This window comes from Beta vulgaris, chromosome 8, assembly GCF_026745355.1.
Source record: "Beta vulgaris subsp. vulgaris cultivar EL10 chromosome 8, EL10.2, whole genome shotgun sequence".
Lineage (NCBI taxonomy): Eukaryota > Viridiplantae > Streptophyta > Magnoliopsida > Caryophyllales > Amaranthaceae > Beta > Beta vulgaris.
Window position 1 is genome coordinate 32,698,391 of NC_079209.1, and position 137,184 is coordinate 32,835,574.

At 37.2% G+C, this 137,184-nt stretch overlaps 6 protein-coding genes and 2 long non-coding RNA genes across 20 annotated transcripts; 4 read left to right on the forward strand and 4 right to left on the reverse strand.

Moving 5' to 3' along the window:
* The first annotated feature begins 14,828 nt into the window (after nucleotides 1–14,828).
* LOC130589887 (uncharacterized) lies at nucleotides 14,829–15,730 on the forward strand. The gene is made up of 2 exons (XM_057391517.1): nucleotides 14,829–15,014; nucleotides 15,062–15,730. Exons 1-2 carry the CDS (start codon nucleotides 14,829–14,831, stop codon nucleotides 15,728–15,730), a joined length of 855 nt encoding a protein of 284 aa, XP_057247500.1.
* Nucleotides 15,731–18,077: 2,347 nt separating this feature from the next.
* LOC130589800 (uncharacterized) lies at nucleotides 18,078–21,076 on the forward strand. Its single transcript, XR_008967463.1, has 2 exons — nucleotides 18,078–18,649; nucleotides 20,848–21,076. It is a non-coding gene; the product is annotated as an uncharacterized LOC130589800 (long non-coding RNA).
* Nucleotides 21,077–23,758: 2,682 nt separating this feature from the next.
* On the reverse strand, nucleotides 23,759–36,383 carry LOC104901227 (CSC1-like protein ERD4). 5 transcript variants are annotated; one of them, XM_057391209.1, is made up of 8 exons: nucleotides 35,977–36,116; nucleotides 33,185–33,492; nucleotides 27,133–33,084; nucleotides 26,879–27,024; nucleotides 26,467–26,742; nucleotides 25,131–25,975; nucleotides 24,795–25,050; nucleotides 23,759–24,252 (listed from the first exon to the last, which is right to left on the reverse strand). In XM_057391209.1, the coding sequence occupies exons 3-8, from the start codon at nucleotides 27,185–27,187 to the stop codon at nucleotides 23,908–23,910; spliced, it is 1,923 nt and encodes a 640-aa protein (XP_057247192.1). In that variant the 5' UTR covers nucleotides 27,188–33,084; nucleotides 33,185–33,492; nucleotides 35,977–36,116; the 3' UTR covers nucleotides 23,759–23,907. The 5 variants fall into 5 exon arrangements, with proteins under 5 accessions (XP_057247192.1, XP_010687077.1, XP_010687078.1 ...); XM_048634804.2 differs by lacking the exons at nucleotides 27,133–33,084; nucleotides 33,185–33,492 and adding an exon at nucleotides 24,621–24,679 and having other exon boundaries at nucleotides 23,962–24,252; nucleotides 35,977–36,383; XM_010688775.4 differs by lacking the exons at nucleotides 27,133–33,084; nucleotides 33,185–33,492 and having other exon boundaries at nucleotides 35,977–36,382.
* Nucleotides 36,384–37,600: 1,217 nt separating this feature from the next.
* LOC125492532 (uncharacterized) lies at nucleotides 37,601–62,552 on the forward strand. 7 transcript variants are annotated; one of them, XR_008967269.1, is made up of 7 exons: nucleotides 37,610–37,923; nucleotides 40,545–41,792; nucleotides 42,240–42,349; nucleotides 43,432–43,519; nucleotides 44,048–44,098; nucleotides 44,194–44,238; nucleotides 44,779–56,775. XR_008967269.1 is itself a non-coding variant. In XM_057391143.1 (3 exons), exon 3 carries the CDS (start codon nucleotides 60,010–60,012, stop codon nucleotides 60,778–60,780), a length of 771 nt encoding a protein of 256 aa, XP_057247126.1. In that variant the 5' UTR covers nucleotides 44,106–44,238; nucleotides 44,779–44,849; nucleotides 59,035–60,009; the 3' UTR covers nucleotides 60,781–62,552. The 7 variants fall into 7 exon arrangements, 1 of the variants encoding a protein (XP_057247126.1); XR_008967268.1 differs by having other exon boundaries at nucleotides 37,613–37,923; nucleotides 43,304–43,519; XR_007269142.2 differs by lacking the exon at nucleotides 40,545–41,792 and having other exon boundaries at nucleotides 37,607–37,923; nucleotides 43,304–43,519.
* Nucleotides 62,553–69,823: 7,271 nt separating this feature from the next.
* LOC104901229 (uncharacterized) lies at nucleotides 69,824–72,162 on the reverse strand. The gene is made up of 2 exons (XR_791165.4): nucleotides 71,867–72,162; nucleotides 69,824–69,982 (listed from the first exon to the last, which is right to left on the reverse strand). It is a non-coding gene; the product is annotated as an uncharacterized LOC104901229 (long non-coding RNA).
* A 3,010-nt stretch (nucleotides 72,163–75,172) lies between these two features.
* LOC130589888 (secreted RxLR effector protein 161-like) lies at nucleotides 75,173–76,096 on the reverse strand. Its single transcript, XM_057391518.1, has 2 exons — nucleotides 75,916–76,096; nucleotides 75,173–75,441 (listed from the first exon to the last, which is right to left on the reverse strand). Exons 1-2 carry the CDS (start codon nucleotides 76,094–76,096, stop codon nucleotides 75,173–75,175), a joined length of 450 nt encoding a protein of 149 aa, XP_057247501.1.
* Nucleotides 76,097–78,493: 2,397 nt separating this feature from the next.
* On the reverse strand, nucleotides 78,494–79,719 carry LOC104901243 (uncharacterized). Its single transcript, XM_057391519.1, has 4 exons — nucleotides 79,699–79,719; nucleotides 79,267–79,484; nucleotides 79,011–79,159; nucleotides 78,494–78,927 (listed from the first exon to the last, which is right to left on the reverse strand). The coding sequence occupies exons 1-4, from the start codon at nucleotides 79,717–79,719 to the stop codon at nucleotides 78,494–78,496; spliced, it is 822 nt and encodes a 273-aa protein (XP_057247502.1).
* Nucleotides 79,720–80,689: 970 nt separating this feature from the next.
* LOC104901230 (uncharacterized) lies at nucleotides 80,690–101,389 on the forward strand. Of its 3 annotated transcripts, XM_010688777.3 has the most exons (20): nucleotides 80,690–81,058; nucleotides 81,218–81,296; nucleotides 88,837–88,940; nucleotides 90,623–90,709; nucleotides 90,793–90,868; nucleotides 90,967–91,041; nucleotides 91,199–91,252; nucleotides 91,338–91,397; nucleotides 91,859–91,975; nucleotides 92,163–92,257; nucleotides 92,541–92,743; nucleotides 93,575–93,672; nucleotides 96,292–96,395; nucleotides 96,475–96,640; nucleotides 96,721–96,843; nucleotides 97,614–97,696; nucleotides 98,344–98,482; nucleotides 98,846–98,875; nucleotides 99,957–100,027; nucleotides 100,507–101,389. In XM_010688777.3, the coding sequence occupies exons 2-20, from the start codon at nucleotides 81,258–81,260 to the stop codon at nucleotides 101,126–101,128; spliced, it is 2,346 nt and encodes a 781-aa protein (XP_010687079.1). In that variant the 5' UTR covers nucleotides 80,690–81,058; nucleotides 81,218–81,257; the 3' UTR covers nucleotides 101,129–101,389. The 3 variants fall into 3 exon arrangements, with proteins under 3 accessions (XP_010687079.1, XP_048490870.1, XP_048490871.1); XM_048634913.2 differs by lacking the exons at nucleotides 80,690–81,058; nucleotides 81,218–81,296; nucleotides 88,837–88,940 and adding an exon at nucleotides 89,110–89,477; XM_048634914.2 differs by lacking the exons at nucleotides 80,690–81,058; nucleotides 81,218–81,296; nucleotides 88,837–88,940 and adding an exon at nucleotides 89,570–90,513.
* The last annotated feature ends 35,795 nt before the right edge of the window (nucleotides 101,390–137,184 follow it).

A 137,184-nucleotide genomic window follows, 5' to 3' on the forward strand; every position in this document is an offset into this window, starting at 1 on the left:
ATTGTTTTCTAAAAGGAACTTTGATAATCTCTCATACCATGATCTAGGTGCTTGTTTTAACCCATAAAGAGCTTTATCAAGCTTGTAGACATGATTTGGGAGATTATTATTTTCAAACCAGGGGGTTGTTCAACATATACATCTTCTTTAGATAGCCATTTAAAAATGCACACTTAACATCCATTTGATATATTTAAATCCCATGTAAGCAGCAAATGCAATTAAAATTCTAATGGCTTCTAATCTAGCTACAGGAGCAAAGGTTTCTTCATAATCTATTCCTTCTTGTTGATTATAACCTTTTACTACAAGTCTAGCTTTGTTTCTTACAATGGTTCCATATTCATCTAGTTTGTTTCTAAACACCCATTTTAAGCCAATTACTTTTTGTTGTTTAGATGAGGAACTAGATGCCATACCTTGTTTCTTTCAAACTCATTTAATTCAGCTTGCATTGCAGTAATCCAATCAGAGTCAGTTAAGGCTTCTTCATGATTTCTTGGTTCCATCATTGATAGGAACGCATGAAATGCACAAAAGTTCCTTAACTGAGATCTAGTTTGCGTACCTTTGGATATGTCTGATTATGAGTTCCTGGATGTGTTTTTGAATCTCCAAGGTTTTGGTTGAAACTCTCTTATAGGAACATGTTGTTCCTCATGAGTTCCTTGAGTAGATGGAACTCTGCTCAGTTGTTCCTCGTTAGCCTCGTGGACTCAGTTCCTTCATTTGAGGAACAGGAACATCTTCTCCTCCTTGAGGAACAGGAACATCATTGATGTTATTATTTTCAAATTCCTCGTTCCTTTCCTCTTTCACTTCTTCTTCTTCTTGTGAATCTGCTTCTTTACTTGGTTGTCTAACCCTATCTCATAGTCATCAACCTGTATGCTTGGATTATATTTGTCAGATTCATCAAAGATTACTGAATGCTTTCTTCAACACACATAGTTCTCTTGTTATATACTCTATAAGCTTTACTATGTGAGGAGTATCCTAAAAATTTGCTTCATCACTCCTTGCATCAAATTTTCCAAGATTATCTTTTCCATTATTATGCACATAACATTTGCAGCAAATGTTCTAAAATAGGTGATATTTGGTTTCTTTCCAAAATAAAGTTCATAAGGAGTTTTATTAATGATAGGTCTCATCATGGCACGATTAATTATGTGACAAGCAGTATTAACAGCTTCAGCCCAAAAGTTCCTTGGAAGTTCACTAGCAATTAACATGGTTCTAGACATTTCCTCCAAAGTTCTATTTTTCCTTTCTACAACACCATTTTGTTGTGGTGTTCTAGGGGAGAAAATTATGATCTAGGCCATTATCTCTGCTTAAGTCATCAAATTTATAATTTTCGAATTCTTTGCCATGATCTGATCTAATGTGCATTTTTTATGACCACTTAAGTTTTGAACTCTTTTAGCAAAGACAAGGAACTCATCATAAGTTTCATCTTTACTAGTGAGAAAAATAACCCAAGTATACCTAGAGTAGTCATCTACAATCACAAGTACATACCTCTTTCCACTTCTGCTTTGAATTCTCATGGGTCCACATAAGTCCATATGAATTAATTCTAATGGTTTAGTGGTACTTACAATCGTTTTAGATTTGAAAGAGGATCTTACTTGCTTACCTCGTGCACATGCATCACAAACTTGATCAATATGAAATTTTATGGATGGTAATCCTAAAACAAGATCTTTTGATCTAAGTTTCTCAAGTAATGAAAAGCTAGCATGTCCTAGACGCTTGTGCCAAGAAGTGAATCATCTTCAATAACACTAAGACAAGTTAAATTGATTTGAGGAACAAGGTCTAGATCCACAATGTATGTGTTCCCTTTCCTTGTTCCTTCCAAGATAACCTTCTTAGTTTTAATGTTGATGATCAAGCATTTTTCTTTATCAAATTTTACAGTATTTCCTTTGTCACAGAATTGAGAAATGCTTAATAGATTATGTTTTAGACCTTCAACTAAAAATACATTTTCAATGGAGTGTATGGTGACTTACCACCTTACCCATGCAACTATGTTACCTTTCTTATTATCACCAAATGTTACACTTCCACCTTCATAGGTTGTGAGTGAGAGAAACTTGTTTTGTCTCCTGTCATGTGCTTGGAACAACCACTATCGAGATACCATGTGTTGTTCCCCCTCACTCCAACCTGCAAAAATCAACTAGTGTTAGTTGTAGGAACCCCATCTTTCGTGGGTTCCTGTTCTTGACTAGGATTTGTTTTGACAACCCATTTTTTCTTACTTATTGTCACATTTTTCCCAATCATCTCAGATTTTAATTGACATTGATTTATGTAATGACCTACCTTGCCACAATACATACAGAACTTATCACTAGGTAGATCAACATATTTCTTTGTCTTGTTCCTTTTCTTGTAGTTTTCAAAACCAAGACCTTCCTTCCTTTGGTCTGTGGTTTCTCAATCCACTTAGGAACTTTCATGATTTTGCCTCTGTTCCTTGCGACAACCAGTTCCTTTTTAAGATTACAGATCTGTTCCTTTAAAATATTTTTCTCTTTATTCAATTTTCAATCTCAGATCTGTATCCTTTCAAAGGGGTTGATCTTATATCAAAGGAACTCAGAACAGGGACAAACTCCTTCAAGTGTGAAATCTCTAAATTAATTAGATAATTTTCATTTTTCAAACTTTCATACATTCTTTGATTTTTAAGTTTTTATCAAATAAATCAAAGAATCTTGTTTCAACATCTGTTCTCATTTTCTTAAGCCATTCTATGTGTTCCTTGCAAACCTTTAAGGCTTGTTCCGTTTTTTACGTTTTTCACGTTCATCTCTACATTCAAGAATTGCATCATAAAGAAGATCATATATTTCAGCCTAGTTTTACATCTAAGTCTGACTCAAGACCATGTTGACTTACTCAATCTTATCTTTCTTCTTCATTTAAGGCAAAGGTTTGCTGTTCTTCAGTTGTTGTTCCTCTTCTTCTTCCGTCTCTGAATCTCCCCAAGCAGCTATCATAGCTTTGCGACATTTGCCTTAGAGAAAGGTGCTTTGATTCTTTGTTCAGCAAAGCGTTCCTTGTTCCTTTCTTTGGTTTTGTCATTTTCCCAAAGAGGACATTCCTTGATGAAGTGATCTGTATACCACATTTATGACAAGCAGCTTTGTTAGAAAATTTCTTAGTTTTACCTTTGAAGTTTCCATTCTTCATGTTCCTGTACATCTTTCGAAATTTTCGAACCATGAGGGCTGCTTCTTCTTCTTCTAAATCCGAATCATCTTCATCATCTGCTTTGAGAGCAATTGATTTTGATTTGGAGCTTTCACCATATTCAGTATCAAGGTGAAGCTCATGAGTCATAAGTGACCCTGCCAGCTGTTCTAAGTTGAACTTAGTGAAGTCTTTTGTTTCTTGAGAGCGTGACTTTAGCCATCCATCTGTCCTTAGGAAGACTCCTAAGAACCTTTCGAACCTGTTCCTCAGATGAAATAAACTTTCCAAGAGAAGCCAACTCATTAATAATGTTAGTAAAACGAGTAAACATGTCTCGGATGCTTTCTTTGATTTCATGCAGAACAGTTCATATTGATTCATAAGTAAATCAATTTTCGATCTTTTAACTTCATTAGTTCCTTCTGGGTTACTTCTAGTAAATCCCATATTTGCTTTGCGGATTTGCATCCCATGATCCTATTATGTTCATGGGGTCCAAGTCCACAATGCAACAGTTTAATAGCCATGGCATTTACTTCCATTTTTTCAAAATCAGATTTGTCATAATCAGAGAGGGGTTTTAGAGTTACCTCATTTTTGTCATTTGTAGTTGTGACTTCGAAATCACCAACTTCAATGACTCTCCATACCTGATAGTTTTCAGTTTGATGAATATCTCCATGCGGTTCTTCCAATAGTTGTAGTACTTCCCATTGAACATAGGAGGCCTTTGAGTGGAATAACCTTCTTCAAGTTTCTCGGTGGTATTCATTGTTCCTTGGATCTTTTTCTCAATAGGGTTTCCTATCTTACGTGAGTTCTAGCTCTGATACCAATTGTTATTTCCCTAGGAACACTACAAAAGGGGGGGTGAATTGTAGGTGTAGAAATAAACGTAACTTTTTGCGGAAATTAAAACTTAAACGAATAAACAAGCTAGAGGAACACAAGGGATTTTTACGAGGAAAAACTTCTTGGGCCCAACAAGAAGAAACAACCTCGACCACTAGGGATTTTAAACTCAACCCTTTCACTAATTAGGCCAAACAACTTTGTTACAACCTAATTCTAACTCGAGCCACACCTTGAGTTCCTAAACTCAAGTTCCTGAGCCACTGTTCCCTTAACAGCAGTTCCTCTCAACTTCACTCGAAGTTTTCTCACATACAAGCTTACTCAAAGCCTCTCTCTTACAGAACTTCACTCAAAGTTCCCTTACCCCAAAAACCAAAATACAATTGATTGAAATAAGTTTAGTGGAATTAGAGTAAGAAACAAAGAACAAATGGCTATTATGAGAGAATGAAGGCACTGACACTTAATTAGTTAAACTCACTTAATTACTTAGTCAGACACACTTTGGAACTTATCTAGACTTCATATTTATAGTGTAATCAAAGAACGTGGGAGTTAAATCGATTACATGTTAAGTCCATTAACCCATGATGTTCCTTCCCCTAAGGAACACTTTCTCATCATGTCCCATGATCCCATGACTAATATGAACGTGGATATTTTAGCACCATACTCCTAAGTAATAGGAGTTCCTTGAGCTTTATCCGAAAATCAGTTTTATAAAAACATTTTTATCTTAAAACTGAATTTTTAATCTTTAAGAAAATAATATCTTTTAAAAATCTTTATAAAACCGGATAATTATTTTCTTTTATTTTCCGAAAAAAAAATCTTTTCTAAAACAGATTTTCTTTTTAAAACTGATTTTATCATTATATTTGAAATTAGATAAAACTAATTTCCTATAATTTAGGCATGACTTACTCAATTATATTTAACCGTTATACTTTATGCACGCCTAAGTCTAGTTCCTTTTATAACAAGTTCCTTTAACAATTCGTTTAGTGCCACTTAGTTTGTTCCTTACAAAGGAACAAACCTCATTCTCAAATAAACTCCATGTTCCTTACCATTCTTCTTTGTTCCTTTACATTGGAACTAGAAAATAAAACGCCTAGCTTCTATTCTTCTTGATCCAATGCTTGCTCCAGTATCAATATAGAAACTTCTTTACTTAGCCTTTGAAATCCTCTCTTGACTTCTTCCTTGACTTCGTATTCTCCCAGTTCCTTTCATTGATACCTTAAACATCATACACTTAAATAACTCATTAGTTCACTACTTAGTTTGCATCTTTGTTTCTATGTCAGCATCAAAACTAGGGTTCAACACTCCCTTTGTTCATGCTCGGAGGTTTCATGCTCGTGGACAGTGTACACGCCTAAGATGAATCCTAGCACACCCTAAGTCCTAACACACACTAACAACTAATAAGATAAATAACACTAAAAAGATAAACCATAAACTCCTAAACTTAAGCATCACACGCCTAAGATCAGGCATAGCCACGCCTAGGATAAGAATTAACATATTGTTATGGCTGAATTTTTTGACAGGATGACATTGACGCAATGACGTGATGACTCGATGACATGATGCCATCTGACATGATGACGAAGTAACTATGACTTAAAGACGCGGCGAAGAACGCGAGACTGGAGCAGAGCATTAAGTGGTAACGATTTAGCTATATATGGAAGGAGTGTAATGAGGTGTAAATTCAGCCGTTGAGGAGCAGGGATCATGACGTTGGAGCGTGAATGAGGAAGATCTCCCAATATTGAAGGACCGAAATTAATGTAATAATTAGTGAATTTATTATGTATTCGTTCAGAAAGAGCCAAGGAAGGAAAAAGGGCATACAAAAGAGGGTATAGGATCATTGGTCATTTTTTACGTAACATTATCAGAAGAACACTTGAGAGAAAAGAACTTTTTTAATGTCAGTCACTCACTAAGAAAGACAGTGAACCATAGTAGATTGGTGGATCTCCATCCACCCGCGGTTTTTACCCATCTTCATTGGGGTTTTCCGCGTCACCATTTTTGTGTGTTCATCCCCTTTGATCCCCATTGCATTCGTTTGTTGCATTTTCTTAAACGTAATCTGGTTAAATCATCCCTAACTTTAATTTCGTCGTAAGTGATAAATTTTAGCATAAACAATTTGGCACCCACCGTGGGGCATAACCAGACTATCTACTGTCCAAAATCCATCAAATGGGAGAAACACCTAACCTCGAGGAAATGAAGAGACAATACGAACAGATGAGAGCAGCTAGCTACCGACTTCACGACGTCGCAGGAGAGAATCCAGAAATTGCAGGAAGAGTTAGCGTCGTCCAAAGCTTCGAAGGTCCGACGTCGCGCTAATATGAACGACATCCCTTTCATGGGGAACCTTTCTGAGTCAGATAGTGAGGAGCCTGAGGATGAAGAGCCCTTAAACAATGAAGAGAACGGTCAAGGCGAAGGAGAAGCGAATCTCATGGCGAAGCGCATGGTCCAGATCGAAAAGCAGAATAAGCGCTTAATGAAGCTCATGTCCCAGCTCCCAAGGGCTCCGACGCCAAGCATCGTGGAGTATCCAGACGGTTATGCAGAGTCACCATTCGTCGAAAGGATCGCGAGGGTTGTGCTTCTGAAAAAGCTCAATCTGCTTACCCTCGCTGCTAATTATGATGGTTCAACTGATCCAGGCGAGCATGTCGCCCAGTACAAGCAGCGGATGTCGCAAACATCAATTCCTTGGCATTTGGTAGAGGCATGCATGTGCAAGTCTTTTGGAGCCACGCTCCGGTCCCGCTCTCAAATGGCTCCGATCCCTCAGGCCAGGGAGCATTGGCAATTTTTCCACCCTAGTCAATAATTTCTATGAAAAGTTCGAAGGCAGTCGTAGCCTGGAAAAGCAGACGAGCGACCTATATGGCGTCGTTCAAGGGCCTAAAGAATCTGTTCGCGATTATTATAATCGCTTTAATAAAGAAATGACTAGCATTAAACATCTTGATACTAAGACTGCTATTGAATGTTACAGGAAAGGATTAATCTTGCGATCAAAGTTATACAACCGTCTGACGAAGTATCCGTGCCAGACGTTCGAGGAAGTCAAGTCGCGAGAACTAGCGCAGATGAGACTGGAGGAAGATGATGCCATCCTTAACACCATATCAACCTGACGTGCACCAGAGACCCCTGCTGACCGAAAGGCTTTCGTCCCCAAGAAGAATAATTGGCGAAGCCACCCATATAATCGCTCAAATCAGGTTAACAATGTTACTGACGTTGTCGAAAATGCAGGTAACGACGCAAGGACGGAGTCGTTGACCTTCCCATATCTAGATTCTTACGGATTTTACGTCGATGTCAGAGGCGTCGTAAATGCCTTGTCCAAAATCGGAGCACCCGTCCGTTGGCTAAAAAAAAAAGCAACCGACCGGAAGCGCAAAAAGATCAAACAAAGTGGTGTCAGTTCCATCATGACCATGGCCATAAGACGGAAGAATGTATTGCGTTGCGACGAGAGGTCGCGTTCATGCTTAATAAGGGGCACCTTAAAGACCTCTTGAGCGACAAAGGTAAAGCGTCCTTCGGTAGGAATACCGCGCAGTCCGACCCTCCTGCATCGCCCATGCACGTAAAGGTAATCAATGTTATTTCTGGTGGGTCTGATGTATGTGGACTAACGTATTCCGCAGCCAAAAGGCTAGCAAGAAAGGGTACTCCCTCGTCCGCCGTTTTTAAATCTTGCAGGTCAGCTGAAGAACGCAAGCTCGAAGCAATGGCAATAACCTTTGACGACGACGACGTCTGCGACGTGGAACATCATGATGGATTAGTCATATCCCTGATTGTCAGTAATTGCTTGTTGAAGCGGGTGTTAGTCAATGGGGGCAGCTCAGCCAACATTATATTCAAAAGCGCCCTTGAAGGTATGGGTTTGTGCGACAAAGATATTACTGAAAAATCTACTGTTTTGGTAGGATTCAGTGGAGAAGCCCAACATACTGTCGGAGAAGTCACATTGCCTACGTTAGCCAAAGGCGTCAACTTGCCGACCAAATTCAACGTTGTGGATTGCCCGTCCGCGTATAACATCATTCTCGTCACTCCATGGATACACAAGATGAAGGTTGCTGAAGTTTCCAACTAAGTGGGGCGTCCCAAGAAATAAAGGACGAGCAGAAATCTGCAAGAGAATGCTATAGTTCATCGCTCAAACCCCCAAAAGCGTCCATCTAGCAATTAAAGGATGGGTCAGCGCCCGACGCGCCCAGCGAGCAGGACGTGGATGAAGTGATGCTCGATCCATCCATCCCCGATCGTATCGTTCGAATCGGAGCAACGTTGTCGCAAGAAATACGAGGTCAATTAGTCGTTTTTTGAAAGCTAACCAAGATTGTTTTGCTTGGTACCATGAGGATATGACAGGAATCAGTCCTGATGTCATCACGCATAAACTCAACGTCGATCCCGGTCACAAGCCCGTAAAGCAGAAAAGACGCAAATTCGCACCTGAAAGGAATCAAGTCATCAATGATGAGGTTCAAAAGCTGATCGACACCGGAAAGATCCGTGAGGTAAAGTATCCAGATTGGCTAGCCAATGTCGTGGTGGTCAGCAAAAAGAACGGGAAGTGGAGAGTCTGCATCGACTTCACAGATTTGAACAAAGCATGTCCCAAGGATCCATTCCCTCTCCCTCATATAGATGCAATGGTTGACGCGACAGCAGGTCACGAGCTTTTAACGTTCATGGACGCATATTCCGGGTACAACCAAATATTGATGCATCCGGACGATCAGGAAAAGACCGCGTTTGTCACTGATAAAGGTATATATTGTTTTATAGACACTTAGGGACAACCAGCTGTATGCAATGTTTTCGAAGTGTGAATTTCGGTTAGTTAGAGTGTCAATTTTGGGTCATTTTGTCTCTAAGGAGGGTGTGTTAGTAGATCCTACAAAAACAAAAGCTCTGAGTGAATGGCCTACACCAAAGAATGTCACAGATTCATAAAAGAAGCTTCTTGGGTTTAGCCGCTTATCATAGAAGGTTTGTGAAAGACTTTTCAAAATAGCAAAGCCCATGACCAACTTAGTGAAGAGAGATTGTAGGTTTAACAAGAATGAGCGCAGTGAGAAAGTCTTTTAAACGCTGAAAGAGAGATTAACTTGAGCACCTGTCCTAACCTTGCCTAACATGAATGAGGGATATGATGTTTATAGTGATGCGTCAAAGAATGGATTGGGTTGTGTTCTTATGCAAAATGGGAAAGTCATAGCGTATGCGTCCCGTCAACTGAAAGCATATGAAGTTAACGACCCAACACATGATCTAGAGTTGGTCGCAATTGTTTTTGCCTTAGAAATCTGCACACACTACCTCTACGGGATGACCTGTCGAATTTTCACCTATCACAAAAGCCTCAAATACATCTTCACCCAGAAAGACCTTAATATGAGACAACGCAGGTGGTTATAGCTCGTTAAGGACTATGACATAGACATACAGTACCATGAGGGTAAAGCAAACGTTGTTGCTGATGTGTTAAGTCACAAATCAAATCATAGCCTGGACACCTTGGTGGTTGCCGACAAACTTTGTGAGGAATTTTTGAAACTCTAAATAGAGGTGGTTCATGAAGGGGAAGTAGAAAAGTTGTTGAGTGCCTTAGCCATCTAGCCCAACTTCCTAGATGAAATAAAAGGGGGTCAACCTGGGTATGTAAAACTTGAGCGAGTAAAAGCAAAACTTAAGGAGGAGAGCAGAAGGGTTTGAAATCCATCAAGATGGGAGTATACGCTATAAGGATCAGTGGTGTGCACTGCAAAAATGTTAGGGGTTGAAGCAAAAGATAATTAGTGAAGGTCATAACACGAACTGTTGTGTCTACCCGGGGGGGATAAGAGTGCGAGGTTCATACCCATGAAAGACACGTGAAGTATGGAAGCCCTAGCCAAAAGCATACGTTAAACATGTCATTCGCTTACATGGAGTACCCACGAGTATAGTGTCAGATAGGGATTCGCGATTCCTTGTGAGCTTCTGGAAAAGGTCCAGGAAGCATTTGGTAGTGAGCTATTGATGAGTACAACCTTTCACCCAGCTACAGACGATCAACCAGAAAGAACCATTCAGACCTTGGAAGACATGTTAAGAGCCTGTGCCTTAGAATACCAGGGATCATGGGAAGACCATTTAGACCTCATAGAGTTATGAAATGATTTAAGATATTGTGGATCAAGTGCAATTCATTCAAGAGAAGATTAGGGCTGCACAAGACACGCAAAACTCCTATGCGGATCAGAGGCGAAGGGAAGAGAATTATGAAGTTAGAGAAAAAGTGTTGCTTAAGGTGTCCCCAATGAAAGGAGTGATGCAATTTGAGAAAAAGGGGAAGCTAAGTCGTAAGTTAGTACCATATGAAATTTTGGCAAGAGTAGGCAAAGTAGGAGTTATAAAGGATCCATAACGTGTTTCACGTATCCCAACTCCGAAAATACGTACCTGACGAGTCACATGTCCTAGAACCTGAAAACGTCGAGTTAAATGAAACCTTGTCCTATGAAGAGAAATCCATCAAGATCCTAGACTACAAGATGCATAGCACGAGACATAAGGACGTCAAAATTGTGAAGGTCTTGTGGAGGAATCAAAATACTAAAGAAGCCACATGGGAAGCAGAAGATGTAATGCGTCTGAAGTACCTTAAGCTTTTTCAAGAGGTAGGTGAGTTGGGGGGCCGTAACTTTTCTTTTAACGGGGGAAGAATACGATAGAATTTCGCGTTTTTGCCCTAAAGTATGTTAATTATGTGCACTTATAGCTTATGTGACATGCAAAAGTTAGAAAATGCTTGTGAAATTTTGGGACTTACAAATGTGCAAAAGATCGTTGTTAAGACTGACTACCTCAAAGTTTCGGAATGAAACTTCCTTTAAGGGGGGAAGCATGTAATACTCCGTAATTTTGGGAGTTAGTTTTTGTAAATAAGATAATATAAAGAATATAATTGAAAATATTTTTAATATTATTGATAAAAAAAATACAGTTTAAGTAAGCCTATAATTATAACTTAAATATACAACCTACTTTTATACCTAATTATATTAAGGTTGGTTTTATTTTATTTTCGAAATAAATGAAATAAGAAATAGGAATTTTTTTAGTCTTGGACGAACACTTAAACAACTACAAGAGGGGGGGGTGAATTGTAGTTGGAGAGATTTTCTAACTTTTTGCGAAAATATAAGAATGGTTGAATAAGAAAGAAATAATTGCATGAATAAGAAAGAACTTAGGAGCACGAGATTTTTACAAGGAAAACTTCCTAGGCCCAATAGGAAGAAAAACCTTGATCATAAGGGATTTTGACTCAATTCTCTTTAATAACTTTAGGCCAAAAGACTCTCTTTTGTACAACCTAAACTCGGACCAACTCTGTTCCACTAGGAACTGGTTCCTTGTCAGCTTGTTCCCCCTGAACAGTTGACTTCCCTTGACTTCACTCGAAGTCTTTTCTCTTTCTCTCTTCTCTTTCTCTTTCTCTTTTTCTCTCAAAATGATTACAGACTTAGATTCACTCAACCCAATCTATAATATATCAATTGCTAAGAAGAAAAAAACCGAATGTACTTTCACTAAAAATATTACATTGAAAATTCTGAAAGTATATTTAATAAGATCGTTACAAACATCTATTTGTAGAGACCTATCTTCTCGAGTTTTTCTCCGTGATCTTCTCCATGATCACACGTAGTTTCAGCCACTTCTCCATAATGTGTCCGTTGTATTTTGGATTGGCAGTTGTTATTTCCATAATCTCAGCCACTACCACACGCGCACCTCCACGTTCACACGCATTGTAAATAGGTCGGTTGTTGTGGTTCCTAAATTGTAGGAACTACCTCAACGATCTATTTTGGGGCGCTTGCTTAGGTTAGTTTTTGGCGGCTCCTTGTTTATAGGAAAACATAAAATGCTGCACACAAACTAACTAAACAGAATATTATGGAATCTTAATATATCAAATTTTTACCTCCATAATATTTACGGATTGTCACAAATAAGGTTTAATAACTTAATCTTGATTAAACTCCTAATCAATTCTCCATAAGTTATTTAACATGTTATTTGTGAAGTCTAAAAATAAATAAACTACTTAAAACTGAAAAAATAAATCTAACAAAATAAGATAATCAAAACGAAAAGAATAAATCTAAAACACTTGAAATTAAATCTAACATAATAAACTAAAAACGGATTAATAAAATAAACTAAAATCAAATAAACTTTAATTATATGTCATTATCAAAATAGTGAAATAACAAATTTGATTCGGTCGGAGTTCGTCACCTCATCCCCTATGTCGCTAGAGTTGAGCGTCACTTGTGCAATGCTGCTGGAGTTGTTGTGCGCGAGGTTCGAGTGCTCGAGTGGTGAGTCGAGGTTCGTCTCGCAGAATGTTTCGCAAGATAGGTCGTGGTTCGTGTGGTCGCGCAAGGTGAGGGTTTGTGCGAGTGGTGTCGCGCAAGGTAAGGGACGGTTTGTGCGAGTGATGTCGCGTGAGATATGCGAGGGTTTGTGCGAGTTGTGTTGAGTAGAGGCCGTAGTTCGTGGTTGGGTTCGTTCGCGCGGGTTCATGTTAGGTGGCTCGAGTGTGAAGGTTGAGTAAGGTGCCCGTCGAGGTTCGCGAGTAGTCGCGTGTCGCGCAGGTCAGGGTGGTGGTCGTTGGAGTTCGTGCGATGTCGCTGGGGGTTTATCGCCGGCGAGTGGATCCGGTAACCTCTATATTTTTTAAAAAAAATAATAATAAATTTTCTCTTTTCCTACTTAAATAAATTGTATAACCTAATTTTGTAATTTTAATGTAATTTGATTAGGTTGTAATTTGATTAAATTTTAATTTGATTAATTTTGGAATTATAAGTAACTTATAAATTAAGTAAAGGAAATCAAATATATAATTATATTGGTAGTTCTTATCACTAGTAGAATAATTGCTTATTGATGCAGTTTTACCCATATGCAGCAATATATCACGTAAAAAGAAAAGGAAAAATATAAAATAACTATATTGTTGCGGTTTCGACCGAAAACCGCAGCAATATGGTTTCAACATGAAATTTTTTGAAAAAAGTTGACTATTTAACCAGATATATTGATGCGGTTTTTGTCAAAAATCGCAGCAATATATTAAAATAATATTTTAATATATGGTTGCGGTTCTTGTTAGGAACCGCAGCAATATCATTAAAAAATATTATAAAAAAATATATAAAAGATGCGTGTAACAGTTAGGGTTTTTTCACTTTTATTCTCTCATCCTCTCAACCACTCACACGCCGTTTTACTTCCTCTCAACCTCACTCTGCTCTCAACCTCTCATCTCACCGGTCCTTCGTCTCACCGCTCCTCTCATCTCACCAGTCCTTCGTCTCGCCGGTCCTCTCATCTCACCGGCCCTTCGTCTCACCAGTCCTCTCATATCACCGGTCCTCTCGTAATTTAGATGTGTATGGATTTTGGGGGTGTTACATTTTAAATGTTTATTGCTGCGGTTTTTGTAAGAACCACAACAATAAGTTAAAAGAGGGGACCAATTGGTTATTGGCCCATGTGAGTTAGGGAGTGGTAATGATAATTTAGAATTTTATAGTAATGACATTTTTGTAAATATGTTAAGACTTTTTTAACGAAAAGTAGTAAGTTTCAAAATATTGCATTTTTTCTAGTACGACCCAAAATGGCATGTGCTGCATTCTTGATACGGGAGTAATGGATGCAAGTTTTCTAGCACTTGCATATAAAAGCATCTCTTTAAATCTTGGCTCAATTGATGTACATGGAGGACTCTTCATGGGAATGACTACTAAAGTGGTAGCATGTTTGCTAACCAACCAAGGTAGAGGATAGGCATGTGATTCTAGCATGTCTATGAGGATCCTAATGCTATTAGGATTCATATCTTTAATTGCTTTCTTAGTTCTAATTGTATTAGGAATCATGGTTTTGCCTACGTTCTTAAAACGATGGATTTTACATGATTCAAAGAGTCTAAGGAGTCTAGGACTTAGGGACTTGTCCTAAGCCTATTAGGTTTATGTTTTTATCAAGTAGTATAAATATGGAGTTATGTAGTTCGAATTCTTTACAGAATTAATAAGAGTTTTCGAGTGTTTTTTGTGTTAAACATTGATTGTTTACAAACCCTCTTGAGTGTTGGTGGCTTAGCCTTTATGCATTCAAAACCCTTAGTATTATTCCTTGTGGTGGCTTAGTCTTTATCATTGAATAATCTAAGTTCTATCCTGGTTACTTTGGTTCGAGTTCTTGGTAAGTTCTTGCTTGAGTCTTTGTATTCTTGCTTGAATCTTGGTAGTTATTGTTTGTGCTTTATTGTTATTAATTTATTTTACTTAGCTTCCGCACATGTATTTGATTCTTGAAGAATAAATATATCATATGGTATCAAGAGCATAGGTGACATCCATTGAAGGGGGTCCGAATTTTTTCCTTTAAGGGGGAGTAATAGATCTTCAAGAAAGTCTTAAAGATCCAATCTTTTTTTCAAGATTCTTGATTTTTCATAAAGTTTCATCAAAGTACTACAACATTATTATTGATTGGTGAAAGAAAAACATCCAAGATCCATAAAAACATCCAAGAACATACATCCACACTCATATTGAAGCGTTTGAGGCGGTTTCTTGGAGACGAAAATCAAGGGCGTCCAAGCCAAGTTTTGTTTGGCTACCATGGACAATGATCAAGGAGGAAGAGAGGGTGGAGAAGGGAGAGTCCCTAGAGGGCTTAGCTTGGAGCAAGCACAAAATATACGAAGGGATAGGCAGCTTGAAGACCTAACCACACGCATGGATGAACTCATGCGCATGATGCAACAAGGGATGCATGGTAATCGACGCAGCCAATCTCCTAGTCCTGTTAGGAGTATCCATACTAGCAACCATGAAGTTAGTCTGATGAGGAGGTCCACCATCCAAGACATAGACAACCACCAAGGGATGATGATAGAGGGCTAAGGCTAGATCTTCCAGATTTTGATGGTGCTATGAAGCCAGAGAAGTTCCTTGAATGGCTGCAAAGAATGGAAAGAGTCTTTGATTATAAAGACTATGATGATGCTAAGAGGTTTAAGGTAGCTATCCTAAAGCTTACAGGTTATGCTAGCCTATGGTATGAGAACTTAAAGAACAAGAGGCGCAAGGATGGCAAACCAAGCCTACATTCATGGGAGAAGCTAAAGACTAGGATGAAGAAAAGATTTCTTCCTTCTGATTTTACACAAGATATGTTTCGAAAACTCCAAGTTTTACAACAAAACACTCTAAGTGTGGAGGAATATGTGGTGGAGTTTGAGAAAATCAACATGTTATGTGATGTAGATGAGAAAGCTGAACATAAGATAGCTCGTTTCATTGCTGGATTGGATAAGAAACTAGCTAAGAAGGTGGATCTACAACCTTATTGGAGTTTTGAAGAGGTGGTACAAGTAGCTATGAGGGCTGAAAAGTATGTTAAGGCTAAGAAAGCCTCCACCTTTAAGCCTTTTGTGAAGCAAGGAGAGAAACCCTATAGTGGCGCCAAGAAGGAAGAAGGTATGCATCTACTTCTAAGTTTGATAAGTTTAAAGGGATAAGGGGAAGGCTTCTACACCCCTAGCCACAGATGAGAGGCGCATATGCTTCAAGTGTAAAGGCTATGGACACATCTTAAAGGATTGTCCTAACAATAGGGTGATGACCTTAAGGGACATCCAAGAAATTGAGGATGAATATGCTAAGGGAAACATTGAAGAAGAGGAGTTTAAAGGAGAAAAGGAGCATGAGGAAGACACTTATGAAGCTGATTCAGAGGAAGAGCCAGTGTCTGAAGGCCAACAACTTATAGTGAGGCACATGCTCCACACTCAACCAGCCCCTTTGGAGCACACTCAAAGGGACAAGAACTTTTTCACTCGTTGCTTAGTGAAACAAAGGGTATGTGATTTAATAATTGATAATGGTAGTTGTGCTAATGTGGTGTCTACTACTCTTATAGATAAACTGAAGTGGCCTACTTCAAACCATCCACACCTGTACAAGCTTAATTGGCTTAGTAATGATAATGGCATCAAGGTGACTAAGCAAGCCTTGATTGTGTTCGAAATTGGTAAGTTTAAAGATGAGGTTCTATGTGATGTATGCAACATGGATGCTTGTCACATCCTTTTGGGACGACCATGGCAATTTGATAGGCATGTGAAGTATGATGGCCGCACCAATGTATGCATTGCTACAATTGGAGGTAAGAGAACTGCTTTAAAACCTTTACCTTCCCCTATTCCAAAGAAAGGTACATTGTTAGTAAGTGCTAAGGAGATTGAGAAGGAATTGGAGGAAGAACATGAAGGGTACATCTTAATAGCCAATGAAGTAGAAGGGGAGCAACAAACTTACAAGGTTCCTAAGCACCTTGAACATGTGCTTGATGAGTATAGTGATGTCTTCCCTCAAGACTTACCTCCAAGTTTACCCCCCATCCGTGGCATTGAGCATCAAATTGACCTAGTTCCAGGTGCTTCATTGCAAACAAAGCTGCTTATAGGTGTAATCCTCAAGAGACACAAGAATTGCAAAGGCAAAGAGTTGATGTCTAGAGGATATGTGTGTGAAAGTATGAGCCCATGTGCAGTACCAGCCTTAGCTTGTTGGTGCCTAAGAAAGATGGTACTTGGCGCATGTGCATTGATAGTAGGGCAGTTAATAACATAACCATTAAGTATCGTTTTCCTATTCCTAGGTTGGATGACTTACTTGATGAATTGCATGGCTCTACTATATTTTCTAAAATTGATTTGAGGAGTGGTTATCATCAAATTAGAATGAGAGAAGGAGATGAATGGAAAACAGCATTCAAGACTAAGATGGGACTATATGAATGGCTTGTGATGCCATTTGGATTAACAAATGCACCTAGCACCTTCATGAGATTGATGAATGAGATGTTAAAACCATTCTTAGGTAAGTGTGTTGTGGTTTATCTTGATGATATACTTGTTTATAGCAAGAATGTGGTGGAACACTTAGCTCATTTAAAGGAAGTTTTTGAGGTGTTGCGCCAACAAAGGCTCTATGGGAAGCTAGAGAAGTGCTACTTTCTAGTCCCTAGTGTTACATTCTTGGGGTACATTGTCTCCAAAGATGGTGTTTCTATGGATCCATCTAAGGTAGAAGCTATCAAAAGTTGGCCTATTCCTTCCAATATTTCTGAGGTACGTTCCTTTCATGGTTTAGCTTCTTTTTATAGAAGGTTTGTGCACAATTTTAGTAGCATTGTGGCCCCTATGACCGAATGTATTAAACAAAGTAAGTTCATATGGACAAAGGAAGCTCAACAAGTGTAATAGCCCTGTTTTTAACCTTTATTTGAAAGCTAAAAGTGGATAAGACTATCATTCTTAATGGTTAAGAAAGCTTGTGGATAAGCATCATCATTCTTAATGGTTAAGAAAGCTTGTGGATAAGCATCATCATTCTTAATGGTTAAGAAAGCTTGTGGATAAGCATCATCATTCTTAATGGTTAAGAAAGCTTGTGGATAAGCATTATCATTCTTAGTGGTTAAGAAAGGTGGATAAGCACTAACATTCTTAGTGGTTAAGAAAGGTTGTGGATAAGCACTAACATTCTTAGTGGTTAAGAAAGCCTGTGGATAAGGCACTATCTTTCATAAAGGTTAAGAAAGGTCAAAGAGGATAAGAACCATCATTCTTATTGGCTAATAAGGCTTTGGAAACCAATAGATAAGTTAAAAAGTCCTTGAGAGCCTTAAACATTATGATTATGAAAATTGTTTGGAGATTGTTTTATCGGGTAACGACGAACTTCTAGTTAAAGAGCCTTTCGGGGTTGAATCCGAGCTCATAACCTAACCAAACTTGATATATGACATGCTTGGGATGTCTTAAGTTTAAAATGGTCATTTATTCCCAAGTATTACGTGGCTCAATAAGGTAAATTGCTTACATAGTAAAACTTGGCCAGCTGAAATTACAGCTCAGACCTATCCTCAAAGAAAGCTGCTTAGCAGCTACTTAAGTATCGATCTCTCAAAGACCTTTTTATGAATGAAAGCCAACACCTTAGGCTAACACCTCAAGCAAGAATCACCCAGAAACTCCAAGAAACCGACCTTGCCCAGAACTCATTTCCCTCCTCCTAGGGTACCGCCAGAACAGCCTATAAAAGACTGTTCTGGGTTTTCGTCTCCTTTCTCTTATTTTCTCCTCTTGTAAACCCACTTTTCTTTACATAGAACTGTTCTAGACATCCATACAAAGTAGTTCAAGCTTTAGTTCCAATCTTTAGACCTTAAACTCATATAGAAAACCTTGCTGAAAGATCACATAAGTTGATGTAAGTTCAACAGTTTACACCCCTTGTATTTAAGCTTAGTTTTTCATATCTATAAGCTTGTTGAAACTAATCTTTAGCATTTTATACATTCAGGGGAATCTGTAGGAGTAGTTAACCAATTGGATTAAGGAGTTTCGTGGCTTTAAGCATCCTTAGTAAAGGTACACACTTAGTTTGGTTTTACCCTAGAGATTTCCATACCTATAGTTAGGTGATTGTTTCTTTCTAGTGTAAAGCATCTTTATGAAATGAATTTATTTATTGATGTGTCTTTTATTATGTGTATATTGAGTATATTACATGAGTATAACATGCTAAGGTTCATTAGAGATGTTTTATTTGACCTAAACAACACTTATATACTAAGTATTACGATTATGCTTCTTAATGGAATGTGTTTAGTACATAGACTTGTGGAGTAATTATGATGGTTGAGGTGGAGTTGTTATGTTATTGTTGTTGTGGAGTTGTTGTGGTGGTTGTGGTGAAGTTGTTGTGGAGTTATTATTGTTGTTGTTGCTCTGTTGTAGTAGTTGCTCTATTTGACCTAAACAACACTTATACACTAAGTATTACGATTATGCTTCTTAATGGAATGTGTTAAGTACATGGACTTGTGGAGTAATTATGATGGTTGAGGTGGAGTTGTTATGTTATTGTTGTTGTGGAGTTGTTGTGGAGTTGTTGTGGTGGTTGTGGTGAAGTTGTTGTGGAGTTGCTATTGTTGTTGTTGCTCTGTTGTAGTAGTGTTGTTGGGTTATTGTGGTTCTGTCATTGTGGTTGTGGTGGAGTTGCTGTGAAGTTGTTGCCTATTGTTGTTGTTACGCCGTTGTTATGGTGGTTGTTGTAGTTGTGTTGGCTATTGTGGAGTAGTTGTGATGGTTGTGGTAGATTTATTATGTTGTTGTTCTGTTGTTGTGGTGATGTTGTGGCAGGTTATAGTTAAAATAGTTTACTAGTTTGGAAGATGAATTAGTTTGGATATGATTAAAAAGGTTACGATGATGTGTCCAGATCTAGTATCATGTGGTTTACAATTTAAGTATATATATCCAAAGTATTCAGTAGAACAATATGGTTCATCTTGTTATTATGATTCAAGAAGTTGGACTGATGAATTTGGGAATATGATTTACTTAGGTTTGTTATGAGCATAGTAGGTGGTGGTTTCTGTTGTTGGTTGAGCTGATGTATTGTGGTTGTGTTGTTTTGCTATTGTGTTTAATGTTGTGTTATTGGTGTTGGTGTTATTGTTGGTGGTGGAGGTGGTATTATTGTTGTTTGTGCTGTTGTTATTATGTTGTTGTTGTATCGTTCTTATTGGATAGTCGTTGTTGATGATGCGATGGAAGTCATAATCTTAGAATTGGGAGACTGTTATAATTATTGTAGTTGGAGTTGATATGCATGAAGTCGAGTTATGAGTTATGGAATGACTTCGTTAATTTCTATTTACGGGATTCAGTTTGATTAGCATAATGGTTGCGTTAGAAGAAGATAATTAAAATAGTTAAGTTTGGTTATTGATGATTGATGTTACTGTGAGGTGGTTGTTTGAGGATGGCTATGTAGACGTATAGCATTAAAGATGATATGGGAAATCAAGTTATGATGATTGGAGGTTTCGTATAATTGTTATAGAGTTGAGGTAACCTTTAGGTTCAGCAAAATATATTTAAATGCTCTTGTGAGCGTTATACTAAATTTTAGATATCATATATCGTTTATAGTAATGGTCATGATTATAGATGCATCTCTATGAGTTAGTTGTGAATTGCTATTGGATTATTATAAAAGTATCATTTTGTTCAATTATCGAAATCGTTCGAAAATACTATATTTCTCAAAATATGATTTGGTATGATAATGAGGAAATGATTTGGATATGAGTTAAGACCAGATAAGGTCAAATATGGTGTTATGTTATGAGTATTGAGGATTCAAGTATGAATCATTAAATATCTTATTTTATAAATATGAAAGTGAGGCATGAATAGGCACCCCGAGTTAGGGCGGGTAGAGTCCCTAGCTGTTGCCTTCCAAGAAGGGCGAACTCCTGGCGTTATAGGACATGTTCGGGTAAGTCTTGCAAGCATAACAATAAAAGGCTGGGTGACGACCCTCAATAGTTTGGAGACAGCTGGTACTGCGTGGTACCCCTCTCCACTCGCGTTCATGCCAAACGATTGATTTTATGAAACTATAATAACTGAGTTAAATGTGATTATCAGTTATTATAACTATGTGTTAATTAGTTTTCAAAATACACCTAAACTTGTATTTTCTATTACACAATGTGTACTCAGCAATTTGCTGATAGTGTTGTCATTTCTGTGGCCTGTCACTTGGTGGGTGGCAGAGTCAAACATTGTTGCAGGTTTGGTGTTGTGAGCTCAGGATTCTGAAGTGAAGCAAGATAAAGATGTCGTCGTAGCTTATGGATTGAGTTTGTATCTAGATAGTGTATTTGAGATTAGATATTTATATTTCGTTGTATACAATATTTGGGAATATTAGTCGAGATATCGGTGTAATTGAAGTCTTATATAAAGGATTTTGTTTTGTGGGCCAATAACCCACAGGTTTCAGGATCGTTTTATAGGTTATGTTTCCGCTGCGAGTAAATGTTTAATCTGAGGCTTACTAAGCATTGATTGTGATTAGTGGATCTTAAGTGTATTTACCTAGCAACTCGGGAAATCGGGCTGTTACAACAAGCCTTTGATACTATTAAGGATTTGTTATGTAATACTCCTATTCTTGCACTTCCGGATTTTACACAACCATTTGAGGTTGAATGTGATGCTAGTGGAGTTGGAATTGGAGCTGTGTTGATTCAAAAGAAGCGCCCTATTGCATATTTTAGTGAGAAGTTGAGTGGTGCTAAACTCAACTATTCTACATATGATAAGGATTTCTATGCAATAGTGAGAGCACTTGACCATTGGAGTCACTACCTTCGGCCAAGTCATTTTGTGCTTCACTCAGATCATGAAGCTTTGAAGTATATACATGGACAACAAAAGCTAAACCCTAGGCATGCTAAATGGGTGGAGTTTTTGCAATCTTTCAACTTCTCGTCAAGGTATAAAGAAGGCAAGGCTAATGTGGTGGCAGATGCTTTGTCTAGGAGACATTCTTTACTTGGAGTGTTGAGTTCAAGACTTCTTGGTTTTAAACTAGTGAAGGAATATTACAAGGAGGATGCGCACTTCAAGGAGATTATGGAGGCATGTTCTAAGGGTTCCTATGGTGCATATGTGCTTCATGATGGTTATCTTTTCAAGGGAGAAAGGTTATGCATTCCATCTTGTTCTATTCGAGAGCTTTTGGTAAGGGAAGCTCATGGAGGAGGTCTAGCAGGACATTTTGGCATGAACAAGACTTTGGCTATTCTACAAGAACATTTTTATTGGCCAAAGATGCAAGAGGATGTGCAAGGAGTCATTTCAAGGTGTGCTACATGTTAAAAGGCCAAAAGCACTTTTCACCAAGGTTTGTATACTCCTCTACCTATTCCTAATGGTCCTTGGGAAGATGTGGCTATGGATTTCATTGTAGGTTTGCCTAGGACACAAAGAGGCAAAGATTCTATCATGGTGGTCATTGATAGGTTCTCTAAGATGGCACACTTCATTCCTTGTCACAAAACTGATGATGCTTCCAAAGTAGCGGATTTATATTGCAAAGAGGTCATTAGACTCCATGGTGTTCCTACAACTATTGTAAGTGATAGGGATACTAACTTTATGAGTTACTTTTGGAAGACACTATGGAAGCTCCTTGGTACAAAGTTATGCTTTAGTACTTCCCATCATCCTCAAATTGATGGACAAACTGAAGTGACTAATAGGACTTTGGGCGCCATACTTAGAGGTTTGGTAAGTAAGAGTATCAAGGATTGGGATATGAAGCTTGCACATGCTGAATTTGCTTACAATAGGTCACCTACCTATGCTACAAATTGCTCTCCATTTGAGATTGTTTATGGAGCTAACCCTAAGGTACCTATTGATCTTATTCCCTTCCCTAGTGATGAGGTTTACCATGTAGATGCAAAGGAAAAGGCACAAGCTATGCTTAAACTTCATGCACAAGTTAAAGCAAGGATTGAGAAAGTGAACACCAAGTATCAACAACTAGCTAATAAAAATCGAGTGCAACATTCTTTTAAGGTTGGTGATTTGGTTTGGTTACACTTAAGGAAGGAAAGATTTCCAGGGCTTAGAAAGAATAAGATTATGCCACGCTCAGATGGTCCTTTCAAGATCATTAGCAAAGTGAATGATAATTCATTCAAGTTGGAGTTGCCTGGAAATTACAATGTAAGTGCCACTGTGAATGTGGGAGATTTGGCACCTTATGTCCATGATGATGATATGGCTCAATTGAGGACAATTGTTTCTAAAGAAGAGGAGGATGATACAGGAGTAATGGATGCAAGTTTTCTAGCACTTGCATATAAAAGCATCTCTTTAAATCTTGGCTCAATTGATGTACATGGAGGACTCTTCATGGGAATGACTACTAAGGTGGTAGCATGTTTGCTAACCAACCAAGGTAGAGGATAGGCGTGTGATTCTAGCATGTCTATGAGGATCCTAATTCTATTAGGATTCATATCTTTAATTGCTTTCTTAGTTCTAATGTATTAGGAATCATGGTTTTGCCTGACGTTTAAAACGATGGATTTTCCATGATTCAAAGAGTCTAAGGAGTCTAGGACTTAGGGACTTGTCCTAAGCCTATTAGGTTTATGTTTTTATCAAGTAGTATAAATATGGAGTTATGTAGTTCGAATTCTTTACAGAATTAATAAGAGTTTTCGAGTGTTTTTTTTGTGTTAAACATTGATTGTTTACAAACCCTCTTGAGTGTTGGTGGCTTAGCCTTTATGCATTCAAAACCCTTAGTATTATTCCTTGTGGTGACTTAGTCTTTATCATTGAATAATCTAAGTTCTATCCTGGTTACTTTGGTTCAAGTTCTTGGTAAGTTCTTGCTTGAGTCTTTGTATTCTTGCTTGAATCTTGGTAGTTATTGTTTGTGCTTTATTGTTATTGATTTATTTTACTTAGCTTCCGCACAAGTATTTGATTCTTGAAGAATAAATACATCAACTTTTCGTTATGGAGGAAATATAATAATCTATTGATGCGATTTTGGATCGGAACCGCAACAATAGGTTACTTTTTTATTTTTTCGTTTTTTTGACATGATTTATTGCTACGTACGGGTAAAACCGCAACAATAAGTAAATATTCTACTAGTGGTGTAAAACTATTATGTGCTTTATCTTCACTATGAACACCTAATGTACAACTATGAATTGATGCAAATTACTACAACTAGAGTAAATGCCGGTAACACATGGGATAAATGTACAGTATGAAACAATCACCAACGTCATAACTTTAGATTAAACATCTTCACACTGATCAACATCTAACATCTCATAGCTCAAACTTGGTGGAAGGAACGACATGTACACACATTTGAGGTTAGGTGTTTCCTTCAATTCCTGGCACGCGACTTCCAGAGCTGGGTGTTGGAAGAAGCGATAGAATTTCTTGTTACAAACCCATGCAAAGATGAGGGAAATTATAGGAAGTGGGATGAGAGTGACCGTGTAGATGAACTCCTTCACTCCAAAGTAACCTAGCATGGTAACTTGATAAAGGACTAATGCAGCAAGAAATCGTGTATGCAAATGCGGCCACATCCTTCCATAGCTCTCAAACGATGGAACATACACTTTAAGTGCCTGTAGTAAGGGAAGGGAAAAGTTATATACCCTTCAAACAATATTTATTTTCCTACAAAAGTTGTACTTTCTTTGTTTCAATATCCTTGTCATCAGGCTCCTTAATGCACAAATTTGTAGACAATAAACAGAATTATCTTTTTTGATGGATATATACAAATTCATTGCTTGAGTCTTTAATGGCGGATGTATTGATCTTAGGGGAGCTGTTGGTATTCAGCTAAACAAATGAATCTTGGTTGATTTTATTACCATATCCTCATATATATTGGAGAAAATCTAAAAAAAAAAAAAAAACTGATGGATACAAAAAATTGCCCCATAGTATTTTATCATTGTTGAATGCTAGTTAAACGTCATATACTTATGAATTATGCAACTTTTTGGATTTGTCTTGTACACCCTGACTAATGCTAACACCCCAAATCTGAAATCCCAGATTTACCACTCGTCAATAAGCCAAGGATATCCTCAACACAAATATGCTCCCCAAACAAGCAAAATTCTATTTCATGGAAGATTAAGATGTTACAAAGAACTACCTGATTTCTCATGACAAGCCATCCCAAGCCGAAATAGATAATACCAAATGGAAGGATGAGTGGTGCAATTACAGAGTAACAGAGGGTGATAGTGAGAATAAGCAAGTCAGCTGGAATCCTTGTCGCATATCGAAAATCACCAGGAGCCCAAGCTTCTTTCACTTCGGCTTCTGTCTTGCAGAGATATTTCTTTTTCAGATAGAACATGATAAGTGGAACCAATCTCGACAACTCCAGCCCATACCCTACAAAACACCTGCACAGAAAATCAGTATTGTCCGAAATCGATCATTGCAGGGTGGAGAGCAATAAAAGAATAGAAGATGAATTGATTACCTAAGAGCCACAAAAGTCAAGAAAAACGTCGCGTTATCTGGAAGGCCCTTCCCAAGTAACTCAGCAATTTCATTTGGATGCTCCTCCATATCCTTCAAATTACCAAATAAGGTTCCACCAAGGGTCACTCCAATAAAAGCGTTAAAAACTATGAAATAGAAGTATTTTCCCGAAGCAGACCTCACTGCATGGCTCTCGGAAGGAATTCCTTCCAATTTAGACAAAAACATGACTAGTGTTGGAAGCATAGCCAAAAATATTATTAGAGTAAGTTGAGGAAGATAAGCGCCCAACACTGTTCGAATGGAAACTATTGCGAGAACGGGTTTTATGAAAGGCAGAAGCTTTGCGAGGTTTTCAAGTGTTGTAAAAGCTGAGATAACACTGATAGGAAGCATGAAGAACAATACCGCTAATGCAACGATAATGTAAACAATGTACTTGCGTACTTCCCTCGCATAATAATTTAAAGAAAGGTTATCCCAAATTATTTGACGTGGTTCAGGAGCATCCATTACTGTCCAATGGTCCACCATTCGGGCATGTAAGCTCTGAGCAGCAGAAGCAGCAGCCACCCTACTCGAAAAAAATATGAGTGCTGAAGAAACCTGTCGATCTCTTATGGTCTTTTTTTGCTCTGCTTCTAACTTAGGGATAAGTTCACTTATTTTCTCATTGCAGTAATCTATGGTATCTACTTTCTTTCCGCAAAGACCAAGGAGCCCAAGGCGGTTCATAGGTCTGGTTCCCTCTGGACTAACAATTGTTTTAGATTGCGCATAAACTGTTTCAGCGATCACAAGATTCTTCTTGTATGCCTCTAGCTCCTCCCATATCTTGTTGACCTGTAAAACGAGAGGATCAAGATCAAGGTACATGGATATAACCAATATTAAAAAGTTTATTGAATTACCAATTGTTTTCTCATACTCTCTACGTTCCAGCTCTTGGTTAACATTAACCAAGGATATAAAACACAAAACATGCTACTTTAAGCAACTGTTTATATCCACACGGGAATATTTTGTGCAATTGTCACTTAAATTATTAGCCCCTTTCACCTCTATACTTTGTTTTCAAGGCTATACAAATTGACCTGTAGATTGTATTTGGTTAAACCGGTTCGTTGAGATTAGTTAATCATCTAAAGCTTAACTTTTCCCTAACATAGCATGACCAATTCTAGCTTCGGTGATATAGCAATAGCATACTCCTATTAACCTTTGATAAATTTGCAACTTACTGTTAGTATCTCAAAGGTATTGTATTATCTGGTTAAGTGGAGAGGAATTACGACCACAATAAAACATGAAATTAATTCAAATTAAAACTCTACCTCTTTGTTGTTTGTTACTACCATTGACCTGTAAAATGTATCCGGATAAACAGCATTGAAATACGAATCAACTTGTTCCTTTCTGGTCTCACCTTCGTGGGGAGGGGGTATATCTCTAACAAGAACTGCAAATTGTTCCGCCCTTACTTCAGAAGACATGAGAGACGCAGCTCTTATTTCAGAAACATGTTTATATGCTTTCCATAATAGGAAATATGTAACCAAAGAAACCCAGTAGACAGCAATCAAATATGCCCATAGCCTATCACTTTTTTGCTGCAAAAAAAAAGCGAACTGTTTTCAAAGTCTTGCAATAAGATAGGTATTCTTGAAATACGATAAACAGTTTATTAACTTGATGATAATTTGTAGCAATAATGGTGTTAGAATTACACAGAAATGCAAAACTTACTCCAATGTGTCCCATTGAAAACTTATCGAGCTCATTAAAAGTACCATTGCTTGTGGTGCTATTCAGTCTGACACTGTGATCAGTGATTGAAACAGGCAAAAGAGATGGAAGAAGCACAATGCCAGCCAAAAATAACATCGCCAAAGCTGGGAAAGCAAGCATCTATATCAGTAGCATCTTAATTTATATAAATGGAACATAACACTAACGCATACGAATCCAGTACAAGCAAATTTGTTGTCTGAGATGCTTACAATTCGGAACTTTCACAACAGCATATGAGCTTGTCAACAGACATCCAAAGTCCATTATGTCCACTGTGTTCACCTAATATGATAATCTAGACCATATTGATCATATCATCAATTCTTCACCTATGCTTATCAGTATATTCCGAAATATGTCCGTAGTAAATTTTTTTGCACGCTATGCGTGCGAGTTATATTAACGTATTTTTCTCAATTAGTTATTCATCAGCGTTACAATTTCTTTATTTGAGCAGACATTTATAATTATTATTAATTTTTTTTATTTGTTTTTCTTGAGTGAATGTTTCGTTGATTATTTTAGTTATTTGTTCATCATTATATTTATTAAAAAAAGGAAATACATAGCAGAAGAAAGCTTGTGCTCAAGTAAAGTAGAAAAATTTGTGTATCAAGTTCGCTCGTTGAATATTAATAAAGTGGAAGAGTTTGATTTATATAACTAAGTGGAAGAATTTGTGCATCTCCGACTAATTGGAGATAGAAAAAAATTAGAATTTTTTCCTTGAATAATGCAAAAGTGGATTATAATTCCAGAAATATGCCCAAAAATAAATAAAATCCCTGCGTACCGTCCACGTAGGACGGCACGCGAGAATTTTTTTTTTCTACTTAAGTAAAATCGCTACTACGAATAGCGGTATACCCTTATAAGCCGCTACTCAAAATAGCGGTTATTGTAAAAATAAACCGCTATTTGAAGTAGCGGTGAATATTAATTGGCCGCGACTTCAAGTCGCGGTTTACTGGTCTCTTAACCCCCCAGTCCATAGCTTGGCGCTAAGTGATATAAACCACTAGTTCAAGTAGCGGTTCATTAATGAAAACCGCTACTCCAAGTAGAGGTTTAATGAAATCCCCAACTCCCCCCTAGGTCTCCCAATTTCTCAGATTCGACGATTTCATTCTCTCAACTTTGTTTCTCCCTCTCTCTCTTACGACTGACCATCGCCCACCATCCCACACAACACCACCGTCGATAGTGGGCCACAGGAACTCAGCCAACAAGGATGTCGCCGCGCAACTGACGCCATGCGAGTGACAACATCACACAGCCGAACCACTAACAGCACGCCACCGTCTATTGGCCCAGGTGAGTTTTTTTTTTTTATTTAATTTGCTTAGCATGTCATTTTTGTTATGTATTTTAGTTTTGTAACTGTTGTTAGATGGAAATTGTTTAGTTGATTAGTATAATCTAGTATTTAGCATTTTGTGATGGTTGATTTTGCATGAATTTGAAGGTGATATATTGCTGATATTGGTTGGTTAAAAATGGTGTTGAGCATTTTGTGATGGTTGATTTTGAATGAATTGTTGTGTTTAGGTTGCAAATGCTACTAGTATAGGTGAATAATTGTGTTCATAATGTTTGAATGTGTAGAATAAGAATAACTTAAACATTATGTTTTTTGTATGTAGAATATGTAATAACCTAAATATCCTTTATACCTTTATTGGAATGGTGAACTATCTCAAAATGACGTTGATATTGTGTATAGAGGTGGAAGCAAAAAAAATTTGTTCATCAATTTTGAACTGATGTTTCAAGAGATACCGAATAGGGTATATGACGCTGTTGGATGTGATCGTATGTATGTGGAACTGAAATTGTTTATGAGATATCCGATGCCGGGGAAATATGTGCCAATTGCACTAGAGGATGACGAGTCACTAAGTGCTATGTGGTTTTCAGTGACACAAACGTCAACCATGGCAATGGAGGTGTACATTGAACAAGTTCCCAAGGAGATAAATCTCCAAAGTAATGTAGGTTATGTACCTACAATGGACTTTAGGGATAACATGGAGGTACCGACATCAGCTCCTAGTATGCAATTTGAATCATTTACTAGCATGTTGTCAGACCCACATTATGTCGATGAGCACATGAATGAGTTCAGTTCTCCTGGTTCGTCTCCCCAGATACCATCCACATTCCATCTCGATACTCTACATCGAAATGATGTTGATTTTTTGGGAAATGAGGAGGAGCATGTGGATTTTGACAGGGAGGAGGACGATGATGCAAGGGAAACAGCTGACAAGGCAATAAAGTCTGGTGTTTCTTCACAAGATTGGCTCAGAATAATGCACTGGTTCATTGACTGTGGCTTCTAAATTTGAGATAGGACAAGAGTTTGCCTCATTGCAGCAATTAATGAATTTTGTGAAAGCATGGTCGATCTATAGAAACCATATATTTAGATATTTCGGGTGTTAGAGTCAGAGTCCACAAAGTATGTCATTGAATGAGCCAGAAAGGAAGTGTGTCACTGTCCATGGAGGTTGCGTGCAATCATGACTAAGTCGTACTCATTCAAAATTGTACGATATGGTAGTCCACCTGAAAGCAATTGTTTAAGAGACATAACATGTGGAGACCATCCTCTCATATGATCGGATTTCGTTGCTGATCTTATCGGGGATTTCATTAGGATTGATCCTTCATTCAAAGTTCAGTCCATCTTAACTTTTGTGAAGAACCAATATCAATTTTCAATAACATACAAGAGAGCTTGGTTAGCCAAACAAAAGACAATAACCAATATTTTTGGTGATTGGGAGAAGTCTTATCAAGAGTTACCTAGGTACTTGCAAGCCTTGAAAGAGTCCAATCGAGGCACTGTCGTTTACTTGTGTACGATCCCAACACAAAATCCTAGTACGCACATCTTTACGAGGGTCTTCTGGGCCTTTAAACCTTCCATTACCGGGTTTCGTTATTGTCGACCTCTTATCACTATCGATGGTACTCACTTGTACATGAAATACAAAGGCAAATTATTGATTGCTATGGGAACAGATGCTAATTTCCAGCTATTCCCACTTGCCTTTGCTGTTATGGAGGAAGAAAGCACGGAAGACTAGTCTTGATTTTTAGCTTGCATTAGACGTTATGTCACAGATAGAAAGGATTTGTGTGTCATCTCTGATCGTCATAGGGGTATCCTTGCAGCTATGAACGAGCCTCAAAGTGGATGGGAAGAACCATATGCCCATCACCGATTTTGTGTGCGACATCTTGCTTCGAACTTGAATACGAAGTATAAGAATGCTGCCATCAAGAATCTATTCGGATAAGCTGCATATGCTAGGCAAAAGAGGAAGTTTTTGTACTATATGGATCGAATTGGCTCCATTAATGTCGAGGCAGCTAGATATCTGTTGGACATTCCCCTTCATCTATGGTCTCTTCATCATGATGGTGGGTGTAGATATGGTGTGCAAACCACGAACATGTCTGGAGTGTTTAATGGCGTCCTAAAAGGGGCAAGATGTCTTTCGATCACTGCTTTGGTAAGAATGACATTTTATCGTGTCAATTCTTATTTTGCTACAAGGAGAGAATTGGGTAGAAAAAGACTCGAGGAAGGCCATGATTAAAGCCCGAAGGCGACTACCATTATTGAAAAGAACATGGGGAAGGCAAGTGCTCATGAGGTGATTGTGTTTGACTATGAACGTGGGCTATTTGAGGTCACTACTGGACGTAGAGACCGAATTGCAGGGAAAGGTGGAAAGAAACACACAATGAACTTAATGCACAAGACATGTACATGTGAGAAAGTCATAATATATAAGTTGTTGTGTTCTCATGTCCTTTCAGTTTGTCAATACCGGAGCTTGTCACATAGTGGTTTTATGGACGCTTCTTTTATGACTATCGAGTATCGATCTACTTATGTCATTTTTCAAGCATGTGCATGATATGCATAATTGTTTTCCATATTATGGTCCGAGAATCTCTATTCTATATGGGAAGAGGAGTAGGACACCAAAATATTAGAAACCCCATTTTACCCTCGTTACATTTTTATTTTAACTACTTACTTTAATTTAAAAATTAAAAAAAAAACTACCTAATTAATTTATTTTTTTTAAAAACATTACAAAAAGAAAACCATCAATAATTCAAATATATCTAATTGATAAGATATAATTAACAATTAATTTAATTTTCAACATTCCCGAAAAAAAAATTCTACGTATTTTCGCACGCATCGCGTGCACATAAATCTATTCTATATGGGAAGAGGAGTAGGACACCAAAATAATAGAAACCTCATTTTACCCTCATTACATTTCTATTTTAACTACTTACTTTAATTTAAAAAAAAAAAAACTACCTAATTAATTTTTTTTAAAAAAACATTACAAAAAGAAAACCATCAACAATTCAAATATACCTAATTGATAAGATATAATTAACAATTAATTTAATTTTCAACATTCCCGGAAAAAAAAATTCTACGTATTTTCGCACGCATCGCGTGCACATAAAAACTAGTTATAGCTAATGAGAGGTTAAAGCGTGGAGCTGGACATCCATGGTCCACTCGAATACAAAATGAAATGGATGCAGCTGATAGGCCCGGTAAATATAGATGTAGCATTTGTAAAGTTTCGGGACACAATAAGCAAAGATGTCCTAATAAGAACGGTGAAGGAACATATGGGTAAATCTAATTTTTATTAAAATTCATAAATTTATATTATTATCATAGTCGTCATTGTGTTACTAACCTTTTTGTTTTTTTTTTTTTGTTCTTAGGTCCGATGGCGCAATCCATCTTTCTCGGCCTCACTGATCGCAGCGTTCTCACCCTCCAAGACAAGCATCGGAGTGAGGATGCCTGGAGGGGAGTAGCGGACACGGTATTATCGTGTCGATTGCATCATCATAGTCTCACTCGTGACTGGGAAGTTCACGATAGGGTTCTTCGGTATGTTGAGCGTGTTGGTTTTCTCGGCATACATCGTTTGCTAAGGGGAGGTTTGGAGATTGATCGACCACTTCTGACGGCATTAGTGGAACGATGGAGGCAGGAGACAAATACCTTTCATTTGACTGTCGGGAGGCGACGATTACTTTAGAAGATGTCGTTATTATCCTTGGACTCAGAGTGCACGGGCCACACAAGTAGGCAAATGTAATTGGGCTGCAGCAGTGCACGAGTTTTTAGGGATTTGACCCACCACACCGGAGAACGATCCCAAAGTTTTCCAGGGTTCGTCTTTAATGTTGACATGACTTCGGCTTCAATTTTTCTTGTTGCCGAACAATGCTAATGAGGTGACACTACAGCGATTCGCACGGGCTTATATTCTTGTCTTCATGGGGTCCATTCTTTTTGCTGACAAGAGTGGAGATACAGGTGTTTTATCTTCCACTTTTGGCAGATCTCGACGTAGCACGGACATATAGCTGAGGTAGTACGACCCTTGCATACTTGTATCGACAGCTATGTCAGGCATCACAGAGGGGTGCGAGAGAGTTAGGTGGACCTGTGTTGTTGTTACAGCTTTGGGCATAGGAGCACATACACATCGGCAGACCTCGGATTTCGAGGGTGCAGGACCCACCTCCACAGTTTGACGATGGCGTTCCTATTTTAGGCTCCCAGCATGTTCCGGGGGTTGACCCCTTAGCTGTCAGGTAATATACAGTGTCTCATATTTGTTGACATTATTTAATTTCATTTTTCTCAAAAATATTAATGTGTATTTCTTTTCAGTTGGCTTCGGGTACACCTCACTAGGTCCCCCTTAGCATGTGGGCTTTCTTACTACAGGGATGCACTTGACCATGTCAAGCTGATCGACATGTATGACGCACATTGGCTCCACTTATTTGTTTCGACATTGTGGAGTTTCATTTTCCCGATTGAGTTATGCGCCAGTTTGGATTCGAGCAGATGATTCTAGCACCTTGTGATAGGAGCACAACTCGGAGGTCGAAGAACAAGAATTATCCGCTCAGACATCGACCTCACATAGCGCACTGGGATGAGCGCGAGAGACGTGTTGTTCAGGGCACTCCGTTTTGTGGTCGTACTCATGTCATTGAGGAGTATATGATAAGGTATCGTCGCATCACGAGGTTACGCATGACGGATCCATTGAGGCGACCCCCTTCTACATAATATCAGCCTGCGTCTGCAGATATAGTACTGGTAAGTGCCATTATTTGTAGTTATACTTTTATTTATTTATCCGACTATATAATATGTATTTTTCTTTCTATGCAGTCACATACTTTATCTGTTGCTCATAGGTGCAGTAGAGGCTGCTGAGTCATTCCCTCCAGATATGGGGCGCTAGTTGTTTGCAAAGACATTGCAGACCATGAGGGAGAGGACATGGCAACATCTTATAGGGGTGCCTACTTCTGCACACATACATCGACTTCTACATCTTCTATGTCTATTGCCCATACATCTACCACGACACCTTTGCTTTCGCCTCCAGTCTGTCAGAGTACCTACCGACGACGTTCTGCCACCACTCCATCTTCTCTTGATGCCATTGCAGAGTCTAATGAGACCACACCTAGTTCATCTAGACCTTCACAAAAGAATAAGAGGGGGTCTTAGCACTTTTATTTATTGTTTGTATAGTTAGTTAACACTATGTTACATTTTAAATTTTGTTTGTGATTGACATATTTTCTTAATCTAACTTCGTAGTTAAGAAATTCTTAGATAAATTTGAATGTGGATGAACTTGGTGTTTGGTGATTGATATGTGCATAAACTTGGTGTTGTTGGATGGAATTTGGTGCTGGAATTGCAGGTTGGAGAGCTTTTTTTAATGTTTCTCGCATTTTGGCTCGTTATGGGGAAGCAGCACTGATCGGGGTTTTTTTGTACATAATCGCTATTCGTAATAGCGGTTTACATATGCCAGAGTTTGATATGTGCTTGCAACATTTTACCCAGGTAAACCGCTACTCAGGGTAGCGGTTTATTAGGGTAGTGGTTTATATATATAAACCGCTACTTGAGATAGCGGTTTATGTGTATGAACCGCTACTGTGAGTAGCGGTTTACGTGGACCAAAAAAAAACAGTTTCTCGCGTGTCGTCCTACGTGGATGGTACGCAGAGAATTTTAATTTTTTGAGCATATTTCTGGAATTAAAACCCACTTTTGCATTATTCAAAGAAAAAATTCAAAAAAAATAGTTGCAAACACAATATTTATATTACAAAAGGAAAAAAAATGGAGAAAGAGGTTTGATAGTGGAATAAAAGAATAGAATATGGGCATTTATATACACATTAAATAAGTAGGATTCATAGGTTTGTGAGAAGATTTCTATGAATTGTTAAAATATTATTTATTTATGCATGAGAAAGATGAATAGAGGGGTGAATTGATGAATTGCAGATGAATTTGTTAATTAAAATCGCTAATTTGGCAAGTTTCTTTATTTAGAAAAATTGCGGTTGACCCCTTAGCTGTCAGGTAATATTAGATCGGAATCTCTCACAAGTTATTTGGCCCAACTAAGCAGGTAAGGTTCATTGGGAGAGTACCCACTTCTGCACCCTCAAATAGTCTGATTATTCTAGCAATTAAAAAAGCATAAGAAGTAATTCACCATGGAGAAATATTGCAAGTATTGTAAACTATCGTCGAAAAATATGTTGCAAGTATTAAAAAGGGACAAAATGTAAACTAAAGCTTCTTGTACCATTTTGTGTTTGAACACCCCTAAATGTTTGAAAACTCACTTTATTGTGTTAGTAATTATGAAATACCTCACTTTCTTAATACTCGTAAGATATTGTTTGACGATGCTTGTAACAATTCTTTATCAAAAAAAATTAGAATGTAAAGAAAGTTTTCATTATTATTATTAATACGATTTTTTCTCTAGTTATTCATGTGTTTTTCAAAATTCATGAGATACCCTGTTGTTTTAAAAATGCACCACGAAACATTAATTTGGTGGTGAAATGCACGAAATGCTCTTAATATCTAACGGTGTCAAGTTTTCGTTAGTCATCCACCCTAGTTTTTTGTTTTAACCCTAATGTCTTTCTTAATCCTAATATTAACCCATATCCCTTATCCTAACCCTAACCCTAACCTCTAATGCGAACCCTAACCCTAACCATCACCCCAACAGTCCCCCACACAACCCCCCTCCCCCCACCCCCTGCAACGCCACTTTTTCCTCCCCCCACATCACCTTGAAATCCGCAAAGAGAGGCGCACTCCAGTGACAAGCCACTCTTTCTCTTCCCTCCCCCGCAGCACCTTGAAATCCGCAAAGAAAAATGCACTCCAATGGTTGCGGCGTGCGGGCCACTTTTGGCTCTTCGCGATTTCCCTAACATGCGATCTCCGCCTCTCTTTGTTCTCTTCGCCGTCAGATGCACACGAGTGCGGGAGTGTGCGCGCCATTGGAGTTCCGATGCCTTCGCGATTTCAAGGTGGGGGGCTGCAGGAATAGGGAGGGGGAGGGGGAGGGGGAGGGGGGATGTGACGGAGGTGGACGGAGAGGGAGTTGTTCGGGTGGGGGAGGGGGATGACGTGTTGGAGGAGGGTTATGGTGAGGGTTAATGGGGTTATGGTTAGGGAGTAAGGGGGTTATGGTTGGGTTTAAGGGTTAGAGTTAGGGGGTTAATAATGGTAAAACGGCTAAAAAGATTAACGAAAACTTGACAGTGATAGTCATAAGAGTATTTAATGCATTTTATTGAAATAGTAAGTTTACGTGGTGCATTTTTGAAACATTTTATTGAAATAGTAAATTTACGTGGTGCATTTTTGAAACAACACTGGTACCCTATAATTTTTAAAATACCACGTAATATTGGGGAAAAAACCATTATTAATAATATGTCATGTTTTACTTTTTCTCATTGATAGCTCATGTGTGTCGTTCCCATATACAACTTGCAAGTTTTAAGATTCGGAGATATAGACTTATAGAGTAATTTCAATCTTGGAAACAGCAAAAGCAAGCCAACATGAAGTAAAATTAAGAACATAAAGTACAACAAACAAAACAAAAAAAGCAGAGATATAAAAATGATACCAGTGGCAAGGAAGACAAAGTAAACGGCAGTGTCAACACCAGATATAGAAATGATATCATCCTCAGAGGACGAAATTGCCTCTTTGATCCAGGAAGTTGGGTTACGTGTCCTGGAACTAGAATACAACCCCTTAACAATTAGGTTCGGACTGTAAACGACGTCGTTTGCAGGCTTCCTTGAAAGCCAAGTGAAAATCAGCATCAAGACCACAAATATGAGGAACGAGGTACCTAAAGATGTCATGAATGAACTGAAATCCATCTTTTTCAAACTTTTTTTTTCCTACTCACAGAATTTTTTTGCCTACTCACACAGTCTCTTAGCTCTAAGTTTGTGGTTGCTCTTTTTTTGTTAATCCCCTCAAAAAAATAATTGTGTTTTTTATTCTTTGATGGAAAGTCAATGTGTTGTTTTCTTTTAGAAGAGATAAGAGATTAGACTATGATTGATGAGAAAGACAACATATGAAGTGGAGGAAAAGCAACCGTTGGATCATTGTCGACATACCACAAAATTATATGTTCATTGTCGACATACCACAAAATTATATGTTCATTGCCGACATACCATACCATGCATTATTTATTTGTTTTCCTTCTTTATTTGTGAGCTAGTTTTTAATCCGTGTAAAATGTATGGAATTTTTTTTTTATAATATATTTTTTATGTTGGATAATATTGAGTTTGTTTATTTTTTATATGGTCTTCAAGATAAATCTTTGACCATTGATATATTCAATTCTTTATCAATAAAAAACATAAAAAGTTGATAGTATGAAACTAATCATTAAGACGAATATAACAAAATCCTACATAAGTATGTTTTCTTGTATTTGTTAATGAGAATATTTGGTCAAAAATTTTAAAGTTTGATTTACCTAAAATGAAATGGGCACTATATTATGGGACAGAGGGAGTAAGATTTTAGGTTGTTTGTCTTAAATCATGGTATGAATATTAGCTCGTCATTTAAAGTTTTAATAATCATCGTGTGTTAAGAATATTTTAAAACTGCTTTATGACATGTGTCTTCAGTGATTGGTGCAGTTAATATTATGGTAGAGCATGTGACCAATCAATTTTTCTACAAACTTGGATAAAAAATTTTGTGCTCTGCCATTTCTTCACTTATAGATTTAGATTAGAGGTGACCATGGGTCGTGTCGGGATTTTGGCCAAAACAAGCAGGGCCTGTTTCGGGCCAACGACGCGGGTCGGGTTGGGCCTAGGTTCGGGCCAAAAAACCACGCCAAAGCCTAGTGTTTCGGGCCAGGACTAGCGGGCTTTTCGGACCATTTTCAGACCGGGCCGAAATTTTCCCTATTTTTCCAAATCTATGTTGTCTGAAATTCGGATTTTTTACCCAAAAAATCTGGCAGCGCAGGGCTGAAAAAGCGTGCCTAAAATCCGCCCAAATCGGGTTGGGCCTGCAGACCGGGCTAATCTTGATCACCTCTAATTTAGATAAAATAATAAATAACAAATCACACCACTATTGGTACTTAATTAAACAACCATTTTCGCTCCCTCTTTCCAAAATTCCGCTCACCCCCACTCTATTTTAAATTGCACGAAAAACTTTAAAAGCTGACTAAAAGCTTAACGGAAAATATTTTGTTTTAAAATGTTCCATTATATATAGGACGTTTGTCTAAAAATAATGGTATAAATGTTAGCTTGTCATTTAGAGTTTTTTTGATAGTGCATTGAGATATTCTAAAATTGACTCATGATGGTCCACGTAACCCACCTTGTTTAAAAATAGAAGTTTATAAAAAAAAAGTAAGATAAAATTGCAATGTGCACCATTAACACTTGGCCATGCAACCACTTTTGTTCCCACTTCTCGCAGTCATGCTTATTCCCCTCTCTTATTGTCTTACACCACCACTGCATACCACCAGGCCACCACTACTTGTTTGCTTTCTCACGATCAACAACTATAGGTACCTCTTTTTTATTTCACCTTTGGATCTTTTTTTGTATTGATTTTATACTTTATTGATAGTTTTGGTTAATTTGCAAGGAAGTAAGTTATACCACTGAATTTCGATCGACCTATTTAGAAAATTCTAGATGAATATGGTTATAGACTTACAATTGTAGTACTAATATAGTATAATTTTTAACCGGTATAATTATAATAATGCAATGTTTTAAAATTTCAAAAAAAATCCCTAGTTTTATGAAAGTATTAATACATAGTTTATTTTTTAGTGTGAAGTTGAAGTATTTTTTTTCCCTTTAGAACATTTATGGTTACACCATTGAATTTTCATCAACCTATTTAGAAAATTCTAGATGAGTATGGTTATAAACTTACAATTGTAGTACTAATACATAGTATAATTTTAACCGGTATAATTATAATAATGCAATGTTTTAAAAATTCAAAAAAAACCCCTAGTTTTATAAAGGTATTAATACATAGTATATTTTTTAATATGAAGTTGAAGAGTTTTTTTTTCTTTGAGAACATTTATTTGGTTAGTAATTTAATGTACTTGCTCAATACTCCATGTAATTTATTCCTCTACAATCAGTTACAACTTCATTTTTTTTTACATATATAACAAAAATTATTGAGATTGCAAGGCAAACAGCAAATGCGTCATCTTCTTCTTTATTGTTCTATGTACAAAAAATGCCATTACGATTAATTTATGAAATGCGCCTTGATTTATTTGTCAAATATAATCTGAATAACTGGCATTCATTGATAATTGTTGCCAAAATAAAGCCCCCACAAAATCTTTGTTGAATGATCCAAATAAGAACCAAACCTAAAATGAGAACATATAATTAGTTTATGCTCTTAGATAATCACAATTGAATGGTCATATATGCTTTCTGCGTTATTAACGACTTTTTTTTCGTGATTTAGTAACATCACAAACTGGTTCCCAATTTCTTTACTTTTTCATTTATTTATCGATTGTTTTCATCTACTTTGATTAATCCATGGAAGTGACGATGATTATGATATAATGGGTGAAATAACAACAACAAATTATGATGAATTAAGTTTTTTGTTTTTTTAAGAACAAACCTATTCATGGATTATAAATAGTTATGTGCTATAGCTTTCCAGCAAATCTTTTACAAATTTAGGTTTAAACCACACACATATAATTCTGACAAAATGATAACTTTCACTTTAAGATTATAAAAACACATCAAATTTAATAAAATAATTAATGGATTTAAAATTATTCTTAATAGATATTATTTGTGCACTTTGGCACAGCTAAGGGCACTGTCGTCTTTCGTACGTCTTATAACTTCACCATCTCTTTTTACCCCACTAAACCATTACTTATACAAGTTTCGTTATACCATTTGTACTCAACATCTAGGTCTTTTATAGTTGCAAGACTGATACACACACCTTATATAAAATATCTACTTCTTCCATCAGTGTTATAGTTACCACTTTAGGCTATTTGAAATTAATTCTTCATTATATTACTTTTATTTGACATTGAATTCTCTCTATTTCTCTCGTCATCATGAGTGTCTTTCTTTTCTTTATTTGTATCTCTCTCTTTTATGTTGTTAAAAACTTATGTTAAACATATAGTTTAGGATATTTTTTAAAGTAATCAATCGTATGAGAATACATGTAATATTTTCAATGAAGATAATTATATAACCTAAAGATGATTTTGCAATATAGGTAAATATGCAACACCACTTTAAGTTATTATTAACCTCTATTTGGCTGATAGTAAATTCCATGTATTTAAGTTTTATGATATGAATTGATAAACTCTAAATTCATTTTATAGAATTGAAAGTGTCATTCCTCATACGATTTGAATTGATATTACACACTGATCATTTAAAGTATGTAAATAATCAATTGCAATAACCATTAATTTTTTATGTATAAGTTTCTCATATTTAAACATAATTAGCATTTACATATTAATTATTCTCAACAACAATGATTGCAGTTGTTGGGAACTTCCCCCATTGACTTATATATTTGTTTCGATTCAAATCACTTATACCCTATATTCCCAAAAAGAGGCGATTCTCAATATATATTTTTACATAAAATTTGAAATTTATTGTTTCTAATTTCTTTTATTGTAACGCCCCGACTTCTAATCAATTTTATTAAGTTAATTAATCAATAATTAGCAACAGATTCTAGATAGTCGACGCGTTACTGTCGTACTTTCCATTAGGAAAATACAAGGCCACATAAATTCGTAAATTTAAACATATTATAACGTGAAATATAATATGGAACCAACATTAGTCTTGATTAATAGAAACTTAATTCCTAAGCAGAGTTTAACATTAACTTAAATTAAAACCATAAGAGTCTACATAAGTCTTGATATTATATTACTCCTCAGTGTTACGCCATCCCGATATCATCACCAGTACCTAAAACATAAAACAAAATATCGTGAGCCGAGTCTCAGTAACATACTACTCTAACAACGTAAATTCATTTCAACTCATTTTATTTATAAAGAGGGAGAAGAGAATGAGTAAAACTATCTTTTTTATCATGTTCATCATCATAATTCATATTATTTGGTAACTTGTCTAGTACAACAGAAGGGACGTCAACCCAGAACATAGTAACATCTTAAACGGGAGGCAGCCACCTAAGGACAATAGCCCTCACTAAACGGGAGGTGGCGTTAATGTCCAGAATATAAAAGTGCGCGGTGCCACCCGAGGACATTAGCCCTCACTAAATGGGAGGTGGTTAACCGACTGGGAGGTACATGCACGACCCAGGATAGCATAATACTGTCAAGAACCGTATTTCACTTGAATTTATCATGTTTCATTTCTTTTAAGCATAACATAATCATAATGAATAATTATATTATTTCATTTCATCCATAACATCATCATCATCATCATTTCATAGCATCATATCATCATAACCATCATAAAACATTTCATTTTCCGCAATCCATATATAAAATATAATATTAATCATGATCATAAAACATACTTCAAAGGGAAATGCTGGTATTAGCAGTAGACGTTATTACTTGAATTTCTGCTTAACAACCTTGATAGCCAGGGGAAGGCTTGTAATATCCTTTATCTTTTTTTATCTATTCAAGAATAATTTTATTAATGAATGTTTCATTGTTTAGCTTTTAAGCCTAAATATTAGTTGGAGCTATTTATAGTCATAGCGTTCATTGTATTGTCATAAAGTTCTTAATAAAGGTCATTGTTAACCTAGTCGTTAATACCGTCTTAAGGTGATTCGTTAATCAACTAAATAGGTGAAATAACTCCTTTATTAGTTATATTTTTAGAATTATCGAAACATTATACTTACAATTACATTAATACATACTATATAACCATTCACTAGTGGAGAAAACCTCTTTTGCTACATTACAAGTGCTTCGGTTTTATACAAAACGGAGCATTTCACACGCATAAATTCAAATATTAATATAAAAGTGAACAAATGCTCCGTTTAAACGGAGCACTTGATATGATTCGCACTTTTTAACTGACCCCAGCCCAACTCTTTCTCACCTTTTTTCGATTCTTTCACCCTTTTTCTCTGTCTCTCCTTGCTTTCTCTCTCCTTGTTCTCCCCCATCACTCCGTATCCATCCAGAAGTTTCTTTCCTTAGATTTTGTGAACCACCCCCCCCCCAAATCCAATCACTTATTTCCTACAGACCACAATGCGACCATCCACCCCACCACCTTCTCTCTCCTCCCTAACTCGGACGCCTCCGATGGCTACGTCGAGCACCGGCTTCGCGCTTCCAAGCTTGTTCGTCGTCATTCCGACTCTTCTCTCCTTGATCTTATGGTATGGTTTCTTCACTCAATTTGCTTTTGTTGTTCAGATTTATAATGTTGGTCGTAGATTTGGTGTAGAGATCAAGATTAGGTTTATGAGTTTCTCTCTCAGGATAAAAGTTTTTAACTTGTTTGAGACCATACAAATTGTAGTTGAGAAAAAGTTTTAATTTCCATTTTCTCTCTTTTATTTTCAAGATTTAACTTATCAATTGTTTAATTACCATTACCAAGCAACCTGTAGGATTTCCTTTCACTCATATCAAATCGATTTCGCCGTTCTCATAACTTTTGGGACACACGAATAACATCAAAATTAGGGTTTCGATTGAAAGAGCTTTCGCGTCCTCTTATCATTCCTCTCTTTGATTCCGTTGAAAGAACCGGAATTTTTGTTTATGTTGTCGATAGATTGCAAATCTATGTTTTTTGAAGGGTTAATTTGATGGGTCATTAGGTCTCTCTCCCTCACTCCGTCACAATCCGCCAACAACTGTTGCATGTCCGTCACCACTAACGATTCCTCTCCTTCACTGCCGCCCACCTCGCCAGCAACATCTTTATTCGGTTAGTTTTTGATAAATTCATCGGTAAATTTAGTTAGTTAAAATAAACTTGGTTTTAGGTGGGTTTTGCATGAATTACATAGTGGATTTGATAAATTCATTTGTGTGATTATCTGGTGATTTTAGATGTTTATATTGTGTTGATATGGTAAATGAGTCCACCATTGAATCATGTTTGCTATTGACTTGCTTGAGAATAAGTGTGTTTCGTGTATTACTTTTGCTATTATGTTGGTCTTATAAAAATCAAAGATGTTTTGATTTTGTTGAGCAGTTTAGCCCTAGGAGGTTCTCGCCTTTTGTTTATCAATGATACGATTCCATAACTACTGGTGATGAGGTATCTGTTAGTCAATTGTTTTCAAGAGCTTCTTCCCTGTGGGATTATAGCCGTATGTTATCAAATTAATTGAAAACTGAAATTATTGACCGACTTTTCATACCTAATTATGTCTGGTTTAGTGTGGTGAATTTAAGATCATGTCTTAAGTTGTTATGGAATATTTATTTTTAGGATATTGCCTCCAAAGTCTAAAGTTGGCTAATATGTCTGGCGTAAATAAAGCAGACCTAGTGAAGTACTTTAGGCAATTGACAAATATGGATTAAAAGATTATTTTGGATCAATCATTTCGTCATGCTTTTAGATTTGCTATATTATTTTGGTCTTTTTCTATAATTTAATGGTAAAGCACAGTGAACTATTAATGTCATGTTGTGATTTGTTGCAAAAGTTGTATAAGTTAGATCTAGAATAATGTTCTGCAGCCATTGAATAGGATTAGTATGCATGAGTGCTCCATTGCTATTCTGCAGCTCTTCAGGTTTACTATCAATTAGAACTATTTGCACGAGTTTTTATCTGCAGAAAATCTTTGTATGTTTTTTTTCCTCTTTCTGTAATGCCTCCTCTATAACTTATGGTGGTGTGTTCTTACTCGGCCTTTGGTGTTAGGTATATTCTATTATTGCTGCTAGCAATCTCGTTCTAACTATACCAAGGGAAGTTATGTGGACAAGAGGGTAGTATCACAATGATACCAAAAGTAGGTCGCTCTCTAACTAGTGTAGATTGTGAAGCAGGAAAGTATGCGCCATTAATGAGCGTTGATTGTCGGGTTTTGGAGCCAGTTGAATACTTCTTTGGTTGTGATTACTGGAAATTGAAACCGTAAGTCTTTTTTTACTATTCTAATGTTCTGTAACTACATAATCTGGTCTTGCGTTACTCGTCTTCTCCGTGTCATGATTTGTTGCATGGAATATCTACTTGCCAAGAATGCTTTTGGTTTGCTTTTTAACACTTTATTTTATGGTAAATGAATGAATGCAGAGCATTAGCAAGTTTTGTCTTTTAGCCAATCTCTTTGAGAGAATGATATACTTGTATGCCGATCAATTGGCAGGACAACTTTTGCAATTTGTTGCCATATAAGCTTAACTGATGACGTGTTGTGGACTTAAATCCACACCTATTAATTATGATAATATGTATAATTATAAGCTTATTTACATTTATAAGTTGAGATTTAACTAGCAACTTTGCTGTTGCAAATTTTGAGATAATGTAATTAGATGTCGAGCTTCTAGGTTATTAAGATATTATAGGCGCTTCTCCCGACGTTAGGACAGTCCTGGATTTATTTCCTTTAGGTGTATTTTTTGAAACTAGCAGCTCTGATGATTCTGGGCAATCTAGGTATTTATTGGGGCTAAAAAGGAGCGGTACTGAAAACTAACAGCTCGTAAGGTAAGGCATTGTGAATATGAGAGGTTTTTGGTTTTTGTTTATTTGAGATTTTTTTTCCTAAATGTTGGTTATATATCATGGTGTTTACTTTTCAGCATGCTCAAATTATTCAGAAACTAGGATTTCGTGCCTCATTCAAGGTAACTGCATGTTGCTTTAGCCGCGCATCCTTTTTTTATCACTTTTTCCTATTCTCGTGAGCAATAAAGCTTTGTAAGTTGATTCTGCTTTCTTTACTTCCAGCTTTTGTGTTCCTTACCATGGGGACTGTGATAGATAGTGTAGGTGTTGTATGTTGCAGTTTTTTTTTTCGGTTATGGTATCAAGATCCACTTAATGGCTAAGATCCATATATATGTCTCCACCACCTGGTTCAATTTTAGCTAATTGTTGGGCAAATATATTATTGGACCATGTAAGATCTAGCTTAGAAGCTTTGTGGTATTCCTTAAATTATAACCAGTAAGGCAGTAAGTATGTGATATTGCCTTTTCCATTACTTTTGAATTTTGCCTTGTTTGGGGCATTGCACAGGAGTAATTTTAAATGTTGTAGTTTAAGTTCATAAACTCAAAAGTTGGAACTTTGTGTTGTTTTCATTGTCCATGTTCTCGATCATTCATAGGGTGTTGCTGGTAATGATGAGCCAGTTTCTAAAACTCGTCTTGTTTGTTTGCTAGAAACATCTGTCCGAAGATGACCAAAGCAACGGCGACCACCGGGGAATTCATCGGCGCTTCCTCTCTCTTTGGTTTGATAAATTTTGCCTTCTTTAAGTACTGTTCTATTGTAATTATGCGAAAAGAATAACCAAATTTTGTTCACCTAAAAAAAACTGAATTTTGGTGCTGTAGATTAGTTGATTGATTTGTGCGGGTAATTGGATTAGTTTTTATGAAAATTTTCTCCTCTTAATCTACTATGTTATCCCTCACTAATAAAATATAAGTTCATAAACTTAAAAATCAAAATTACAACTTCGTGTTACTTGTAAAATCTAACATTGAACTCATGGTGTGCCTTAATTTATTTTGAACTCTCAATGATACATACATTTTTCTATGTTCTAATTAGTTATTACATGAAGTAACCGGCCTATTATATGAGTAATGAAGTAAAAGATTCAAAGTCAACCATCAATTTTTATTTATTTTTTATTATTATCTTGTTCTGCTTATTTGGTATCCATTTACAAGTTCAATCTGCAAGTTTAATCTTCAAACTCCTACATAATTAGTTTGATATTCTACTGATTAGCCCTGGGTTAACCTGCCTTTTATGCATCTTAATATGACTTTACTGTCATTGTTTCTAAAATGGAAACTACATATGACTTAGTGGCTGCTGCTACTGCTAGCACGTATGCTACTGGCTGGCAGTAGCTGTTGAATTTTTTTATTATTCAAAATTTACAAATGCTTCGGTTGTTGAGGAAAACCGGAGCATTCGCAACATCAAATGCTTCGATTTTGCTTAATAACCGAAGCATTTGTTGATTTTTACCCATATAAAAAAGCTCAAATGCTCTGATTTTAAGCACAACCGGAGCATTTGAAAATATAAATGCTTCGGTTTACAACCGGAGCATTTGTGAAATGCTCAAATGCTCGTATAATGTCTGCTACGTGTAAACTACGGAGCATTTGTGGGCTTTTTAACCGGAGCATTTGAGATTTCCACTAGTTACTCGATTTGACAGAAGTATATATTATTATTATAAGAGTCCATAGTTAATCATCAATTAATTGTTTATTATTAATTAACTAAGTTTATTGCTATAATAGAATCGTTAACATTATTGTAATATTATTTAATCACATAAAACTAATAAATCAAGCTAACTAGTTATTATAAGTAAACTTAAGTATTAGTGAGGTAACAATAACCTATACTCTTATTACAAATAGCAAGCTTATTGGATTAGTTTAAATTAACTCAAATAATATAGTCATAAGGAATTATAGCCCAATAATAGTTATATGAATTAAGTTAGATGATTTAATTAAACTAACTAAGTCAGTCCTTAAATAAAATCATAACAAGTCCAATTCATCTTTTAGCCCAACACATAACAACTCACAATTACAACACCTAGCTTTAATTCTAAGTTAATGGTCCGAGGGCCAAAACAAACATACTAAACAAGGTTATTGATGGGCTTGGGGTAAAATAAACATGAGAAATAAAAACAAAACAAGGCAAGGGTATACCACTGATCTTAGAGTGAGCAGCAACGACACGAAGAGGGGGAACGAGGAGCTCTGGTGAATTGCGGCGAACTCCGAGCAAGGTTGGTGGCTCACGAGGCTCCGGCGCGGCACAGAGGCGTAGAACGCTGCAGCACTCAGAGAATGGGAGTGGCTGTCGAGGGGGTTGAGCGAGAGAAATGACGTGTAAGTGCTGGCGTGGTTAGGTGTGAGTGGTGAAGCACAACAGCGAACGGAGACAGAGGTGGGTGGTAGTGCGGCAGCACCATTGCGGTGCATAGTAGAGAAACACGAGGCTTGCATGGGGTTGAGCGAGAAAGAAGGGGAGTGTGAGGAAGAGAGAGAGAGAAAAGGAATGAGAGAAGGTGGGTGTTGGTGGCGTGCGAGCGTCGAGGGGAGTAGGGGGAGAGCGACTAAGACGCTGCGCGAGGCTGGCGCCGCGCAGTGGTGGCAGATGGTGGTGGTGGTGTGAGAAGCCCGAAACAGTGGGGAGAGAGAGAAAAATGAGGGTTTTCTCTTTGGGGTTTCTTTGGGTCACGTTTTCTGGCGAGGTTCCAGTGAGTTTGTGACTGAAATTGTGGTGTTTGAAAAGGTGGTTCTTAGGTGGTGGTGAGGTGAGAAATGAGATAAGGAAGTTTGTTGATTATTATGTTTTTGGTGAGGGGTTTCATTGGCCACTTAGGGCCTGTTCTCCCCAGCTTATTTTCAGTTCAGTTCAGTTCAGTTCAGCTCCAATCAGTTCTGTTCAATTCAGTTCAGCTCATCTCCATTCTTTTATAACCATTTTGTTAAATATTATTATTATGTTGGTATAATTTATTTTACTAATTACTATTATTATTATTATTATTAATTTTTTTTATTTTTATTTAAATTATTATCATTATTATTTAAATATATATCATTACTATTAAGTATTATTATTATTGTTGTTGTTTCTATATATTATTTGTTGATTATAGCTTTACTCATTATTATTACTATTATTATTAGGAGGAACATGGTTTAGGTCAAATCACAAATAAAACCACTTTTTTTAGCCCATAAACCAATCAAATCGCGTCAAGACGGTTTATGATGTAATTTTGGCGGTATCATTATTTTTATTACTAAATATTTTTATATTATTAAATCTAATTATTAAAATAGTAATATTAATTTACTTCTTAGATATTATTGTTATTATATATCATCATCAAGTATTAATATATTAATACAAATAATATAAAATTAATTTAATTCTTAGACATTATTGTTATTAAATATCATCATCAAGTATTAATATATTAATACAAATAATATAAAATAATAATTATAAATTATCATTATTATCATTAATTATTATTATTATTAATTTATGATTATTAATATTATTTATTTATAACTATCATTTAAAAATATCCAAAATACTATTATTATTATTCATTATTATTACTTATCATTATAATTATTATTGTTTAAAATATTATTTATATATTTATTACATTCAATTTAATTCAATTTAACTTAATTCAATTTAATTCAATTCAATTCAGTTCAGTTCAGTTAAGTTAAATAAGTTCAGTTCAGTTCAGTTCAGCTGTTTTATGCTGAAGAGAACAGGCCCTTACATCTTGTTTGGTAGAAAGGATTTGGAAGGAAAAGAAAGGAAGTGGAAGGAAATTTATTATTTCCAATGTTTGGTTCATTAAAAAGAAATTAAGTGAAAGGAAATGAAAGGAATTGGAAGGAAAGACTCTTTAATAAAATTTCACTCTCCTTTCCTCCCAAAAGTGGGGGAATTTGGAAAGAAAGAGAAAATTTATACCAAACATGGGAAATTAAGGTTTTTTTCAATCTCTTCCATTCTTTTCTTTTCTCTTCCCTCCCTTTCTCTTCTCTTCCTTTCCTTTACTAAAAATGAACCAAACACATTATTAGAGTGGAATTAAGAGAACCAAATCAGTAGCTGGGAAGAAAAAATTGGAGTAAATAATTCTGCATTATCGAGGAAGAAGATGGATTGGATGGACAGTTTTGGGCGAGAAAAGAATGGGGAATGTTGGCATGTTTGCCAAGTGCCATGGAAGAGTTGGAAGAAGGTAGAAGTTATGGGGTAGTTTACTTTGGGAGACTATTATTCTTTTTTCCTTTTTTTTTTTTAACAAAAACCAGAAAGTTGTTCTGAATTTTTTACTTGAGGAAGGAGATGGGTAGGATGACAGATTTTGGCAGAGGAAAAATAATGGAGGGTGTTAGCATGTTTGCCAAGTGCCATGAAAGAGTGAGGAAGAAGGCAAGAGTTATGGAGTGTTTGACTTGGAAGACTTTTACTCTTTTCTTTTATTTTGTAACCCAAGATCATGAAATTTGCTCTACTCTTCATCAACTTCACGTGGCTTTGTAGAACTTTAGGGAAATTTGGATATCTTTGTGCTTTAGTGATTTAACAACAAAACTAACATTCTTGATTAATTCATGAAATCGTAAAATATAAATTATCATCACTTAGTTATCAACATTTTTAAGTTGGTAATTTATGTTAATTTTCTATATTTGTTTCATTATATTTTGTTTAATTAGTGAAACGATAAAATAAAATATATTTTAACCACTTATTATAATTAATCATTTACTTAAATACGTTTAAGTTTTTAGGATATTACATCCTTACCCCCGTAGAAAAAGTTTCGTCCTCGAAACTTACATATCATTGTCATAAGGATAACATCATGCATTCATAAACTTGAACATTCATACATAGGATTTCATAATCACATATACACATCAAATTCATCTATTCAAACAAGTGAGGGTATTTTGTTCTAATCTGATCCTCTACTTCCCAAGTGGCTTCTGATGCTGGTGATTAGCCCATAAAATCTTAACCATAGGAATCACTTTGTTTCTGAGTTGCTTTTCCCTACAATCAAGAATTTCAATTGGTTTCTCTTCATACGTCAAATCCTTCCTTAATTGCAAAGGGTCGTGCAGTGTCTGATCACATGGCTAGGGTCTGGTATATACTTCTACAACATCGACACGTGGAAAACATTATGAACTTTATCCAAGTCAGTCGGTAACGCCAAGCGATAAGCTACTTCGATGACTCGTTCCAGAATCTTGTATGGACCAATGTATCTCGGACTTAGCTTACCAGTTAGACCAAATCTCATAATACCCTTTGTAGCTGAAATTTTCAAGAAAAGATGATCACCTACTTAGAACTCCAATGGTCTCCTTCGACGGTCTCGTAGCTCTTTTGTCGATTCTGTGCAGCTTTCATCCTGACTTGGATTAATCATACTTTTTCCGTTGTTTCTTGTATCAAGTCAGGTCCAATCATCCGTGCTTCATCAATGTCACTCCAACACAGGGGTGTTCTACATCTTCTTCCATAGAGTGCTTTAGATGGTGCCATCTGGATGCTAGTTTGATAGCTGTTGTTGTAAGAAAATTCAACCAATGACATGTATTTCTCCCAACTTCCTTGAAAATCCAAAATACATGCTCTCAACATATTTTCAAGAGTCTGGATGGTTTTTTCAGTTTGACCATCAGTTGCTGAATGGAAATTTGTACTAAAATCCAGTCTCGTACCAAGTGCCTTTTGCAATGTTGTCCAAATTTTCGCTTGGAAACTCGAGTCACGATCTGACACAATAGAACTTGGCACTCCATGCAATATGACAATTGTGCTCACATATAATTCGACTAACTTAACCAAACTCCATTTATTTCTAATGGCCAATAAATGTGCGGATTTTGTTAATCTATCCACAATGACCCAAAAAGAATTCATTCCTCGAAATGACTGTGGCAATCCCATAATAAAATCCATTGAAATTGAATCCCATTTCCATGTAAGTACATCTAATGGTTGCAACAATCCTGCGGGTCTCTGATGTTCGATCTTTATCCTTTGAGAAGCCAAACATCTCGACACAAATCCTGCAACTTCTTGCTTCATATTGCTCCACCAGAATGTCTGGTATAAATGCTTGTACAACTTGTTCCTCCAGGGCGAACAGAGAAAGGACTATTGTGAGCTTCTTCCATAATTCTCTTTTTCAATCCTTCATTATTAGGAACACATATTCTTCTTTGAAATCTCAACGTGCCATCATCTTGGATCACAAATCCCGGTGATTTGTCTTTTGCAACTCCAAGTCTCCATTTTACGCCTCTTTTATTTCTTCCAACAAAGTCGGCCTCAACTCAAATGCATACAACTGTGCTTCTATTTTCGGCTGCATAATCTCCACTTTCATCTTTATCAAATCATCATTGATTTCTTTCGGCAAGGTCAAGGTTGTGTTTAGGTAGGATTTTCGGCTTAGAGCATCAGCTATAACATTAGATTTGCCAGGGTGATATAGGATATCAACATCATAATCTTTGATGAGTTCAAGCCATCTACGTTCCCTCAGGTTCAATTCTTTTTGGGTAAAAATGTATTTAAGGCTTTTGTGGTCGGTGAAGATCTTACATGGAACACCATAGAGATAGTATTGTCTCCATATTTTGAGAGCAAACACAACTGCGGCTAGCTCAAGGTCATGAGTTAGGTAGTTTTGTTCATGAGGCTTGAGTTGACGGGAAGCATGTGCTATAACTTTATCCTTCTGCATCAACACACACCCTAATCCATGCTTAGAGGCATCACTATACAAAAAAAAATTCATCAGTGGCAGAAGGGAGAGTAAGAACAGGAGCAGTAGTCAGACACTTCTTCAACTCCTGAAATGCTGCTTCACATTCATCACTCCATACAAACTTATCAATGTGTGATTTAAATAATCGGTTCATCAGATCCATGAAAACAGCAGGGGCATTGGTTAACCCAAATGACATTACTTGTAAATTCACAACTGAAAGCAGTTTTTGAAATATCCTCTGGCTTAATGTGGAATTGATGATATCCAGATCTTAAATCTATCTTGGAGAAGATGGTTGCACCTTGAAGTTGATCGAAAAGATCATGAATACGGGGCAATGGCTATTTATTCTTGATGGTGATCTTTTTCAATTCCCGATAATCAATACATAACCTCATGCTTCCATCTTTCTTCTTGACAAATAGAACTAGTGCACCCCATGGTGATACACTAGGTCGAATATACCCCATCTCGAGTAATTCATCTAGTTGCTTTTTAAATTCTTGTAACTCAGCAGGTGCCATTCGATAAGGTGCCTTCGAAATAGGAGCAGATCTAGGGACAAGGTCAATGCTGAAATCTATTTTTCTTTCTGGAGGCATGCCGAATATCTCTTCCGAAAATACATCAGGGTACTCACAAATTATGGGAATATCGGACAACAAGGGTTCAGTTTTGGTTAGGTCTACCACATTATAGAGGTATCCATGATGACCCTTTGAAAGTAACTTGAAGGCTTTCAAGATTGAGATGATTTCAGGTTTGGGTTGGACTTTTCTTCTTCGATAAGAAACCTTACACCCTATCTAGTTTTCTGAAGGTTATTTCATGGTTAAGTCAATTTATGTCAGCTTTATACTTTGATAACCAATTCATTCCCAATATCACATCAAAATCGGGTAATTCAATTTGAACAAGGTCCACTTGAAATTCAAAGCCTCATATAAGGATAGGATAATTTCTATACATGGCGTTACATAAGATGGATTCACCATTAGGGATGGTGACAAAAATGGCAGAGAATTCAGAGCATGATTTTCCATTCAATCTTCTAGAAAATGCAGTAGATATAAACGAATGGGAAGCTCCAGAATCGAAAAGAACATAAGCGGCAACAAAGTTGATAGGAAAAGTACCAGTAATGACAGTATCATCTGCTTCCGCTTCTTCACGCTGCATCATAAAGACTCTTCCAGTCTGCAGAGAGTCCATGTGGAGGGTTCTTGTTTGCATTGCTTGCGTTCCCACCATAACTAGGGTTTTGACCATTCCTTTAACCACGGTTAACGGCGTTTCCACTTTGCCAATCAGGAATCGGACAATTCTTAATCACATGACCTGGTTCACCACACCTGTAACATTGATCACTTCCCTTACGATATTCATTGGTCATGTGGCCTTGTCTTCTGCAATTGTTGCATCAAGGAATTTGCTTCTGATTCTTTCCCGAATATCTCGTGTTTGATTTTTTGTTGAAGTTGTTGCTGGAACGGCCATCATGAGACTTAACTTTTCTTTTTCCACCCTCATACACATCCTTACGCAACTTCACTTTCCTTTCAACATTGATATCCCGGTCATATAACTCTTGATATGACTTACTCATATTTGCATCAAGCCTTTCTTAAATATCCAGATTCAAACCTCCTTCAAATCAATTCATCCTTTGACGATCCGTAGACACCAGATCAGGAGCAAATCGAGCTAACTCATTGAATTTCACAACATATTTCATAACTGACATACCCTTTTGCCTCAGATGGATAAACTCAGATTCCATCTGGAGCTGCAGAGACTGAGGGTAAAATTGGTTTCTCATAGCCTCCTTTAGGCCTTTCCATCCAAATCTAGGTTGATTCTGCATCTCTTTAGCAGTCTTCCACCACAGATCAGCTTGCCCTTTTAAGTAGAACACAACAAAGTTAACTTTGCACTTGTCTGGGCACTAGGTGGCATCAAAGAGTTTCTCCATGCCATTCAACCATTCCTCGAACTCGGTAGGGTCTGGTTTTCCATCATAAGTAGGCGACTTATGAGCAGAAAACCTTTTGAACATATTGAAGCATTCTTCCTGCCCTGTCTTGGCCCTTGGTCGGTTTCCTGGTAAGAATTCCATCATCAGCTTCATTATATCCACCTGATTTCCATTAGCATTTTCAGGCGTTTCTTCATAAATAGGGTTACTTTGCAAAGTATCTAGCCTTGCCCTCATTTCTTCAAGTGTGACTTCAGACCCATGATTTCTGTTTCCTCTAGTAGTTCCACTTTCACTTGTTGCCATGTTATAAAATATCACATATTCCATGTGCATAACATGTTGAAGGAGGCATAACTATCATCGTAAAAAAAAAACATTCCCTTCCCCGATCGTAACACTCACACTCATTTTCATTTTTAAGCACTTACTAACTACACGTTTATTATTCATATTAAATTATATTATATAAAACTTGTAACTTATGGTGATGATTATGATTTTACAAGATTACTTTGCTATTTTATTTATTTATTTATGTAAAACCTTTGGGGTCTTACTTGAGGTACCGAAAACCGTTACTCTGATACCAACCTGTAACGCACCGACCTCTAATCATCGTTGTTTAGTTAATTAATCGGTTATTAGCAGTGGAACCTAGATAGTCGGCCCTTATTTTTGTACTTTTCGTTAGGAAAATACAAGGAAACATAAACTCATAAATTTAAACATTTTATAACATGAAATGTAATATGGATCTAACATTAGTTTCGATTAATAAAAACTTAGTTACTAATCAGAGTTTGACATTCACTTAAATTAAAACCATGAGAGTCTACGTAAGTCTAAATATTATAATAATCCTCACTGCCACGTCATCCCGTTATCACCACCGGTACCTAAAACATAAAAAAAACGTCGTGAGCCGAGGCTCGGTAATATACTACTCTAACATCGTAAATTCAAATCACATCATTTTATTTAAAAACAGGGCGGAGACAATAAGTAAAACTATTTCACAAACATATCATATTATGTTACATTATCTTCTCTATCATCATCATCTTGATTCATATTATTTGGTAACTTGGCTCGTACAACAAAAGAGACGTCTCCCTAGAACATAGTAACATCGTAAACGGGAGGCAGCCACCCGAGGATAAAAGCCCTCACTAAACAGGAGGTGGCGTTAATTCCCATATAGAAATGCGCGATGCCACCCGAGGAGAATAACCCTCACTAAACAGGAGGTGGTTAACCGGCCGGGATGTACGTGCACGATCCAAGATAACGGGATACTTGTCGAGAACCGTCTTTCACTTGAATTTATCATGTTTAATTTCTTTTAAGCATATCATCATCATCATGAATGATTATATTCTTTTATTTCATCCATAACATCATCATCATCATTCCATAGCATCATATCATCATAACCATCATAAAACGTTTCATCTCCCGCAATCCATATATAAAACATAATATTAATCATGATCATAAAACAAATTTCGAAGGGGAATGCGGGTGTTAGCAGCGACGTTACCTAGATTCCCGCTTAACAACCTTGATATCCGGATGAGGCTTGTAATATTCTTTATCTTCTTTAATCTATCCAAAAATAATTTTATTAATGAACGTTTCGTTATTTAGCTTTTAAGCCTAAATATTAGCTAGCGCTTATTAAGGTCATAACGTTCATTATTTTGTCAAAAAGATCTTGATAAAGGTCATTATTATCTTAGTCGTTAATAACTTCTTAAGATGACTCTTTAATAACTAATTAGGTGAAAGTAGTTCCTTTAGTTATACTTTAGAATTATCGAAACATTAAAGTTATATTAATACATATTATATAACCATTCGAAAGTATAATATTATTGTAAGAGTTCATAGTTAATCATTTATTAATCGTCTATTAAACTAATCAAGTTCCTTACTATACTAGAACCATTAGCATTATTATAATATTTTTTTAATCACTTAAAACTAATGAATCAAGTTATCTTGTTTTTATAAGTGAACTTAAGTATTAGTGAAGTAATAATAACTTAAACTCAAGTTACAATTAACAAGCTTATTGAGTCAGTTTTAAACACCTCAACTAGTTTTTAGAAATCAAGTTAAGTGGTTTTGATTAAACTAACTAAAGCAGTTCATAAAACAAGTTCAAACATCTTTTAACCCAACAACATAACCATTCAGATTTATAAACCCTTTAAGTTCAAATTGTAGTACCCTAGGCCCAAACTAGTAAACTAACAAAAGAAATTAAACATGGGTTTGATTAGAAAAGAATTAGAAAATCATAATTTCTTTAAAACAAAAAGGAAGATGTCGTTACCTCTACTACTAGAGCAGGGACGACGAAGATCGAGGAGGGAGGGTGAGGAGCTACGGCGAGCAGCGACGCACCGGTGGCGTGGGTTGGAGCGGGACTGGTGGCGCAGACGTCTCGGGCTGGTGCGGCGCTGTTGGGCACGAAGGAGGAGCGAGAAGGATAGTGCCATGAAGGAGAGAGAACGCAAGTGCGTGCAGGCGTGGCGTAGCTCCGATGAGCGTGCAGGTAACCGGCGAGTGTCGCGCAGGTGACACCGGCTATGTTGGCGTCCGCAAGATGGTGGGGGCCGGTGGTGGTGTGAAATCTGAAATAGAGGAGAGATAGAGAGAAGATAATGGGGTTTTCTTTTGGGGTTTGTTTGGGTCACATTTTTCGGCGAATTTGTGTTTGAAAATATGGTGTTTGAAAGGTGGTTCGTAGGTGGTGGTGAAGTGAGAGATGAGAGGATGAAGCTTGTTGTTCTTGGTGAGGTATTTTCATGGCCATTTATAGGGTAACTAGAAATACTAATTCAGTAGTTGGGAAGGAAGGAGTAAATATTTCTGAATTTCTGACTTTAGGAAGGAGATGGGTAGGATGACAGATTTTTGGCAGAGGAAAAAGAATGCAGGGTGTTGGCATGTTTGCCAAGCTAAGTGCCATGGAAGAGTAAGGAAGAAGGCAAGAGTTATGGAGTGTTTGACTTGGAAGACTTTTACTCTTTTCCTTTTATTTTGTAACCAAAAATCAGAAAATTTGCTCTACTCTTCATCAATGTTCACGTGGCTTTGTAGAACTTTAGTGAAATTTGGATATGTTTGTGCTTTAGTGATTTAACAAGAAAAATAACATTCTTGATTAATTTATGAAATCGTAAAATATAAATTATCATCACTTAGTTATTAACATTTTTAAGTTGGTAATTTTATGTTGAAATTCTATATTCGTTTTACTATATTTTGCATAATTAGTGAAACGATAAAATAAAATATATTTTAGCCACTTATTATAATTTATTATTTACTTAAAAACACGTTTAAGTTTTTAGGATATTACACCAATTCTGGCCATGATTAATGCAAATCATTGATTGGATTGTAGGCTAATAAAGAAATATTTCATATTTTTTTAAGGGTAAATTTACACAAATATCATAAATATAGCAAGTTTTCATTGATTTTCTATTTAGTGTTTATAAGAAGGCATTTGGTCCATTTTGTCCTTATTGGCAAGAAAAAAAAAAGGTTATTTTATTCTGGATAAATATAAAGTAGTCTAATACTCCTTTTGAATTTTTTTTATCTTTCTCATTTGAAATCTTGACACTATTCACGATTAGAGAGAATCTTTTATATTATTCTGAATATATAAGGCAAAAAATAAATTCATGTGGGGTCTTATTTGATTTATCTCAATGAGTACTTTAATATTCAATTGTTTTAATTTTACTAATATATAGTGAAAGATATCTAATTCCGATAAAGTGCATTGACAAATGCGCACAGTAAAAGTAGAAAAGATAAAAAAAAAAAAAACACAAAGGGAGTACTATGTTCAATGGCGTAATTTTGACATTATTATAGTTGTATGAAATTAATGTGTTTATATTATGTATATAATTATAATATATGTTTAGTCTACTTTAAATGATAAAAATATTATGTAATTTCTAGACTTTGTAATAAAAAACACTCCCTTCATTTTCTGTTGTTATTCCTATATTCTCCATTGGGGAATTTCAATATGTTGTTTTTATTTTGAATCTTTCTATAGATAGTTTATTTTATGACTTAAATTTCCCATTAGTGTTAAATTGCAATAAATGTGTTCACACTATTGATTTTTCATTTGTTACTCTTTTAGCCCTCAATCCTTTAGACACTGGTTGTCTAACAGCAACTCATATGGCAATAAATGTGTTCATACAATTTATAGTCAAGTTTTACTCTTTTGCTCACTCAAACTTTTGTGTTATTGGTTGTGCAGCATATATTAACTGAAAAGGCTAAATTCGTTATTTTGAGTTTATTTTATTTTATTTTAAATAGTGAAATCTTAACCCGTTATTTGAGTTATATTGGCTTCTTTTCCGATTCCAAATGATAACAAAAACAATGGAAAGATTATTTTTTTTATTGACACTAATACATATTAAACGCGATTCAAAGTAAAATTTTAAATAATATTAAATTATGAATTATAATAATTTTTAAAAGATACAATACTGTATTTTTTTCGAATTCGAATTGATTAATGCTGTCAATTATTGAGTATATTATTCCATTACAAAACATATATAAGTACACCAATTACAAAGAGTTAAAATTTTCACCAATAGGACCTTTTGTGAAAGTAATTACGAACATAAGTAATAAGGTATCAAAGCATAGTTTTCCTCTAGGTGGTCTCGATCAATACTTTCATTAGTAGAGTAAAATTATTAGTTGTTCTATTCTTTTTTTTGTTAGATCATAAAGAAAAAGGCGCATGTGAGTCCAATATTGCAAAATTTTGGAATATAAAAAAAGGCGTATGTCAATCCAATATTGCAAAATTTTGGAATTTTGAAACACTTCAACTTTTAAATTCAAGCATGCAGGCACAAAATTCCCACCTCTCACTTGAAGAGAAAGAGTAGCCATTTTTTGTCATGGTATCATAGCCTTATCTGATAGGAACAATAGAAGTGTATTATAAACTAACTTGTACAAACACACAATAAACAAAAGAAAATTATGTAAAGAGCAACAATAAAAAAAACTTCATGAGATTTTTTTATGATAAACAATAAAAAAGTTTATGAGCTTTTTTTATGTCATAAACTCATAATATATCATTTTCCACGTGACTACTTGTGATGCATATGAGAAGTACTAATTATGTAGTCTTCAAGTTCTGTTAGAATTCTATGTAATTTAGGTTTTTAATTACTAGTTTGTTAAGATTTTGTTTTACATTAGGACTTTATTTTGTCTGGAGTTTGTTTTCCATTAGGATTATAATGTGTTTAGCCGTGTGTTTTTATCACTTAGGCTTGTTTTAGTGATAAGTTTGTTCGTGTTATTTTTTGCTTACCTTTATGCTTTACTAGTTCGAATAAGTTTAGGAGTGACTGTTTTTGTGTTTAATTCTTGGTGAACTAAAAGTTTTATGGAGTGAATCTAAAGTTTTCAAGAGTGAATCATAACCCTAGTTGAATCTTGACTTAGAATATTCAAATTCTTCATATCATTGATTTCATTCGAGTGTTTTTGCTATTTTGCATCAAAGTATTCGAATTTCTCATCAAATAACCTTAAAGATTGAATCTTTAAATCAAGAAACTTCAAGAAAATCTAATTACAGACTAAAGAGCCAAAATTTGTGTTTCTTGCATAAGGAAATACATCATCTTGGTGTAGGCAGTTGCAGATCCTATTCTGCTATTTGCGTCTGATTCTGCAGTCAGTCAAGTTAAACTGTTCGTGTGGATACGTTACAAGTCGGGATTCATATTTTCTTGTATTATAATTTGAGCACATTTGAACCATTAACGAAGTCGCAACAATCAATTATATCTGCGTCAAATTCCTGTCGCCCAGTTTGACACCAGTAGTTTGCAACAGCGTGTGACAGAGCGTGTGATATCGGATTTCTGTGATTTTTGGCTTGTCGGACTTCTAACATCTCGAGATTTGTTGTGTCCGAATTTCAAACCATTCTAATCATTATCCAGTTTTGTGCAACGTTAAACTTCCATGATATCGTATCTGCTTGTTATTTCATAACCACGACGTATCATGGATGACCTCATTGCTCAGGTAGAAGGAATACTTGGATTCGAGCAACAGTCCAACGCACGTACGAAGTCATCTACTGCAACCATGCGTCCAACAATACGGATTAAATGTTTAAAGTGTCAAAGCCATGGTCACGAAGAACATCAATGCCCCGATGAAGAGTACGTTTCCAAGAAAGAACATGCTGTTTCGGTGTAGAAACGGTTAGCTTACGTTCGCGTCCTGTGCCGTGCTCGCGGACACTTTATGTATGGCCGTTAATACACTTGGGTTATACCCATACAACTAGCCCCCCATCATCTTTTGGGGTCTTGACCGCTAAGGATGTTGTTGGATGGACGCGGGCATTTTTGTTGTATTTAATTTGTTTTGATGGAATAAATTTGACAGGTGCCACGTGTCGTTGTAGGGAGTTGAAGAATTTCGAAAAGTTAATGATTGCTTTTTCGGAAATCCCGCCCAATGGTTTACTAGGTCTTTGTTTTACCCTGACACTTGGCGCATATCTAGAGAGAAGTTGAAGAGGTTTTTTAATCCTGGCCACCCATCCATATATAAATACAAAAGGCGGTTACTTTTCTGAGTTTTTATCTCATATTCCAAAGAATCTCTTCCTTCCTCACTCTTCCTTTCTGACAAGAACTCCATAGACAATATTTGCATTGCTCAAAAGCTCGTTCTTTAGTGCTCCATTGTTGCTAAAAAGTTTATCATTCTTTTAGTTTCATTCTTCCGGTTCTAGTGATACTAAGGATTTTGCTTTTCTTTGACTTGCATTTTCTGGGTTCTTCCTTCGCTTTGGATTTTACGACTTTGCGACGGTTTCCGGTTGAAGATTCTAACTTTTGGTGTTGTTTTCGTTATTTCGAAGCTTCACCTGTCTTTTCCGGCGACTTTCACTCTTTGTTATTTCCCTTTTCCCGGCGACCTTAAGTTTCCAAGTACCTTTACATTTTTTCTCCTCATTTCCTTAAGTCTTTTTCGCGTTTAATCGTCATGTCGGACCAATCTGATAGTCAGAATGCTTTTGATGAGGTCTTTTCGGACCAATCTGATAGTCAGAATGCTTTTGATGAGGTCTTTATGATCGAGAGTGATCCCTCTTCCCCTTCATTTGTTAACAACTCGGAGTCTGACTTAAGCCCTGTGGGAAGAACTAGGCTGGTAGCGAACATACCCCCCACAACTGATAGAGAAAGAGAGTTAAGGTCTAAGTTTCTTAACGACCCCTCCACTCCTGAGGAACAAAATTTGACTTTGAGGTGCTTGACCGCTAGCCAGAGTGGCGACAAGCAGACGCTTAGGGAGCTTAGATACCAAATTTTAGCTAGGCGTACCCGTAGGCATCCGTCAGCAGATGCCGTCCCCGGTCTTGATGTCCCCCCTTTTAGGGAGCATGCTTGGTTAGACAGTTTGGCGGATACTGGGGTCAGAGTATCGTCCAACGTTTACGACCGCTTGCAGGAGTGTGCCGCTCCTAATCCTCCTATTATTGATCTAGGTGACGACAGCGATCCTCCTACTACCACTATGGCCCAAGAAGATAATACTGAGGTCGTTTATCAGCGTCGGACCGGTGGCGCGTCTTCAAAGGCCCGAATGGTCGAGGAGAGTTCTCAATCTGGCCGACAGGAAGAGGTTGATGTCGGTCCAGTAACCGATGCACTTTGGCTCCCTGAGGAGGCTACTTGCGGCCCTCTTACTGTAGAACTAGATAGACCATGGTGTCAGGACGCCTTAAACTTGGCGTATCCAAGGGTGGCGTGAAACCTGTATCAAATGCCCTCCCCATATCGGCTGATTGTGCCGTCCGAAGGGTCGATTATAACTGACTCCTGGCCATGTGGCCGTCTACACTCATCTCTTCGAATTTGGACTGCGTTTCCCCCTGGACTCCTTTTTGGTGAAGATTCTTAACGCGTTCAACGTCTGTTTGGCACAACTGACCCCTTTAGCAGTATGACATTTGATTGCGTACATTTGGGTCGTACGCTTCTTGGATTTTCCTGAGACGATAAACCTCTTCCGCCACCTTCATTGGTTGAAGAAGAACGGATCCTCTTGGTTAACGGGATGGTGGTCGCTAATGACGGTTGACAAGAAAATGACAGTCCAGCCGAAAATGACCAGTTTAAAAGGTTGGCAGGACGCTTTCTTTTGGGTGCGGGTGCCAGAGGACTATCCCGTTCGCCGCCATTTTACAGAACCTTTTCCCCATATGGAGCATCTTGAACTGGATCCGCTAACTACTGAAGAGTTAGCGGCTTATGACTATTTTAGCTCTGAGGATTATACAATCACCTATGAGGATGGGAGGACGGTTAAGTCCAAAGAACCCCTGCATTGGCTCCCTCATACAAAATACATCCTGGGGGACAAGCCGTTGTCGGCCTTCCTCTTGTCGTCTGTTCATGAGAATGGTAAGTACTGCTATTAGGTTGGTCTGTTTAGTGACGATAATGAAATCATTTTGTGTTTTGTCTGTATCTCTATAACCCTTCTTTGTTGCTTGCTTGCAGGTCTTCACTAGTACAGAAAAGGCAATTTGCGTCGGATGTGAGGCGCCTATTTGCGTCGCACATGGGTCCGACGGCAAAGGCCTCGACGCAAATGACCCAGACATGATCTGCGTCGTATGCTGAGCGACGCAAATGGTTGAGCTATTTGCGTCGCACCTGTATACGGTGTGACGCAGATGGCTCTCCACAACCCCAAATAATAAGGTAATTTGCGTCGCACATAGCAGTATGTGCGACGCAAATCAAGCATATGCGTCGCACATAAAGCAATGTGCGACGCAAATCAGTCCAAAAAGTGGGCAAATCAGTAGCCAAAAAGTGGGAAATCAGGCCAAAAAGTAGGAGCTAGCACTCAATATTTGCACTTACTTTAAATCGCAATAATTCATTTTTTTCCTCTCAAACTCACAGTTCCATATTCCCAATTTAAAATTGCAATAATTTTACATTGATATGTAAACATTATATAGAAACACATCTTTTGCATTAATATGTAAATATTAGATACAAACATATGTATAAAATATATATACAATATATACAAAACAAATTACATTGTAAATATGTAAAAGAATTTGTAAACTAAATGTAAACAAATTACATTACAAATGTAAAAATAAAACTAAAACAAGGATGAGCCGCTGCCGGTTTCCGACGAAGAAGACTTCGAGAAGAACAAATTACACAGATCTGCAAATGAAAATAAGAAATTCAGAGAATTAAAAAGAAAATCCCATACTATGATAAATGCCAATAAAAGTAAAAAATCAGATATAAAAACAAAAAAAAAAGTCGCAGATATGAAAACCAAAAACGAATAAATTAGATCTAAAAAATTAATGCTAAAAATTAGATCTAAATTTCAGATGCATGAACTAGAAAATTAATTTCCTCTCAAAAAAAAAAACTAGAAAATTAACGCCAAAAACGAATAAAAGCCAAAAATTAGATCTAAAAAATTAACGCTAAAAATAAGATCTAAAATTAAAAACGAATAAACGCCAAAAAGAAAACAAAAAATTAGATCTAAAAAATGAAAAAATGAAAAAAACGAAATTGTAGATCTGAAAACCTGAGATGCACGAAGAATCGCAGGAGATTATACTCGAAGATCTTCAATTTTCGTTGCGATTATACCATATTTTCGCCGGAGATCTAACTCGAAAATGAAAAATCAGATTGTTTGTTGCGTTTATACATAATTTTCGCCGGAGATCTTGAAAACGAGGTTTTTTTGTTGCGATTATACCTATTTTCGCCGGAGACAGACGCGTTTGAGAGAACCGGTGAGAGAATAAGAGAGGCCGGTGAGGGAGAGTCGTGTTTTTGAGGGTGAGAGAGAGAGACGGGTTTGAGGGTGAGAGAAAGAGGGGGTTTGAGTATTTGAGAGAGACAGACGTGTTTGAGGGTTTGAGAGAGAGTGAGATAGAGAGTTTCTGAGAATGATAATTGAAGAGAGAGAGTGAGAGAGTTTCTGAGAATGAAAATTGAAGAGAGAGTGTGAGGCGCGCTGAGAATGAAAATTGAAGAGAGAGAGTGTGAGGCGCGCTAGGGTTTATGGAATAAAAAGGGTAGGTAGTGGGCCTCTTGTTTTATGCGCGTCGCACATTAAATAGGTGCGATGCAAATTAGCTATTTTGCAACACACTTAAAAGACATGCGACGCAGATAGTTGAGACAATTTGCGTCGCATAGACACGGAAACGATGCACATTTGGCTTTTGCAACGCATGTAAAGAAGGTGCGACGCAAATGGGCCATGCTGTGCGTCGCACTCCTCTCACGTGCGACGCAAATACCGACTGTGCGTCGTTTCCGTGTCTATGCGACGCAAATTAGGGGACGCAAATCGTCTATTTTGTACTAGTGCTTGATCATCATGACCTTGAAATTCTCTGTGTTGATGGGGATTTGCGGCCTTTGACACATTTACCTCCTGCTCCTCCTTCTGATTACCAGACAATGCATAGCATTACCAACGGCCGCAGGGGAGGAACCGTCACGGCCCCCAAAATCTCCGCAGGGGCCGAGGGGAGAGCACTAGCTCTCGCGTCCCCGTTGTTGCGTCCACTTCTAACGCCCCGAGGTCTCCGGCCATTCCTCTGAGGTCTCATACCCGGAGTGTTAACAGGGGCGCTTTTAACAGGAGGCGGCCTCGGGAGGAGAACCCTAATGAATCTGCCGCCAACAAGAGGCAAGCAGTGGAAGATCCCAGCCCTTCCGCTGCTAATGAAGTGGTACAGATAGAGGATCTGGATGCCAACGCTACTGAGGAGGCCGAGGGGGAGGACGCTACTAATGCCGGCGTAGGCGACACTGGCGGCACTTCTTTGCTTTCTCGGTCCACTTCTTCTATCCGGGAGAAGCTAAGGGAGTTGATCGCTACTCCTAGCTTTCTCTCAAATCTTTCTCCTGGTATCTTCTACCGGTTTCGGGAGTGGATTGAGAAGAAGGAGGTGTCGCTTAGTGATGCGGTGGCCGCTGCTTTTGCCCCCCAGGTCGTCACCCCTGGCAAGGTCTATCAGCCCAACTGGGATGTCCGGGAGGATGAGTCGCTGTACTCTGACATCCCTGAAAACGGTGGCATTCTTGCCTATCGTATTCTGAAGGGTATTCAGCTACCCTTGGACCGTCCTTCGGGCTCTTTGAAGACTCCTGCCGCGAGGTTAGCTCACGACCAGCTAGTGGTATCGCTACTCCTAGCTTTTTTTTTTTGACGTCCTTCTTTTGTTTTCATAGGCCAACAACGCTGTTATTGAGCTGATCGAGCAGTATTTGGAGTATCAGAGGCTGACGGATACTTACAAGGCCTCTCTAGAGACTTGCCAGGGTCTGCTAAAGGAGGCTGAGGATAAGCTGGCGCCCCTGCAAGATGAGGTTGTAACGCTGAGGCAGAGGGCGGCCCTTCTAGAGGAGACGGAGGAGAATGTCCAGCTGCTGACCAAAGCTGTGGAGGCAGCGAATGCTGAAAAGGATATGGCGGTTCTGGATGTGGCAGCTGCTGAGGCTAGGGGAGCCGCCAAGGCTGTTGCTGACTTCAAGGCAACAGACGAGTATGTGGCGGAGCTCCACAAAAGGTATGATGGCGGCTGAGCAGCTGCCATGAGGTGCGTCTGCAAGACCGTTCCAGACTTTGATTGGAGCGTGATTGAAGATGCTTATGCTGCCGGCCAGCACCTGACGCCGTTTGAGGGGGACCCAAACTTCGTTGACGACGACGCCATAGCAGATGCGGATCCTCGTGAGCCTGGGACGCCAGGGCCCCCTCCCTCCTAAAGCTTTTGGCGGCCATCTCTCAGCTCTTCCTGTTCCTCTAATAGTTTTTAGCTAGTTTTTGCTATGATTTGTAATACATTTAACTTTTTTGATATTGTAATTCGCCTGTTGTTGGCGTCCTTTGAATAATTATTATGTTTTAAAGTACTTGATTCCAACTAAAAGCCTTTTCACATTGGCCGCCATATGATTTTTGTAGATGGCCGCCAAGCCAGTAGCTTTTATTTTTATGGAAAGTACTTTGTTATCCTGGTGTTTGTTGTTTTATTTTTTGTTGATATCCGTATGTTTGCATGATTAACCGTTGACCGTCTTATATTTTTGTCCCGTATTTTTATTAGTGTCCGCTAATGTGACATGGACTCAGCCTGTTATATGGCTTTAATTCTCTTGTGTTGGGTCTGTTATTTGACCGCTAACGCACTTAGCCTGTTATATGGCTTTAATACTCTGTGCTAGGTCTGTCATATGACCGTTAATGCACTTAGCTTGTTATATGGCTTTAATTTTTTGTGCTAGGTCTGTCATATGACCGTTAATGCACTTAGCCTGTTATATGGCTTTAATTCTCTGTGCTAGGTCTGTCATATGACCGTTAATGCACTTAGCCTGTTATATGGCTTTAATTCTCTGTGCTAGGTCTGTCATATGACCGTTAATGCACTTAGCCTGTTATATGGCTTTAATTTTTTGTGCTAGGTCTGTCATATGACCGTTAATGCACTTAGCAGATATGGCTTTAATTTTTTGTGCTAGGTCTGTCATATGACCGTTAATGCACTTAGCCTGTTATATGGCTTTAATTTTTTGTGCTAGGTCTGTCATATGAGCGTTAATGCACTTAGCCTGTTATACTGTTTATGCCATGTGAAAGATGTGAATGTAGAGGATGGAGAGATATCTCAAATACCTGTGGCGAGTGAGTTCCAAGATGTTTTTCCAGAAGATATTCCAGGGATGCCGCCAATGAGAGAAATGGACTTTAAAATTGACCTAGTGCTTGGGACTGGAGCTATTTCTAAGGCACCGTATAGGATGGCACCTGCAGAGATGCAAGAGTTGAAAGTGCAATTAGAGGAATTGTTGGAGAAATGATACATTAGGCCAAGTGTTTCACCTTGGGGAGCACCAGTGTTCTTTGTTCGAAAGAAGGATGGAACCAAGATTGTGTATTGATTACAGATAGTTGAATAATGTCACAATAAAGAATAAGAACCCATTGCCTAGGATTAAGGATTTATTTGATCAACTTAAGGGTGCTGGAATTTTCTCTAAGATTGATTTGAGGTCTGGATATCACCAATTGAGAAGTGCGGAGGAAGATATACCAAAGACAGTGTTTCATACGAGGTATGGGCATTATGAGTTCACAATGATACCATTTGGACTTACTAATGCACCTGCAGCATTTATGGACCTTATGAATAGGACTTTTCAGCCGTATTTAGATAAATTTGTGGTGGTGTTTATTGTGATATATTGGTGTATTCGAAGGACAAAGAAGAGCATGAAGGTCATTTAACGAAAGTTTTGGAGATACTTCGAGAGAAAAAGTTGTATGCTAAGTTATCAAAGTGTGAGTTTTGGCTTGAGAAAGTTGCATTTTTGGGTCATGTGATTTAGAAAGAAGGTGTTGATGTAGATCCATCAAAGATACAAGCAGTAACAGAATGGGCGAGACCGAGTAATGTGACAGAGATTAGAAGTTTCTTAGGACTTGTTGGCTACTATAGGAGGTTTGTACGAGAATTCTCAAAAGTAGCTCAACCTTTGACAAATTTGATGAAGAAAACAACTCGATTCAGTGGGATGAGAAATGTGAGAAAGCTTTCCAAGAATTGAAGAAAGACTTACTTCAGCACCAGTTTTGACGTTACCATCTGGATTAGAAGGTTTTGAGGTGTATACTAACGCTTCTAAGAATGGGTTAGGATGTGTATTGATACAACATGGTAAGGTGGTAGCATATGCTTCAAGGCAACTTAAGCCTTATGAACAGAATTACCCTACTCGCGATTTAGAGTAAGCTGCTGTAGTATTCGCATTGAAGATTTGGAGGCATTATTTGTATGGTGTGTCATGTAAGATTTTCACCGATCTTAAAAGTCTGAAGTATATATTTACTCTGAAGGAGTTGAACATGAGACAGAGGAGATGGCTTGAACTCATTAAGGATTATGATTTGGAGATATTGTATCATGAGGGTAAAGCGAATAAAGTTGTTGATGCGTTGAGTAGGAAGACTAGTCATACGATGAATATGATGGTATTATCTGAGAGATTGTGTGAAGAATTCAGGAGAATGAGTCTAGAGGTCATGGAGCAAGGGCAAGTAGAAGCTCAACTGCATGCACAATGTGTGGAACCTACCTTATTAGATGAGATGCGAGTGAAGCAAAGTAGTGATGAGTGGATGGTGAAGATCAAGAAAATGAAAGAAGATGGAGTTGCCATCGAGTTTGACATCGATGAGAATGGTGTTGTGAAGTACAAGGGAAGATGGTGTGTGCCTAAGGATGAGGAGTTAAAAAGAAAGATTTTGGAAGAAGCTCATAATATGCCATTTTATGTGCATGTCGGAGGACATAAGCTCTATAACTATTTGAAGCAGCATTTTTGGTGGAAAAACATGAAACGTGAAGTGGCTGAGTTTGTTACAAAGTGTTTGACGTGTCAGAAAGTGAAGATTCAGCATATGCGACACGGTGGAATGATGCAACCTTTAGAAGTGCCGAGTTGGAAATGGGAGTCTATTTCAATGGATTTTGTGATGGGATTACCACTTACTAAGTCAGCTAAGAATGCCATATGAGTTATAATGGATCGTTGACAAAGTCGGTCAGGTTTATAACAATGAAGGATACTTGGGGTATGCAACAATTGGCTAGTGCATATGTGTGAGATGTCGTGAGACTATATGGAGTACCAAAGGAAATTCTTTCGATAGAGACTCGAGATTTTTGTCCAAGTTTTGGGACATTGCTCAAGTTTAGTACAACTTTTCACCCTACGACAGATGGACATAGAGAACAATTCAAACTTTGGAGGATATGTTGAGAGCATGTGTAATAGACTTTAGAGGATCTTGGAATGATTATTTGCCAGCTATAGAGTTTTCGTATAACAACAATTATCACTAAAGCATAAAGATGGCACCGTATGAAGCATTGTATGTGTGGAAATGTATGAGTCCTTTGTGCTGGAGTGACACAAGTGAGACGATGACTTTAGGGCCTGAGATGATTGAAGAAACAACGAAACAAGTTAGGCTTATTCAGGAGCACATGAGGGCAACTCAAGATCGATAAAAGGCTTATGTAGATCAGAATAGAAGGGAGATGGAATTCGAGGTTGGGGAGAAGGCTTTGCTAAAAGTGTCACCAACAAAGGGGGTCATGAGATTTGGTAGGAAAGGAAAGTTAAGTCCGGGTTACATTGGACCATATGAGATCTTGGAGGAATTGGGGAAGTAGCCTATGGATTAGCCTTACCAATGGAGTTAGCCAATGTTCATAACGTTTTTCATGTGTCTCAACTTCAAAAATATGTCCATGATCCTACCCATATCATTCAACCTGAAACCATTGAACTAGATGAGATCTTATCCTTTGAGCAACGCCTAGTTAGAATCCTTGATATCAAAACGAGAAGTACCCGAAACAAGGTGGTAAAATTAGTCAAGGTGTTATGGTCAAGTCAAACTTCTGAAGAGGCGCTGAAGATGATATGAAAAATCGATATCCCGAACTTTTTCAGCAGGTACGCTTGAGTTTCGAGGACGAAACTCTTTAAGGGGGTAGAATGTGATACTAACTTCTTGTTTAGTAGCGAGCGATAATGTTAAAGTTTGAGCTACGGATAAATAAACATTATTTATATTTGCAATTATAAACTAATTTGCTTATCAAATTAGATAAACTTGACAAAAGAGGTGATTATGCAATATTCTTATGGACATTCTTTTAGTACTATGTTTAAAATTTTAATTAGATGAGCATGATTTCTTTAACTACTTTTTTCCGTTCTATTCAACACATTTTTGCTTAGATGAACTTATCTAAACTTATTTTTGCAAAAAATAACTTCTAATAAGCTGAACAAAACAGAGCCTTTGTTGACAAAATGTCAACTTAAACTATTATAATAAGTTGTCGCTGCATATATTGCGTATTTGCGTGTATGTAAAACTAGTTACTTGACGTTACAAAATGTGACAACGTAAGGAATTGAGGTTGGCTCAAGTGGTGAACTTTCCCATCTTTCCTCTAGGGTTCAATTCCTATCCCAAGTAAGTATTTGCTTGGGATTTAAGAGGGAGGGGGGTTGACGGGTGTCTGACTTATAATGAACCTCTAGATGGGGACCCTGTGCGAGGGTAGTCCAGAAGATTTCTTCTTGCCAATTTCTTTTTTCTAAAATATCACAATGTGAAAAATTATAATTGCACGCAAAAACACTGGTTGAAAATAAAAAACTTTAACCAACCAACCCGATTTATACTTTATCGTTCAACACTAAGGCTCCGTTTGGTAGGATGTAAAACATTTTCAGTGTAAAATGATTTTCATGGAAAACAATTTACAATGTAAAACACTATTCCAAAATTAGTTTTTCGTTGTTTGGTTCCATGTAAGAAAAATAATGAAATGAAAGGGAAAGTAAGAAGGTAGTCAGAGGAATGTACAAAAGAGATAAGGAAAACAGTTTTGGAAAATGGTTTTCCATCATTATGAGTGTAATTTTACCCCAAAGAAAAATAGTTTTACACACTCTTTTGGAGTTAACTACCTAGTAAGGACATAAAGTATGAGAGTTTTTGTAACAGCCCGCACTTCCGAGCTGCTAGCTAATCACACTTAATATACGCTAATTACAATTAACGCTTAATCACCTCGAATTATATTTACTTGCAGCGGAACCATAACCTAAAGAACGATCCTGGACTTGTGGGTCAGGCCCACAACAAATCATCCTCAATAACCAAATAACATATTACATAATACCTTGCTCGACTCTTAAAGCAATATAATAATTTATTCATAAATAAGGATAAATAATCCCAAATACAACCTAGGAACCCTTACATCTCATTATAACCTTGATACTTAAATTCTTCCTTTTAAACCATTCCGAGCTTTCCACATACGAACCTGCAAGATCACTAACAATGAACTCTGCCCCCACCAGGACAGGTTCCAAGAACAAAATCAGGAAAACTGAGTACACACTGACCAACCAGAACATCTTTTTCAGTGGCTAAAAACGTATTTACAGATTTAAGTTTATCTTACGAGACAATTGAAATCAAGATACAGCGAGGTCCTAAATAAAGAATTATATAACAAATATTTGAACACAATTTATAACGTTACTTCACTCGAACTAATACGATCTTCCGAAGTCAACTCTAACATACTTTACGTCAATAAATATCTCCCACTTCTATGGTTCATACACAAAAACATTTAATCCTATATGTATATCGTAGTTAACTCCTCCATAAACTCCTAACCAGTTTCTTGGTAAATCATTTCCATAATCGGATTCCATAACTTGGGTGAGTAAAACATCATTTCGGAAATTAAAGTTTGAAAAAACTTTCCACGAAACCACTCGAATATTCAAATACATATTCTATTTTCTTTCAGAAATCATGTTACACTGGGGAAGAGAACACGAATAGAGTTGCCTTTCAGGCGAATTCTCTAAGCTTTATACAAGGGATGTTTCCCTCTTCCATTTTGTACAGCTTGCAAGACTTTTAGGTCATGACCCTCACATAACGGAGCAATACCCGGTCCAGAGCAATACCCGCTCTAACACATAATGAGCAAACGTGCTCCACAAATATTGTTCGTCACTGCTTTAGCAGCTTCTTCCCCTCATAAAACAGAATCATAAATTAATATTTTCGAAAATTCATATTCATAAATCTCAAATTGTCATAATAGAATCACTTTCGGGTATTAGATATACCCAAATTAAATTGCTTGCATTATATTTTAGTAACTTGGTATAAATCAGCCTTTATAAAAAAAATTCCTTGGCTAAATTTTTCAATACCGACTTTAAAGAACTATGCTTCATTTCCATAAAGGATTCTCCAAAACAAAAATTGCTTACCAAAAGATCATGTCTCCAATTAGAGTTCTTATTCTATATAAACTTTATAGCTAAAACACAAATGCTCTTTACGAAGAATAACCTTTCCATTTAATCCTATTTAGCAATCCATCAAACTTATAACCATCTCCAACATGCATGTATTTCCTATCTTACAAAATCCGTTTTCAAGAATTCGGAATTCTCTAAAGACTATATCTCAATAATATGACATATCCTTTAGTCTGAAGTTCTCTTCCTCCCCAAAACACATTCAGAAAACTTACTTATAGCTTTACATTTCCTATTAAATCTAATATCCCAAATGGTTTATTGCTGGCTCCAATGATACCGTAAATTCCCAATGTATACCAAAACCAGAGTAGTTTCTTCCAGAGAATGTCTAAAGGTGCTTCTAAAGAATATAATTTACTCATAATCTGGATGTCTTTTCCTCACAAACATATAACACAATAATTAGTTTTTTTGAACTTAGAGAAACCGAAAGATAAAATCCTCAAAATTTATATCAGAAACTCCTTCCTTTTGAAGACTCATATTATAGTCATAATAACTCCCATCACAAACATCTATCTATAATTCACATACATAATCTAAATTCATAATATCTCTAATAAATATATCGATTATATTTGATATCTCACTCTAGAATCAAATCCATTTATAACTTACATGTACTTGAAATAACTCATACGCCTACTTTAGTGAAAACATATAACATAACTTATAGACAATAGAACTTAACCTGCGATTTAGTTCTACCTTTGTCTTAAAACTCATAAACATGTATTTCACAAACCATATAGTACACAAATCACATTTTTAATACAACATAAGTTCAACTTATGAAAACATATCAAGATCAACTTATATAGTTTATATGATCAATCGGAATATCAATAATATATTTGGAAAGTGGAAGGACATGTGTGTACCTCCTTCATTTCCCCAAAGAACGCTCGATTCCATTATGATCTTCAAGAGTCCGACATCTCTAAATTCTTTATCAATCTCCAACAATCACCTCACAACAATATGAACAACAATTAACATCCTTACTACCAATTAGATAAAGAAATTAACTTTCTCATACCTTCTAACCTCTTTCATGAACTACCCACAACTCCTTATTTACAAACCATTCTACTAATCCAATTCACTATATCAATCTCTAACTCCAATTAACCTCATTCTAATTCACAGAGGATACTATCAAACAACATGGCTTATTGATATTATATAATATAACTTAAGAAATATAAATACAATTTATAACCTAACCCAACCCATTAAATAAATAGGAAAGATTTAATCTTTAAGTTGAACAAACTTTTATCATATCTGATTTTCGTAACAAGATCAGCAAATTGCTCTTACAAAACTCACTTGAATCCATTGAAAAGAAAACACAACAAGTTACTTGTTTGGAACATGATATCCATCTTGATTATTAGTTCCACTATATTCTGAATTAAAGTCATCTTCTCTTAAAACTGGTTATTGTTTATAAGTATACAAATATACTTAAAACTTCCTGACAGAACAAAGTAATTTGGAAGCTATAATGTAAAATAAAAGTTTACCAACATAAATCATGATTAGCTTTAACAATTTGAATTGAATCAAACAACAATAATTATATCTTTAGGAAATCATATATATGAAAACTTAATTGTTATACCTGATTTTGGAATTCACAAACAACAAGACACAAGAACTCAATTCAGCCAATCAACACGATGCGCACAACATCGATGGTGGTAGCTCGCCGGCGAAGAGGACCGGAAAACAGTAGCAGCACCGATGGGACGAAAGCAAAAAAAAGAATTCGTTGACAACAACAACATGCAACAGCCACAACACCACAAATCAGGTGCCAGCAACATCCACGAAGAAGAGGAGAGAGAAAAACGCTGCAACAGTGGCAGTAAACAACTACAACTTCCAGAGATCATAACTCCTGGCTCCGAACTCCGATTGAAGAAATTTTTGAGCCTAAATTCAATAACTCGAAGAGATCTACAACTTTGATGAAGGAACAAAGACTAAAAAATGAGAGTGTGTTGCTTGAATTTGACGGACAGAACAGAGGAAGAAGGAGGAGAGTGAGTGAGAGAGAGAAAATTAGGAATTTGGGGTTTCATTTATCTTTGGTAAAGCTTGGTAAAAATTTGACAACCCATTACTATTGTGGCATCCCCACCAAAAGCCATGAAATATAAGAAAGGAAATGGTTTCTTTTCATTTCATTATATTTATTTAAAAAAAAAAAAAAAATCTGATTTTAGATTATCAAAATTTCAAAACTTTTTAACTCATAAATTTTCACCATACAAGAATCATAATACTATAATTCTCCAAATAGTCTAGTTTCATTTATAAATAACTAACTCACTTTAAAACATGCTTAAAAATACCCGCTGTTACAGTTTTTTCCAACAAAGACCTCAACAATTTTTTTGATCTACTAAGGACCTCATATATACTATGGTTACATTGTCCATCCAATATTATTAACTTTGTTTTCTTTTTGTTTTAAAAAATTGAAATGGCCCCACCAACTCAATTATTCTTCATCTCTTTCCATATTCCTCTTAATTTGACTTTAACTTTTTTTCCATAAAACAATGAGTATTTTTATCAAATTGGTACTCTAAGATACATTATTTGATCACATGAACATATTTTAAAAAATTATCACATGTGTGTATTTTCAAAGATTTTCTTTAATCATATGAGTATTTCTTAAAATTTGGACTACTTATAATATTTAATAAATCTTCATTGACCATATAAGCCCTTTAGCTAATGTTATATACCCACCTCTATTTACATCTTATATATTCTTAGAGTAATTGTCACAGAAGAACTCTAAAGAATCTATAATTATATCTCTCTCAATTCTTTACCTTTTTTCTCTTTTCTCTCCCGGACACTCATAAAAAGTCTCGGGTCAGTAGTTAATGAATTCATGCCACAACTATTCACAAAGCAGGATAAAGGGCAAAAAATAAGGGGTAAAAGAAAAAAATACAGAATTATAAAGAAAAATAAGAACATGTATTTTTAATACGGTATATGTGTTTTTAATAAATTTCTACAACATCTTATATGTAGTCGATTTTTAAGAAATACTCATATGATTAAAGGAAATCTTTAAAAATAAACACATGTTGTGATTTTTTTAAAATGATCATATGATCAAAGAATGTATCTTAAAGTACCAATTTGACAAAAATACTCATAGTTTTATGAAAAAGAGTTAAAGTCAAATTAGGAGGAAGATGGAGAGCGATAAAGAATAATTGAGTTGGTAGGCCTTTTCAATTTTTTAAACAAAAAATAAACAAAGTTAATAAAATTGGATGGAAAATGTACATATTGGATGGAAATGTAACCATGGTTAATTTGAGGTCCTTAGTAGATCAAAAAAATTATTGAGGTCCTTGTTAGAAAAAATTCTCATAGTTTAGGTCCTTATTGGGTAGTTAACTCCACTCTTTTGCCAACCAAACAATATAAAATTGAAAATAGAGAAAAATGTTGTAAATAAACAGAAGAGAGAAGAGAGAAGAGAGAATCGTGTTGTATATCTTATTCCATGTAGTCCGAGGTATATATATACAATACAATAGTTAGGGTTTTACTTGGAGAACAAAACCCTAGAATATCCCGGATATATTAATGGGGGTATAATGGGCATCCATATTATATTTCATAACACTCCCCCTTGGATGTCCATTATACAAAATAAAAGTTCTCTCTTAAAATAAGATATTTCCTAATGCGCGTAAGATGCTGCCTCATTAAAAACCTTACCAGGAAAACCCAGTGGGAAAACCATGGTTAAGGGAAAAAGAGTGCAGCGCGCATCTACTCCCCCTCATGATTACATAACTTGAGATCTTTGAGACGACGTAATCCAATACGGTAAACTAATTTCTTGAAAGTGGCAGTTGGAAGTGCCTTGGTAAATAGGTCTGCCAAATTTTCACTTGAACGAATCTGTAGAACCTGTACATCACCATTCTTCTGTAGTTCATGGGTGAAGAAGAATTTTGGTAAAATGTGTTTTGTTCTATCACCCTTGATGTATCCTTCCTCTGAGCTGTGCAATGCATGCTGCATTATCCTCATACATAACTGTTGGAGCTTCTTTCCCTATAGATATGCCACAATCTTCTCGTATATGTTGAATTACGGACCTTAACCATAACATTCACGACTAGCTTCGTGGATAGCTAAAATCTCTGCATGGTTGGAAGAGTGGCTGCAATGGTTTGCTTCATGGAACGCCAAGAAATGGCAGTACCACCACTTGTGAACACATATCCTGTTTGTGATCGAGCATTATGGGGATCAGACAAATACCCTGCATCTGCAAAACCAATTAAGTCTTCTTTGGGTTGGTTAGAAAAGAATAAACCCATATCTTTTGTTCCTTGGAGGTAACGAAGTACATGTTTTATTCCATTCCAATGCCTTCGAGTTGGACATGAGCTAAACCTTGCTAGCAAGTTCACAGAAATGATATGTCAGGTCTCGTATGGCTAGCAAGATACATCAATGCCCCTATTGCACTTAAGTATGGTACTTCAGGACCAAGGATTTCTTCATTGATTTCTCGAGGACGGAATGGGTCTTTATCAACATCAGTGATCTTACAACCATTGGGCTACTCAAGGGTGTGCTTGATCCAAATAAAACCTTTTTAACACCTTTTCCGTATATGTTGTTTGATGTACAAGGATTCCATTCTTTAGATGCTCAATTTGTAGCCCCAAGCAAAATTTTGTCTTTCCAAGATCTTTCATCTCAAATTCTTTCTTCAAATATTCCAGCGTGTGTGAAATTTCTTCAGGGGTCCCAATAATATTTAAATCATCAACATACATTGCAATTATTCAAATCCTGCCCCAAATCTTTTATAAAAAGCATGGACTGATAGGGTCATTCTTATAGCCTTCACTTAATAAGTACTCACTGAGGCGATTATACCACATACGCCCTGATTGCTTCAATCTATAAAGAGATCTGTTTAATTTTATGCAGTAATGTTCTCGAGAATTAGAATTTGCTGCTTCTGGCAGTTTAAATCCTTCTGGGACTTTCATATAAATGTCATTGTCCAGTGGCCCATATAAGTAGGCTGTGACTACATCCATTAAACGTAAATCAAGTCCTTCTCTTATTGCCAGACTATAAGAAATCTGAAAGTAGTTGCGTCCACCAAGGGGAGTATGTTTCTTCATAATCAATTCCAGGTCTTTGTGAGAATCCTTGTGCAACTAAACGTGCTTTGTATCTCACAATTTCACCATCTTCATTCTTCTTTCGCACAAACCCATTTATGTCCCACTGGTTTTACACCTTTAGGTGTACGGACTACTGGTCCAAAGACTTCTCTCTTTGCAAGAGATTTTAATTCTGCCTCAATTGCTTCCTTCCATTTTGGCCAATCATCCTTTGTGCACACTCTTCAATAGACTTTGGTTCATGATCCTCATTTTCTTCCATAACATCAACTGCTACATTGCATGCAAAAATTTCATCGACTCGATTTGATTTCGGTTCCATTTTATTCCAGACATGACATAATCAGTTGAGATCTCTTCATTGTCAGGTACCTGAATTTCTTCCTTTGCCATGTCTAAAGTCTCTCCTGGAGATCCTTCAAAATTCTTTGTTTCCTCGGTCTGGCCATTATCATTCTGCTCCTTTTTTTTCCGAGGATTCTTATCTTTGGAACCAATAGGTCTACCACGCTTCAGGCGTGCTGTAGACTCACTAGCAGTTTGATGTTTTCCTTCTGGGACATCAATTTTGATTGGAGCATTCACAGCTGGTATATGCGACTTGGTTACTCTATTTGGGTCAGTAAATGCGTCTGGCAATCGATTTGCTAAGCTTTGTAAATGAATTATCTTTTGGACTTCTAATTCACATTGTTTATTACGAGGATCAAGATGAGATAATGATAATTCATTCCAACTGATTTCCTTCTCCAGCTGTTTATTCTCTCCCCTTAATGTTGGAAAAACTGACTCATTAAAGTGACAGTCTGCAAATCGAGCCTTAAATAGATTCCCTGTGGATGGCTCTAGATATTTAATTATTGATGGAGATTCATATCCAACATATATTCCTAACCTCCTTTGAGGACCCATCTTAGAACGATGTGGTGGAGCAATTGGAACATATACAGCACATCCAAAAACTTTTAGATGGGAAATATTTGGTTCCTGACCAAAAACCAATTGTGATGGGGAGAACTTTTGATTACTCGTTGGCCTGATGCGAATTAATGCTGCTGCATGTAATATAGCATGTCCCAAGCAGAGATTGGGAGTTTGGACTTCATAAGTAGTGGTCTAGCAATCAACTGGAGACGCTTTATTAATGATTCAGCTAGACCATTTTGTGTGTGAACATGTGCTACAGGATGTTCAACACTTATCCCAATAGACATGCAATAATCATCAAAGGCTTGAGAAGTGAATTCACCAGCATTATCAAGGCGGATTGCCTTCATAGGGAAATCTGGAAAATGTGCTCGTAATCTAATCAATTGAGCAAGTAGTCTCGCAAACGCCAGGTTGCGAGTTGATAAAAGGATACATGTGACCATCTACTCGATGCGTCAATTAAAACCATAAAATATCTAATGTTCCACATGGTGGGTGAATTGGCCCACAAATATCTCCCTGTATACGTTCCAAAAAATTGATAGATTCAAAATCTATTTTGGTTGGTGAAGGTCGTATTATCAACTTGCCTTGTGAGCAAGCAGCACATGAGAAATCATTAGGAAGAATCTTCTGGTTCTTCAATGAATGTCCACATGAATTTTCAATTATTTTTCGCATCATTATTGAACCAGGGTGGCCCAACCGGTCATGCCAAATAGTGAAATTATCTGCAAACTTCCTGTTTACTATGGCATATGTTTCAATTGTATTGATTTTAGTATAATACAGACCAGTGGAAAATGCAGGTAATTTCTCCAAAATATTCTTAGTGCCTTGGGTAATACTCGTGATATGAAGGTATTCAACATTTCCTTCACTTATTGTCTCAATATGATATCCATTATGGCGAATATCTTTAAAGCTCAATAAATTTCTTTGAGATTTGGGAGAATATAGTGCATCAATGATTTCAAATTTCGTTCCCATAGGCAATAATATATTTGCTCTTCCGGAGCCTTCAATTATCTTTGTACTACCTGATATATACTCACACTAGTTTCTTTCATTGTCAAATAAGAGAAATATCTCTTCTTTTTAGTATGGTATGAGTAGTTGCACTGTCTGCTAGGCATAAATCTTCACCATTCATTGCTAACTGAACTTGAGGGGTATTCATATTCTTCAAATAAATGAAATAACAATAATATATAAGAATAACTAAATAACCAAAATTTAACAATGTCATATAAAATCATAGTACTAACAAATAAAATCTAAAATAAAATAACATAATCCAAACAAAAATCCATAGTAATAACTTAATAAATGAAAACGAAGTTTTATTCTTTAAATGACCATAATCGAATCTAAGGATTAGTTATTCCCTTCAGGGGTGGTGAAGAAATCAGCAACTTCCAGGTGAGTTGTATTGCCACAATCAAAGTCACCTTCGCCATCTTCGTACACAAGATTTGTTTCTACTTTCTTTCCCTTTTGCTTCAATGATTGTTGATAGAGGTCAACCAAGTGTTTTGGTGTACGACACGTACGAGACCAATGACCTTTTCCTCCACATCGATAGCATACATTGGTCACGTTCTCATTTTTATCTTTCTCTTGTTTGTTATCATCTTTATTGTCCCTCTTCTGGTGGGAATATGAATTCTTGAAAGAACCACCTCGGCCTCGACCTCGACCATATCCATATCCACGTCCACGACCTCGACCATGTCCATATCCACGTCCACGTCCACGACCACTATTGTTGGCATGATGTTTTTCTTTCCCATTATGGGATGCCGCATTCGCTTCAGGGAATGGAGCAAACCAGTTGGACGTGATTCATGATTTTTCATCAGTAGCTCGTTATTTTGCTCAGCCACAAGGAGACAAGATATAAGTTCAGAATATTTCTTAAATTCCTTTTCACGGTATTGTGTCTGCAGGACAACATTATTCGCATGAAAGGTAGTGTATGTTTTCTCTAGCATTTCTGCATCAGTGATTTTCTCTCCACATAATTTCAACTGTGAAGTAATTCTGAACATAGCTGAGTTATATTCACTTACAGACTTAAAGTCTTGTAGTCTTAAATGTAACCAGTCATAACGAGCTTGGGTAATATTACAGTTTTCTGGTGGTCATACCTTTCCTTTAGATTACTCCAAAGGACTTGTGGATCTTTCACAGTCAAGTACTCAATCTTAAGACCTTCATGGAGGTGGTGGCGAAGAAATATAATAACCTTAGCTTTGTTTTGACTTGTTGCTTTATTGCCTGCTTTGATTGTATCACCAAGGTCTTTTGCATCTAGGTGAATTTCAGCGTCTAACACCCAAGACAAATAGTTCTTTCCATTCACCGTCTAACACCCAAGACAAATAGTTCTTTCCAGTAATATCAAGGGCCGCAAATTCAAGCTTTGTAAGGTTCGACATAGTATACTATATACAAGTGAATATGGCGAAATTAGGACTTCATATAATATTGTAATTCAATATTGTAGTTTAAGGGGTTCATATAGTAGGGAATGTAAGAATATAATTCGAATAAATAATGTTCCTATAGTATTCAAATACATCCAGTATAATATGATACATGTTTTAGACGCAGGAATAAAAAAAAAAAACAAATAGTAACCAAACTGACAAGGTTTTCATATGCAGAATCAAGTCTAATATAATACTACCAAGTTGTAATTTAATAACAAACAAGCAAAGTAAAAAGTCTGCTCATATGAAGAAAAAAAACAGGAATATGTAACCTTTTCATGAAATTATGTTATAAGACTAAAGTGAAAATATACAGGTTGTTTGGCTACTATTGCCACTTGAACAAATTTACAAGTTCATGACACTGGTACTTGGTTCAGGAGGAAAGCAATTTCATTAATGATTTGTATGATCAACTTGAACAAGTCATAACAGAGGCAGAACATTCAAAGCAAAAAGCGTTTGATGAATCAATTAGGCGTATATATAGTCCACCAAATAGTTAACAAAGATTAAGTAGTGAACAAGTATGGTGCAACGAGTAATATTTTCAAAAACATGCGGCAATACAAACTCAATTCGACTTTAGAAAGTTAGACATCATTACTAGCATAAATAAATTGAAGCAAAGTTATCAAAAACATGCGGCAATACAAACTCAATGCACCGAACAAAACGTGCGGCAATACAAAACATAATCAAAAATTTCACAGTTCCTTTGTTTATAATAATTAGTCAAAAAAAAAAAAATCCAACAAATAAGGGTAGTCACTAATAACAAAAGTGAAAATACTTTACCTCAATGACAGATGATTTTCTTGGTTTCTTGTTTGCTCAGTCGGCTAGGGTTTGGTGCTGATAACGTGTTGTAAATAAACATAAGAGAGAAGAGAGAAGAGAGAATCGTGTTGTATATCTTATTCCATGTAGTCCGAGGTATATATATACAATACAATAGTTAGGGTTTTACTTGGAGAACAAAATCCTAGAATATCCCGGTATATTAACGGGGGTATAATGGGCATCCATATTATATTTCATAACAAAAAACAATTTTTCAGAAAAACGTTTTACACCCTACTAAACGGAACCTAAAACAAAATCTGCTCCAAACAATCTAATGAAGTTCTAATTCCCCTTCGAATCAATTTCTGATTGAGAGGAGAAAGAAAATCAAGGGGAAAAAAACACTCCATATTTCCACACTTTGATTCATTCATTTATGTGCATACTTGTTTAACAACCACAACACCAAAAAAAAAAAAAAAAAAAAAATCCAAAAGTTCTTATTTGTCAGGAGCTCTTGGGTTCGAGATCGGCGCTTTACAACCCCCTCTCTCGTCCCCTCTCTCGTATCTGTAATTCTCTCATTTATTCTATGTTGAGGCCCCTCAATTAATTCCGCTAAATAACAGTCGATTACATTCGATTTCACTGTTGATCTCTGGTAAGAGTGATTTTTAGCCGAAATCTTTGTAATTTCGGTTCGATGTATTGATCTTTTCCTGTTTTTACTCTTGAAGGATGTTATTGATTTAAGGGTTTGATTTTGTTTTTAAACTAATTTTTCTTTGGGAAATTAATTTACGGTTCTTCGTTGCGTCAGATCTGAGTTTGCGAATTGGAATTATCAAGGTTAATTCAAGATGTTTTGGCGTATGGCGGGTTTGTCCACTGCATCTCCGGTGAGTTGCTTTTTTTTTTTTTTTCAAAATTATTAAAATTTTCTAGATCTAAATTATATTTGGCTTTAATTTTTTTTGTATAAAGTTATTGAATATGTTAATCAGATAACGAGTGGATTTCTGTTCTTTTATTTCTATGTGGTTTAATTTCTAATCGAAATGACTGATTATTGTTTTTACTTTATTTTGTTGTCCTTTTACTTATATTTTGGGGCTGGAGTGAATTGTTGCTACCTAGAAGTTATACTATATTGTTGTGGAGCGATACTTTTGCCAAATTACTTTGAAAGTTCGTTACTAGGTTCGTTTTATGAGTGGTCAGTCGAAGTTTGTTGTTGCTTCTTTTTACAATATCTTCTTGGTGATACTACAAAAAGGTCTGATTGTTGGCTGATGAAACGTATATATGGAATGTGTTTTTTTTTTTGGTAATTCCTTGATTATGTTGACCTCTCGATGTACAATTTTCCTCTATATTCTTATGAAACATCACTAATTACCATTGAATGGGAATGGACTGTGCATGTTTAATAAAAAAGTATCACGGTTCTTTGCCCACCAATCTGTAAATTAGGATCACTGTGCTACTGTTTCCATCTCTATTATTCACAAGTATTACATGTTTTAATTGTTATTGGCCTGCTCCACAATCTCTTATATATCTGATTTCTTTTTACTTGTTTGTTTTTTCCACAATCTAGAGAAGTCTTAAAATATTGCTTATTTTTTCCTTCTTTATCTTTATTTTGTTGGTAATCATTCCTTGGAGATATTGGGTCAAACATAGTGGTAGGTTAGCTGTTAAACCCCTGATATGGCTTCTGTGAATTGTTACAGTTAACATTTGTGTTGCCTTGGGACCTAGATCATGTTGTTTATCTTTTTACGCTCTGTGTCCCGAAGAGAGTATAGATTGGGGGTTTGCACGGAGATCATGCAGAAGAAAAGTTAGAGATGAAAAAGTGGGTGAGCGGGTGAGGGGCCCAACTTTGGAGGAGAAGTAGACGAAAAGATTTATGAAAATGACAGTGTATAGATTATCTATAAATATACGGGGCTTCATAAAGTCTTTTTATTTTCCAGGGAGTATATTCAAGGACCTGATTTGATCCCCATATTTCTCAATCACTTAAATAAACCTCCAATTATGGATGATTTGCAATAATTTCGTATAAGTTTATCTTTTATTGTCTTTCTTGATAAGGAGTAAGATGGGGAAAATAGTTAATGATTCACTTATTAATTAGGGAGACTCAATAAAGGAAGTTGTAGGAATTCCATCTACTTTAGTTAGTTCTCGATCCTCTAACCCATCGCCAATGACCAATCTAGAGGGTACAAGGTGGTACACCAGTACCCTATTATTTAGGAAAAAACTCAGACAAAAATTTAGTATAAAAGTACAATGTACTGAATAGCTTTATCCAATGCTATTTGGCTCGCTGTAGACGAAAAGCAAAGCCACCTTCACGGTCTCCTCCTTGAGTCTCCCAAGCAGCATACTAGCATTATGCCATTTGATTACTTTGAATTCTAGTATTATGCTTTTCATAAATAATCCAAGTTGTTTTATTGGTTAAGAACCACACATCTTTTTATTCATTTATTTATTTATTTTATATATTAACATTTGTGGTCATAGGTCCAAAATGGTGTGAAAGCTCTTTTTTTCTTCATTTCACCCCATTGACGTACATCATTACATTACAGTTGTTTAATAGGACAGAGGTACAGGATTTATATTGTTTATTTTCAAATCTCTCCACTCAATGTCATCCGTTAAATCCTCTAATCTTTTACGATTTCCTATTAAAAAAACTTATTTATTTATTTTTTTGAAAAAAGGTCAGCTGTTTATTAAAAGCATAATGATTAACCACATTTTAACGAAAAAGTTAAAATGTGTTGTGTAGTTTGGGGATACTCTTTCCATATTAGGTCCCAGGTGGCTTATTAGTTTCACGTGTTATGTTTTGCTTCTATTTGGCTACACATTCTGATTCTTATCTCTCCTTTCTCTCATTTCCATCCACTAGGCTATAATGGCCAATGTAAGATAGACATATAGCCTTTTTAATTAAACAACATATTGAATTAATTAGCTTTAAATTGGGACCAATATGGGAGGCGTATTCTCAAACTTGGGACTATCAAAATGCAAATCAAATTTCCGATAATATAACAAGACAGCCTAGACTTGGGATTCGTGATGTCAATATTTTCTTTTTTAGTGATATATAAACTGAACCATTTTTTTTTTGTTGTTTCGATAAGTTGACCTAGAAGTGGATCAATTTTAGGGTTATTGTAATCTTTTATGTTGTAGATTTGTTGGAAGATATGCTATACTAAAACTAATTTTTTCTCTTGTGTTCTATGATGAATTTGTTTGGTCTTTTATCTATACCCCCATTTTTAAATTCCCAGATTTGCCATTCTTTAGTGGGAGTTGGAATTAAATATGTAGTAGTGAGATCATTGGACATCATATGGTGAAAAAGTTTTGAACTATCTGATTCTGTATAGTTGATGACTTAGTTTTGGAAAGAGCCAGAGGGCCCCCAAAAACAGAGGCACAAACCAAGTTCAAATACCTGGGTGCTCTGACCTACGAAAACAGAGTTAGCATTATGCTTTATGTATGCTTTTACTGCCCTTTGCTTATCCAGTTCTGATTTGAGCTGGCACGGTAACTTTTTCCCCCCCTTTTTCTGTCACTATAATTTGCTTTTTCCATGCTCAAATTTCTAAAATTCTTTTTATTTATTTGTACAATTTTTACACCTGCTTTACTTTGACTTTTATTTAATTTCTTTATCTTTTACCTGAAACATATACCACAAAATCAACAACTAAAAGACAAAAATAGTAAAGGCGGGTCACATCATAGTCGAGAACGCGGTTTCGATCACGATGTACCGCCAAATATCGACTCAGACCATGAGATAACCCTTGAACCTGCCTAAAACACGGTTTCTTATACCTTTACGATATGGGTAGTATCGCTTCGGCAGATTTGAAAACCTTTACTAAACGGGTGATATGATACCGTGCGGCCTTGCTTTAACACCATGGGTCACATTGGCTTGTGCATCATGCCTAGGCTCTGATGCGTGTAGGTTTCACATCTCATTTGGGTTCTTTCTGTTGTTTTGTTTAAAACATATTTTAATGTATTTTTAGCTTAATCTCAATTATTTTAAGTTGATTGTGAAGATTAGCTTCATTTTGTAATAATTATATTAATTAGAAGCTACATTAGAAGTGAAGATATTTATATTAGAAGTGAAGACATTCACGTTCATCTAGTAAATCTGGCGCAGCGAAATCTTTTTGGCGATTGGGAGCAAACTACAAGAAATTTTCCAGCGATTCTTTTTTTATTGGATTTCTAACATCTTGAAGTTTCATCCTACAAAATTTGGTGAGATCTAATGAAGAAATGAAATTGAGACATAACGTCAATTCTGGAATCAGTTTGCATCCGGTTTTTGTATAGCTCCTTAGCCTAGCTTAGAGACGTGGAAGCAGCCAAATAAAAGTAGCCCATCTTAGTTATTAAGCTGCTTGAGCTACCTGCCAAATTTCAGCCAATTAGGAGCTTGTTTGCTGAGGGAAAGGAAGCTCCCGAATCCAAATGCACAGCTGTCAAACCCGCAGGTCCAACGATTTCTTTGTGTTCTTTATTCTGTTATGGGGAGGGTCGTTTTTTGAGCTTCTGAATCATTTCTTTTCTTGAAACTGGAAAACTCAAGTGTAGGGAAGGTTCCTACTGGCCTGTGGTCCAAAAGGTTCGTCCACTTGAGGAGGGAAGCAAGAATACAAGCAGATGTCCAGACTAGCTAGTTTATTTTAGACATTTACATTACTTTTGATTTGTTTATGTTTAGGATGTGTATTTCTCCCTATACAAGGGATTTAGTACTCTTGTAATTAGTATATTTTGATGAATTAAAAGTGAGCTTTGTTGCTTGTTCAAATTTGGAGGTATTTATCCATGTTTTTCTTGTGTTTAAGGAGTGTACTTAAACATAAAGCCCTTAATCTAAGTGAGTGAAGCTTAGTTTAAGTTAGATTGTTTTAGTTGGTGAGTGAAGCCAAATTAATCAATATAAACTCTTCCTAAATCAGGTAGAAGGTGAGTGAAGCCTTTAATTTGTTTTAGAACCCTTGAGCAATTATAAGTGAGTGAAGCTTGTGAGAACTTAAGCTAGGATCCCTAACCGGATTCTTATCATGCTCCAGGACCATTTGCGCATCAACACCTTTTTTAAACCAAGTCTGGTGAAGAGTTAACTCTTGCTGCAGAAATGGAATGCTAGCAAAATAATTTTGTTGGAGTCTTCTAGTGGAGATATATTGCTGGAGTCTTCTAGTGGAATGATGAGTTCCTAGAGATGATCTGCTTACAAGTCTTATTTGCTTAAAAGAGGTTACATAAACACATGATTAGGTTGCAATATCCACTTTGATATATGCTGGAAGGATTTCTATTTGGACAAGGGCTTAGTTTTATAAAGCGCGCCAAAGGCGCGCTTGTGCGCAAGGCGACCTAAGGCGGTGAGAAAATCGCATCCATCAGCTCAAACGAGGCGCACAACGACAGACACGTAAAGGTGCGTGCCTTTTCTTAGGCCCCCTTTGGTTAAGAAGCGAGTGAAGGAAGAAATCTCAGTTCAAAACATGAAAAAACAGAAGAAAAATTCAAATTAACTCTTACCCAGTCTTTAGTATGTAATTTCGAGGAAAAGCCCTCAATTAATTGCATGAAATAACTTCAATCTAACCCCAAATTCAAAGCCCTAATTTTAGAAACCCTAGTTTGTAAAATTCGAAATGTCTGGAAAACTGTTGATGACTTGGGTATGATACGCCGGCGATTAATGTCCGATGGTGGCCGATTAAAGTCCTCTCCTCTCTCTTCGACCTATATGGCTTTACCCCACTTTCCAAGAGTGAGAAGCAGTCACTTTTTTTTTTAAACTTGAGAAGCAGTCATTCATGTGGGTTTTTTTTTTCTATTTTCTATTTTTTTACCCTTCTCTCCTTTTTAGTATTCTGTTTTTTTTTCTCTTCTATTTTCTATTTTTCTTTTAACCTTCTCCTCTAGTCCTCTCCTATCTTTTCTTCTTTTCTGCTTTTTTGTTGTGCCTAGTCTCTGGTCACATGGTTTTTCTTTGAATATACACTTCCAACTTTTTATTTTTTATTTTCTTGGAGGAGTAGTTAATTTTTAGAAATTCAGTAGCAGTAGCTTATCTATTTTTTAAAATAATAGCAGCTCATATTTTTTAAATTATAATATTGTTTTGGGTATAAAATATAATCTATAAATGATTTCTAGAAATCTGGGACTAGTGGGGCACCTTGCCTACGGGATGCGCACGCCTTCGCCTTGTGCCTTGCGCCTTTTAAAACTAAGGGCAAGGGAATCCACAACTGTTGAAAAAACTAGGTTTTACATCCATAATCATACCTGGTGAAACAGAATGGCGCAATGGAACTGATATGGAGCTGTGGAGATGACCATACTGACCTAATATTGCAGAAGATTGATATGCAAGATTATTGTTGAATCAAATGGTTAGGTTTAAGATTACTGGCTGGAATGTTACTGCAGTTTTAAATGACTTGGAACATAGGTCTGACTGTGGAGGCGAGAAATGAAAAACAAAATATTGGAGAAGATGCATCAACTTGTTATGTTCAAAACTATCATTATGGTGTCAGTGTGCTTGTTTGATGTCAAAGTTAGAGCTATTTGTAGATCTGGCTGCCAAAGCTTTTAATATAAATCTGGCTGAAGAAGTTGTTTGTGGAGAGTTCGCAGCTTGTTTAAGACATGCAAGGAGTAAGTTACTCTGAGCCTGATATGTGAGAATGTTCTTTGGGAGTTAAAGTTGCTTTCATATAGCAAAAATTGTACTATATCCTGTATTGCTGCAAAGTTCTTTAATTTTGTACTTAATGTGAGCAATGAACGATTATGTTGTCTGATTATTAAACGTAATCCTGTTTTTTATCAGAATTGGAAGATGTTCTGCATTTTATATGCATAATAGCAGTCCTATCCTATTTGATACTCTGCTGTAGTGTCATTGAACTCGTTGGACTGTTTCCGGCGAAGATATATATATATATATTATGATGGTGGTGGTGACGATGTTGATGGTAGTGCTTGGTGAATTTTACTTGTTAAACATATAGATCATGTGTCTACATTACGACACAATCAATATCAACCGTTCTAACAGATGCTCTTAGGGTACATCTATTTGGACGTCATTGCCCTGCTATCATGAAGAATAGAGCTCTTTGTGATATTTGATTGCGCAATCTCCCTTTTCGCTGGCGCAGAATATTGAAGATTACTAGATGGACTTTCATGTGAAGTTACCTCCTCCCTCCTGAACATTGCGGTGAGAAGAGTTTGATAAGCATGTAGCCCTGAAACTACGTAAAGTGCTTGGTGGTCAAGGTTATCAAGTATTGGATGCTACCAGTAATCCAGTATTGCTTGCGCTTTTGGCACATAAAACAACATAAAGATTTGCTCAGCTGTCTTTTTTGTTCAAATCACAGTTTGAGAAATTGTGTGATTCGATTGTGTGGCTTATCATAATGTAGAACATGGGGAAAACTTCAAAAAGAAGTCTTTATTTACATGCTTGCCAATGCTAGCAAGAGGGTAAAAGGAGAAGAAAAGAGGGAAACAGATTGGGCAGGTTGGATTAGGGGATTGCTTCTCACCTGATATTGATTTACAAATGCTGATCTGCAGCTATATGAGGTCAATCACAAAAATATGATTTGTAAGGCGCTGGGCCTTTTTGGGGGCTTGAATAAGATGGATAAAAAGTTTAATTAACTAATGAATTCCTTTGTCTTTTTCTGCGGGATTAAGGTCTTGTCGGCTCTTTTATTTAGTTTTGAGTACAGGCAGAAGTCCTCTGTGATATGTAGAAACCTTGTGACCTCAAAATAACTATGGTTTTCATAATTGGATATTGCTTTTCACCAACTATTCCGATTTTCAAGTCTTCTAGTGATAATAATGTGCAGTCACGCAAGGATTTTTGTGAAAGTCTTTTACCCACTGATGAATATATGGCATGTGTTGAAGGCCTCTTTTTCAGGGAAAATTGTTAAGTGGCGAATGTAGTTTGGCTGTTTAGTCGTGGACTCAAATTTGAAAGTAGGAAGCAGCATAGATTGATACCATTGTCGTGGTTATGGTTAGGCTTTTAGAGGAATGCTTTCTAGGTGTAATTACTTTATATGTGTGGTCTTACAAATATTTATTGAAAGAAATTGATTTTCAAAACGTAAGTTTTACCTTTTGCGATCCACGTTTGATTTTCTTTGGTGAAGACATCGTGGGCAGTTTGTGCGTTTTTCTGATTTCTCGGAGTTTCAAGAAATCCCCCCCCCCCCCCCCCTGATATTCTGCTTACCTTTCATTTTTCACAGGTTAAGCAAATGTTACACATTGAGCATTTTTAGCTAAGGATAGTTTGTTTCCCCATGCATGTGGTTGCAGGTGGAAACTATTTTGGACAAAGATAACTTTACGCTGGATGAGCTTCTTGACGAGGATGAAATTATTCAAGAATGCAAAGCTCTTAACGCTCGACTTATTAATTTGTAAAGCTTCTTGCTCTTAGGTTCTCTGATTGTTCCATTGCTTGGTTGCTTTTGTATTCGTATCACTATGTCCATCTCCTTTTACATTGATGCATTATTTACTTATCAATTTGAAGCTTTTATACGTTTTATGAGGTTCTGTATGCCTATGTTATGTTCAAATTTCTAGATGGATTTATGCGGCAGTCAAGCATAGAGGTGAGGATGAGGACAAGAGAGCGTGAAAGGCATGAGAGTCTGGTAGTCAACTCTTGAGATCTTCATCTCCTGTATATTTTTTGTAGTTAGTCTAAGATTTTTTGTTGCTTGGAATACGCATCCTGCAAAGAAGTTGACTGCCAGTGCTGCTAGCAGGCTATGAAACTTTGCTGCTGCTTGCTTATATGTGATTGCTTTCACCATCAGAGAGATAGGAAATTAACAGGGAAGTTTCAGCCATTGATTTCATGCCATTCCTGATGTTCTGCGTTGCTTGGTAATGGATGGTAAGAGAGATGGATGGATTAGAGGAGAGGGGAGAGAGAATGAATTGACTTTGTAAGTAAATTCTTATTTTCCCCCCTCTTTATGTTTCTTTTGGTGGTGCATGGTATATAACCTTAACAATAGGTCTGAGAAATGGACTTTGGATTCCTAAGATCGAAGGGCCTCATCTATATTAATTTTTTTTGTAGCTGCTGAAATATACTGAAAATGATGACTCGGATGAGACTAGATTTATGTTGTATAACTTTGCTTTTACTTATTTGCCTTTTCAACCTTTTAAAAGTTTGTCCTTGAGGCTAAATGTTGTGTACCGGGAACAGCAACTATTTTGGATATGGTCAAGAGACGGGTTCCGGGAAGGCCCAGATATATGCAGCCTTACCCTTAAATAGTCTACTCTGTCCCCTGCACCACTCGTCCATTTTAGAGTTGTGTGGACTGCACAAATTTTTGGGAGATGGTGAGTTGGGCGCTTAGATATATACCTTTATGCTGGAACCATGTGATGTCCAACCTCTGCTGCTATGTCCTGTTTCCAATAGTAGAGTGTCTTATGATTCCTTCTGTTAAACTTTTCTTGATAAGCCACTTGCTGATTATATCATTTTCTTTGATTAATGTGTTACAGTCCTGTTTCTTCTTTATTAATTTACCCTTTACCTGGTAAATATTTGTCAAGCCAACCTTTACATTTTTCATTTGCTTGACTGTCTTTCTTTGTCTTTTAAGTTGTCCTTGGAGTTCTGCTCTTATAATAGATCTTGCTACATATTACAGGATTTGATATATTTGACCTTAAGACACCTATGTTTATTTTATAGTGGAATGGATACACAGGAAACGACAAGTTATGGTTTCTGGGGAAATGATGAGAAAGGCTTAGCACATGTATAAGATGTAGATTTGAATCCGACTTTCTATTTGTGGTCATCGAGTTATAGTTCTCATCTAATTACTAATGCCAAAATATTCTTTGAACTTCTATAAGTGCCCATGCCCATAATCGTAATGATAGTATCAGTTGGTGCACTCATGAAATGATGTTCTGCAAAAAAGTTGGTGTAATGGATGATGGACCAAAATGGAGGTAGTTTTAAGTTGTTTTTTGAGAAAATATACACGTTGGAACAATCAGCAGATTTTTATGTTTGCTTGCACATAAAGTGAAGGGCTTCTAATGTTCTTTCTATCTGCAGCTTGCGCGAGAGACCACAGGTTGAGCAACTTATACGTTATATAGTAGAAGAAGCTCCCGAGGATGCCGAGAAGCAGAGAAATTTTAAGTAATTATTCTACTATTTTCTGTAGGATATCTCTATTAATTGTGTCTTTTAATCTATTAAAATAATGCTATTCTTTCTATCAGGTTTCCTTTCATTTCTTGTGAGATTTTCACATGTGAAGTTGATATCATTCTCAAAACATTGGTAGAAGATGAGGAGGTATTCTACATTTCTCAATTTATTTGTAGTAAAATTTCAACATCTCACCTTGATTTGCATTCACTTTTTTCTTCTTATTTTTTTCATTTAATGGACAGTTGATGAATCTGTTATTTTCGTTCTTGGATTCGGAACACTCACATAGCGCTTTACTGGCAGGATACTTTAGCAAGGTACCAGTGAGCTCCAAATTTTTTAAAATATTTGTAGTCAGTAGATATGTCTTGCTATCCCTTAAAGATTCTTGCTTTTTTCGCAGAACCTGCGTACTTTTTTGCTTTGCAACTGCTATTCTTTCTTATAAAGTCCTTATTTATTCTGGTTTTCCAGGTAGTGATTTGCCTTTTGATGCGGAAGACGATTTCTCTTATGAACTATATACAAGTAAGTCTTCAAATCGTCAACTGCCGGTTTTGGTCGGAACTCTTGGTTAACAAATATTGAGTTTGCTACCTATGTAATTACCCAGGCTCATCAAGAAATTATTAGACAGCTGATTGATCTTATCGGGATTACATCTATTATGGAGGTTGGTGCTATTTTCCTTGCTTGTTTTCTTGGTCTTCCGAGTCTATCTTTGAGTTATATTAACCTAGGGAATAGGGGTTTTCTTGTATGCTTAAACATATGTTGGGACTCTTGACTCATTGTCATCATTACTTTATGTGTTACTCAATTCTCTTTTTCTGCAAGTTGTGCATGATTATTTCAATCTTTCTTGATCCCATCTAATGTTATTATTGCCTTAATGAAGTGCTAGTATCAAATCCTTAAGTTTTCCTTAGTATAATTTCTGTTTTCTGCCAGTGACGGGCTTGTTTGTTGGCCATAACCAAATATTTTTTTTTTTTTATGTTCGGGACAAAGTATTCCCTGTCTGGAAGAGATCAAATATGAAAGTAATGTTGAAAAGATTCTTTTTCTCCATTGCTTAGTTTCTTCATGATGAATGACCAAGTTAGTTGAATTCCCTCTCTTTTGGTCTTACAGGTGTTGATTCGCCTTATTGGTGCTGATGAACATATATATGCGAACTACGCTGAAGCTATGCGGTGGTTGGAAGATTCAGATGTCTTGGAGATGATTGTGGATAAATTTAGCTCTTCCGTGAGTGGTTTCTTGCAGTGTGCATGTAGATTTGAAAAGTTTTAACTATTATTTTTGTGTAAGAGGAATGTAGGTATTAGGGATGTTTTGCACAAAGGAAAGTTGAAGTGTTACCAAAGTCTTCATCACCATGTTCAATGTTAGATTGTCAATGTTTGAAGCGATAATGATATTGTGGTTTTTGCAGGATTTTCCTGAAGTTCATGCTAATGTTGCAGAGACGCTATGTGCCATTACTAGATATGCTCCCCCTGGGATCTCAGCTAAAATTGCCAGTCCAAGGTAGTTTCAAGCTGTATCTTGCTACGTTGGTTCTGATGAGTATCATCAATTTGGTTGTTCTTGTATAGAGAAAAGTCTGTAAATACCAATAATTGCTTTGTGCTCCATGTGGGAGGGATGGAGAGTGAGAGATTTAATATAAGCCTGCAATGTCTGTAATTTAGTTATGTGAGGCAAATTGTAAGCTGTATGGAGCAATTATCTGTTTTTAGCATAACTTCCTTGCAGACATTAATTTGTGGCTTGGTCTGAGTTAAACATATGTGTTTTTTCATTTGTGCAGGCTTATAGGAAGGCTTTTCCACAATGCTCTGGAGGAGTCTCGGCCCAAATCAGTTTTGTTCAACTCCCTTTCTGTATGCATTTCCTTGTTAGACCCAAAGAGGCTAACATTTGGTACTTACCATGCATACAATCGCCAATTTTCTCAAGGACCTTCAACAACTGCTAATCCTGAGACCGTTGAGGGCATGCTTGAGAGCCTGGGTAAGATGATTCTGTTTTCACTTAGGCTGCTGTTGCTTGGTTTATTCTTTTTGCAAGGCAACATTGGTTTGGTTTTTTCAAATTTTTTTGTTGTATTGTGAATTTGTCTTTCAAAGCAGTTTAAGCCAATATAGTATTTTCTTTGACCTTCATGTGAATTCCTATGTATGGTTTGACTTTTTCTTATTCTTGTTTTTGGCCTTTTTGGCGGAAGGGGGAGGGGGGGGGGGAGTGGATTGGGGGTGGGGTTGTGGTGGTTGTTTGTGGAATATAGAAGGCTAACTCGATATCTTTTCTTGAGCGGTCAAAATATCAAATTGAAATCATTCTTTTAGTGAAACAGACATGTGACCCATTCAGTTATTTTCTATAAGTGGTTTACGTCTGTTTTGGCAGTATATCATAGTTTGTCCTCTACTATTAGAAATGGAGATGGAAGTATCACATGATACAAGCAGCAGTGATGATTTATATTGTTCTATAATGGCAATTGAAGGTGCATATAAGTGTTTATTTCTGCTTGTTTGATGATAGCTTTGTGCATCAGAGTTGTTGGACGCAGATATTGGTTTACTTCGATTTATTTGAATTTTCTTTTTGAGTGTTTTTTTTTTTATTGAAATTCTCTGTTTTGACAATCTTGTCTTCTCCATTGTGGATTCTCACGTGGTCTTTGTTGCAATGTGATGACAAATGGTTTTATCACAATTACGTGCCTTATCTGCCCTAGAATTTACCTCATGGATTCGCTGGAGTATGGACTGGAATTTTTTCTAGATGTCAATTGATTGCAATCATGTGATACCCCAATATATATATATATCTATGCAGGTAACCTACTCAAATTGCTGGATGTTTCGTCAGAAGAAGGTGTCTTGCTGACTACTTATGGTAAATTGCAGCCGCCACTTGGAAAACAACGCTTGAAGGTACCTCTTGTGTACCTGACTCTGCTTATGTTTATTTTCCTTTTTGAACCTCACATATACACAAAAAGTATGGACATGGAAGATGTTGAACCACTGATTTAAGATGCAAAAAAGATCTAGCGAAAAGTGTGGATTGTCGAATGAACGAATGATGGTCTTAAGTAAGTGCACCTTATATTGGGGTCTTTTTAATGTGTGTGGGGCGGGGGGGGGGGAGAGATACAAATACATTAAGGGTGTGTCACCCATATACAAAAGGCGGGTAAATGATAAACAAACTATCCCCCTGAGCTAGTTGTGGAGATGGAGAAGAAAACGCAGCTAGTTATTATAGTAGATATTGGGATAAAAAATCCATCTCTAAGTCTTCTGGGTATTTTTTTGATATTTTTGGAAATATATAGGGATGTTAGGTTTTTTTAAATTAATAAGGGGGACTTTTTTGGGATTAAAACACGTAGATTGATCCAATTGCTGAAACAGAGTAAGTTTGTGTAAAGTGGTGAGTTAGTCTTGTATAGGAGTGATTGGTAGCGGAACGAGAGTTTCTGAACTTATTCTAGCTGTGAAATGAAAATCGATAACCCATCGGAGCAGATCAGAACTTATTGAAACTAATCTGAATTTATCATTCTTGAAGCTACTATTTCTAAGATGTAAGGAATAGTCTGAAGGTGACTGCTCTGCTTTTAAGAGACAATGCTTCCTGCCATGAGAATGACTAAGCATTCTTGGAAGACTAAAATTAACGTGACGGAACAAATCAATCAGCACTTTTAGCAGTTCTTAAAGGACAGAGGAGCTTTTGATTTTCTTCTAAACGTTGGCTGAAAGCTCTTTTGTATATAGAGCTTGCTTTTGTAGGCTATACGTTTCTGTTAGTCTCTCTTCTATAATTGACGAAAACCACATAATTAACCTTCTATATATTTCTTGGTTTCTATTGCTAACCACATCCATGACTCCATATAGAAACACAAAGGTGCTTGCAGTCGACGTGTATCTCATGCATGTTTGTCTCCTTCACACTTATCTCTGATGATCAGATTAGTTATTATAGGCAAAAGATAGCCTCCTGCTTTCTTAATTACTTCATCTTTAATGAAACCCTGCTGCACTGCATAGCTGTGATGCTCGGACTCGGCGAACCACCCCACCACACCAATGTCGACATGACAAGGGTACGGTCCCGGAATCCGGGTCGGACCCTCGGGAGGAAAAGTGGACTCGTCAGTCACAACCCTAGATCTGAAATTAGAAGATGAGGTCCACCAAACAAGAGCAGGAACAATAGGGGCATTGATTAGAAAGCAAAGATGAGCCCATTGGAACCATGAATTTGTTTGTTTTCTTCTCCGAACGACGGGAGACGGGTGTTCTTGGACTAGACTGATTTAAGATGTTTTGTTTTCTTCTCTTCTCCTTTGTTCTTTATCTGTTTTTTTCTTTATTTTTTGTTTTGAGTTGGTTAGGGGAGGTGGGAGTGTGGGACTTCGAATAAAAAAGTCACATGATTCTTTTACTTCTCTCTCTTTTTCCCTTATCAAATGGCTGGGCAATTAATTCTTTTTTGTTCTTTATTTACGACATACAGCTGGTGGCAGTAAATACCATCTCTTACGAGACTGTCTTTATGTTTTACTGGAAACTAGTCAACCTTTTCCTTTTCCTAACTTACTTTATGAACAACCAACTATTTACCATATAAAATACTCATAATTTTAAAAATTGACCTTTTATTCTCATATAAAAAATAAAAGAAAAACTTTTTATTAAAAATAACTTATAATTATAGAGTCCGTCTACGACTCTACGTTTTGGATCCTTCTAAAAAGTATCCCGAGTCCTTTTTTTTTTTTGTAATTTGCCGAATATGATGCTTGGACCCATACCCGAGTCTGAACATCCTAGCTGCATAGATCATGTAACCATATTATATACAATCTCCGTCTTTAGGCAGTTGCAACATTTCCCTTTTAAGAGTCAAACTTTACGAATTTTGATTTTTCACATTTACATTTACTAATATATACACTTCCTTAGTTTAAAAATATTTGCAACACCTTGACCTTCAAACTTGCCAAAGGCCCAAAGCATAACATCAAACTTTTAGTAAGTAAAAGTCATAAAAGGGTGGAAACGTGAGAGAAAGAGTGAAGCGGTCAAGTATCCATGAACATTGAGCTTTGATGGTGGCTGGATGGTTGAGAGAGAGAAGATAGTAGAGAGAAGCATGCTGAAGGATATTACATTTGGAATTTCACACTTTTAATATTAATTTTTTTTTTTTAATATTTGGATTTGGGGCAAGTCCAAATCCATATCCAAAATCTTTTAATATCTGAACCTTTGGGTTTGAATTCAAATTCATGCTCTAAAATTGACAATAAAGGTCCAAAATCCAAATGCCCCTTGTATTTGTAATGCATGCCTATGGACATGTATTGGAGTCTTAAGTTGCTGCAGGGTCCAACACCCAGATATGTGTCCATTTACAACTCTTATGTCTATGCTCCAGTAACTTGTTATCAAGTGGTTTTTTTGGGACAAGGGGCTTAAGGGAATAATGTTCACCTTTTGTTCTTTCGAATTAATTGTGATTTCTTTATTATATTCCAGATCATTGAATTCATTTCAGTCTTACTCTCAAGTGGTAACGAAGCTGCTGAAAAAGAAGTCATACGACTTGGAGCCATAAAAAGAATCTTAGACATGTTTTTTGAGTAAGTTGGAATTTGATGTGTGCTATATTGGATTTTTATATTTAGATCTTAGAATGTCATACATTTCCATATGTTGCAGGTACTCGTACAATAATTTTTTGCATCACCATGTAGAGAACATAATACTATCTTGCTTTGAGAGCAAGAGTTCTGTGCTTGTTGAGCATCTACTTCATGACTGTGATCTTGTTGGAATGATAATGGAAGCTGAAAAAAATCCTATCTTATCAAGTGATTCAAGCAAGGTAAGTGACAGTTGATTATGTTTGTCTTTTTTCCTTTTCTATTTGCTGGAGCAATGACCATTTGTTATGTGAAACTGCAGCCTACAGTTGGTTTGGATGGGAGCAACCCTCCTAGAGTGGGAAATATTGGTCACCTTACTCGCATATCGAACAAACTTGTACATCTGGGTAACACAAACACTGAAATTCAAGCATTTTTTCAGGTTTGTGCCTGTGTATCTCACTCATAAGGTCATGTTTTTTTGATTTATATTTTAATTCCGAGTAAATGGTTTTAGGATTGAAGCAGAAGCACATATCATAGGTTTCATGTCCTTTTCACTTTCTAAGTTTATAGGATATGCATATAACATAGCATGTTTTTCTGTAGCAAAAAAAGTGACCTCTGTCTGAGCGAGCTTTGAGACTAATGATGGTATCCTTTTAAATATCTTCTTTGGTCCTCTAATGAGCATATTTTCTGTACTCAAAACCTCTTTGTTTGATTCTGCCTGTCATTTTACATCCGTTCACTCATGCTTGTGATTCTAATGTATGGAGATAAGATGTGTTCTGGAAAACATCTCTATTGAATTGGCTTTGTTTTCCTGGTATGATGATTCAAAAGAGAGCCTTCAGGCGTTTTAGAATGGCCTAGCAGGAGTATACTCTACAGTTTTCTGTGGGTTGTCTCTCTTCTCCTTGTCATTTATATTTTTGAGGTGCTGACGCAACTAGTATGTGCTGGAGTGAATTGGTATATCAGTATATGTTTGGAACTTCCAGAGTTTTCTTAATATTTTATCATCAGAAATTTGATCTATATAAGGTCTTTGGATACGATTTAGACTGTACTTTGTTTATGTATATCTTCTTCCTGTTTTGCCTTCATTTCCCAAGTTTCTTTAGTTACTCTCTGATTCTAGAAGTATATTAACTGTAATTTGTTGATGTATGTATTTTGCCTTAAGTCTCTTTTCCGTTGACTATGTAGGAGAACACTGAATGGCTTGACTGGTGTTCAAATGTCTTATGTAAGCGCAATGCTGTTGAAAATGTGTATCAATGGGTCTGTGGGTAGGTTATCTTCTTCTCCTAAAAATTTTGCTAATATCTGTACTGATTGGTGGATTTTGTTAGAGAGAGTTTCTGATTGCTGAAATTGTTCAATGACTTTCCTTTCAAACTCTTAGCTGACTTCCCCCAATATGAGGGCAGCTAGCTTGTTCACTTTGTTCTAGATCCTTTCCAATATTCATATTTTCTGAACTTCGAAATTTCTTCTATTGAACTCCACCTTCCTTTTCCATCCCGGGTTTTGTCTTTATCGTGCTTGTGTGGCTGGATGGCTCCAAATCATATTACCAAAATGGAGATACAGCATCTGTCACTAACATAGAGTTCTATTTCCTCGGTTCGGAGAAAATATAACAGTCGCCTCTTTGGGCTGTTTGAAAATAAATGAAACATACTTTCTGAGGCATGTGGGTCCTCTCCGTCTCTCTCCTTCCATCCAAAGAGCAAAGATTTCCTTCTTTTCCATCTCTCCTCTCTTCCTTGTTACGCATTTTGTAACCCAATATTTCATTAATTCTAAATTTTGTCTATGGCTGTTATGGTCAATATATTAATATGGAATCTATAGCACTCAGAGTTATCTATTTTTCCCTCTCCTGCGTAAATAAAGCTCTTGATGAGGCTATGATTTATTTTCTGCGGAACAGGAGACCAACTGCTCTACAGGACCGGACTAGGGACAGTGATGATGATGATTACCAGGATAGAGATTATGATGTTGCTGCTCTGGCTAACAATTTAAGCCAAGCATTCCACTATGGCATATACAGTAATGATATGGAAGAGGTGTGCTGCACAATTATGCTAATGATCTGTCTTTCTTTCTCTTTCAATTCCTTTGAATTTGTATCCTGTTCTGTATTTATAATTATGGGTCCTGGTGAGATGGTCATAGCTGTTGGCCAAGTGTGGTTGCTTTTAATCGCTTTCTATCTTGCATTAACTTCCTGTTCTAGGTCTACTCCCCCCGTCCGTCTAAAAGAACAGAAATTAAAAAGTAAAGGGGAAATGTGCTCTCATTTATCCTCTGAATATATATCTGACTTCTTTATATTCATATAATTCCAATTGATTTTATATCATTAATTTAACTTCATTTTTTAAAGGTGCGCAATACCAGTTGATCTTTATTAAATTTTACTTATGCAGGTTCAAGCATCACTTGAACGAGATGAAGAGGTATGCGTTTTGATCAGCCTAAGATGCTCAAATCTCGTACTCTAAAGTTGTTTCAAAATATTTCTACATGCAAACTTAGAAAGGGTTTGGAAGTATTCTTTAAAGCCCAGTGGATTATTGTTGAATTACCCCTGCTAGGTTGCATGTGGAATACTGTCATGTAGGCCATTCATAACCAAGGCATGACTCATACTTCATATAAGATTGAAGGACGACTTGAAGCTTTTCTCCTTTACCCCCCATCATCCAATACCCATGAAACACGGAGACCTCTTAGTTTCCTGGTTTCTGAAATGTTTCTGGAACCTCAGCAAAAAATCTACGTGCTAAACTGCTAATGAAGTCCGGAAATGTTTAGAATATGCCTTGTTTCCGAAACATTTCCGTGTCAAAGATCCAACCATTTCAGTGCTACAAAGATTCATACTGTCTAGTCACATTGTATGGACATATCCAGAGTTACCATTGTTTTGTAACCTATGTGTATTCTGGAAATTACTTTGTATCTTGTTCCCTCCTCCCCAAACTGTTTGATGGATCTGAATGTTTGACTTACAATGTTTTGTTTTGTATTGTGAGTTTAAGAATTTAGGGAATTGCATATAATACAAGGAATCAAACTTATCAAACAGCATTTGTGTTGAGAAATGTTAATGAATGGATCATCAATGATGATATCTCACAATCTTCACTAAATGGATCATCAACCATTAGTTATATTCTAATATTTACGATTGGGAAATGTTTATGAATGGAGCCTCAATGATGGTATCTCACAATCTTCACTGAATGGATCATCAACCATAAGTTATATTGTAATATATATGATTGAGAAATGTTTTAGCTGCCTTGAGTGGAGTGACACTGCACTTTTGAGAAATTGGTTTGCATGCGAAGTTGTTTGCTGTACTTCTTTGTCCCAAATTCTTCAGCTTGAGGATTTTTTTCTCTTTTCTTGACTGTTTATTTTCCTAATTGTTGATTCCTTGGGGATCTTGCATGGTATATTTTACAATATGATTAGCTTGCAATAATGATTTTTGTGAACGAAAAGTTGATAATTGATTGTGACATTTGCTAGGATGTTTACTTTGATGATGAATCTGCTGAGGTGGTTATATCCTCGCTGCGTCTTGGAGATGACCAGGATAGGTTTGTTATCTGACATTCCTTTTCCATTTCAGTCTTCAGTTATCTTGATTGATGTGGTCTTACTTTTTGTTGATAGATGTATCAACCTTTACAAATATCTTTTAACATCAGAACTGTTGGTAATTAGTGTGTATCGATTGACAACTATGGATGCATTCAGCTATCTTTTTGTAAATCTAAATAAACTATTAACTCTATACGATATTATTGTTCCCTTTGATTGAAACTCCATTTCCAAGCAACATACATCTGAATATAAATTTTGTTATCTGAATATGTTGTTTCTGTCAATTTCTGGCTTGATGTTGTATGTTTCATCAACAGATGCTATAGTGGTGCAACTTTGTTCTTTTTTTATTTTTCTAATTTTTTTTATTTTTTTATCATGCCAGGTTCCTTAGGTTTGGATGGTTATTTATAATGTTTCTCATGTTATCATTTTATTGCTGACTGCGGTTGATTTTTTTTCTTGTGAGCAGCGGTTCGTTGTTCACTAATTCTAACTGGTTTGCTTTTGAGGACGATCGCGTTAAGAATGACCGCTTAACTGGTTCACTTGCCTCCGCATCACCAGCAGATGACGAAACTGGTGCTGATAGTAGTAGTATTGATGAAGTTGACGGTGATAACTTGAATGACACTGCGACTTCACAAGTGCCTGAAGCAGAATCCAAAGCACTCGAGCCCATTGCTGAATGTGCTCCTCCTGCTGGGGAGGAGGATGCAGGGCGAAGTGCTACGTCCGAGCAAAATGATTGGGTTGAATGGAGGGAAACATCAATTTCAAGTGATATATCTGATGAAGCAAATGAACAAGGGACAGTAGTGGATGGAGTTGAGAAATTAGACAACAAGGCTGCTGAGAGTAGCCCGAGTGCACCTGAGCCGTCTCCCTCAATAATTGATGCCTCAGAGAGGAATGGTGCCACCGAAGATTTAGGTGTGCCACAATCTACTGGTGAGGTTGGTGGGGCTGAAAATATAGGCTCACCACCATCAAGCTCAAGCTCAAGTGCTCCCCAGGATCTCCCATCTGGAGATGAACAGGTTCCAAAACTTGATGACAATGTGAAAACTGATTTAGTTCAAGAAGGCAACTAGCTGTACATTAGAAATAGAAGTATTACAGAATCAGAAAGAACAGGATAAACTCTTCTTTCCTGTTCACTAGTCAAATTTTCCAGTCGATAAAGGTCTCATTGTAATACCTAGCTCCTTTTTCTGTACATCTTAGTGGATTCAAATTCTTGAGTAGAGAAAGTAATGATTCTTTTCTGAGCAAATCAGGACATTTCCCCTCTTCACATTGTAACGTAGATATTGGAAGAGCTTAATATTCATGTTATTTTCCATTCTTTGCAATCTTCTGGTATTGAGTACTGACGACTTTGTAAGTTCTGTCTGTGTTTTAAATTATTAGCCGATGTTAATTAAGTATGATTTACTGTTACTCTGATACGGTAAATTTTAGATGAGAGTTGTAAGTATAAAAAAAGTGTAATATTCAATTGTAGATGGAAGTCGGTGGTATTGAAGATGAGACGGGTGAAATCGGAACGCGGAGTTTGAATTCAAGTTAAGCCCCGCTTGCTGCCATATTTTGCTGCCGTATTCAATTCAAATTCATGTTGTAGTTCATTTGCAGTTTGCACATATATTCAAGAAAAGGAGTACTATACGCAGTTTTGTTGCACCAGGTACTCTGTGTTTATGTTTACATTTCTGTGGATTGTGGTAGTTGTGTTTAAGAATATAATAGCCTCTAACTGATTTGTAGAATAACGGCGAGGCAAAATCTTAGAAAGAACAACCATTTACTAATAAGACAAGAAAGAAGACAGAAAGAACAACCAAGAAAGAGGAAGTGCGATGATATGAATAAGCTAGTGGCTCAAATAAAATGAAGGGGGAAGAAAAACATAAAAGGAATAGGAAGACTAAATATGAAAACTGAGATGAAGTTAATTTTGGAACTAGCACAAGCGAGTATTAAAATCTTTCAAGAAAGAAAAGCGAGTATGAACCAGAATTTGATAGTCCATCATCTAGGAATCAAGTCAACATTTAGTCATACGAGACACCCTCCCAAAAAACGAAAGGTTGAAAAGGCGAAAAATCAACGAACTTAATTTATCAAAGATGAGGATTACACTCTTTGGTACTGCGCATTGGAAGCATGCCGCAACTCCACCTAGCTGAGCCTCCAACTAGTGAGTTAGAGGTATATATCACATGCTCTAATTCACATGCACAAGCTACATACCTGCCAGTTCGACATCTATGAAATGATTATCTTACATACTTTGGATCCATAATACTATTTAGGATGAGTCCCCAATTCGATTGTTTTTGAGACCTGAGTATTGAAGAGGCGATTTACATGACATATACATTATCTTAATGTATCGATCTAAAATCATTAAACCTACTACTACGCAAATGTAGCTTACGTAGTGTGAGCGAGATATTGACTACCTCATTTAAGCGTTTTAGTTGAAAATTTGTTTGAAAAAGAAGTTGTAATAAAGTGTATAACGGATTACTCATGAACCTATTGGTTGGAAAATCAAATGAACATTCGAAACAGAGTTACCCAATGTAGATTATTCTGTCATTACTTCATAATTAGTCAACAAACCAAAAATTGATTTTGGAGCTGAGAGTACGAACATGGTCATGAATCACATTCGTCCTTGCAAGCCTCTACTAAACACAATTTTTATTCTAAGTTTATGCAATTAAACGATCAAATGATTTCAATTTCATGCACCTTAAATTAATTTAGTTTGGTCTGTTCATTAAAGAATCAAATTACTAATATCATAAACCAATGGTCTAAATAATTCAACTTGAATTTTGAATATTTAATTAGGTCTTTGATAAGAAAAAGAAATACACGTTTTAAAGGTGAAAAAGTAATAATAAGACAATCAAATATACACGTGTCAATTTGCAAGATATTAATTACAAATGAATATGATCGATTTGATTAAACTTCATCATGCAAAAAACCGAGTTTTAAACTTATGGCACTGTAATATGCACTGTGTTTCAATTGAGATTGAGATTTCGAGATTGTGTTGAATTTTTTTTTTGACATCTAATCAACGTACAATAGAATTTAAACGTTAGTAAACCTATTGTTCCTCTACCTAATGCTATCGTATGAGCCTGCTGGACTTGAGCCCAATGGACCTTCAAAATGCGACACCATTGGAGAGTGCCCGCTTCTTCCCGAATATCCTTCAGTGTATGGTGAATAGTTATATCTGCATGCGTTTGATGTCTTAGGAATTGGACCAGGTCCACTGAGTCCATGATAAGGAGAATTTTTGAGAAATTTGTTGTGCGAGCCCATCTGATAGCCGAGAGACATGCCGCTGCTTCTGTTTGTAGAGCTGAAGCCGGATACAAAAATGATCCTTGACAACCAAGAGGTTGCCCATGCTGTAGTGCTACCCAAGCAGCTCCTCCAAACCCAGAATTTTTTTCCCAAGAGCCATCTATCTGGATAATGATGTCCGGTGTATCGTTTTCCGATTGCCCAAGGCTGGTGAAAATAAAGCCCGGTGGAGAATCATAGTTGGGCGCCGGAGGAGGGATTATCGTCGGAGAGTCATTCGCGATGAAGCGTGAATGATGTTGTTCGCCTTCTCTTATATAGGTTCTTAAAACCTGTGTTGTGGCCCTCACCTTGCGGAATATTTGCGCGTTCCTTGCCTTCCAGATAGCCCACAGAGTACCGATAAACTGCGGTAAAGATATTTTCCAAACCAAAATTTTAGCCATTGTGCAAGCGGTAACTCCGGTTGATGGTGGGAATGGATTTGGAGATCATTTCCTTCCCAAGCCTCAGTAGCAAGGGGGCAATTTCTGAAGATGTGTTGGTCATCGTCGTTGTCATGCAAACAAGTTTGACATTGGTTAGCAGTCGAAACCCCTCGTTGGAGGAGATTAGAAGATGTGGCCAAACAATTGTGCCATATTTTCCACTTTGACATGATGTTCAATCCTCAGAGTTGCCGAAAGAAGTTCGATGTCTCTGGAATTGTCATGCTGCTGATTTTTTTTGCTGGTGTTGTAACAATAACCCATACCCGAACTTCGTGGAGTAACTCCCAGATCGGGCCAAAGGCTGGTAAATCCTATCGATTTCAGTAGTTCGAGATGGTAGTTCAGTCCCCTGAATGAGTCTAGCATCATTTGGGGTGAACAGTCTATGAATCTGTCGGTTATTCCACCCCTGGTTATTTGGTAAAATAAGGTCTTCAACTGTAATGTTTGCCGCTTCGCGGAGTGTAATCTCATCCCGACAAATCAGAATTTTACCATTCACCCAAGCTTGTGTGGCAGCTCTGATAGAGGTACCATTCCCCACTTTCCAAGCACAGTAACCCTGCAAAGTTTGGCTAGCCTTAACGAGGCCGCGACGCCCCAAAGACATATTGTACTGAGATGTTCGGATCTAGGATTTCTGTTGGTGGTGTGATTGAAACACCTTAGCGAGCAACAATTGAGGGTGCTGGATAATGCGTCACACCTATTTCATTAGTAGCGCTTTATTAAAGCAACCAATATTACGGATTCCAAGACCACCCTGACCACGCGGTTTGATGTAACAACTCCTTTCTTTCCAGTGAATACGTTTCAGGAGATTGTTTTTCCAGAAGAAGCGTGCCAACATCGCATCCAACTTATTGGTTATAGTAACTGGAATCGGAAAAATGGACAAGTGGTTCACAATGGAAGCTACCAAAATGGAATTAATGATTATGAGCTTCGTCGATTGCGAAAGAAGACCGTGGTTCCAGTTAGCTATCTTGTTTGAGATTATGTCTAGTAGAGGTGTGAAGTGCTGAACCTTCGGACCCTGAATGTCAATTGATGATCCCAGATACGTGCCGAGCGATGGTTTGTCTGTCATCTGAAGAGCATTTCTATAGGTGAGTCGTTGATCTGAACTAATATTCGGGCTGAACTTTACACATGATTTATGCCGATTAATCATCTGTCTCGAGACACACAAAATCTTGTTACTATTATGCTAACTGCATTACATGCTTCTTCAGATGCCCGAAAGAAGAATAGGGCATCATCTGCAAAAAAGAGGTGAGATATTGTCGGACCTTGTTTTCCGATCTTTATACCCTGAAATAGTCTTAGATCCGTGGCCAACGTAGTCATTCGAGAGAGAATATCCATACAAAAGAGAAATAGATATGGCGACTGTGGATCTCCCTGCCTCAATCCACATTGTGGGGGTAAAGGATGGCGTCGCCACCCCATTCACCATAACCCTATACGAAACTGTTTCAATACATTGTTGAATGAGCGGTAACCAATAGGCGGGGAACCCATAGGCCGCTAGAACCTTTAGGATGAAATCCCATCTAACTCGGTCATAAGCTTTATTCATATCTAATTTCAATGCTGTCAGGTGGCGAGTTCCCGAGCGTTGTTTATTAATTATATGAGTCAACTCTTGAGAAATCAAGATGTTATCCTCCATATGCCGCCCCGATACGAAAGAATTTTGGTATTCATCTATTAGTCCTGGTAGAAGAGGCTTCATCCTGTTGACCATACATTTTGCAATACACTTATAAACAACGTTACAGAGGCTTATTGGACGAAACTGACTTACCTCTTCCGGGGGTGTAACTTTCGGGATTAGGACCAACAATGTTTTGTTCCATTCTCTCAGGATATGCCAGTATAGAAAGAACGTTTAATTGCTTGAATGACTGAGGGCCCGATATATTCCCAGTGGATTTGATAGGATTCTGCTGGGACACCGTCCAGCCCTGGTGATTTCCCATGAGCGATGTCGAAGATCGCGTGTTTGATTTCCTGGTCCGTTATTGGGGAAATCAATCTCAGCGAATCGCTAGACGAAATACGAGGTAAGTTAAGCTCCCGAAGCACTAAGTCGATTTCTTCCCAACTTTGACTGTTGTCCATGAGATTGTCGTGTGAAGCTTGGTAAAGATTTCTAAAGTATGTTTGGATCAATTGGCCGATATCGTCGCTACTATCAACCCACTCTCCAGCGGGGTTTCGAAGCATGTAGACGAAATTTCGCTGCTTCTTTTGTCGTAGTCTATTGAATAAAATTTTTGAGGGAATGTCCCCTAGCTGCAGATGCCTATCTTTGATCCTTTGTTGCCAGTAGGTTAAAGCTAGCGTCGTCGCTTCATTCATTATTGAACGATGATTGAGGACTAACGAGACTCCTTAAGTAATTGTCTGAACTTGGTTACTTGATGTTGTAATTCACTAAACACCGTTCTCCAATTGATTACCCAAAAAGATCTTTTATCTAGGCACCAAGCTTTGAGCCGCTTACGAATTAAATCCAGTTTCCTAGTCATACAATACATGGCCGATCCCCCAATATGTATCATCCAGATTTCAAGAATAATAGCTATAACCTCTGGTGTCTCAAACACCAATTTTCGATCTGATACGGCCGAAGAGGTTTAGTTGACCGAGGTGCAGTTTGGAGCCAAATAGGAGCATGGTCAGATTGAATGATAGGAAAGTTCTGAAGGATGGTCAACGGGAATTCGTCCAACCATTCCTGAGAGGCGTAAGCTCTATCCAGTCGTTCCATTATAAGTTCTCAATCACTCCTATTATTTGTCCAAGTATAGCGAGGGCCATAGAAAGGTATATCTCTTAACTGAAGGTTGTGTTTCCATGAAGTGAAGTCTTCCCATCCCCTAATTAGCGAAGCACCCCCTATTTTTTCCGAATATGCATCCACCTGGTTGATATCACCGATGATTAAATAATTTGTGTAGTGTTGCAAGAGGTGGGCCAACTCTTCCCATAATGCTGGCCTGTGTTCAACTTGAGATTCACCATACAAGAAAAGGCAATGCCAGATCTTCCCATTAAGAGCAGTTATTTTACAGAAAATAAATCTCCTAGATTGATCAACTACATCCACAGCAAACGGCCCCCAAAAAAAAATCGCTAGGCCACCCCTTGTATCTACAGCATCCACCCCACAAAACGAAGAGGGACAAGTTGATCTAAGTACATTAACTACTTTATTTACATTAGTTTTAGTCTCCTGCAGAAACAAAAAAATTGGATGATAACTCGAGATGAGTCATCTGAGGTATGGAATTGTCGGACTACTTGAGTCATTTTAGTCCTCGACAATTCCATGCAAGGACATTCATGATGACTTTGGTGGTTCATGAGAGTCAACCACTTCCCTAATGTTACTTTCCTGTGCTTTTCCTACTGCCAAACTCAGCTGGAATACCATTTCATTAACCACATTCTCAAATTCGTTTGTCGTAACCTGAGCTTGAGCCATATCACGATCAGTTGGTGAGACGGATTTCTTCTTCAACCTATTCCATTGAGAAATCTATTGTGGAGGTGACGTAGCTGCTGCCCGTATATTTTCTTTTTGTAATGTGATGTTACCATCTGGTATAACCCCAAATGTCGTGGCCATATCTACATCTGTGATAGCTTTGCTCCTCATGGGCGTTTCATTTGGACCCCTAGGAATAGTGAAATCGCCCTTGGCGTCCCACTCCTCCATTCTTCTTTTGTGGCGTTTGATTCGAGCCTGGAACTCGTCACCTCCAAATTTGAAATATGTGTCTAGCGACTGACTCTTGGAACATCTCGTCATCTTTTTCCCATGAACATGGATGCTGAAACAGGTAGGCCTAGCACTATGCTTCTCAAGTTTACCTCGTCTTGACTGTTCTGAGCATTATTTGCTGAAGATGAAACAAGATCATCATTAATCTGCAGAATATCAAGAGGAGACGTTGGTGAATAACGCTCCTCCGAACATCCATTAGAATTCTCCTCTCCATAAATACTTCGATGTTCCTACAACAGGGGGTTAAGAAAATCTGTAAAGGGTGGAGGAGATATGCGAAATCGACTATTAATAATTTGCGAAATGTTACGAAGCTCATCTGGTTCGTTGCTGGAGTTAGAGAGAGGATGATTTTGTGGATGCAGTCTAATATCTAGGTAACCATGCAAATCATTGAGGGCCTGCTCTTGCGCCCTATCAACCCAGTTACTCGGCCCAGCTTCTTGTGGCCCAGGAGGTACAATTGGCCGTCCTTGAGCTACCAGATTTTCAAGAGAGTTTCTTTGATCATAAGTTTGTTCTATGAATGGAGGGTTTGGGCTAGCTGGCCTAGTATGACCGAAAGATCCACACAAGTGTCACGCTATTTAAGCTTGTTGTAGCCTAAAAATCAACGGCTACCCTTATGGCACATGGCACTATCTCAGCCCTACATGTGGCATTCGCCTATGCAAAGAAAAGTACAAAGGCCTGCAGGTTCTTTGGGCTAAAGTACATTTTTCTGAGAAAAAGGTGTACTGAAAAGCTCCCTTATGGCCCTGAAATTGTACTTAGGCCCAATGAAGTAAAGCCTGATTAAGCTAAAGGGTAAAATGTACTGACCAATCAGCGTTTGCCACGTGTCTTGATATTATTGCTCAGCCAATCAGATGCTCCCAAATTAGGGTGACATCAAGGTACATCAGTCATTTCAAACAATATAAATACTCCTTGAAATCAGGAGAAAGGTACGTTTTTCAGAGCATAGTATTGTTATTCTGCCATAAATTCTCTCTCTCTCTCTACTTTCTCTCTCTAAAAGTTCCTTCATAGCCCTGATATCTGACTTAAGCATCGGAGGGGGAAATACCACCCAAACCTCCACGGTGGGTCCCTTTTTGCAGGTTGCTGGTCAGAGGTTTGCACCGAGATCCGAGCCAATCATTGTTGCACAAGTCTCCAAATTAAGAATCTAAGGTTGGGAGTTATTGTATTAGTTTACTAGTTTCGTACTACGTAACATTTGGCGCCGTCTGTGGGGAGACGCAACAATGACGGATTGTCATTCATTGAATGTCGCAAGGAACATAAGTTTTAGAGTTCAAGTGGAAGACACTGTGAATGACGAGAGGCCACCCAGTGGACGGGACAGAGGCCATGCTGCCGTCCATCTGGAGGGTAGGACTGTGACCCCAGTCATTCAGGAAAACCTTGATCATCCAATGACAGCTGGTCACTTGGAGAATGTCTTAAATGATTTCCAGGCCAGAATGGCCGCTGTCATGGAAGAGCAGATTAAGAACAATATGTTGTTCTTTCAGCTAAGTCCAGGAGGAGAGGCAGCAGAGCCACTCAAAGGGAGATCCAAAGAGGGTCGTCCAGGGACTAGCCGGCCACCTCGGCCAGAGTTGACCAGGCCGCTTTCCAAGGGGAAGGGGCCAGCTGTTAGTGACTCTAGGAGGAAGATGGACTGGAGGTTGGTAGTCCGTCCAGGAGACAATATTCCCCCTACCGGCCACAAAATGGAAACTGATGCTAGGGAATATCTGGAAGCCAAAAGAGCGGCAGCCCAACAGCGTTCGGCCTCTGGTTCTACTCCTTATATGAAGGATCTGTTAGTAAAGCTCCCGTCCAGAACAGTAGGGAGAAGTCATGGACCTTCGGCTTTTCAGCCAAGGCAAGAAAAAACAGTTCTGCAGCCAATGGTGTACAGGCGTCAAGCCTTAGCTAACACCTCTTCTAATCCGGTACTAAAGGAGTATCGCCGGGAGCACATACCCATTGAGGGTCAGGTTGAGGCACTTCAGATAAATTGGCCAACTCCTTTCTCGGTCAGAATTATGGAGTCCCCTCCTTTCCCAAAGGTTAAGCTCCCGACCATCGAGCCTTTCGATGGAACAACAGATCCAGACGATCATCTATCAGCCTATAAGCATCAGATGTATGTCCAGGGGGTGGACGATGCTACTTGGTGTAAGAATTTCCCAGCTACGTTGAAGGGAGTAGCTCAGAAATGGTTTAACAATTTGTCGCCTAACTCAGTGAACAATTTCACTGAGCTCAGTATCCTGTTCACTAGTCACTTTGTGGCTAATCGTCAAGAACAAAAAACAAGCATGGACTTGGGTAAGGTGATTCAGGGTCCTAAAGAGGCCTTGAGAGGTTATGTGAAGAGATTCAATCTAGAAGCATTGCAGATCCAGGATCTGAATGCGGGAGTGGCGTTTGACGCCTTCATCAGAGGTTTAAGACTAGGAAGCTTTAAGTTTGATTAGGTCAAGAAGAAGATCACCACTTTGGCAGAAGCTCTGAAGGAGGTTGAAGCATTCATTCATGCCACGAAGGTTTGTGCTGAGGTAAAGCAGCCGGAGGTAAAGAAGGTAGAAGAGGTTGTTCAGCCAAAAAAGAATCCGCCCAAGAAAGCTGAAACTTGGGCAATGACTTCTTTGACCACCTCGTCCAAGAGGGGTAGGCGGTCTGAGCCGGCGGCCTCAGTTGAACCTATAGAGTTCAACAAGGATCAATATTCCATTCTTATGGATAAAGATCAGCATGAGCTAAAGGCGCCGGCCGAAATGAAGACGCCATACCGTAACAGAGACAAAAGCAAGTATTGTCATTTTCACAAAGATTGTGGACATGAAACCAATGAATGCAAACACTTGAAGACATCATTAGAGGATTTGGCCCGAAAGGGTAAGATGAACAACTATCTGCCTTCGTCGGGAACGAAATTCCAGAAAAGAGATAACCGTCAAGGAAGAAAGATGGATGGTGATAGCACGGATGATGATGTTGTAATGGCCATTTCAGGAGGATTCGCGGCCGGCGGTCCAACAAATCGCGGCCACAAAAACTATTTAAGGGAACTCAGTCAGGTTATGCTCACTAACCAGGCCGAGTCTGATCCTTTCCCCAAAATAGTGGTCAGCGAGCTGGACCGAGGTAAGATAAGGACGCCGCATGATGACCCCCTAGTTGTGAAAATGAAGATTGCCAACCTCAGGGTTAGGCGGATTTTGATTGATACCGGAAGTTCTACTGATATAATCAGTGCTGATTGTTTGTCTCGGTTGAAGTTTGATAAAAATGCTCTGGTGCCTGTAAATCACCCTATAATCGGTTTCGGCGGAGGGATCATCCATCCCATGGGGACCGTCACTCTACCCGTCAGGGTTGGGGAGAAAGATGCTGCCCGGACGCTTTTTGTGAAATTTTTGATAGTACGAGACTTGACCGCTTATAACGTCATTCTCGGACGACCTACCTTAAATCACATCACGGCTGTTATCGTGACCCACTCAATGCTAATGAAGTTTGAGTGTGATGGGGGGAAGATTGGATCTCTCTATGGAGATCAGCAAGCTGCTAGAGGATGCTACCTTACCACTCTCAAACCATCATCATGGAAAGAAAAGGCAGAGCATCCAAAGGTCCGGGAGAATGACTCGGCCGAGAAGGTAAAGGGTTAGATTGTTGAGCTAAAGCAAGAAGTAGAAAAGGTTCAAGGGCTACCTCTCTCTGAGAGCAAGCCGTCAATACTCTTGCCCAGCAAGAAAAGAAAGTGTTTGGCTATTAAAGAAGAAAAGAATTCATCTGAGGAGGTTATGGCAATAATGAGTCTGGGACTAGAACGTCCGGAGCCGGTAGAAAGTTCGGTAGAAATCTATTTAGCACCAGATCGTCCAGAAAGAACATTGAAGATTAGGTCCGTCCTGAATTCTGAGATCAAGGACGCTTTGATCAAGCTGCTAAGAGAATTTTGAAGATGTTTTCGCCTATACAGTAGAGGAAATGCGTGGGATAGATCCTGAGGTTGCGGTGCATAGGCTAAACATTGAGCCGGGGCAGAAGCCCATCCGGCAGAAGAAGAGGCATCTTGGGCCGGCCAGGAATCAGGCCGTTGACCAAGAGGTTCAAAATTTGCTCAAATATAAGTTCATCCGTGAAACTTATTATCCAGATTGGGTAGCAAATGTGGTGATGATTCCGAAGCCGAATGACACATGGAGGATGTGCGTTGATTACACGGATTTAAACAAGGCTTGTCCGAAGAACAACTTTCCGTTGCCCAAGATTGATCGGCTGGTTGATTCTACAGCAGGTCATGCACTGCTGAGTTTCATGGACGCTTACTCAGGCTTCCACCAGATTTCCATGTGGCCAGACGACCAAGATAAAACCTCCTTCATCACAGATAAAGGGCTGTATGGCTGGCTTCGAATGCCCTTTGGCCTGAGAAATGCGCCGGCCACCTTTCAAAGGCTTATCAACACTGTGTTTCAGCCACAACTTGGGAGAAATATGGAAGCTTATATCGACGATATGATCGTCAAGAGTCGAGAAGAAAAGGATCATCTGGACGATTTGAGAGAAACTTTCCTCACTTTGAGGAAGTACAAGCTAAAGCTCAATCCGCAGAAATGCGTATTCGGCGTGGTAGCTGGGAAATTTCTGGGGTTTTTGGTCGATCAGCGAGGGATTGAGGCCAACCCCGACAAAATTCAAGCAATCATGAATATGACCTCGCCGTCAAAGGTCAAAGAAGTTCAGCGTCTCACGGGATGTTTGGCTGCCCTTGGACGGTTCCTTTCAAAATCAGGGGACAAATGTCACCACTTCTTTACAACTATTAAAAAGAATGCCAAGTTTGAATGAAGGAAGAAGCTGAGGCTGCGCTTCAGGAGGTTAAAGATCATCTTCGGCAGCTGCGTAGGCTGATCAGTCCTGCCGAGGGAGAAAAGCTATTCGTTTACCTGGCTGTATCTCCATTCGCGGTAAGCGTTGTTCTCTTGGCTGAGAGAGAGTCAGTGCAAATACCCGTCTATTTTGTTAGCCATGTTCTAAAAGATGCGGAGAGCAGGTATTCGTCAATTGAGAAGTTCGGCCTGGCGCTGTTAATGGCCAGCCGGAAGTTGAGGCCTTACTTTCTAGCCCATAGCATTCTTGTTTATACAGATCAGCCACTGAGGCAGGTATTGCATAAGATGGACGCATCTGGCCGAATGTTGAAATGGGCCGTTGAGTTCAATATGTTTGATTTGACGTGTGAGCCCCGAAAAGCAATCAAGGGGCAAGCTCTAGCGGATTTTATTGTAGAGCTTACCCGGCCTATGGTAGAAAGCGTCCAAGATCCAGCAGAGGGGAAGAGGCATTGGACCCTCATGGTGGACGGATCATCCACTGTGAATGGATGTGGTGCCAAAATCATTTTCCAATCACCTGAAGGGGATAAATTTGAGTATGCAATGAAGTTCCAATTCCAGGCTTCAAACAATGAGGCAGAGTATGAAGCTCTCTTAGCCGGCATAAAAATGTGCAAAGCGGCTGGGGCCTTGGAGATTGAGGCTAAAACTGACTCTCTGCTGGTAGTCAGTCAAGTGAATGGGGATTTTGAGTGTAAGGAGGCGTCCATGGGTAAATATATCACTAGTACAAAATAGTCGATTTGCGTCCCCTAATTTGCGTCGCTTAGACACGGAAGCGACGCACAGTTGGAATTTGCCTCGCACGTGGGAGGAGTGCGACGCACAACATGGCCCATTTGCGTCGCACGTCTTATAAGTGCGTTGCAAAATACCTAATTTGCATCGCACCTATTTAATGTGCGACGCACATAAGCCACGAGGCCACTACCTACCCTTTTTATTCCATAAACCCTAGCGCCTCACACTCTCTCTCTTCAATTCTCATTCTCAGCCGCGCCTCACATTCTCTCTCATTCTCAGCCGCGCCTCACACTCTCTCTCTTCAACTCTCATTCTCAGAAACTCTCTCTCTTCAATTCTCATTCTCAGAAACTCTCTCTCTCCTCAAAGACTCCGCCGCTTCAAACTCTCACATTCCTTCTCAAATTCGGCCTTCTCACATTCCTTCTCAAATTCGGACTTGAACGGATTATTTCAGCCCATTTGCATCACATCATATTGGCGACATTCCTTCTCAAATTCTCATTATATTGGACAATTTCAGCGAACGATTTCAGCTTTGACAGGTTCGAAGTTGTTTCAATGTTTAAATCTGATATGTTTTATTTTTAGATCTGATTTTCTTTTTCGTTTTCAAATCTGAAAATTCGTTTTTCATATTCAGATCTGAAAAACTAAAAATTTGGTTCATGCAAATGAAAATTAAAAACTCTATTCTTTCGTTTTTATTTTTGTTTTTTATATCAATTTTGTTTGTTTACTTTTTGGCATTTTTAGGGTTTATTTTCTGATTTAGAATTTACTCTATAATTTTCAGATCTGGAAGTGGTTCTTCTCGAAGTCGTCTCCCTCGAATACATCGAACCGTTGCAATGTTCCTTTTTAGATTCAGTTTTAAATTTTTTACAATGTAATTTGTTTTGTATATATTGTAGGTTTAGTTTTTTAATTTCGTGTTTTGTTGTATATTGGATCCAATTTTTTAATTTTTGATATTTGTCTAGTTTTTGGCGATTTGTTTAGGTAAATTCTAAATCAGAAACGATATTTGGCGATTTGTTTTGTTGTATATATGTTAGATCCGATAATATTTGCAATGTTCCTTTGGCGATTTTTTCGTTTAATTTTTGGCGTTTAATTATCATCTTTGTTGTATGTTAGATCTGGTAACTTCTAAATCAGAAATGATATTTGGCGATTTGTTTAATTTTTGTCTCGTTTCTTTTTTCTCCTACGCAGTACTAAAGCATTCATGCTTTAGTACTGCGTTTTTTTATTTTTCACACAATGGAATTTGCGTCGCACCGTATACACAGTGCGACGCAAATAGCTACTATATCTGCGTCGTTTAACGTACGACGCAGATCATGTATGGGCTATCTGCGTCGAGGCCTTTGGCGTCGGACCCATGTCCGACGCAAATAGGCGCCTCACATCCGACGCAAATCACCTTTTCTGTACTAGTGTATGAACTTGATCAAAGAGGAGATCAAGTCTTTGAAACGATTCGTCCTAGATCAAGTACCTAGATCTGAAAACCATCAGGCTGATGCTCTCTCTAAGCTAGCCAATTCGGCTGAAGGGGATGTCCCTAGAACAGTCTTCTGGGAGGTCAAGGCGGCCTAGAGCATCGATGCCCAGGAGGTTCTAATTCTCAGCCGGAAAGATGAGTGGATGAGTCCCATTATTGACTACAAGAAGACTGGCCGGTTGCCTCTTGATCCTGTAGAAGCTAAGTACGTGAAGGCTAGGGACAAGTGGTTCGAGTTGTGGAATGAGACTCTATACAAAAAATCCTACAACCGGCCTCTTCTTAAGTGCATCAGCAGAAAGGAGGGATTGGACGTTTTAAAAGAGCTGCATGAAGGAGCCTGTGCTTCCCACATTGGAGGGAGGGCGTTAGGAGAAAAGGCTCTAAGGACTGGCTATTTTTGGCCGACCTTAAAGGAGGACGCCTTGCTCTATGCAAAGAAATGTGATAGTTGCCAAAAGCATGGCAACATCTATCAGAAACTGTCCAATTACTTAACTCTAATCCTATTCCCTCTCCCCTTTGCTAAATGGGGAATGGATATTCTTGGCCCCTTCCCTATTGCTGCCGGCCAGAAAAAGTTTGTAATAGTAGCTGTTGACTACTTTACAAAATGGGTTGAAGCTGAAGCATTAAGAGGCATTACCACCAATGACGTCAAAGGGTTCATCTGGAAGAACCTCATTAAAAGGTTTGGTATGCCCCAGTCGATCGTCTTTGACAATGGGCCACAGTTTGAAACACCCAAGCTTCGTCAATGGTTGGCCGATCAAGAAATCAAAGCTCACTTTGCTGCAGTAGCTCATCCACAAGCCAATGGGCAGGTCGAGGCTTTTAATAAGATTTTGTCGACCGGGATCAAAAAGAAGTTAGATAATGCAAAGGGGTTATGGGTGGAAGAATTGCAGCTGGTCTTTTGGTCAATAAGGACAACGGCCAAGAACTCCATGGGAGAAACTCCATTCATGCTGGTATATGGCTCTAAGGCCATCCTTCCTATTGAGATTGAAGAACCAACCTTGAGGGTGATGATGTACTCAGAAGATGCTAACTGGACAGCTCTTCGGACGGCTTTGGACTTAGTCCCTGAAGTCAGGGGCAATGCATTGCTGAGAATGCAACTCTATAAGTTAAGGATGGCAAGGGAGTTTAACAAAAGAGTTGCAAGGCGTCCATTGAAGCTTGGAGACCTCGTCTTCAGGAAAATGGAAGCAGTCGGCCGAGCCAAGGAGCTAGGAAAGCTCACCCCTAACTGGGAAGGACCCTACAAAATAATCGAAGTATTTCAGAATGGCACCTTTCGTCTGGAAGGTATGGACGGACGTCCTATTCCTAGGATGTGGAATTCTGATACTTTGAAGAAATACTTTGTTTAGGGCATCTTGATATATTGTAATATACTCTTAATGCATTACAATGAAAAAAGTAGAATGTATACATGTACCTTGACTATCCGTCAAGCAAAATTCATATAATACAACTCTACTTCTCTATGACTCTGTTTGATTTATTTGCTTAAGTTATATACTATCGTCCAAAGCTAGCTAACACAACAGAGCTGCAAATAAATAAACCTTCCATTAGGAGATGGGCTGAACATGTTATCATCCTAAAATTAATAATTACATAAATTGGCCGCTTGTTTACTTAAAAAGTTAAACATCTCCTAAACAAGGTCGGCTGGAATTAGGACGCCTTAGTAAATTAAAGGTATCCTACCTTCCGTTCAAAAGCCAAAAACTTAGAAATAACAACCTTAGTAAAGGAACAAGTTATTTCATAATTTAACAAAGATGGACGGGTTGCAATCACCCTCATAAAAACGTCCAAGTTATTTAGAAATTATGGCCTTTTCTCCTTCTTGAACAAAGGAAGGTTATCAAAACCTCCTTGTCCAAGAAGGGGGCATATAGGGGCATAATTTATTAAAAATGACTAAGTCTTTGTCCAATGACGAATGATTGTCCAGGTTCAGGCCGAACAAGTTATTAACTTAGCAGTTTTTAAACTCACAAGTTTTTGCTTAGGCATCTGGTGAACGTCCTGACCTACTCGTCCAAAAAAGAACTAATGGTTCAGACGAAGTATGTTATGATGAATTGCTTTCATACTTGTGCATTAAAGCCTAGGCAATTGATAAATGCCTTAATACACTCGGCCAAAGGAGCTGGGGGAATCGTCTGAAGTATGTTAAGACGAATTGCTTTTGTACTTGGCATAAATATCCAATCATGAAACAAGGCGTCTTTTGCATTAAAGTATAAAGCATTGGAGATGGAAATATGTTAACTTTTCATAGATAGAAGAAAGGATTACAACCTAATCTAAAGCAAAAGTACAAAAATAAAATAATTAAAATACAAGTGGCTCGCGGCCAAAATTGAAAATGAAGAAACTAAGCGTCAGGAGGGGCGTTGTTCTCTTCGTCCTGGGCCTCCACATCATCTTCTTCTTCTTCTTCGTATTTTGAAGACTCTTGGAAGACGGGGGGTTCCTCCCCTTTAATGTTGGCTCTGTGCAGGCTTTCTTGAAATTCCAGCCGGCGAGCATACCTGGGGATATCCTCCTCCTCGGCCATCATTCCAAAGGTCTGCACGGCCCAGTCCTTTGAGGTATCGATGATCGTATTCATGGCCTCCATGGCCGCATCCACTGTGGCCGTGACTTCGGCTCTTAGGGCCTGATTCTTCACCCTAAGGACGAGGTTCTCTTTGAAAAACTCGGCAGCAATTAGCATGACTGAGTTTCTCTCGTCCTTAAGAGAGCGTTCCAGGGCCGCCCTCTCGTCCAGCAGTTCGGTCAGCCGAAGGAGATAAGTTTTATTGTGAGACTCAAGCTAGGCCGACCGTTTTTCCCAAGCTGTCTTGGACAGCTGGTGCAGCACCTCCTGCTCGGCCATGGCATACTGAGCATGGTCAGCTGCTTCCGTCACGTCACGGACGAGCTTCAAATTCTCGTTCCTGAGCAATCTTGCCCAGTCTTCAGTTATCATGCTGCGAGCAAAGAGATGAAAATAAAAAAAAAGACGAAGAAATGTCAGGACGATTGTATAAGCAGATAAAAAGTTCTAAGTATAAAAGATAAGCGTAGAAAAAAGAAGGTTGTCGGCAACAAGTTGAGACATGTAGCCGACATGTCCTGATGATGCTCCCCTCAACCCCTTGATGTAAGGTTCAGGGAAGCATTTGAAAAGCTCCAGCTTGAGCTTCTCGCGGTCAGCCGGTGACATATTCCCAACAGCAGCGGAAGATTCATCGTCTGAAAGGATGGGAGAGCCGTCAGGGGCTGGTCCTTTCCCTTTATCTGAAAGAGGAGACTCGTCAATATTTCGCACCGGGAAAACCACGGCTTGTTTGTTGGACGGACTCATCGGACGCCCGCTAACTCGTAGTGTTCTAACTATATTTGAGTAATAAGACTCACCAGAAGAACGGAAGGCCGTCCTAAAAGCCTCCGGCATCTGCCCTACCAGTTTGGCGACTGGTCCAGTGAAGGCAGATCCGTCCAAAGCCGGGTCCGGATGAGAAGGTTTAACCTCGGATCCGTCCGCTGGAGCAACCGTCTCAGGTTGCTGAGATTGATCGATAGGGCCGATGTAGGTAACCAAAGCCCTCTCCTCAACGACTGGAGGATCATCCTCGGCGGGGATGACAATCTCGACTTTGGGAATCGGCCGAGAAGGCTTCTTCTTCTTGGCCGTGAAGCCTTTGGATTTTTTGGGTGGAGGAGCGTCGCCAGTTGCGGCTGGCCTCTTCTTAGATGCCGCTTTGTCCGCCAACGCCTTGGACGTTGGGGCATTTTTCTGAAACACAACACCAAGTTAATAAGGAAAGCGACAAGGGATATTTTATTTCTTTGGACGGGGCTCGCTTAAAGGAGGCCCCCGTTCAGAAAAAGAAAGAAAACCGAGGCAAGTTCAGGTTGGCGAAGAAGCTCGTCCAAAAAAGAATCGTAAGACGGTCTGCCTCTAGCCGAAGGAAACCGTCCTAAGATTATCTAGGTAGCTCTGCTCCTTGAAGTAGGAGCTCGTCCTAAAGCATCTAGGACGGTCTGCCTTTGGTAGAAGGAAACCGTCCAAAGATGGTCTAGGACGCTCTACTCCTTGAAGCAGGAGCTCGTCCTAAAGCATCTCAGGACGTTTGCTTTGCAGAAGAAATGTAAAGATGGTCTAGACGCTCAATCAAAAAAAAAAAAAAAAAAAAAAGAGATTGTACCAGGTATCTGTTCTTTTTTCAGCTGCAGTCTTGCTGAACTCTTTCAGAGGGAGTCGGTGAACTTGGATGCACTCATATCTCCCTTCCAAGACTTTCTCAGTTTCGCCTTGGCCGAATCTGCATAAGAAAAGAAAGCATGGTGAAATTCTCAAACTTAGGAAACATGGGGTTTACTTAGAGTTTATCGAAGGGTACCTCTATCCGCGGCCGGCCTCAAACCGGCCGCGACCAAGAAATCATCGCTGTAAAACATCTCCTTGAAAGGGATCCAGTTGGACGGACCCTTGAAGGAGATGTCATCGATGGAATATTCTGAGACCTTAAAATATTCCATCAGCTGCTCAGCCGAGTTGTCCTCCAGCTCCAGAAAGGACGCTGTACGTCCAGTGTTGGTAGCGCTCCGGCTAGTAAAGCGATACCGTCTGGCTACCGCCTCGTTCGGAGCTTGGACGAACAAGAACTCGGCCTTCCAAGCATGCATCTTGGACGTCTTGTCCCAAGACGTCATGTAGCCTTGCCGATTGCAAACGCTAACCCAAGCCCCATTAACAGTTTTGGGAACCTTGGAGACATAATGCATTTGTGAGAAAGCCGCCATGGACGGGTCTACGCACTTAAACTCACAGACGATTATGAAAGTTAGGATGTTTTGCCTTGAATTTGGGGAAAGTTGATTAAGTCCTATGTTGTAGTAATAAAGAAGTCGGGTGATAAAGGGATGGAGAGGAAAGTGCAGTCCGGCATCTAAGGCCAGACGATAAACAGCGAAATGGCCAGCAGGAGCACTAAGTATAGTGTCCTCCCAGCCAGGAAGAACAAACGATACCCCGGCATGGGTATGGCCGAAGAAAGGTGGTCAAGATGGCGACTTACTCGTCCTAGCCAGCCGCTTTCGGCCAGGATGTATCTAGGGTCAGACAAGGGGCCAAGGCGCGGCCTTATCTCAGAAGAGGTAGTGGATGGCTCGTCTGAGTCGCTAGCGGCGGCAGAAGAGGTTTCGGCCTCATTTGACTCATCTGAGGCCGCCCTTGGATTTGACGGGTTAGGCTCTGGAGAGCCCCGAACTTTAGATTCCTCCTGGACGAAGTCAGGAGACGGGCTTGGGTTGGCAGAACGAGCGCTCTAGACTTCTCGCTCTCCATCAGCGGGAATCCGTCCAGTTGATGCCTCCTTTTCCGAGCTAGAGGCCGGCATGTTAACCCCTCTTCTGATACGAGTCGTCTGCTTGACGCGCGCCAGATTACCCTGCACAGGTAAAGACTGGGTCGTCTGACTATGCCATCCATGGCTAAAGAAAAAGAATGCATGTCCGGCCGAGATAGGTCCAACTCTAGAAGATGCCGAGGAAGTCAGGCCCTCTGTTCTAGGGTTAGCACCAACCCTTGAGCGGCCGGGATTGTTCGATGAAGAGGACGAATCCATTTTCTTAAAATATGCTTAAAATATAAAGAAATGAATGAAGAAATACCTGAAGATGAAAGCTCGGACGAATGTCAAAGACGAGTTGAAATCTCGGACGAGCGGAGTAGCAATTTGCAAGAGCTTGGACGGAAGTAAATCCTCTCTGTAAAAAACTCAGTAAAAATTGCAGAGTCTCTCTCTCTAGAAAATTTCTCAGCACTGTTAAAATGATTCCAGAAACGACAAGGTCACATATTTATAGAGGGGTGAAAATGACCCCCTCATCCGGTAAAATAACCGTTGCCCTTAAGGGTTGACCTGTGGAGACCGGCAAAATGGCGCCTCTTTTTTGAAAAGGAAGAGGGCAGTTCCAGGTCGGTTAAAAGAGGAAGATCAACCGTCTTGGCGCCTAATAGGTAACTCCCTCTTTTAAGGGGCAAATGTTGTAGCCTAAAAATCAACGGCTACCCTTATGGCACATGGCACTATCTCAGCCCTACATGTGGCATTCGCCTATGCAAAGAAAAGTACAAAGGCCTGCAGGTTCTTTGGGCTAAAGTACACTTTTTCTGAGAAAAAGGTGTACTGAAAAGCTCCCTTGTGGCCCTGAAATTGTACTTAGGCCAATAAGTAAAGCCTGATTCAGCTAAAGGGTAAAATGTATTGACCAATCAGCACTTGCCACGTGTCTGATATTATTGCTCAGCCAATCAGATGCTCCCAAATTAGGGTGACATCAAGGTAACAGTCATTTCAAACAGTATAAATAGTCCTTGAAATCAGGGGAAATGTACGTTTTTTAGAGCATAGTACTGTTATTCTGCCATAAATTCTCTCTCTACTTTCTCTCTCTAAAAGTTCCTTCATATCCATGATATTCGACTTAAGCATCGGAGGGGGAAATACCATCCAAACCTCCAGGGTGGGTCCCTTTTTGCAGGTTGCTGGTCAGAGGTTTGCACCGAGATCCGAGCCAATCATTGTTGCACAAGTCTCGAAATTAAGAATCCGAGGTAGGGAGTTGCTGTATTAGTTTACTAGTTTCGTACTACGTAACAAGGCTGATCTACTAGCCCACTGGGATATTCCGAGGACAGAACGCGGATTAGAAGTACCCTGACTGGTAGTGGGTTCATTCGTAACGTTTGGGCCTGGTGCAGAGATACTTGGAGGAAGGTTTAAATCAAATTTTGTGGAATTGTAGTTTGGTGGAGTATGGCCTTGATGTGGAACAACTAAGGATCCCCGCGGCTCTGGGCCCAGCCCAAAACGCCGGCCTGACGATGGTGTAATATTCTCCTCCCATCTTTATAGGAGATTGGTTTTGAAACGAGGCATTAGAAAAGTCCGACTGCGGGTTTGTGTGGTTTTGCGAATTTTCGTTTGAGTAGTACTGATGATGGGGACGAAGGACAGGAACCTGAAAATCAGGGGTAGCATTAAAATAAACGTCCTGCGAACTTTCGGATTCTCCATGATCATACAGATAAAGGTGAGGGTATAAATAAGGGTCGAATTGAGGTCCAGCCATATGAGGTGGTATTCGGGTTAAGTTTAGTCTAGGGTTTCTATGCAAGAAACGATCAGTTAATCCGCATATCAAATTTGTGTAAAGGGGGATACCAGATTGGGTTTGCAAGACTGTCATACCATCATTCTCAAATCCTTGCACATGCCTTTGAATTAATCTGCTAGCATCATAAGCGGAAATAGTGCACCCCCGTGTTGTGGCCTACACATCCACACTCCTTACAGAACTTGAAAATTCCTTCATACCTGAAATTGACCCAAGAGACCCGGTTGCCTTTAATAGGGAGGAAGCACCCAGGAATTAGAGGCTGAGTCATATCAATGATCAGCTTAGCTCGTAAATAGGGTTGTTGTGGTAGGCCTGAACCATAATTTTCGATTGCTTCGATTAATCCCACGTAACTTAATATTCGCACGGTCCAGTCAGTGTTAAGGTAGCCCCATGGGAGGTCATGAACTCGAACCCAGATTCGCCCCATGTTGAAATTTATGCTTGTCGGGATTTGGGTAGCAGAACATGGTCTAAACGTTATTGGCTTCCCATCTATTAAGGTAGTATCATAGTGCAGAATTGCATCTCTATCAGAAGGATCTTGACATTCCAGAATAAAGTAAGGCCCCGCGCGAAACACTCGGATGGGTTCAGGCAAATCCCAATGATTATTGACTATATTATTAACAAAGCTAGAATTCGGCGGGGAATTATCGAAAAACATGCCAACTACAGCATGTGCCCAGTTTAGAAATTGGTGAGTAAAGTTGGTAATTGGTGGTTGGATGAGGATACCCATCCGCTGGGTATTAATATTGGGATTGCGAGGGTTATTTGTGCCATGGTAATTTGTTGAGTTTGTATTTTTATTTGGATTCATAGTGAGGAATTTAAAGCAAAACGACATAAATTAAGCGAGGTAGTTGAGGTTTTCAATGGAGGTAAAGATTTTGGTTGATAGTACTTAATGAAGTAAACCAGACTTTGGAAGGGAAGTAAATAAGCGAGGTGAAAGCGGTAGATTTTTTCTGCTGCTTACCTGTTATTCATGCAGGAATGCATGATGAATATCTGGCAGGCTTGGAGACAGTGATGCAGGTGTTTTGCGGCGGACAGCTCTGTATTGTCGGTAGTTTTAGGGTTCTCAAAATGAGAAAATCTCTAGAGAGAGAGAGAGTCCCACTTTAGGGTTTTTACGATGAGATTGTGTTGAAACACATTACATAAGCGGATAATAAAAAGCAATAGGGACACAAAAGAGTTTTAACATGGTTCAATCTCTACTTCGAGATCTATGTCTACAAAATCCACTAATAACGAATTCACCTAACACCTCACTCAAGGTATAAGTCCCCACTACTAACTCTAGTAGTGCTCCCCAACAAATACAAACTCATGTACCCAACCCAATACTCTCTATAATAATGTGAAAAATTACAGAAAGATTTTATCCTCAAATAACAAGTGCTTTTCAAATAACCAGATAGAGGCTTCGATAAACTCCTATGTAACCAACTTTGTAATGTTAGAACATTGTGCTATACTCCGTGTTTCTGGGAATTTCATTTTCATAAAATTCTCAAGATAGCTCTGGAAAAATGTATCACTGAATGAGATGTATGCTCAGCTTTTTAAAAGAAAATTTTGAAGATCAATTTCCTTATTAAAAGATATGATCCTATCTCATGGATCTATCATATCTTTTAATAAAAATGTTTTTATTAAATCTTCTTGAAATATTATCTTTCGAAAAACTTATCTCTTTCAAGATATTTTTACAAAGATATTTGTTTCTTTTCTATAACAAATTAGGTTTTAGAAATCTTTTTAAAAGAAAAATCAGATTTTTCAAATGCCCTTTTTTTCAAAGGAATTTTATGTAATTTTTATTGTTGTTTTATTTATTTTACTACCTCTGGTAAAATTAAATAAACAAAATATCCTTTTATAATAACGCACATATTCAAACATAATAATTTGGTTACTTATTACATGTTCGACCATAATAAGAAGTCTACAATTCTTCCATGATTAGCAATCTTGATCCATCCAAACTTCTTTTGACAATTATGTAGCATGAAACAACCAAACATGTTATATATACAAAAAAGTGTTTATCATCATCAAAATACCTAGGGGCATAGAGTACTAACAAATTCCCCCTTTTTGATGATGATAAACACATTATGCTTCCCCCTCAACACAAGCATATATATTTTCATATGGGGATTAAAAACTATACATTTGACTTCAACATGTATAAGGCAACATATTTTTCAAGCAAGTGCAAATAACGTCATAATTTCCAATACCAACAAAACACTTGAAAGGCAAGGAAAAAAGGTAATCAAGACTAATAAAGAACAAGTTAGAATCACAATACTATTCCCCTTTTGGCATCATCAAAAAATAATTTATGAGTCGCACGGGAACCATAAAAAAATGCCAGAGCATTACAAGAGCCATCATCGTCATGTAATTTTAATAGCTCAAGCAATAAATATTAAGTATGATGGGGCTATTTCATTATCGAATTCACAACCAGAAGTCATTAAGCAAAAAAAAAAATCCAACTCATATCCGAAGCTACGGAGTAAGAAATAATAATGAAGGATCAATTAGGCTGAGAAGTTAAGATAAAGGGAAGTAACGCAAGCTTGAATATTTCATATGACAACTAGATCAACAAGTAATTAAACCTTACTTTCAGATTTTCAACTTTAGCGAATATCATAGAACTTTCTTTATTGTGGCATTGTATGTGATTTTGTGCTACTGAATAATATATTCCCTTTCAAATAACTTATCTTTGCATATTCAGGAACTCTAGCTGATCATTGATAGCGTCATAATTTTCTTCATATGATTTAAACTCTAGAAATGATCCAAAACAAGTGTCTTACTCTCCTTTTCTTTTTCTTTTCTCTTCTTTTTTATTTTTATTTTTAAGGAGAGTCAGATCATATGCTTTTACTAGAACTAATTAATAAGAGATCAAAAGTTGAATAAGTTAAATTGGATCTCATTTTCATTTTGATACATTTCTTGGCATTGTGCGTTGTACAATGTGAAGTAGTGTTATCATTATTTCACGTATTCATGTTGTTCCCCCTTAATTGGTGCGTTTTCTTCTTTCACCATCTTATCAAAATGTCTTTACTCCACAAGTTATCATGAATCAAGATTAAAAAATACTTGTTGAACAACAACAATGGGTGAAGAAAAAAGAAGGATATAATAAGAAAAGTATGAGGCGAGTTATGAAAAGAAGAAATAATGAGGCACAAATGTCAAACTCGAAAGAAGATTATTGCAATAACATCAGGCTAAAGATTAAGCTTTCCATAGGAGAAAGAATTAGCATTTCATAGCTTAACAGTTCGGCAACTTAGGATCATATAGCTTATTAGTTTGGCAACTTAGGATCATATAGCTTATTAGTTCGGCAACTTAGAATCATGACATTAGGACAAAATCATTAGACCATTACGAGTCATACATTATACTTAAGTTACTGCTTTTGAAAAGGTACACCAAGCAACACAAAAGTCATTGTTCTAGCCACTTATCAAGGGAAAATCACTGAAAAAAATTCTTACTTGTCAATCATTAGTAGTATTTCCATTCTAATTTTTTTCAAACTTTTTCTAGTGAATGGTTTTGAAATAATATAGGCTAATTGGTCATTGGTATTGCAACAATCAAAATTTATCATGATAGATCATCAAGTGTTAAAGAGAGACATAAAAGAAATAAATCATTATACACTTTGCCTCTTCTAACAAAAATAAATCAAAACGTAACCAATATCAATTTTAAAGAAGTGTGGGAATAACTTACCATACCAAACTTACCATGCAACACACTTCTCATTATTAGGCTTTTCAAGTGAGAGTAATAAGATTAATGTAAATAGTATCCGTTAAGAAATCATATTTCCGAGAAGTATAGATTGTTCCCTCCGACTAAGTCTGCAAAACAAAAAATCATGTCTTGGTTTATGGTACCCAAATGAGTTTGGTTCCCTTATCTTTCGGTTGGGCTCTTAATAAATCTTTCTGGATCCATACTCGATTCACAAACTGACTATTTCTTTCAACATGTTTTTCCTTTTCTTGACAATCATCAATTATGTGAACATTATTTCTACATAAATAACATTTTAAATACTCAGGTAAATCAACATAGTTGCAATTTCTAAAGTCTCTTTCGAAATGTGTGTCTTACACTGTGTCTCTAGTCATTGTAACCTAAACCAAATCTATTTTGATTGTTACCTGCTGACCATTTTTCATACATTTAGCGTGCAACATTTAATTGTGATTCCCGAAAATCAACAGAGGTGTTTAGATCGCCATTCATTTATTTCTCAAAATTTCCAAATCTTTCTTAACTTTATCAAGTTCTTCATTTAACTTAGCATCATGAGATAGCATGAGCGGAATTAGTTTTTATTCTTTTAAAGAAAGTTTTTCAATCTTTTTGTAAGCAAATTAACCTCCTCATCACTGTCAGTTTCTACGTTATCATAATCAATTTTCAATGCTAAACCTTTGCCTTTTGGTTCAGGATTTTTCATTCCAGGACGAGTTCATTGAGTCATTAATGAACCTATTAGTTATTCTAGAGGAAATTTGGACAAGTCCTTGGCCTCTTGAGTTGCTGTAACTTTTGGAATCCAATGACTTGTCAAACGCCTTAAAATTTTCCTAACTAATTCATCTGAAATATAGGTTTTACCAAGTGAGCGTAATTCAAGTGATGGTAGTGAATCTTGTAAACATCTCTTTTATCGACTCATCATTTTGCATAGAAAATAATTCATATGGCAAAACTAATAAGTCAATATGAGAATGTTTAACCTCATTTGTACCTTCTGTTAACCCTTGAGTTTTGAAGATGACTTAACCACAAAAGACATATTGTATTTTATTTATGTTAATGTCAGGTAATTCATTCTCGAGCAAAGAAAATACTTGATTGAAGAATAAAATGGAGAATTATTCAAAGATCGAAGTGAAGATGTTCGAATGTTGAAGTATCAAGCTTGGAGTGAAGATTAGAATACATTAGGGTGTATTTAATATCTTTTTGTTAAGGTTGAGTGAAAGCTCGATTTAGTTTGTAGTGAATTCTCAAAAGGAACTTGGTTCTGTTCCCATGACAGGAACAAACACTGGCATAGTTAGGAACAAGGTTAAGGAACAGACTTGTAAACAACTTTAGGAACCCCTAATGACTCCTAAGTGGTGTGCCTAACATTACTTCTGAGCCCAACAGGTTAGTTAGGAGTTCTAGGTTAGTTTTGACTAGATCCACTATTTTAGGCAGTTTGTTATTAGTTTGTTAGGAAAAGATCTAAATTGATTTTATGATTTAATTAGGATAAATATCAAACCGTTTTAAATCTTATCTTTTATATTTTAATTAAAGTAAAAGATTTTGTTTTCAAAATTAAATATAATTTTCGGTTTTAAAAATATTTTCTTTTCAAATAAAAAAATGATTTTCGGTTTTAATTAACTTATTTTTAAAGATATTTTCCTAAAACTATTCAAAGTAAATATTTTAATTACTCTCCAAGAAATCAGTTATCACGCCTAAACACTATTGCTACACGTTTGTAGTTAGTGGTTAGTGGGCTTACTTAATTATTTTCCAAGTCTTAATTAATTTAAATAGTTTAATTATTCCCCAAGTATTTAAAACCACGTAATACTTATTGCTTCTTAGTTTTAAGTTAAGTAGTGGAGGAAGTGGATTAATTACTTCTCAAGGAATATTTAATATAAACTAAATTAATTAGAGTCATGGACATCATGGGATAATGGATTAAGTAGTGGATAGTTTATGTCTTGCCTAAATTTGTCTATAAATAGGCGCCTAAACCTTAGAACATTTGGTGTCTGACTTTTATTAGTCACACCAAATGTGTGTCTGACTTAGCTAAATATTCTTAGTTGTCTTAAAGATTCAGTGTCATTCCTAAGAGAATTCATACTTACTTTATTCGAGTTATTACTCTCCATTGTCTTACGAATTGTATTTTTGGGTAAAGGGTTTGAGTGAACTCTTGTAGTGTGAGAAGCTTTGAGTGAAGCAAGAGAAAGAGAAAGGAACTTCGAGTGAAGTTTGAGAGAAACGACAGTTGTGGGAACTGTCGTTGGGAACTTGAGTTTAGTAACTTAAGTTATGGCTCGAGAGAAAAGTAATAGGATTGTAAACAGAGTTGTTTTGGCCTATTATAGTGGAAAGTTTGAGTTAAAATCCCTTGTGGTCGAGGTTGTTTCTTCCTATTGGGCTTAGGAAGTTTTTCCTCACTAAAATCTCACGTGTTTCTTTTGTGTGTTCCCAAGTTAACTTTTAATTCCGCAAAAAGTATAGCTTATTCTCTCACTATAATTCACCCCCCTCTTATAGTACTAAGATTATAACAACACCTTCATGTTCTAACTCCAAAGTGTCCCAGATTTCCTTTGCTATGGTACATGCCAAGATTCTAGAGTACTCTTCTAGTCCGAATCCATATTGAAGAATACTCATTGCTTTGAAATTCTTTTCGACCTTTCATAGTCGATTGAGTAGAACTCGTTCTCATCTTTTTCATTCAATTTTCCGTTCGTGTCCTTTGTTTGAATTACAACGGGACAACACTCATAGTCAGATCCTTAAATATATATTCTCATTCTTGTTTTCCACCATCAATAATCTATGCCGTTGAAGATCATGCAAATTCATACTTACTATTCTTTAGGGATTAACCTTTCGAGAATATTACGTTTTGATACCAATTGTTAGTTTGCAAGATATTAATTAAAAATGAATAGGATCGATTTGATTAAAATTAATCGTGCAAAAAATTGAATTTTAAATTTATGGCACCGTAACATGTAATGTGCTTCAAGTAAAATTGAGATTTTGAGATTGAGTTGAAACACAATGTATAAGTGGATAATAAAAAGCAATATGGACACAAAAGATTTTTAACGCGGTTCAATCTCTACTCTGAGATCTACGTCCATAACATCCATTAATAGCGAATTCCTCTAATACTTCACTCAAGGTACAAGTCCCCACTACTAACTCTAGTATAGCTCCTCGACACTTAACTGTAAGTGTTGATAAGTTGAATCAAATACAAACTCATGTACCCAACCCAACACTCTCTATAACAATGTGTAAATTATAGAAAGATTTTATACTCAAATAAGTACTTCTCAAATAAGAATATAGAGGCTTTGATTAAATCCTATGCAACCAACTTGGTAATGTTAGAATATTGTGCTATACTTTGTGTTCATGAAAATTTCGTTTTTCATAAAATACTCGAGATAGCTCTGGAAAAACGTATCACCGAATGAGATGTATGCTTAGATTTTTAAAAGAAAAATTTGAAGATCAATTTCCTTATTAAAAGATATGATGCTATCTCATAAATGTATCATATCTTTTAATAAGGATGTTTTTCTTAAATCTTCTTGAAATATTATTTTTCTAAAAACTTATCTCTTTCAAGATATTTTTGCGAACGTATTTTTTTTGTTTACTATAACAAATTAGATTTTAGAAATTTTGTATCTTTAAAGAAAAATTAGATTCTTCAAATCCCCTTTTTTTATTTCAAAGGAATTTTCTATAATTTTTATTATTGTGTTATTTATTTTACTAACTCTAGTAAAATTGAATAAACGCAATAATGTGATATTATATAATAATCCTTTTATAATAACACACATATTCAAACATACTATTTTGGTTACTTATTACATGTTCGGCTAGTATAAGAAATTTAGCATTCTACCATGATTAGCAATCTTGTTTATCCTAACTTCTTTTGACAATTATGTACCATGAAACAACCAAACATGTTATATGTACAAAAATTTGTTTATCATCATCAAAATGCCTAGGTACATAGACTCCTAATAACACACATATATACAAATATAATCAAATAGAAATAGGAGATTTAAACTATATATAACATAAATCTTGCAAAAATTTACATCATACAAAACTTATAAGTAACTTCAAGCAAATAAATTGAAATTGAATCATTGAAAGGGCCCTCAAGAATCTACTAAAATCGTCTTGAAAGAAAATCAATGCAGTATTTATAAGTGTAACAACCCAATTCTCGAGCTGCTAGCTAAACACATTTAAGATTCACTAATCACAATCAATACTTAATAAACCTCGAATTAAATATTTACTCGCAGCGGAAACATAACCTATAAAACGATCCTGGACCTGTGGGTTATTGGGCCAACAATAATAAAATCCTTTATATAAGACTTCAATTACATAGTCATTCAATCTCATATTCCATGGCAAAAGAATAATCTATATTGTAAGTAATTCTAAATAAACTTCTCTATATACAAACTTAATTCTTAATCTAGGATGACATCATAATCTTGCTTCACTTCCATTCTCGAACTCTTGATACCAAACCTGTAAACCCAGAGAAGAAATACAAAACAAACAAAATTTTAAAATGATTGGAAAACTTGTAACCTTTACTTCAGCCCGTTATAAACGTTTTATTTCTCAAATCATTTTTATCTCGTTACAACGCTGGCATAGCTAACTTTCTTAAACAAATCAGTGGCAAGTACAGGCTTGGGACAAAGGACAAACGCTACCTCCAAGCTTCGCTATGGAGCCTAGCAATACTACCCCCAAGGTTCGTTATGGAGCGTAGCCGACCGTATCAGGTCAAAAGAGTAACCATCCTCCACCCATACCTTGCCCACTTTCTATTTTCAGTTCATAAACTAAGCCAGCAAAACAGTTACTGTATTTAGATTCATCGAATAACATTTCCAGAATCAACTCACAACATCACATTTATAACTATGGCCATAGTACAAACTTGTTTATAAAAAAAACAGAACACAAAGATCTACACACACATGGGCATGTGTATATGATTTTACTGAACATAAAAGTTACCTGAACCGCAATCCAATTCCTTAATCTCCAAATAGTACTTCACTCCATGATCATCCTCCAACAATCACCTCACAACAACAACAGTAATCAATAACCAAACTTAGACTAATCTAAACTAGAAAACATAATCATAACTAATTCCCAATTTAGAAATTATAAACCTTTAATATCCCATTTCCATAATCCTTAATTCATAATCAACTATAAATTCAATAACAACACTAGCTACGTCACACGACTAGCATCCTCAATTCATAATCATAATTCTAGATTGTAGAATTGAACTAACTACTAAACTTAACTCACATACTAATATGCATATCAAAAGATATTTCATTTTACAATCATACTTAAAAATATAAAGAAACAATCATTTGACCACATGTAGGAAAATCTCTAGGTTACAATCCAAACTAAGTGTGTACCTTCACTTAGGTTGCTTAGTGCACCTAAAACTTCTTATCCCAAGTGTTTTACTCTTCCTACAGCTTCCCTTGAATATGTAAAAATGCTAAAGATTAGTTTAAACAAGATATTAGAACATAAATAACTAAGCTAAGTACAAGAGAGATGCAAAGATGTACTTACAACAATCTGTTTTATGTTCCTATGAAGTTTTCTATAATTTCCCAAAGCTTGAAAACTCTACTAAAAGCTTGAAACACTAAGGAATTATGTCTAGAAGTGTTGCATGTAAATAAAATTAGGCGTTGAAGAAGAAATTTTGAGAGAAAAGGACGAAAACCATTACACCCTTTTATAGGGCCTGTTATGGCGGTACCCATGGGGGAGGGAGACCTCTTCTGGGTGAGGTCGATTTCTTGGATTTTCTGGGTGATTCTTGTTGGAGATTTTAGCTTGAGGTGTTGGCTTTCATGCATACAAAGGATTTTGAGAGATCGACACCTAAGTAGTTGCTAAGAAGCTTTCTTTGAGCATAGGTCTAAGCTGTAATTTTAGCTGGGCCAGATCTTACTATATAAGGAATTCACCCTATTTTGCCACGTAAATCATGACATTGAATGACCATTTTATCCTTAATATATCCTAAACAAAATTTATATCAAGTTTGATTAGGTTTTGAGCTCGAATTCAACCCAAAAAGGCTCTTTAACTGGAAGTTCATTGTTACCCGATAAAATGGTCTCTATGCGATTTTCATAATCTTAAGGAATAGGCTCTCAAGGAATTTATAACTTATCCATTGATTCTCAAACCACTAATAATGATAGTGCTTATCCTCTTTGACCTTTCTTAACCATTAAGAATGATAGTGCCTATCCACAAGCTTTCTTAACCACTAAGGATGTTAGTTCTTATCCACTTACTTTATTAACCACTAAGAATGTTAGTGCTTATCCTCTTTTGTCCTAGTATGATGTTGGAGAGAATTCTAACTACTTAAAAGACCAAAGCCTAATGAAGACTTAATATAGCTACCAAGATATTTGAGCCTGCTTAAAAATTCAGGCTATTACAGAAAGCTTGGAAGTGATTAAGTATTTGGGAGTTGGGTTTTTGGGGAGAAAATATGGTGAATAATAGGTAAAAATATTGGGTAAATATGGAAGTATGTATAGGCAAAGCGCGAATTAGGGTTATAAAAATCGATCCACACTTGAAAGGGAATCCGTTGTTTTGCAATGCTTTGATTTTGCAAACTAATCTAAATCAGATGTGCATTAGGCGCAAAATTTCGAATAAGCCAGATTTTTCTTTTATCTTTAGATAATTTTTAAAAATATCTTTTGTTGAATATTATCACTTTAAAGTGGACATTCTCATATTAGAAGGATAAAAAAAATGAAATTTATGAATATATAATAAAGTGTATTTATTTAAAAATAAAAATGATTAATTATCATGAATAATTTAGTGGTCTTTTTTAAAAAAAAAAATAGCTTGGAACCTTTTTCATCTTAAAAATGGACCTCTGACCTCGAACCTCTAAAAAGATTTTATATTTTAGCTCTATGGATTGCCCTCCTTTGGGTAGAACCGATCATGATGACCATATGTATCATCATCTGATACTAAAATAGGGAGACGAATTTATGTGTATACACCTACACACTTTTAATTTATGTAAAAGAAGTTAATTAGTTTTCAAGAAAAACTAATAAACTAAAAAATGAGATTATGGACTTAGGCTTAATATCCTCCCTTAATTGAATTACATATTAACTATAAAAAAATAAATGTAAAATTCACTAATTACAACCTAAAAAGAGATAATAATGTTAAAAGTTGGTTTTCAACATCAATGATCTAATATGTAATTTAGTGTCCACTTTAAACATCATATTACAAGTTAGTCGATTGTGCAAGTTAGCTTCTAAGACGTGGTTTAATTATTTGTAGGATTGGTTTAGCAAAAATATATAGTGATCATGCAATCACAATTGAAATGCATTCAAAGGCATAAAGCCATAAAAGATCATATTTTAATAAGAAAATGATAAGAAAGATTATCCAAGATGTATAGGCGCATTTATGATTTAAAGATATAAATCATGAAAAGTAAATTGTTAGTAAAAAAATCATCCAAAGTCAAGCCCATTCAAAGGCTCTTTGGCTCATGAACCAATTGCACTTGTTTTAGAAAATCTTGGCTTTTCTCCTTTTGTTCATAAGGCCAAATTTGTGACTTTCTTAACTTGGATGGTTGATTGAAGGCCCACCTATGCAACTACAAGTTGAATGTAGAATGCTACAAGTTGGACGTGATTATTAATGGCCCAAGTTCTTTTTGGGATTACTTGCTTTTGTTATTATTTTTGGAAACAAACCTTGAGATTACTCATAAACTATATCATGATTAGGTATGTGATTTGTGTGATGATAAGCGTGTTAGGTATGGGTTTAGGGTTTTATTTTGTTGGCTGTAACTCCTTTATAATAGCTCATTGAATGAACTTGATGAGGGGCGTGAATCAAGGAGCTTTTTATGCTCCTTGAAAGTGATTTGTTTGTAAAAATTTTCTAGATTTGTGTGGGAGTGTTTTAAGCTTCCTTTGCTACTCTTATTTCCTATATATATAAGGAGGCTTAGGATAATAAAAAATCAGCTTTGTGTGAATTAAAAAAAACCTCGTGTTTTATTTTATGCTTTGAGTTTGTCTCAAATGTTAAGCTAGCCTTATCACTTTAAGTGTGTCTTGAGTGATAAGACTAGGAAAGAGTGACCGAGTCTTAACTATGTCCTAGAACCCCAAATCATTGAGTTTGTCCTTGTGATTTGATAACTTTCTTTGTTTTAAGTGATTTCTAGTGTAGTGAGTATTCTTGGTTCTTTGAGTTTAGATTCATCATCCAATCATTTGGAGGGTGTTTTTACATTTACATCACCCAATTTGTTGTACATTTTTTAGCTATTAAAATCGGCACGTTTTTCGCAACTACGCCAGAACGAAGCAAAAACACACTCAACTTCAAAGGAAGATTTCTCCTTCGTTCGGAAAACTTTTAAGGAGTTTCTTTTTTCGATTTTTCCTTAAAATATCCTGAATTTTCATAATCTGTAAGCCTTTGAGAGTCTCAAGGCTATTTGTAGTTTCTTTTTGTTGTTCAAAGTTTCGTCAGAATACACCCCTTGTATTTGTAACAGTCTAGCAAAACTATTGAAAATCATGGCTGATGGAAAACTTGCTAGGATGTTACATGTTATAAGTTAGAAAACTTAGAGAAAGAATTAAGAGAAAATGAAGAAGAAAAGGCATAAGAAAAGACTAGAATAGAAAACTGAATAGAAGACAGAATTTTCTTGAAAATGAGCAGGGTGATGTGATTCCACCTTTGAAATTTTGATGAATATAGGGCTTTTTAAAGATTAAAGTGCTTGAATTTAATGGAGGACATGATAAAATTGATTCATGGACTTGTTTAAAGAGGAAGATGAGGGATAAATGGGTTAGTAAGGAGTATGTGTAACATCCCGTCCAAATCAAAGTAAGGTGGAGATCTGTAGCAAAGAAAATGATACGAATAATGGCAGTGGAAATACCAATGAGACGGAGATGCTACTCTAAGGAGTAGAATATGAAACTATTAATAGGTAAAGCCTTCAAAGACATTAATCAAACTTCAAATCATTTATATAAAAAGGGAAAATGAGGTCCCATACCCTCATTTCAACAAGTCTCAAAATGTCATAACATCACCATAAGAAACCTCCAAAAGAGTAAATTCAAACCAAAACAACTGAAATTCGTAGTTCAAAACATATGACAAAACTAGAGGTAGCTACTTAAAACCAACTAAGTAACTAGTCCTAATTCCAGCTTCAAAGTGCTCGTCCACTATAACAAGCACCACTTTCTTGCTCACATGGTTACAACGCACAACCCTGGTCCAAATTGTGACAATTCTAAACAGCATCACCATCTGCACAATACTTCAACAACTTCCACAATCAGTGGGGAGTAACTAGCAGTTCTCCCCGCTCAAATAGAAACAGATAAAGACAGGTTCGTAGATGTCCATCATTGGAAATTTGGAATGGTGAGAATGTGTAACTATTTTATTTTATTTTCCAGCATTATTAGAAATATACATTATTTAGTTGGTTTGAATAAGACTTACTTAGATTATTGATTATTAAGTACTTGTTTATTTATTATTTATAACAAAGTTTAAAGTTAAGTTATATGTTTCCCGGTGCAAAATTCTGAATAAGCCGATATGTTATCACACGGACGATATTGCTTTGGTAATTCTCTAAGTTTTATATTATAAAGGTATTTCTGAAAAGAGAGAATTATCGGGGTGTTACAGTTTGTGTATGCGAAAGGTAGTTAGCGACCGATTCACCGACTGCTAATTGTGCGGTTGGTAATTACCGACCGCTTTGAATTAATTCCAACCGCTTAACATTTGGTAAACCCAACTAGTAATTCCAGACTTTTTGACTCCCACTTTTCCCTTTTTCACTCTTTTCTAAATTCCTTTAGCAGTAAAACCTCATTCGAAAAACCGACGTCTCCATTGAATTTGCACGTTTGTTTCCTCCTCTCCACTACATCCTTTCCCGGCGACTTCTCCACTGCCGCCGTCGCCGGTTTCGTCTTCATCTTCGTCGTCGACAATTGCTTCTTCATCATCACGCCGTCGTCGGTTTCAGGTAAGTAATCTTCATGTTTTTTTTGTATTAGTATAATTTTTATGAAGTAGTCTGTTTTTCTGTCCTAAATTTGCAATATTCATGTACCAATTGCGAATTCTAACTTCTAAGCAGTAATGCACTTTGCCTGCATGTTACCGATTGCAAATTTTCTGGTTTTTTTTGAAGTACTTTTGGAGGGATAATGTCTGACTATGAATGTTTTGTTTAACCTCAAAATTTCACCGTCGACACACGTCGCCACCGCATCGTAGTCGCGAATTTCACCGTCGCCACCACAGCGCTTCATCGTCTCGCCCATCACAATAGGTTGGTTTTGTTTCATGAATTTTATACTTTGTTTAATCTGAATAAATGCAATGAGATTTTCTTGGAACAAGGGTATTGAAGTTGTAATTATGATAGACCAATTGCGAATTCTAACTAAGCAGTAATGTGGATTGTTATTGGAACAAGGGTATTGAAGTTGTTGGAATATTCTACCTGTTATGGAGGCTGGTTACATCCTTTGTTGAACTTAACTAATCATTTTCCTCTAATACATCCTTTGTTAAGTTGACTAAACTAATTCTACCCGTTATGTATTTGTTGGAATAGTTGGAAAAAGAATTGCAAGGAAAACCCAACTAAGTATGTATTAGAGTGTACACTTTTTTTTTTTAAGTTATGAAGATTGGTACATATTTGGAGAAATCCATATTCATTGACAGATTGAAAATTTGGTCCAAAAACATAAAATGTTGCATAGATAGGCCATACATATTTTAAGAAATTCTAAACATGTGTAGTGTTTTTTTCAAACATACAAAGAGGATAGTATATGTTTTCATTTTTATTTTTGTTGTATTTACTAAAAACCATTTTATTTACTTGAGATAATATTTGTAGAATAAGAAATTCTAAATTAATAATCTCTCGTCGGTCCATGGATGGTAAGCTTAGTTTTTGTTTTTTTGATTAAATATTGAGAAATCTAGATTTTCCAAGGAGATACAATTCTACTTGATGGAGCTGAAATTAATAAATTCGCCTAAGGACTAAATATACAGATTACATATTAGATTCAGCTCATTAGGTGAAAAAAATATGGGAGTTAAGGTTAAAAAAAAGGTAATTCTTCCAACTTGTTAAGCATAAGAGACACAAGGGATATGC

Excerpts from the sequence above, each read along its gene's own strand:
- LOC130589887 (XM_057391517.1), top strand. The coding sequence starts at position 14,829 with ATGGACAATGATCAAGGAGGAAGAGAGGGTGGAGAAGGGAGAGTCCCT. Across the intron at positions 15,015-15,061 it reads GCAGCCAATCTCCTAGTCCT|GTCCACCATCCAAGACATAG; the intron begins GTTAGGAGTATC and ends TCTGATGAGGAG.
- LOC104901227 (XM_010688775.4), bottom strand. The coding sequence starts at position 36,238 with ATGGATTTCAGTTCATTCATGACATCTTTAGGTACCTCGTTCCTCATA. Across the intron at positions 26,743-26,878 it reads TTTCAATGGGACACATTGGA|CAAAAAAGTGATAGGCTATG; the intron begins GTAAGTTTTGCA and ends TTTTTTTTGCAG. Across the intron at positions 24,253-24,794 it reads GGCTTGTCATGAGAAATCAG|GCACTTAAAGTGTATGTTCC; the intron begins GTAGTTCTTTGT and ends CCCTTACTACAG.
- LOC125492532 (XM_057391143.1), top strand. The coding sequence starts at position 60,010 with ATGTCGGACCAATCTGATAGTCAGAATGCTTTTGATGAGGTCTTTTCG.
- LOC130589888 (XM_057391518.1), bottom strand. The coding sequence starts at position 76,096 with ATGGATGTAGTCACAGCCTACTTATATGGGCCACTGGACAATGACATT. Across the intron at positions 75,442-75,915 it reads TATGTGGTATAATCGCCTCA|CAAGGTTTAGCTCATGTCCA; the intron begins GTGAGTACTTAT and ends TGAACTTGCTAG.
- LOC104901243 (XM_057391519.1), bottom strand. The coding sequence starts at position 79,719 with ATGTATCATATTATACTGGAT. Across the intron at positions 79,160-79,266 it reads TGGAGTAATCTAAAGGAAAG|AATTACTTCACAGTTGAAAT; the intron begins GTATGACCACCA and ends AGCTATGTTCAG. Across the intron at positions 78,928-79,010 it reads ATATTCTGAACTTATATCTT|CGAATGCGGCATCCCATAAT; the intron begins GTCTCCTTGTGG and ends CATTCCCTGAAG.
- LOC104901230 (XM_010688777.3), top strand. The coding sequence starts at position 81,258 with ATGTTTTGGCGTATGGCGGGTTTGTCCACTGCATCTCCG. Across the intron at positions 91,253-91,337 it reads CTCTTATGAACTATATACAA|GCTCATCAAGAAATTATTAG; the intron begins GTAAGTCTTCAA and ends GTAATTACCCAG. Across the intron at positions 91,976-92,162 it reads TGGATAAATTTAGCTCTTCC|GATTTTCCTGAAGTTCATGC; the intron begins GTGAGTGGTTTC and ends TGGTTTTTGCAG.